This window comes from Pogona vitticeps, chromosome 2 (genome assembly GCF_051106095.1).
Source record: "Pogona vitticeps strain Pit_001003342236 chromosome 2, PviZW2.1, whole genome shotgun sequence".
In the NCBI taxonomy this organism is placed as follows: domain Eukaryota; kingdom Metazoa; phylum Chordata; class Lepidosauria; order Squamata; family Agamidae; genus Pogona; species Pogona vitticeps.
This window is the reverse complement of record NC_135784.1, coordinates 189,473,148-189,593,953: the sequence shown is the minus strand read 5'-3', so window position 1 is coordinate 189,593,953 and position 120,806 is coordinate 189,473,148. Positions and strand designations below refer to the sequence as shown.

General features: G+C 42.3%; 3 protein-coding genes across 4 annotated transcripts; 1 reads left to right on the top strand and 2 right to left on the bottom strand.

Moving 5' to 3' along the window:
* Positions 1-12,526: 12,526 nt before the first annotated feature.
* Positions 12,527-34,850, bottom strand: NAA50 (N-alpha-acetyltransferase 50, NatE catalytic subunit). Of its 2 annotated transcripts, none has more exons than XM_020789531.3 (5): positions 34,709-34,850; positions 21,475-21,611; positions 19,541-19,660; positions 18,663-18,729; positions 12,527-13,873 (listed from the first exon to the last, which is right to left on the bottom strand). In XM_020789531.3, the coding sequence occupies exons 1-5, from the start codon at positions 34,714-34,716 to the stop codon at positions 13,693-13,695; spliced, it is 513 nt and encodes a 170-aa protein (XP_020645190.1). In that variant the 5' UTR covers positions 34,717-34,850; the 3' UTR covers positions 12,527-13,692. The 2 variants fall into 2 exon arrangements, with proteins under 2 accessions (XP_020645190.1, XP_020645191.1); XM_020789532.3 differs by having other exon boundaries at positions 21,475-21,608; positions 34,709-34,849.
* A 14,507-nt stretch (positions 34,851-49,357) lies between these two features.
* Positions 49,358-88,546, top strand: ATP6V1A (ATPase H+ transporting V1 subunit A). Its single transcript, XM_020789501.3, has 15 exons — positions 49,358-49,719; positions 63,921-64,015; positions 65,694-65,822; positions 67,324-67,538; positions 67,806-67,943; positions 71,201-71,352; positions 73,647-73,809; positions 75,341-75,449; positions 76,348-76,470; positions 76,564-76,678; positions 78,788-78,851; positions 82,540-82,743; positions 84,946-85,040; positions 85,911-86,082; positions 86,586-88,546. Exons 2-15 carry the CDS (start codon positions 63,934-63,936, stop codon positions 86,676-86,678), a joined length of 1,854 nt encoding a protein of 617 aa, XP_020645160.1. The 5' UTR covers positions 49,358-49,719; positions 63,921-63,933; the 3' UTR covers positions 86,679-88,546.
* Positions 88,547-95,817: 7,271 nt separating this feature from the next.
* CTC1 (CST telomere replication complex component 1) lies at positions 95,818-120,543 on the bottom strand. Its single transcript, XM_020789574.3, has 23 exons — positions 120,303-120,543; positions 118,421-118,667; positions 116,750-116,952; positions 116,174-116,318; positions 113,711-114,013; positions 113,283-113,411; positions 111,956-112,179; positions 110,792-110,942; positions 110,510-110,713; positions 110,126-110,249; positions 109,209-109,323; positions 108,176-108,617; positions 107,139-107,228; positions 106,181-106,309; positions 105,616-105,680; positions 103,362-103,468; positions 102,958-103,123; positions 100,497-100,577; positions 100,234-100,393; positions 99,950-100,014; positions 98,398-98,560; positions 98,155-98,281; positions 95,818-96,135 (listed from the first exon to the last, which is right to left on the bottom strand). The coding sequence occupies exons 1-23, from the start codon at positions 120,506-120,508 to the stop codon at positions 96,038-96,040; spliced, it is 3,744 nt and encodes a 1,247-aa protein (XP_020645233.3). The 5' UTR covers positions 120,509-120,543; the 3' UTR covers positions 95,818-96,037.
* Between the last annotated feature and the right edge of the window lie 263 nt (positions 120,544-120,806).

The window sequence follows — 120,806 nt, the reverse complement described above, 5'->3', positions numbered from 1 at the left end:
TTGGAGTAGCTTTCTGGTACAATTCCTCTGTGTATTCTTGCCACCTCTTCTTGATGTCTTCTGCTTCTGTTAGGTTCCTCCCATTTTTGTCTTTTATCATGTTCATCTTTGCGCAAAATGTTCCTCTAATATCTCCAGTTTTCCTGAACAGATCTCTGGTCTTTCCTTTTCTGTTATCTTCCTCTATTTCTTTGCATTGTTCATTTAAGAAGGCCCTCTTGTCTCTCCTTGATATTCTTTGGAGGTCAGCATTCAATTTTCTGTAACTTTCCCTATCGCCCTTGCATTTTGTTTCCCTTCTCTTCTCTGCTATTTGTAAGGCCTCACTGGACAGCCACTTTCCTTTCTTGTATTTATTTATTTAACTTATATGCCGCCCACACTACCCGAAGGTCTCTGGGCGGCTTTCCTTTTTTTCCCCTCTGGGCGGTATTTCCTTTTCTTTGGGATGGTTTTTGTTGCTGCCTCCTGTACAATGTTATGAGCCTCCATCCATAGTTCTTCAAGCACTCTGTCCACCAAATCTAGTTCCTTAAATGTGTTCTTCACTTCCACTGTGTATTCATAAGGGATTTCGTTTAGATTATATCTGACTAGCCCAGTGGTTTTTCCTACTTTCTTCAGTTTAAGCTTGAGTTTTGCTATAAAAAGCTGATGATCAGAGCCACAATCAGCTCCAGGTCATGTTTTTGCTAACTGCATAGAGCTTCTCCATCTTTGACTGCAGACAACATAATCAATCTGATTTCGGTATTACCCACCTGGTGATATCCGTGTGTAGAGTCGCCTCTTGTGTTGTTGAAAAAGAATGTTTGTGATGACCAGCTTGTTCTCTTGACAAAACTCTTATTAACCTTTGCCCTGCTTCACTTTGAACTCCAAGTCCAAACTTACCTTTGTTCCTTGTTCTTACTTTGTTCCTTTTCTCTTGACTTCCTACTTTAGCATTCCAGTCCCCTATGAGAAGAACATCTTTCTTTGGTGTCAATCCTAGGAGGTGTTGCAAGTCTTCATAGAATTGGTCAATTTCAGCCTCTTCAGCATCGGTAAGTTGGTGCATAAACCTGGATGACTGTGATGTGGAAAGGTCTGCCTTGGATTCGCATTGAAATCATTTTATTATTTTTGAGATTGTATCCCAGTACAGCTTTTCCCACTCTTTTGTTGACTATGAGGGCTACTCAATTTCTTCTACGGGATTCTTGCCCACAATAGTAGACATGGTAATCGTCTGAACTGAATTCGCCCATTCCCGTCCATTTTAGTTCACTGATGCCCAGGATATCAATATTTATTCTTGCCATCTCCTGTTTGACCATATCCAGCTTACCAACATTCATAGATCTTACATTCCAGGTTCCTATGCAGTATTTTTCTCTGCAGCATTGGATTTTCTTTCACTTCCAGGCACATCTGCAGCTGAGCATCCTTTCGGCTTTGGCACAACCACTTCATTAGCTCTGAAGCTACTTGTACTCGTCCTCCGCTCTTCCTCAGTAGCATGTTGGACGCCTTCTGACCTGAGGGGCTCATCTTCCAGTGTCATATCTTTTAGCCTTTCGTTTCTGTTCATGGAGTATTCTTGGCAAAGATACTGGAATTGCTTGCCAGTTCCTGCTCCAGGTGGATCACATTTAGTCAGAACTCTCCACTATGGCCTGTCCGTCTTGGGTGTCCCTGCACAGCATAGCCCATAGCTTCTCTGAATTACTCAAGCTCCTTCACCATGACAAGGCAGCAATCTGTGAATGGGATATCTTATCTTTGGCCAAACCAAATATTAAAAATACTAATCTCCCACAAGAAAGCTATGTTAATGCTTACATGCATTTACAGTAAATTTGTGAGCAGAAATAATAAATATTAAGAGAAACATTTAATGTCTCCGCGTAATTGTTACAAGTTACTCTTGTTATTACATACCATCAATTTGCCTGATTTATGATGAAACCTATGAATTAGCAACCATGAAAATGACGTCAACAGCTCAGCTTTTGCAATTTCAAGCCTGTGGGTTCCTTTAGGGAGTCAATCCAGCTTGTATTTGGTCTTCCTCTTTTCCAGCTGCCTTCCAACTTCCCCACCATTACTGTCATTCCCAGAGAATCCTGCCTTTTCATCATGTGTCCATGTAAGACAGCCTCAATTTCAACATTTTTGCCTCCAGAGATAGTTCAGGTTTGATTTGATTTGGTCGTCCTTCTGGCAGTCAAGGGTATCTGCAAAACTCTCCTTCCGCATACTTCAAATTAATCAATGTTTTCCCTGTCAGCTTTCTTAAGTGTCCAGCTTCCACACTCCTATTGGAAATATGACAGTATGGGTGATCTTCCTCTCGGTCTCCTGTGACTCATTCCTTACACTTGATTATCCTTCTTAGTCCCTTTGTTGCTGCCATTCCAAGTCTTAGTCTTCTTCTGATTTCTTGTCTGTAGACATTTGATTGACGACTGATCCAAGGTATACAAAATCTCTAACCACTTAAATTTCTTCATTGTGAATGTCAAAGTTTTGTATTTATAGTATGATTTTGGACTTCTTGATGTACAACTACATTTCTGCTTTGACACTTTCTTTCACTTCCACTAAAAGTTGTTTCAGGTCATTGCTGCTTTGTGCCAGTAAGATGGTGTAATCTGTATATCTTAAATTACTGATGTTTCTTCCACCAATTTTCACTCCTCCTGGCTCTGAATCTAGTCAGACTTTCTGTATGGTAGGTTCTGCATACACATTGAACTAAGGAGCTCAAATGCCCCCTTGTTTGACATCTTTGCCTATAAGAAACCATTTTGTCTCTCCATACTCTGTCGTAAGGGTAACTTCTTGTCCACAATACAATTTACGTATCAAAACGTATTTCTTTCAGAGCAACCCATGATTTCTCATGGTCTACCCAGTCAAAGGCTTTGCTGTGGTCTATAAAACAGACTGATCTTCTGAAATTCTTTGGTGCACTCCAGTAGCCAGCAGATATTTACAATATGGTCCTAAGTGCCTCTTCCTTTTCTAAAGTTATTGTTAGGATTCCAGAAGGTCATAGAAAAGTAATTCATGACAGAAGGGTTGTTCTATTTCTCTCCTATTTCTCTCATCTCTTTTTAAAAGAGATGGCATATCACACTTTCAAGACGGCATGTTTAAGGGATTGAGAAAAAGTGAAGTAATTGTTTTGAAAACCTGCGACCCTCTGCCCCCACCATGCTACTATTGAGAATCTCCCTGAGAACTGTCTTGAGGAAATGTAATAATAAAAATAGTGTAAGAGATAAATGTAGTTAGGGACTTTTACAGCAGTATCTGGAGGAAAGGTTAGGTGATACCTTTATTAGACCACTAAAACACCCCAAAAACATAAGCTAGCTTTCCAACCTATACAGATCTTGCTCAGGTTTTGTATCACACAGCTGTATATGGTGCAGAACAAAATCATAAACATTCCAAAACTCATGGACAGATGTGTGTGGATAGGTTCCATTGCTAAAAGTAGGTTTCAAAATGGGGACTGCAGACTCAGGTGTAGTTTAAAACCGTACAAAAGTAAGAAGTGTATAGTACCATACAAAACTATGTATATATTAAAAGCAATTAAATATTGGTCAAGATTAAAAACAATTTTGAAATAAAAAACATTTATACATACCCAACGTTTAAAGAGAGCTTTATCTAGACACCTGCCACTTAAAACCCTGCCTGACAAAGAAGGTAGTTGCCTAAAAAACACAAGGACAAGAAGTAGAGGGGCCAACCTGGCTTCTCAGGGCAAGTGCATTCCAAAGCCTGGCAGCAGCCATTGAGAAGGCCCTCCTGTGTCCATCAGCTGTGTTTGTGCTGGCAATGGGACCGAGAGAAGGGCCTCCCCAGATGACCTTAAAAGCCTAGTAGGATCGTATGGGGTGATACAATTTCGGATAGCCCAGACTCAAGCCACAATATAGTGCTTTATAGGTAATAACCAGCACTTTGAATTGAGCCTAGAAACAGATTGGTAACCAATCCATCTGCTGTAATAAGGGAGTTGTATGCTCCCTGTAACCAGTGAAATATAACTAAAGCAATGTGTCACTGTGTCCTGGTAGACATATCCAGGAATGGACACAGGTGGTGCACTGGCTTTAACTGTGCAAAGGCATTCCTGGTCACTAATGAGACTAGTGTATCCAAGGTTAGGGTTGAATCCAGGAGCATCCCCAAATTGTGAACATGACTTTTCAGGGTGAGTGTAACCCATTCAACACAGGCTGGATCCCTATCCTCCGTTTTGCCTTGTGACTGACCAGGAACACCTTTGTCTTATCTGGATTAAATTTCAGTTTGTTAGCTCTCATCCAGTCCATTACTGATAACAAGCACTGGTCTAGGCACAGAACAGCTTCCTTGGAATTAGACGGAAAGGAAAGTTGGGTATCAACAGCTTATGTTGATGGCACTGAACACCCAAACTCTTTATGCCAATAAAGGTTTATGTAAAAAACACCCAAACTCCAGACAAGCTCTCCCAGCAGTTTCATGGAAATGTTTAATATGGGGGGACAGGATAGAAGCCTGAGGGATACCCACAAAAACAATGGCCAGGATGTCGAACAAGAGTCCCCCCCCCCCCCAACACCAACTTCTGAGTTCAGCCATCCAGGAAGGATTGGAACTGCTGTAAGACGGTACGGCCAAGACCCATCCCTGAAAGCCACTTCAGAAGGACACCATGGTGGATGGTATTAAAAATCACTAAAAGGTCCATTATCCATCTCAAGTTCCTGAAGTAAGTCATCCATCAAGGCAAAATTATCTCTGTTCCTTAACCAGTTCTGAAGCGACTGAAATGGGTCTGGATAATCCACATCATTCAGGAACCTCTGGAGCTGGGGTGCCACAAAACGCTCCAAAACTTTGCCCAAAAGCTGAATATTGGAGACTGGCCAATAAGTATTCAATACAATAGGATTTAAGAAAGACTTTTTGAACAAAAGTCTTAACTATTGCCTCCTTTAGGCATGCTGGTACCCTGCGTTGCTACGAGGCATTATCGAAAGGGAATTGCCAAATAGCCAAGCTGGTTTCCATTGGGGTAACAGCACCTGTGTTCACATTGCAAGTGTTTGATGGATAATGGGAAAATGTTATGAACATCAAAAGAACATCTACATGTGCTTCACAGATTATAGGAAAGCTTTCCACTGTGTTGACCATGACAAACTATGGAGAGCCCTACAAGACCATGGGGTGCCACTATATTTGGTGAAGTCGGTGAAATCACTTGATGAAAATCAGGAAGCCATTGTACGAACTCAGTATGGAGACACTGACTAGTTTAAGAGTGAGAAAGGTGTGCAGCAAGGTTGCATCCTGTCACCTTTCTTACTCAACTTGTAAGCTGAAGTGATAATAAGAAAGCTGGAGTTAGAAGAATACTGTACAAATGTGGGGTAAAACTTGGTGTAAAAAACATCAATAACATTCAATATGCGGATGATACAACCTTCCTCTCAGAAACCCATGAAGGTTAAAGTACCTGATCATGAAACTCAAAGAAGAAAGTGAGAAGTTCGACTTTGTTTTGAATATTAAGAAGACCAAACTCATGACAACCACAAAGAATTAAAACATCAAAATAGTAATTAGTGGAGAGGAGGCTGAATGTGTGGAAGAATTAATCTTTTCAGATTCACTGGTCAAAATGGTGACTGCAGCCAAGAAATAAAATATCCAATCAAGCTAGGTCAAACAGCACGGATGAGATTGAATTAAATATGGAAAAGTAAGGATGCCAGCTTGATGACCAAGTGCAGATTAGTTCGCACCATTGTGTTCCCCATAACTACATATGGCAGTGAAAGTTGGACAATGAAGAAGAGGGACAGAAGGAAAATTTATTATTTTCAGCTATAGCATTGGAGGCTCTTGCACATTCCATGGACTGTAAAGATAACGAATAAAGAAGTGCATAAAACTGAAAAAAATAACTGGAAAGTAAAATAACAAAACTTAAAGACTTTGTTATTTTGGCCATGTCAAGTGATTAACATAATTGGAGAAAGATGTTATGCTTGGAATGGTCAGTGGTAAAAGACAACGAAGACACCAAAGAATGTGTTGGTTGGATGTAATCAAAGCAGACACTGCCCAAAATATAAAGCAAATGAAAGAAGCTGTACAAGATTGGAAATGATGAAGAGAGCTCATGAAATCGCTACGGGTGGGATACAATTGAATGGATAATTTACTCATAGTAGGATTTATAGACCATGTCAAGGTCATTTCTAGTAACAAGTGCCCCTTAATATTGGTGCTTTCCTTAACGTTTAATCAAAAACATTTTGGCCTCCGTGTGAAAAATAAATGAAGCCTAAGGTATAATATTGGCTCATTAAGGTGCCTGTTACAAATACAAATGTCTTCATTGTAGACTTGCCTCTTTCTTTTCTAATATGAAGAGAAGATTGACCTTCCTTATGAGTACCTTCCCCATTGCTTTTTAAGTTCCTGGGATATATAATGACAAACTGTTGGCCTAGAGTGATAACTGAGCATGTTACACACTTTCTTCTACTTACATGTTTCTTGTAGCAATGCAATATTATGTTTAGTGGCTTCAGTCTTTATAACTCTGTCTCAGAGATGGGGACTTGTCACTTGCAATAGTGTCCGAATGGCGACTTGACATTAAAAAATATATATATGTATTTTAAAGACTTAAGACTTGACCTGTTTTTCCAAGTTGCATTTTTGAGTCCCTATTATTTTAATGGAGACCTACAGGAGAGACCATTTGCCTGCCTCTCTTGTGGGTCTCCATTAAAATAGGGACTCAAAAACGCAACTTGGAAAAATGGATCCAAGTTGTGAATTGAGCCTGAGTCTTTAAGTAGCAATAGGGAAGGAAGCTCAACCCACCAAGCTCCAGCCTGCTTTTCCAGGCGAGGGTGCAGCCTGGCAGCCATCCATCTAAAGGGAATGAGGTTGAGTCTCTATTTAAGCCTGTCCTCTCCACTGGTGGCCCTTTTCCAAAATGGCTGCCTTGGTTTCTTCTCAAGCTGAGTCAGGGGAATCCCCAGCATGTCCTTTTGGATGGGAGGTTCACCACTTTCAGCGGGTCTTGTCGGGTGCTGCACTGGAGGTTTGTGGGTGAAGGGCCCACCTTTCTCCTCCTCCTCCTCCTCCTCCTCCTCCTCTCCAGGTCCCTTGGGGTAAGATGGGATCTTTGGGCTCCCCTGGAGGGATAAAAGAGGAGGAGGGGGAAAAGCAGCTGGATGGGAGAAGGAATGTTCAGTCCACAAACTTGAAAGCTTTTAAATTAAAAAAAAGTTGAAAAGCTTTTTAAAAGCATCTTGTCGCATGGTGCAACAGTAATAGCTTAGTGCTCAACCCACAGAAAACGGTGGAGATGGTAGTGGACTTTCGAAAACACCCCCCTTGTATACTCCCACTTTCCGTCTTAGGCAGCACGGTCTCTGTAGTAGAGTCGTTCAGGTTCCTGGGCTCTGTACTCTCTCGGGACCTGAAATGGTCAATTAACATCGATGGCATCATCAAAAAAGCTCACCAACGTCTGTATTTCCTACGACAACTTCAGAAATTCAATCTGCCTCGGGAGCTGCTTGTCCAATTTTAGAGGCATTATTGAATCTGTCCTCTGCTCTTCCATAACTGTTTGGTTTGGTTCGGCAACCAAACTGGACAAGAACAGGCTTCAGAGGACTGTCAGAACTGCTGGAAAAATAATCAGAGCTGATTTGCCATCATTGGAAGAGTTGTACATTGCATGGGTTAAAAAGAGAGCGGAAAAGATCGCGGCAGATCCACGGCATCTTGGTCACAACTTGTTTAATCTTCTCCCCTCTGGTCGGCGATACAAGACGCTGTATACTAAAACATCGAGGCACAAAAATAGCTTTTTTCCCTGTGCCATCAAACTGCTGAATTTGTAACCATCTGACATAACTGGGAGTTGAGGCAATCAGTTTTTGTAGAATTTGCTTGTCTTGTGAATTTTTTTGTTTATGGTGTGTGTGTATGTGTGTAGTGTTTTTAAGTGTGGCCGGTAGCCATATTAAATTCCGGGTATGGTTTACATACCTGGCCAGTAAATAAATAATAATTAAAAAAAAGTTTTTTTAATAGGGACTTGGGAGTCAGGATTGGACCCAAAGACTCAGATGTGGGACTCGGACCCAAAGACTTGCCAACATCCCTGCTGTGTCTCTTGGGCAAGACGTCATCCTGTTAGAATTCATAGAGAAGCATTTAAGCTCAGCCATATTTTGGTTAAAAGTTGTACTGTTTGGCCAGGGAATTCAACGCACAGTATGTATTCAACAGATTTAGTAATGACAGCAGAAACATAAATATTCTGCCTCAAATAATCTTCCACATCAATGGACTGATTGATGTAGCACTTATTGCCATTCTCCTTGTCAATGTAGGGAGACACAGTATTCACAACTGATTGTTCTTACCCAGTGTGCTAGAAGTGTAGCAGTATAGGAAATATAAATGCAATTAAAATGTAAACTTCTAAATTGCAATTACCTGCTGTCAGTTACATAGCATTTGACTTGTTTGCCTGATTCAGTAGATTCACTTTTAGAAGACTATGTAAGCCCATTGTTGCAGTTTTGAAATTAGGCATTAACTGTTCACCAATTTGAGTATTTCTTGTTCACCAATGGTGTTCCATTGGCATCTATGTATTGTCATTATTATCAGGAGATTCACCATCTTCCAAGGGCCTGTCTGACATACTTGAAAGATCCCACCAGTCAAAGTGGATCTTATTAGGCTAGATCATTGGTTCCCAACCTTGGGTCTCCAGATGATTTTGGACTTCAACTCTCAGAAATCCTGGTCAGCACAGCTAGTGGTGAAGGCTTCTGGGAGTTTTAGTCCAAGAACATCTGGGGACCTAAGTTGGGAACCACAGGGCTAGATGGACCAGTGGTTTGACTGGGCATGAGGCAGCTTCATGTTCCTAACTGCAACTTTGAAAAATAGTACAGCATTATGTAACATCACAAGAATTGATGCAATGACATATGAGGCAACAACAACAACAACAACAACAACAACAAAGCAGCCATTAATGACACAAGGCCAGTAGCTCAAAGAAACAGTCCAATCAACTTGGCATCAGGTACAAATTCCATTGTGGACTGCAGTGACTGCTGAATGAAAAAGGCTGAGCAAACGTTAAAAGAATACTTAACAAATAAAGAAAAATGCAGTCCTGCAGGAGAAAGATGTAGCACCAAATAGCTGCTAGGTCAAGACCCATTATTTACTCTGTAATTGGAGTAAATAATGATGTAAATTGCAAGCAAAATAGAGGGACCAGTTCTCTAGATTGGTAGTCTTTCTATACTGCTTAAACAAGTGAAAATGGCTTGCAGTTCCAGAGAAACATCATTAAGAGTTACAGCCTTCTTGTCATCCATTTAAGCATTTGTATACTGAAATGCTCAAACTGAATTCTAAGACCTACTCAAAATTGGACAGTTGTCTTGGACAGGAGAGAATTGTGGCTGATGGCACCATGGGACATGTTTTCATTTTAACTCCCAGAAATTAAACAGGATCAGATTTATTTATAAAAGGCTGATATCCCCTGCGAAGAAGGCATGATCAAGACACAAACGGACATAGTGAACACCCTATCTTTCCTTTCTGTTTGACTAAAGAAAACATGGTAGGGCAAGGTTGTCAGTGGCCACTTGAGTCCCCTTCTGTGCAGAAGTGGGCAGAATGACTATCGAGCTTGAAAATCACTGTGTCCTTGAGGATTTTAATATGTGCATCTCAGAGAGACCATGTGGGACTGATGATACAGCTCAAACCCAAAAACCCAAGATTACAATGATGCTCTAAAGAGTTAAAGAAAACCTGGGTAATATACAGGTGAAGAATGACCATCACCAGGAAGAGAGGTGGGGAGAAAAGAGAAAATGAACTAGTTTTGATTTACAGTAACTAGGAGAGTTATATACATACCATTACTGTGACTAATTATCTATGTATAATTACTTTTAAACTCAGGTTGAATATAATACATCCATGCTTGCACAGTCAAAACTATACCATACACACAAAGGGTTTGGCAGATGCAAAGTAATCTCATTATCTATACAGGTACTAAAGAAATCTGAATTGGGGATTTTTAAATAGAAATAACCCCTCAAACCAGCCAATAAACTCAGTGGTACAGAATCAACAAATTTAAGAGTTGGAAGATAATTCTTAACAGTTATCTAGTTCAATCACCTTTGTTTAAAATTATCAAATAAAGGAGAATCCACCACCTTTTAAGTCTTAATAGAACTTGTTGTCAGGAAGTCCTTAATGTTTAGTTAAAAACTGTCTGTAATTTGAAACAATTGGTTCAGGTCCTCCCATCCACAGCAACAGAAAACTAGTTTGCTCCTTTCTCTGTGTGAAACCATTTGACTACTTCAAGATTTCTATCATCAATTCATCCTTCTCTCCTTCACATGGAATATGCCACTCCTTACAGGACTTAGTTTCCAGACCTTTCACCATCTTTATTTGTCTGGACTTATTCCAGCTTGCTGAGATCCCTCTTAAACTGTGGTGCCCAGGGTCTGGACACAGTACTCCGGGTGTGGTCCAACCAAAGCAGAACAGAGTGATATTATGACTTTACTTCACTGGACATTGCATTTCTGTTGATATAGTCTTGAATTATGCCAGCCACGATTGCTAGTGCATTGTACTGATGACAGATGGAGAAATATGACAGGTGGGCAGAAAAAAGAATACAGGGAACTACACCTCTCCCTTCAATTGCACGAGTCTGAGCATTACAGCTTTGGTTATATAGTTTTAAAATAAATATTTCAATAAATAAATAAATATTCAATAAATACCGTGTTACTGTTCATCTCCAGGAAGTGGCCTAAGGAAGGTGAGTCTTGGTTTTGGAGTTACTGAGGCCCCTGTTGTTGATGCAGCAGTTCAGACTAAAATGAATTTTGTGCTTAGCTCTGATGCACAACCACAGGAGTAGAGCAAGTTTTATTCAGATTTACTAGACATCACATGGCACCATGAAGTTAATGAAAACATAACTAGAATTTATTTCAGCTGTAACAGTATGTCATATTTAATGGACATATGTAATCATTAATTGAATCAAGTAATCCCAGCCACTTTGTGTATACAAAAATATGCCCCACCCACCCACCCACTGAAGGATGTCTCTACTGGGTGCTTCTTCCTGTTGCTCATCATGGTTGCCCAAATACTGAGTTTCTTTGTGAAGTTCAGCAGTTTCACAATGCTGCTGTCCGATACAAAAACACAATGCGCTGAGTTTCTTTAAGGTTTTAACTACAGGCTTTGCAACTTTTGTCAAATATATTCCTTGCAAATGTCGGTCAAGAGCAGTGATACTGCTCATGTAACTTGAACGTTCAAGCTAATTAACACATATATATAATCTGATCTGAAGAGAATAGAAAATCCTGACAATAACACATGAAGTATTAAAGACACCCATTTTAGACAACCTTCTGCTTGACTATTTCAAAAGACAAAACATTTTCCCAAAATTGGCTGACTTTTGCAAAATACCAAGAGGAAAAAGTACCATCCAGACTGCTGCTGTTGCCATATTCAAATAGAGATACAACTCAAGGGGCTCAGGATGAAGCAAGTAGCATGAGTGGCTGGACTGAAAAATGGAACTCTGCTTTCCAATAATTGTCCCCTCCAGCTGGTATAGAACACAGTTACTTAGGGAAGATTGCTCATACAATGGAAACCTCAAGAACTGTTGAGAAATACATTCACAGACTGACACTGACTGAAGAAACTAGAAGCAAAACGTTTGGATTTGCCCGGGATCTGAAAATAAAACTGCCTCAAAAACTAATCTGTGGATCAAGAGAAGCCATCCTAAATAGCTTATATTTCTAGAAAAAGTTCCAGAGAAGGATGACACACATTTCCCTTGGCACTTGAAGGCAACTATGGACAGATGTTGACTTGAACTATACATACATTCTCCAATGTAGTACTTTCACACTTGCCTTACTTACAACTGATCAGGAAAGCAGCATTGGTACTTGGGCCTTAGATGTGCTCCATCTTTGTAAAAGGAAGACAGATTCTCAGGAACTGCAATATAAAACTTTGTGAACCAGAAACTTTGACCAGAGAAAGCAGCACAAGAGTTTCCAGTACAAGGCCTCTAAAGGACAAGCTGAATATTTGTTCTGGTCAAAGAATTAGCATACAATTTTGCAGAAAATCTGCATATAATGAAAAAGCGGGTGTCTGGAACACACTCCAAGACACTCTGTTGGCCTTCCAGGAATGGTGGAGATTCTCCTGTTTTCTGATTCCTCTGCATTTAAAAACTGAATAATAATGGAAATTAATTTAAGTTTTACCAATCTAGATCCCCTTGGTTCTCAATTCAGCATCACAGTGGATTTACAACACCTGCTAACAAGATTATACTGTAACCACACACACCCATAAAGGTATTTCAAAGCAGACAAGCGCAAAATACAGCTAAGTTCAAAACCAGGGAAGAAATATAGTTTAATATTGTTTTAGATGATAGGGCGTGTTCCTCCCAACCTCCCAAGTGTACATTTCCCTAGATGAAAAGAAGAATTGTAAAGTTTAGCTGGCATAGATGTACTGAATGCTAGAAGCTCAAAATGAAATTGCAAACAAGAGCATAACAAAATACAAAGGAAAAGCTCAGTAAAGCAGGCTACAGTTCTAACGTTACAATATTAGGAGAAAGCCAGTTACTTTCTGAATCTTTATAATGTTCCTCCAAGAAGTCATTTTCATCTTCTGTTCCACGGCACTTCTCCTTTTAGGATGAGTGCCAAGTCTTCAGAGAAAAAATGTTTCAACCATCTTTTATCTTAGGGAGAAAATAATGCCAGCAAGCAAACACAGTCCAAATCAGCAGCATCATTTCCAAGGTAAAGCTTCCTTCCTCTTCCCTGCTTTTAATAACAAACTGATCTTCTTTAACTTTAAATGACTGATTCCTCCACTGTTGCCACAACCAAGAGGAGTGTTCTATTGCTGGTGCAAAACCTATAATGAATGGGTGGAAGATGATACTCTGAATCCTCCGTTACAGCAGTCAAGGGCCTTATAAGTCTACTGGCCACAAAACTGACAAAGCTGACACTTCAAAAAAGATGAAACCTGTCAGCCATTCTCTGTCTCAAAACATAATGGAGAAACTCATTCAGAAGCTGTGAGCCAGTTACCTGACTGATGTATGTATATGTTCAAAAGGTAAACAAGGCAAAAAGCTGTTTAATGAAATTCAGAAAAAGAAATCAATAACCTCCAAATTAAAAAAAAAATAAACCACACACAAAAATGTATGATACTAGGAGCCTGAATGCAAAGTATTGCTTGAAGTTGCCCTTCAATGGAAATGCGGGAGGATCACACATGCTGAAAAAAGCTAACCTTTGAAGAGTCAGCTGAAGGACCTCCAAGCTAGAACTGTTTACTATTTCCATCCCCAAGAATGCAAAGTAGAGCTATAAAATGCAAAACACACAATTTGACAATCCTTGGGAAGCTATTCAATTTGTTGGAGAGGATACAACACATTTTAGGAGAATGGAGAAAAAAACCGCCAGGCCTCTCTTTCCTTATTTGGTGACAAGAAAGTGCAATAAAGCGTTCATTGGGTTTTGTTCAGTTGTCGGACTTTTGCACGTCTGTGTTCTGGCCAAGACAAGGGACTCTGAGGTTTTTCTGCAGCACATGAGCATCTGCTGGCTCTATCCTCTTGTAGTAGTTCTTCTTTGTCTCAATTATCTCAAATCCAAACTTTCTGTAGAAGTCGATTGCTGATTCATTGCTAATCTGGACATGACTGAGATTTTAAAAAAGAGATAAAACAAATACATTAGCCTTTTCTCTGAAAGATGAGAATCGAGTTTACATCCTAATGAACAGTATACCTGAAGACAGTGTGATGCATGTGTGTGGAAGGACAGAAGAAATCCAAAGATTACCACATGGGAGCTTAAAGACAGGACCATCCAACCTCTAACAAGGTTCCATGTTACCTTCACACATTAGTGGGGCAGATTTTGTTTAAAGTATGATTTCAATAACTTCTCAAAAAGATCTGATATAGGCATGTGATTATTCTCAGTAATCCTCTGTTCACTGACAATTGCAGTGTCCAAAATTCTGCACAGAACAGTTGATTTTGTCTACTAATTAATAACAATAATTATGTTCCATCAAGTCAATCTAGACTAATGGCAATGCATATCAGGATTTTCCAGGTAAAAAGTACAGTGGTGCCTCGCTTTGCGATTGCCCCATTTAACGACGAAACCGCATTACGATGAACTTTTTGCGATCGCAAAACGATGTTTCCTATGGGGGAATTTCGCTTTGCGATGATCGGTTCCCTGCTTTGGGAACCGATTCTTCGCAAAACGACGATTTTCCAGCAGCTGATTGGCGGTTCCAAAATGGCGCCAGGTAAACAAAATGCCCCCCCGCTGTTTTCTGGGATGGATTCCTCACTGCACAGGCAGCGAAAATGGCCGCCCTATGGAGGATCTTCGCTGGACGGTGAGTTTCAAGCCCTTTGGAAAGCATTAAACAGGTTTTAATGCGTTTCAATGGTTTTTTTCTTTTCGCATTACGTTTTCGTTCTACAGCGATTTCGCTGGAATGAATTAACGTAATGCGAGGCACTACTGTACTCAGAAGTTGTTTTCCAATCTCTTCTGGTGGTGATCTGTGCAGTTTGTTCAAGGCCACACAGGTTTATCTCCAAGGAAGCAGAGTTGGGAATCAAAACTCCAAGCCCCTGGTTCTGTGGTCAGGTACTCAAACTCAATCAGTTATCCAACCAGCTCTACACACAGAGGGACAACACCTAGGCTTATTATTCTTAAGCAATCAGCATCACCCAAGGAGCTACTGAAAGCAATCCTGGAAATTTTGATAGGGCTTCCAACAATTTCCAACATTATATCATGTCAAGAGAAAAAAACCCTGCAGGAACAATTTCAGGCCGAGTTGGAAATGAGGGCTCATCAGCTTTGTTCTCATCTCCACATACTACTATTAATCTCTGAAGACTCAAACTGAATTTGAGAATTGCACAATTTTGTTATGGTATCTAAAACACTGAGGGCTAGGAGACAGAGAAAGAGTAAACTGAATAATCTGCACAGACGTTTATGGAATCTCATAAAACTGAAGCTTCAATCCAAGAACAGTTGACTCTATAAAACCTTTTGGAAAATATATGAATATATTGTCTATTAAAACAGAATTAGAATGTATAATCTCTATTCCATACTGAGATGTTTTAGCATTGTTGTTGTTGTATAGTCGTCAAGTCGTGTCCGATTCTTTGTGACCCCATGGACCAGAGCACGCCAGGCCCTCCTGTCTTCCACTGCCACCCGGAGTTGGGTCAAATTCATGTTGGTAGCTTTGATGACACTGTCCATCTTATCCTCTGTCATTCCCTTTTCCTCTTGCCTTCACACTTTCCCAACATCAGGGGCTTTTCCAGGGAGTCGTCGCTTCTCCTGAGATGGCCAAAGTATTGAAGCCTCAGCTTCAGGATCTATCCTTCCAGTGAGCACTCAGGGTTGATTTCCTTCAAAATGGATAGGTTTGTGCTGCAGTCCATGGGACTCTCAAGAGCCTCCTCCAGCACCACAATTCAAAAGCATCCATTCTTAGGCGGTCAGCCTTCTTTAAGGTCCAGCTCTCATTCCCATACATCACTGCTGGAAAAACCACAGCTTTGGCTATGCGGATCTTTGTTGGCAAGGTGATGTCTCTGTCTTTTAAGATGCCGTCTAGGTTTGTCAATGCTTTCCTCCCAAGAAGCAGGTATCTTTTAATTTTTTTGGCTGCTGTCACCATCATGGAGCCCAAGAAGGTAAAATCTGTCACTGCCTCCATATCTTCCCCTTCTATTGGCCAGGAGGTGATGGGGCAAGTGGCCATGATCTTAGTTTTTTTGATGTTGAGTTTCAGACTCTTTTTTGCGCTCTCCTCTTTCACCCTCATTAGGAGATTCTTTCATTCCTCCTCACTTTCTGCCATCAGAGTGGTATCATCTGTATATCTGAGGCTGTTGATATTTCTTCCTGCAATCTTAATTCCGGTTTGGGATTCAGTTAGGGAGGTCACCACTGGGCAGCACAGTATATGTTATGCTAGCATCACTCCCACTTGCCATTATAACCCCAACCACATGCAGACACTTAAGACCAGCCTCAAGGCTGAAAAGGTTCCAGGTGATGGGAATTAAAGTTCTATGGAATATGTCTTGCACACGCTAGTGCCTATATCTAGTAGTTCTACTATCTTTTCACTGCTTCTGGGCTGTTCTAAATTACTTCAGATATCTAAAAAAGCTGGTGGGGGAGAGTATGTCATGAAAATTCCCCAAAGCAATGTTTTTAAAATATTAAGTTTAGGATATGAGGTGTTTGGGATGGCAAGCTGCTTGGGAAGTCATGCTCACACCTGAGTTGCAACAAAACACTTGCCACCTCAAAACTGGATCGATGCTGCAATTAGTACTGAGCTGAGCTAAGATATGTCAGGCTTGCCTAGGGTGCCATCTCAGTAATATCAACCAGGTTTATAAAACCAAGGATGATCAAGGTCTTATTGTGAACCAACCCTGCACTGAACACTATCAGACTAAGTAGAAGAGCATTGAATCACGGTAAAAAAAATGGGAGCTGGAATTTCTCCTGTGATGGTAGACTTGCCTCAGGACAACTGTCTTGCCTGACTGGCAGTAGGTTAGGCCTCTGAACTTTTAAGTCAGTTCTACGAAAGAACAACCTTCTATCATTCACACTTGTTATGAAATCTTTCCTTGTAATGGGGAGAACTAGAAACTGACCAGGGAGACATGCAACAAAACCTCAGTCTCCGTATCTGTTACGGCCAAACATGCCAGATACACTATTACCATGTTCCCATAAAAATAAGACAGGGTCTTATATTAATTTTTGCTCTAAAAACGCATTAGGGCTTAATTTCGGGGGACATTTTTCATGTACAACAATCTACATTTATTTAAATACAGTTGTTTCATCTTCTTCTGGTTGCTGCACAATGGTGGAGGGCAGGGTTTCACTTAACTGGGGCTTATTTTGGGGGTAGGGCTTACATTACAAGCATCCTAAAAATCATACTAGGGCTTATTTTCAGGTTAGGTCTTATTTTCAGGGAAAGGTAAAGGTAAAGGTTCCCCTTGACAATTTTTGTCCAGTCATGTTCGACTCTAGGGGGCGGTGCTCATCCCAGTTTCCAAGGCACAGAGCCAGCATTTTGTCCGAAGACAATCTTCCGTGGTCACATGGCCAGTGCGACTAGACACGGAACGCTGTTATCTTCCCACCGAGGTGGTCCCTATTGATCTACTTGCATCTGCATGCTTTCGAACCGCTAGGTTGGCGGGAGCTGGGACAAGCAACGGGCGCTCACTCCGTCGCGTGGATTCGATCTTATGACTGCTGATCTTCTGACCCTGCAGCACAGGCTTCTGCGGTTTAGCCCACAGCGCCACCACGTCCCTTTTATTTTCAGGGAAACGGTCATCAAATGAAGGTGGTTTTATATCCAAGAGGCAACACTATATTGTTACTCTTTTATTCACATTTCTCCAAAAATGCTCTCAGAATGGTTTGCATATGACCAATTAACAAATAACCCTTAGCTGTTGGCTTATATACTCTATGTGACATAGCCAAAAGGGGGGGGGGGGGAGACAAGCAAGGAGGCAGGAGAAAAAAACCTCAGGCCCCTATATTTGAACCAGTTTTTATAATGACCAACTTTAAATAAATAAGCATGCTCAGTAGCCAAAATCCTATTACATGTGGTCTAAGTCCATTGGTACCATATCTGATGATACCAATTAAGAAGTCAGTGGTGGCATTTGGATTTGCACACCAATCATGTGACTTGGTGCATGACAGCTTATGTCTACACTAACTTCTTACCCAGAAGCAATTCACTAGAAAGAAATTATACTAATGGGTTTGTGCCAAGGAAATCAAGGGAAGCTCCCTGAAGAATGTGAACACATTTGGATGTCCCCTGAGCAAAGGTGGCACCCTGCCAACTGATTCTACTACTCCAGAAGCACCACTGCACTGCTTTTAACATGAATGAAGAAGACTTGTGCCAGCATATTTCGTCAAAGTGGGTTCTAAGCCAGTATATTTAGGCCAAACATTTACACTCTACAATATCAATAACCAATAGCTTTTTGAGGTTTCTCATGCCTATGGAAGAAGTCACATAAGTGATGGTTGCGTTTTCCATACTGCCTTTCTTGTGAACAACTGAACTGTGTTGCTCATGCCCAAAGAATATACCAAATAAAAAGAGCCCATTACACCCCAGAAACAGCTTAGATCACTTCTGCAATTGTTATGTTATTTGAATTCTTAAGCATATATCAGGATCATGGCTGCTATATTTAAGACTATACTGGACAACAGGAAACTCCAGAACGTTAAGGTCTTATAGCAATTGCAATACATTAAGACTTTTCATTCTGTGCAGCAGCAGTGGCAAACCAAACAAAAAAAGGGCACAACTGATCCATTCTCTGTAGAAAAGCTAAAATACCTATAGCCCCTTTCACTTACAGATAGATATTGTCAAAGGTGCCATCTTTTTCACAGATGTTTAACACGTGATTCAACATTTTAGTTCCTGAAAAAGAATCAAAGACAAAACAGAATAAACAAGAGTTATTTCTAATCTTTTCAAGGTTCAGATGATCATCCTAACACATAACAGCATTGTTACCACAATCTGAAATCAGAAAGTTACCAGATTATCAGAGCAGAATTGAGTTTACTCTCTCAGACAAATGCTGAAATCCTATTTCGTAACTTAGACCTGCAGAAGGGTGGCAATGTCTCTGGTAGGGGGTGATTTTCAGTAATTAATAATTTTCTATTTCTGTCCCACAGCTTTTCTGACTCCTATATAATCCTTTCACTGTGTGGAATGCACAGAAGCCATAGAAGGGAAACCATATGTAACTAACAAAAATCACCACCACAGAATGTTATCAGCAGTGGGACATTTTTGGTAATTAATAACTTCTTCCTTCTATCCCACAGCTCCCACAGGTCTCACATGACAAAATGGATGGTGCAGCAGCTGGAAAACATGTGGAAGAGAAACTGGAAGTTTTTAATTACTTAAAAATCACCATTCACCCTTATGCAACAGGATTGCAGCCAAGAATGTTTTAACATAGTTTTCAACAAACAGCATCAAATATTTTAAAACCTTTTAAAGCCACCTTTCTATGTAAAGAAGCAATAACTTAAGAGAATCCAGAATGAGCAAACCTTATCCCAATTTGTTTTCACTTTCAAGATTTATTCCTGATGTGCTGATGACACCAACGTTTTGCACACGCTCTTATATGTAACTAAAACTTGTAGCTGAAACCACTGAGCCATGCACTTCATGCCCAAGAGTGGCTTGACAATTTCCAAGACAGCCTTACCTATTCCCAACCTTCGGTAAGGGGCCAGACATCCAAGCGTCATGATGTACAGTCTTTTCTGATTCTGAGAATGATCTACTCTACAGCACACTGCACCCACTGCAATATCATTGAAATAGGCTGCCAAAAAGAGGGGTGGGGAAAAGGACAAAAAGAAAGCATATTTATTGCAATTTCTTATCTACCATATCTCTAGGATCTGGGGTAAATATAGGTGTAAGAATACCACTTAAATGTGTAAGAAACATTTTCATTTTAAATATGTATCAATAAGTGATCCCATCTTTAACTAACTTCATGTACTGTATTACGTATCAGGCCAAACAAGAAGCTCTAATTCTCATTAATACCATACATCTGGGCCAAGCTGGAAGGAGCTTGTGTGGTGGAAAAGTCCTTCATTAAAACAGAAATAAATAACCCTGCACTGGTACAATATGCCAGGCAGAAGGACACTGTAGACCCACTTTCCCTGGTTCACTATATGCAAGACATATTTGTATCAGTGAGCACTGAAATGAAACCATTATCCAAGTGCAAATTAAAGTGATACGATTAAGGCACAGTTACAATCTCAGTGAGAATGAGGTCTCAGAAGACTTCTGGAAAACACTGAAGCAAGCATATAATGAGCAGTGATTCACTACTCTGCTCATCACTTTCATCATGCTCTATCATCTTGTGGCAACAGGGCAAACAGCTCTCCACAGTCAACTGGACCTAGGGAACAAGCTTCATACAGTCATCCCAAGCTTCAGGTGCTCAGTACAATTAAAAGTAAGGTTTCTATCACTTAACTAGGGAGGACAGCTGGATAGCTATACATGGCACTCTAATCACTGGTTGTCTATTACAGTACCAAGATGAGCTCCAGCCTTTCCCTCCAGCTGTCCAGAAAAAAATTGGGGAATCCATTTTGTTGGTAACAGCTATGTCAATCAGAACTCTCTGGACAACTCTCAAAACAAGCTCTCTTTCTTCAGCTCTGAAAACTTGAAGCTGGAAAGGAATCAGGAAATTGTCCCAACTTCTAGTAAAAGGGCACTGTGAAGTCATGGCTACAGACCTAGGCACACTTACCTGGGCATCAGACCAATTGAATTTAGCATACTTTACTTCTGGGTAAGCATGCACAACAATGGCTAAAGGGAAGGGCAAAGATAATAACTGCATGCTGCCAAGTCGCTTCTGACTTATGTCAACCCTTTTCAGGGTTTTCTCCGTAGGGAATATATAGGTTTACCATTCCCTTCTATTGGGGGATTCCCGGGACTGTATAGGTTACCCAAGCCCACACAGGCTGGCTCTTCTCCCTGGAGGCACAGTGGGGAATTGAACTCTCAGCCTCTGGCTCTGCAGCTGGATAATGAAACCACTGAGCTAGAGGCTGTTACCAGTTAAAATCTGTGAATCCCTGCTGAGTCTCCAAAGGAAAAAAGATTCACAACTAAGAGGGTGATAAATCACAATTTTATAAGTTGCCAGTTCACTGTATGGAAGTCAAGAGGAAGCAAGCGATGATGCTAAGGTACTGACAACTTGCTAAAACCTTTAACTGGACAACGGATAAAAGCTGAATGGCTGTGAAGGGAGGTGCAATGATACCTTGGGACTGTTTATGGCTAAAACAAAGGGAGGGAAGGATACAATCAAGTGAAATGTGGAGAAAACAACAGCCTCAAGTTTTTTAAAAAATGTCTATCATGGAAGATGTCTGGACAAAAGGCAGACAATACTTTTGTAATACTTTTATAATACTATGAATTAATACGGGATTACACAAATCATGTTTATATAACAAACATAGTTTCACACAAACTAAATATATGGAAAAGCAAAGATCAGGAAACATAAGGTGTAATGAAACTAGCAGAAAAACAATGGGTAGCTATTCTATTCATCCACCTAGGTAAATAAAGAACAATATGTTATACCCAGTTTGGCAAGCTCTCCAACTTCTAACACATCCTTGTAGAACTTGTCATTGTAGCTGACAGGAAAGATGACTTGGTTTAACCGCTTCAGCTGTTTAATGTTGTGCGGCGTCACATCACCCAGTTCGATCCGGCTACTGGAACAAATTAAAACATGCTCAATTCCCATAGGACTCCCATTTGTACTATGATATAGCAAATTATATATATATTAAAGACTGGCCACCCTGACACATTCAAATGTTTTCACACAGGGTCCTTCAAATGTTGGCTAATTCTGTACAGAATCACCCTATATGTATTACTAAAGAAAGAACTGTGATGGACGGACAGACGGAAGGAAACCGTTCAAAGGGTGCAAGAGACCACTTGGCTTGCTCATTAACCACCTCCATGCCAATAAAATACAGGATTTGATGCAGGGTGGATTTGATTTAAATCACTATTTAAATGTTTAAAATGGTATTTTTGACTATTTAAATTTTAAAAATAATTTTAGATTTAAATCAATATTTAAATCGATTTGATTTAAACAAATCATTGATTTTTATCCACCCTGATTTTGTGGATGTAGAACCATAGCCGGACGTCTCAAGTAACCTTTTTTTGAATCATATGACCATTAGTCTGCCTGTCATTTGGAAGAAAAATCACAGCAAATATATAGACCAGACTGACCTGTTTCCAGATCTAAAACTGGAGCTGTTTATTTGGCCAATAAAACTGTGGGTGATATATAAGTGGGGTTAAGAAGAAGTAAAGTTGCCAGATTTTTTAAATACTATTCCTTCCACATGAGTAAGATAGCAACATGGAATAATTATGTCTTTTTCTTTCTTAGATGCATGAGGCTGTACAGATAAATTGTTCGGGTGACAGGTTCTATTATAACTAGAGATGGGGTATTCAAATACAAATACGAATATCCCCGCACAGCTGGGGTTAACAAGGGTCCACCCCTTGGGGCCCAATTATCCACTCACATGTCGGCCAGCAGCCTCACTCATCCTTCCAATCACTCCTGCAGCGCCACTCTCTTCCTGCTCGGATAGCCACTCCAGGCAAGGGGAGGGAGGACGAGTCTTCTTGCATGGCTACCAAATCACTAGCCAAGCAAGACATGAGTGGGGCTTCAGGAGTGATTGGAAGGATGAGCGAGGCTGCTGCCACCACCACTGCCACCACTGGATGCACGAGTGGACAGTCTAGCCTCAGGGGCCAGACCCTCATTAACTCAAGTTGTGCAGGGATATTCGTATACAAATATCCTCATCTCTAATTATAACCCATTACCCTTCATCTTCATTATTTGGAAGTGGAGATCTATGACAGAGGTAAAAGGCATCATGACATCTGCAGACATCTAGCATCCCTAATCTCCCTTTTCCCACTCCTAGGTTTGAGAATAACTTGGATATTCTAAAGGGTTTTGTTTTTTAAAAAAAATAATGTGTTGATTAAGTTTTGGTAATTCTGTATAGTTTTCAGAAGGAGCATGGTAGGAAAAGTCTAAAAAATAAAAGTTAATTTGGGAAGCATGTTCACGGGACATAATGGGCAAAATTTAACTGGCAATTGCGTGTGTGAAATGTCTTAAGTAACAGCATCATTAGCGGCAACTTACTCACACAACTTGTACCATTTTGCTTAAACAAATGTAGATAACCAGTTTCATTTGGTCCATCTAGTAAGATCTTCTTTAATTTGAATCCACACAGATTTATAGTTGATTTTCCTCAGTGTGGATAGGATTTTGGGAGATGTTCACACTTAGGTACCTGCTAAAACTGAGGATTGTGTTTAGCCAAATGATTGAACTAAGTATGGGTTTGCTTAGTACCTGCTTATTTACACAGAGCCTCGGACTTATCACAAAGAATTTGCAAAGCAGCTAACTTTGTTATATTTCTTGACAATTTCCTCTGCTTCAGTGTCTGAGTATGAGGTAATGAGACTGCACAGTCTGTGAAACAGCCAACTTTGTGCTGTGGGTCTCCGCAGTGGATCTAATTATTTTCCAGCATGTGCAAAAGGAAGAGAGGAGATAAAGACAACTGTGACAAGTTCCTCTTTGTAAAGAAAAAAGATCCCTTAGGATACAACAACTGCCTTGGAATTATTGTACAGATTTCTAATTACTGGTATGAATTATGTGCCCACTTTCTCCATAATCTTCCTGGCATGTGCACAAATCTTCCAGGGGGCTGACAGTAGGGTGCTGGTAGCAATCACAGACAGCAGCTGACTTCTAAATCAAGATTTGTAGACACAAACACCAGAATTTATAGACCTCCCACACAGCAACCAGTTTAATGGGTCTACTGTAGTTGGAACTCACTGTATTTCAGCCACAATAAACTGGAATAAAAAGTTCCCTTAGGAATACAATAAAGGCTAAACAAGCTTTACATTCAGAGGGTCTGTATGCTACGACTGCAGATACCTGGATTGATAAAGAGTTCTATGCAGGTTTTAGAGAAATGTTGTTGATTTCACATTTCACAACCCAGCTTCTCAAACACAAGATGAGCTAATATATGTCTAGCCACAAGATAAATACAGAGGGTGTGTTTTCAATCAGTGCAATTAAAGTACCACTACATACAAACTCAAGGTTGGGCAACCTCCAGAGGCCAAGAGACTGGCTACTCAATGGAGACCATACACCAAGCCTGCCACAATTTCTTTGGTAAAATCTCTACTTTCGTTTCATACAAAGAAGGCATTTCCTGTTTTTAAGGACAGTGTTACTCTTGAACACATCTAGGAAGTGGACTGCCTAACCCCGCCCCCAAAAGATACATGCCACTCAAATATCAATGGCAAAACCCTCCACTATGTACATAAAGTTTCTCCTCCAAGGTTCAGGAGTGGTGGAGGAGAGAGAAGTACAATATATCACAGAAGTGAGTACACCCTCTCATATTTCATAAATATTTTAGTACTGTACAGTGGTACCTCGCAAGACGACCCGGCGGACCAACGATGAATCCGCATTACAATGACTTTCGTTATAGTGATTGGCAAAACAGTCATTCCAATGGGGGATTTTCACTGGACCTCGATTAGGTCTGTGCTTCACGAACCGTTTGTTCGCAAGACAACGATTTTTCTGGCTCCGCAAAATGGCTGCCCTGTGTTTTTCAGACCCATGCTTCACAGGGCATCCATGTTTACAGCTGATTGGCGCTCACAAAATGGCTTCCCTATGGGTGATCTTCGCTGGACGACGAGGTATTTTCCCCATTGGAACGCATTAAACGGGTTTCATTGCATTCCAATGGGGAAACTGATTTTGCATGACAATGATTTTGCTAAACAGAGATTTTCCCGGAACAGATTATCGTCGTCATGCGGGGCACCACTGTATATCTTTTCATATGACAACATTGAAGAAATGACACTTGGCTACAATGTAAAGCAGTTGAGTATACAGCTTGTATAACAGTGTAAATGTGCTGTGCCCTGAAAAGAACGCAACACACAGCCATTACTGTTTAAACCGCTGACAACAAAAGTGAGTACACCCCTAATTAACAATAAGCCCTATTATGATTTATAAGCCCTACCCCCAAAATAAGTCCTAGTTAAGTGAAAGCCCGCCCTCCACCATTGTGCAGCAACCAGAAGATGACATGACTGTATTTGAACAAATGTAGATTGTACATGAAAAAAATAAAAAATCCCCTGAAAATAAGCCCGAATGTGTTTTTGGAGCAAAAATTAATATAAAACTCTGTCTTATTTTTGGGAAACACGGTATGTATGAATAACAAGTCATAATGTCATGGCATGTGGTAGAAATCTACCCCAAAATTTTTACAAGTAAAATAGTCTGTACCTGATACATCTGAAGTACAGTACTAAATATAATTAACTATTTTTATTTCAACTATGTCTAGTTGAGGAAGTCCATTAGACCAGTGAGACAAGTCAGCAAGTAGCCACTGACTAATGATGCTGAGCTCAACAGATACCTCAATAGTGAAAAAGCAATCATCTTTTGCAAGGGATACACACCTTTGTGGAACTGTTCTGTGAAAACAAATTTCAGCATTACCTCTGTCTCTCTCAGGAAATCCTTTCTGGCACATGAAGGTAGAACCTGTTTTTTAAATCAAGCAACCTGGAAGAGCAGAGCTCCTAACATCATCCCTCCCCTTGACTAAATACTGAGCAGAACACAATTATGTACGCCATGTTTTAACTGGCTCTTGGAACACACCTATCAGGCATTTAACGCATCTATCAGCTGCTGAAAACTGGAGAGCTATGAGTGGATGGGTGGGTGGGTATGGGTATCTCTTCAAGAAAGTAGCCTGGGTCACTTATAGGTCTAACTCAAAAACGTCTGTGTAAATAACACAGAGATAATTCTGTGCAGCAGAAGGTAAGTGTGCTGCACAAGTAAAAGCTAAATTACCTTCCGAGACAGCATAAAGGTAGTGTAGAACAGCTTATAGTACTCTATCCATATACATGTTTAGGAAATATTTAACTGCAGGTGGAAAACAGTGTAATTAGATATTTTAAACTGGCCTTATCTTTGTAACACAAATCAACCCACCTGAAACCATTCAGGATAGGAACACCTGATTGAGTTGCTTAAGATTTTAAATGTTTAAAATTACATTAGGTTCAGATTATTTCACACTCTATTACAAAATGTGGGGAAAATTTATGCTGTTATGCTGTTACAATGTATATGTCTGTGGCAGTAGCAAATGTATATCTATGACAATGGCAGGCCTCATGCTAAAACTGCAAGTCACTAGTTTCCAGTAAGGATAAATCATTGACCTGCTGTCTATTGTCTCTGGGTAATGTAGTTAAAATGTCTACCTGAGGAATGTTTACATTGGCTGTGTATTTGGAGTTAGCTGTGTCTGTTTAGTGTTGACTGTCTGTTTGCCAGCCTGTCTGTTTACCAACCACTGTATTTACTGATGCCTTTGTATTCAAGGAAATTAGCTGTCTCTATTTACCAGCACTCTGGTTATTCTGGTTGTGTATTCAAGAAATTAGTTACCTCTGTATTGATTAACTTGTTCAAAGGTAGGGGATACAATAAACTGAGGGGAGGCTGGATCGAGGAAAAAAGAACTGACACTGAACAGGTGCCTCACGGCAGGCTGTTCTGTATTCATCCGGATCCCATCCTGAAAACCACACTCTGAGTGTCTCGTGTCTCTTTTCCTTTCTCCTTGCTGGTCGAGGAGAAAGATCCCTGCCCTGAGGCTTCATCTGCAAGACCCCTACTTCCTCTCATCTTGCAGATCCCGACAACAAAACACTACATAACCAGTAGCTCAGTGGTACGGGCAAGAAGCCTAGAGAAATGAGCATACATATTACTTTGTCTCCAACAGGGAGCTATCAATACCATGTGACCAAAGCTAATGTGGTAGTATATATGACAGCAGAGATGGGTGGAAAGGAGGGCACTAAAGAACATTCACCTCACCTGTACTCTCAGGATCTTCCTTAGCTGCTTCTGCTACATAAAAATCTTGTTTCTGCCTCAAATACTTGCTCCACTACCTAGTTATATTATTTACTTACATGTATCATTTAGTGCTACATCTTCATGTTTAGCACGTGCAAATTCGTACCACAATGGGCAGATACTGTACATTCAGCAGCAGATGAATGGATTGGAACCAGCCGAGCAACCAGTGCCAGGAATAATGCTGGATGGAATGTGTGGTATGTATCTGAGTAGATAATGAAGAAATGTTGACAATGTATGGACAATTTACAGAAATGGGGATATTCATCTCTTGGAGTAATAACATATGAATGTTGATAAAATCAAACCACACAAAACTTACATTAATGTTAATTATGTCCTGCAACGTGCACAAAACAGGGAGAGCGATCATGCGATTGATGCAACCCGATTTTGGTCCAAAATTAATAAATTTCTTTTAATATATAATTTATTACACAGTGTTGTATTATATTTATATCCACATTTAATACTTTAATGACTCTTTTAACCTCTTGTGAGTATCAAGACAATCACTCTGTATATTTCAGTGCTCTGAAGAATAAAGAAACTACCTATAAATCTTATCTTCACATTGTATAGACACAGAAAAGGCTTGTTGCAAAAAAAAAATAGTTAAAATAATATAGGTATAGTTATATGGTTATAATGGTAAAAGAAAGTATATATGTGTCGATCTCAACCAAGGTCCTAAGATCATGAAAACAAAGTATCTGACACCTGGCATGCGTGCTAAGTGTACTGAAGGAATATGCATTTTGGATTTTTTTCTTTTTTGAGACATCAATTTATTTTTAATTTATTAAAGATATGTAGTTTGTTTTAAACAGTTTGTAGCTTAAAACACCATCTTTATATTCTACATGGCAGACAGTAAAGAAAATTACAGTCAGATATGCAACAGCAGCAATTTTCTGGCTCATTCATTTTTTTATTACACATTTGTAAGAGTAAGAACATCACTATTCATAAGGAGTCATTCATGAATTATCTGCCTATTTTATTATATAATTTAGAAAATAAAACAAGCCCATTTCAAAGAAAAAAATGTGCTTGATTACGTTCTCATTAACAGGGCTTGAAAAATCCACTCGTCTGTGACAAGTGAAAAAATGCTGCTTGACAAGCCACAGCTCCCTCCTTCCCCTCAGTCCCTGTCTCTCTCTCTCTCTCTCTCTCTCTCTGATCCTACAGTCCGCCCTCCCCCTTCCAATTGTAAAAGGAAAAACAGCCCTCTTCTCAGTGAGAAAAGAGTTCGAGGGGCAAACAGATACTGTATATAGCTCTGCAGGAGAATGTAAAGTAGTCCCATGCTGGAGAATATGGAGATTCCCTGCTCCCAGTTTCAACCAAACAACCTGGCTCCTCAAGAGGCCTGGCACTTTTGCTTTCAGTTTTATTTTTGCTGGAGACATTCAAAAGAAAGGCATTCAAAATACAGTACAAGCTTCATGACCCCACAGGGTATAATGAGATCTCATCTGAAAATTTCTCTTTTTGGCAGTATCTCCCAGAATTCTGCCTGGAGGAATTCCAGGTAAATGCTGGAACTTCCAGTACAAAGAAATTAAAATTCAATATATTCCATGCTTAGCCTACTACTTCCAGCTTTCCAAATGTTTTGACCTATTACTCCCACAACAACACTGCATAGCTAAGGATGTGGATTGTGGATGTGGATTGTGGGAGTTGAAGTCCAAAAACTTCTGGAGAGCTACAGTTGCCCCTCCTCATTTTAGAGGAAGGCTATGGTCCCAGTTAGAGATTATTAACATCGCTCAAAAATTGACATACCCAACTAGGGCCTTATATGCATTCAGCAGCTAAGAAAACATCTCCTGAAACACCACAGAACAATGGCTTCAACCATGCACATATAGGAGGTATGATACAGCAACTCCTACTGGTTAGAGCACTGGTCCCCAACTTTGGGTCCCCAGAGGTTCTTGGACTACAACTCCCTGAAATTCTGGCCAGCATAGCTAGCGGTGAAGGTTTTTGAGTTTAAGTCCAAGAACATCTGAGGACCCAAGGCTAGAAACCACTGGGTTAGAGAGTATCAGCAATATGTTGCAAAGTTCACCCTGCAGGAATGAAGCTTATGCACCTACAAGAGAGATGTAATTGTCTGTATGAGAGCCTGCTACTGACTTTCTACTGTATCAATCACTATAATATAGTCAGCAAGATCCTGGCAAATGAAACAATGCAGAAATCCCTACACACCTGCCAGATTTATTTATTTATTTAACTTATATACCACCCACACTACCTGAAGGTCTCTGGGTGGCTTACAAAATTTCACTGAAAGCACTCTGTACCATCTCCCTTACAAGCAAACCTGAAGACAAGCCTACAGGGCAAATCACAAAAAAAAAACCCTGTATTTGTTCATGACTGACAAAAGTATCCCAGGTTTGTCATAGCTGACTTTATCCCATTAAAGGGTTAATTCCAGAATGAAATCAGACAATCACTGACAAGTACTTCCATAATTCATCTGGGTATCTTAAATATAAGTATTTTCTTTGTTGCAATAATTCCAGGCAACTCCAACTTATCTATTTTATAGCTTTATTTGCCTACACTGCTTCTATGTTCCATATTTCAAAATAGCAAGTCCAACACACATTGGAGACAATCATACAGTTGTGAGGGAAAGCTGTAAGCACAGAAAATCACAAAGCCTTACAGTTATGTAAAACTATAGGCACCTATGCTTAAATAAGATCCAAAGTCTCACAAGTATGAACAGTTGCAAACTCATTCGAATACAACACTTCAACTGTAGTTAGAATAAAATTCATATAGAATAAAGGAGCTTATAACCCTAAGGGCAGAGAATATATCTCTAAAATGTTTCATTAAAAAAACCAAAGCATAACTTCAAAAGCTATAAAAGTTTTCTTTAAAATACATGAAGAAATATCAAAGGTGTAAAAAAAATTAAATGAAAATCATTTCTAAACATGTTACACACACATACAAACAAAGCAAACTGTTCTCACCCAAATCAACCAGAGCATAGTTAAATGTCGAAATAAAATCCATTGTGAGCTTCTACAGACTTTGTGAGAAAGATCTCTAACTTGCCACATGGTATTTCACACAGCTATTTGCATGCACATGAAATATAGTTGTTTTCACTGCAGTTTCATACTACAGAGCAGGGTAGGAAATCTGATGGTCTCTAAATGCTACAGGGCAACAACTACCTGCCACCTCTTCATCTATGGCTATGCTGCTAATAGCTGATGAAACTATGCCCATCAGCCACTTGTTTCTCACCTCGCAACAGAAAAGTGATGCTTGTTGAAGCTGCTGAAGCCAAGGTTTTGTTTTGTGACAAATGTTATAATTCACATAACATATGGTGTTTGTTCCTATCATCCAAGGAAAAACAGTACAGTAGGACTGCTACATACAAGAGATCAGTATCCAGAGTTTCACTTATCTGAAAATATTAAATAAAATTCCCCACAAATACACATTTCCAAGGTGTTTTACCATACCTGGCCATCAGAGGAAACCAGAGATTATGCTATATACAGAGTTTATTATACCACAGTTCTACTGTATCTGAAAATATTATAATAAACACAGGCAGCAACAGAAAAAGAAAGTGGGAAATACATTACAGGGGTGCCTCACTAGACAGTTGCCCCATTTTACGATGAAATCGCTTTACGATGATTTTTTTGTGTTCATTTTACCCATTGCAAAACGATTGTTCCAATGGGGCTTTTTCGCACCACGATCACCGGCGCCCGCTTTAGAGCACTTCAGAGGCTTTTCCTGCACAGTCAGGAAAAAGCCTCCAAAGTGCTCTAAAGTGGGCGCCGGTGGTTTTGGGGCACCCCCACCAGGGCTCTGATGGTGCAGGAGAAGCCATCAGAACACTGGCGGGGGGGGCGAAACCACCCGCGCCCGTTTTAGAGCACTTTGCAGGCTTTTCCTGAAAAGGCACAAAAAGCCTGCAAAGTGCTCTAAAGCGGGCGCGGGTGGTTTTGGGGCACCCCCACTAGGGCTCTTATGGTGCAGGGGAAGCCATCAGAACCCTGGCAGGGGTGCCCCAAAACCACACTCCCTGGCTTTGGGGGTCCCCCGGGGCTTACCTTGCACCATGGGAGGACTCGCGCGGGTCCCTCTGCGCAGCAATCGGCGTTTGCAGAGGCTTGACTGAAAGCAATTTTAAAGTTCCCGCTTCTTCCTCCAGCCTTCAGCAAGCCTCAGAAGGGAAAAGGGCACCCACTTTAGAGCATTTTGGAGTCTTTTCCTGCACCTTCAGAGGACTAGTGGGGGACCTCCAAAGCTGGTGATCGGGGGGAAGGGACCCCCCGCTAGTCCTCCCATGGTGCTTCCCCAGCTCCCTACCCCTTAAGTTCCTTTTTTTAAAAAAAAATTCCCCTAGGAATGCATTAATTAATTTTCAATGCATTCCTATGGGAAATTTGGTTTCGCAAGACGATGTTTTCGCAAGTCAGCAATTTCTGTGGAACGGATTAACGTCTTGTGAGGCACCACTGTATTTAGTTTCCATTTCTCATTCAGGATCCCAGAGGACCTTTATAACCTACCATAATAAAACACACAACTAAAATAAATCATAACTTGTATTGGGGCCCACATATATTGAAAAAATTCCTTATATCAACATCACAGATTGGCATAGCCCACCAGAAAACCCATTAGTTTTGTCTATGCTTGAAATGTTATTGCATTTGACAGAGTGCAAAGCTACACTTGTGGAAGTTCACAGGGAGTTACATCTGAGCATCAGTACTATGTGTCTGATTGCACAACTGATAGTACAGTTTGCAGTGTATCTATAAAATTGTTGGATACAACTTCTGTCGTAACACAGATTTTGCTGCCATAGCCACAAAATGAGTCCATTATACAGGTGTAAAAACTTCCAGGCCAGGACTGGAATTGACTACCATTTTAATAAACCTGACTCTTGCAAAGGACTGTTTCATTTTCAGAGACCCTATCTAAGGGATTTTCACTTTATGTCATAGACCCTAGGAATATGTGCACCAGCTTTTCACCCTGCTGCTTCTCTAAGACCCAGTATTACAAAGAACCATGGAAAATACAATTTTCTGAATTTATCTTTTATGTAGTTTATGCCTAGGTTATTATTATTTATTTATTTATTTATTTATTTTATACCCCGCCTATCTGGTCGGTGAGGACCACTCTAGGCGGCTAGGTTACAAGTTTGACTATTCTGAGATGATACGGAGAACTGGATGTTTGAGAACAAATCCCATACAGATTTTAAAAACTATCAACCTTGATTTAGAAGCTCTCTTCTGAATGCCAGACTATCTGACATAATTTATCAGAGTACCTGAATATGGAATTAAAAAAATGCCGAAAAAAGAAATACTGGTTCAACTATTACTGACGGACAAATTAAAATAAACACCATATTCTCAGCGAACATTCAGGAAAAGTTTGCCTATTTGCTAAATATCCTTATCCAGTGATATGTTGGCCTTTGTTTTCATTGTATATGTTGTGACAAAGCACCTTTTTTTCCATGAGTACTCATTCACCATTCAGTATTTCATCTTTTAAAAACCAAGCTCTCCATTTTATTCACAGCTCTACAAAAGGATGTCTCAGCAGATTTTTAGTACTCAGCAGCTCTTTTGAGCTAGTGACATAACATGAGGGACATGTGGGTCATTTCCACAATGCTCCCCATTTGTTTGTTCTGACTGAGAAATGCCTCAAACCTAGTTTTAAAAGATAGTTTTGGGCAGGAAAGGATGCAAGCTACTGCTTGCACCAACTACCAAGGTTAGAGTACCTTCCCAAAGGTTCAATGGCTATGGCATATCATATCCAAAGAGCTGAAATGTGAAGGAGTGGCTTCTGTGGAGAGTAGTCAAGGACAGCACCATTCACATTTTTGTTTACAGATGATAGTAGATTGGGCTTCAGATTTATTCAGCCTGCCTATTCATCCCCAATGTTAGCTTACTAACATTGAGAGAGATAAGACCAACTACAGTGGATCCTCGACTTATGGAATTAATCCATATTGGGATGGTGGCTGCAGGTCGAGGCTCCACTGACCTACAATGCATTGAAAACCAATTAAACCATAACTGGCCGTTTTGGTTCCATTTTTTTTCCCGGTCTGCAGGTTGATTCTCCGGCTGCAAGTTGAACCTAAATTTTGCGGCCAGAGAAGTCTGTAACTCATAAAGTCTGTAAGTGGAGCTGTCTGTAAGTCGAGGGTCCACTGTAGTGAGCACATGCTCTTTGTGGTAATACTGAGGTACTGTACTTTACTGAAAATGCTTTGCGGACTATGTCGAAGTTGTAGATGTAGAAGAGATAGCTGTTAGTCTATGTGAGCATATCTATTAAAAACAAAATAAAACCATCAAAGGACAAATAAAAAGATAAAAATGTGACGATACCTTAAAGACTTATATTTTTTTAAATGCGAATTTTGGAGGGAATTAGGTTAGTTTTTAAAGTGCCACCACGTTTTTGTCTTTTTATCCATTTATTTTATTTTTAGTTATATGTCAAAGCTGTTTCTCATTCCTCTTTTCAGGCATTTAACTGGGAGAAGGGGGAACAATCCGATTGTAACTACTTTTAAAATGTAGAGAATGATACAACAGTGGAGTTTGAACCCAGCCACTTGAAGATGCACTTTAGTACTCCCTCTTTTGCTCCTTTGCACTCACAGTAACTGAAAAGCTGATTCTTTTTAAACTACTATATGGGCACTTCGTGTTTTTTTTTAATCCAGTATTTTGCAAACATATATATCTGTATTTGTACTTTCTAATTTGCTAGCACTATGTTGTCAAGCTAACACTAGGCAGGTACAGTATGCATATTTCTGTTTTGATTTATATTTTAATTGTAACGTGAGCAGTGGCATAACGACCAAAGCAGTTAAATCCACAATTATAGTTGTGATCAAGAGAAGCGAAGCAAAGCTGATTCAATAAAAGCATGGAACTCAGACCAATTTAGCATGTCAAAAAGAACAGAACCTGATTGGGGAAGCATACACTCCCAGCTTTCCTAACTAGATCACTTGCCATGTTTTATTCTCTCAGTTGATCAGACGCGATAAGAGAAGGAGGCTTCAGTTACATGAAAGGCTGGGGGAGCTTCTTGTACCGGTGACAAGCGATTCCCGCGTTTCCTTTTCCTGGTCAGGCAGATCCTCCTCTCCCTCCCTCCGCTCTCTTTTAAGAGTGAGGCGCTCGCTGGGCTTCCCGCGGCTGAGCGACACCTTCCACGGACGAGGATGACTCATGTGGACCTGCTTTGCCACCTTACGCAGAGATCCAGCCGCGGCGAGGCTCCCGCGAATTCAAAACGCTTTGCCCGCGCTCTCCTGCCACACTTCCCTCTCCCTCGTTTTTCCGAGAGGCTGAAGCGGCACGTTCAGGAGCCGCCAAAAACCATGAGGCGCTCGCTCCGTCTCCACTTCCCTCCCCGCTCCCCAGAATATGGGAGGAACGGCCTGAAAAGAGTTCCCCTCAGGCAGGACTAGGCCCCAGAAACAAAGGCAAGGCCCGCCGCCCGGAGAAGCCCGAGGACGAGAAAAAACCAGGTTCGGCTGTTCCCGGCCGGAGACCGGGGAGACGCGCCCCCCCCGCCGCCGCCGCCGCTGGTCCGGACGGCGGGAAAACAAGCAGTGAGGCGAGAGCCCGGGAGGGGGGCCAGGCCCGTACTCACCCCTTCATAGCTGTCAAGGGCCCCGAGACCTCGCTTCAGCAGCACCCGCGGAGGCTCCGACGGCCGTCGCTCCACATGGGCCTCAGGCCGCTCCGACCGACTGCGCGAATCTCCGCACAGCAGCCCCACCCCTTCGCCGAGCTCGACCTTTCACCTCGCGCGCGACGTCACCGCGCCGGCGGGCCACGCGCTTCCGCTCGTGCGCCTCCTTTGGGTTTGCGCGCGTTAAGAGCGTTTGCTCGTTTGAGTGTGCCTGTGTTTGCAGAGGAGGGGGAGGAGGAGGAGGGGGCGGGGAACGTCAACGGAATCTCTTGGAAGGTTTTTGGCGGGAATGCTTCGAAACCACCGGTGGGCGAAATGGAGGCCTGCTTGTTGTTGTCGTTTTTCTTTAAATACAAATAAACGGAAAGGGAAGGTTGCTGGATGTCTTGTACTGGGCGTATCGGGCAAAACCCAGAGAAACGAAACAAACGGCAAAAACCTGTGGTACCATAAAGACTATTATATTTTAATGTGAGTTTTCGTGGGCACGTCCACTTCGTCAGACATATGGATACAATGAAATGTCAGTTCCACAAGTAGAACATTCTAAATAATGTCATTCAACATTTCATTCTGTGTCTATATGTCTGACAAAGTGGACGTGCCCACGAAAGCTCACATTTAAATATAATAGTCCTTAAGATGCCACGTGTTTTTGTCTTGTTTTGTTCCTTTGGATTTTGCCTGATATACTTGCATGGACCAATGCAGCTACCTTCTCTTACTGGGAGAAAGGTGTTGCTCCACCAATACCCATAGCAAGAGGGCCCATAGAAAGAGCCAGCTTCCAGGATGGCCGATCTGCTTTCTTCACCCTTTTTTTTTCTCCAAATTTTTGGAGTACAAGTTGTAGGTTGTGGGAAAAGGGCCTTTGCCTCTGGGTGTCCTTGAACACCGGGAGAGCCCAGGGGTGTTGGCTGGAAGACAAATGTGAAATTCAGATTGCGGGATGCTTTTGTTAGGCCAACTAAAAAAGGTGCAATGTTTTTGTGCGTAGTAAGTGCCTTCCTATTTCCCCATTGCTCGCAATGGATTAGCCCCTCTGCAACCTGGCAGAGAGGCTCGTCATCCCGCTTTCTGCCAGGGGTGGCTAATCCACCATGAACAATGGAGTGATAGGAATGGATCGTGGAGCTTGTGGCAGCAGCAGAATCATGAGTGGTCGGTCTGGCCCCAGGGGGCTGGACCCTCATTCTCTGTACCTGTGGGGAGATATTCATATACAAATACAGTACATCCATCTCTAGTTGCCACCTTTTCCCCCAGTCCTTGTTGTGGGAATTGGGCCCATTTCTACAGAATAATCTTGTTTAGAAGTGACAACTATTAAGACAATGGAACAGACTGCCTTGAGAGGTTCTTCACTGGAGATATTCAAGGGAGGGTGAATACCAATCTCTTATGGATGCTGTGGGTGCATCCTATGTCGCAAGACCTGCATTAAACAGAGGGTTGGACTACACAATCTTTGAGAACCTTTCCAATTTTAATATGCTATTGTGAATATTTTACTAGATATGTTTTTTTCTCCACAGGTTTTTTATAATCAAATATGATGCCATGTCTGAAGAAGCAGTTTGTAATCCATGAAAGCTCATACTGAAATAAATTTGTTAATTTTAATGGTGTCACAATACTGTTATTTATATTTTGATTTTGTTTTGCTGAAGCAGACTAACACAGCTACTTTTCCAAGAGCAATGCATAGCCTCACACTGATGTCTATTTCCTTCACTTACAGTGGCTGAAATCCTGTTGTTTATTGTAGTCACAATAGAGTAAGCCCATTAAATGCTAAAATAAGTCACAACTACAGTAGGCCAAATTGAATCAATGGAATTTATGGAGGAAATGGATAATAAAATCCCCACTGATTCAATGGGCCTCCTCTAGTGAAACGATGGTAAGCAACAGGATTTCAGCCAATGTCTTTTCTCCAGGTACACAAATCTTTCAAAGCTAATGCCTGTGACATCTGATATGCACATTAAACAACATGGAAGAGGGCTTTCTTTGTTGCTGCTCCTGGACTCTAGAACTCCCTCCCACAGGAGACCAGGCGGGCCCCATCTTTACTGACCTTCCACAAGCAAAGATCTTGAGGCAGGCTTTCCCTTACTGAACGGCTATGAGGGTTTTTTATTAACGGATTGTTGTACCTTGACACTTTTAAATGCATTTTTAATATTGGTTTTATTTACTGTTTTTTATATATGTGTTTAATTCTTTTAAAATAATTGTATATTTAATGTTTTTAGCTTTTAAATATTGTCTTTTTAATGATGTAATCCGCCTTGAGTTATTTTAAATGTTAAAATAAACAGATAGCCTTTCCTTTCTTAAGAAAAATATACAGGAAATACATCTTTTTTCTCATCTCGCCAACCTACTCTGTTAAGAAAGCTCTGTTTCTAATACCATGTTATCTGAATTACTGTTTTATCTGAAGAACCAGCAAAATTCAAAGCACCTGCATTTGCAGAAAGGTCGATGTTGTCCTGTTGTCCCCATCCTTTAATCCAGTGGTCCCCAACTTTTTTGGGACCGCAGACTGTTTGGCAGATGTGGACTCCGTGCGTGGACCAGTTGGGGGCAGGGGCACCCCTCTGCTTGTGGGTGGGTGTGTCATGCTTGTGCACATGCACACAAGCGCGACATGCCCACCCACTCTCAAAATCTTCCTGGCTTCTAATTTCAGCCCAGCCGGGAGTGGGAGCAGCAGCAGCACCTACTTGGCGAGCACGGGGCTTCCTCATCAGGGACTTTCAGAAGCACCCTGCTTCAGGTTGTCTCTCTGGTCCTGGAAGGCACAGGAGCAACTCTGCCGTCGACCCTCCCCTCCTCATAGGGGCTGGGTCCTGCCTGCCCCCGCAAAGCGCCGATGTGTCCCGAAGGGGAGCCTCTCCCTGCCCGGCAGTCTTCTTCCTTTGAAGCGGCGGAGCTCGCGGGGTCAGGGGTTTGGCACCACCAGGGCTTCTGGTTTTAGGTCTCTCTCTCTCTCCCCCCACCCCCGCCACTCTTCACTGGTCACCTGGTGAGGTGCTCCAAAGCGTTCCAGTGATGTGCCAGGGAGGGGGGCGACGCAGAGCCCTTACCTTGAGCGCCTTGTCAGGCCACCTCTCCAGGCGCTGCTACCACTGCTGCTGTTGCCTTGTCCTCTCTGCGGCTGAGGTGAAGGAGGGGCCCTGATTGCAACTTGGCCGTGCGCTTCTCCTTCCTCCCGTCTGGCGCTCCTCTGCTCCCTGCCCAGCTGTGCTGTGGGAGGGGGTGATGCCGAGAGAACAGCCTTCTCACGCATGCTCTCCTCCCCCCCCCCCGGTTTATGTTTGCAGCCTGCCACGGAGATCTCGCGCCCATCCATCCATCAGTCTTGACGGTCTGTCGCTCGTTCCCTCCCTCCCTCCCTCTTCCTTTCCCTTTCCTTTCCTGCTGCTGCTTGTTTGCTGCTGCCGCCAGGGCCGAAAAGCCACGACCAACAAGGGCGAATGAATGTTCCATCCAAGAGAACAAAGTGGCCAGTAGCAGGCACCTCCGGCCCGCCAGCCAGCCAATGGGGAGCTGTGAAAGCATGACATGCCCACGGGCAAGCATGACATGCCCCTCCGCAAGCATGACACACACCCCACGCGTGCAGGCGGCGGGTGGAGATCCATGTCGGCGGCCCAGTTGAAGGAAGCCCACAGACCAGCACCAGGCCGTGGACCGGCGGTTGGGGACCCCTGATCTAAACAAACCACACAGGGAGTGCCCCCAGATCACTTTACACCTAAACTTGTGGAGAAAGTTCTCCCCTTAATGGAGCTTCCAATGGGAAATAAATTAGTTTTGGAACATATCCCATTCCCCACTGCTGATTTATTTAACTGAAAACAAGATCTTCCACCATATCGAGTGGCCCTTCAGAAGTACTTGGACTTGATCCAACAGATCATTACTACTTACCACTCTTCTGAGCAGCCTCCTAAGCAAATACGAGAAATGCCAGGCTCTTGCTAAGACCTACACCTGGTATACTACTCATAGGGTTCAACAAATAGCCGATGGCAATGGAACAGTTGATTGGCCTGAAGCAGCAGCCCTCATAACCTAACTTATTGATTCCAATCCTAATAAGCTTGCTGGGGCCCGCCTGCTGAAAGCATCAAGAAATGCTGTAATTCATGGCCTCAAACTAGGAGTGCCAAAGGCTGTGAAATCTTCACAGAGTATATGAGATTGTTTAAAAAATCCCACAGAATCCCCAAATGAATTCCTGACGAAGCTCAAGGATGGTTTTCACCTGTACATTTACCTCAATCCAGATTTGGAATCAACAGCCAGCTGTGCTACAGGTGCAGCTCAAAAAACACCCAGCTATGTGTGACTGCAGCCATTGAACTGCCCAAGTCCTGCAGCTGGTCTGATCAGACAGCTATGCATCAGCTGTAGCACAGCTACACAAAAGCACTTCGCACATGTCTCTCTGCTGTCTGTGTGCTCGTTGTCTAAGATACAAGAGTGCTCCTGAGGAGAGATATCTGCTCAATAAAATGCTATGTACAACAGCCCTGAGTCAAGTTTATTTATTAGACAAGGTAGCTCAGGTCCATGCTCTTAGGGAAGGATATTGCAGGAAAAAGGGAGGGACACAAATCCTATTTTCATTTATAATGATGGGAAGGGTGGGAAGGAATGTATGGTTTGCCAATCATGAGCTGTGTGAATGGAATGACTCATGAAGCTGAGGGGGCTGGGAAGACACTGGCATGGATACAGGCTGGTGCCCTAATCATCAGTCAGGAGGTGGGGGGGGCAAGATATCACTGGGATGGATACAAGCTGGCCCCACCAATCATGAGCCAAGAGACGAGGGTGGGAGGGATTCAAATTGCCCCCCCAATCATGAACCAGGAGGTAAGGGGCAGGTGGATTGACAGTGGTAGGGATTCAAGCTGGCCCTCCAGTCATAAGCCACAAATTTAGTATTGTGGAAGGAACCCAAGCTGCCCAATCACGAGTAAAAACAGAAGGGAGAGTCCAAGCAGAAAATCAACATTACCCAAACAGGAAGGAGAGCAGGAAGATGGACAGTGAAAGGGCCAGGCCTTGAACTGTGTAGAATTGTGTGGAGTTGTGTGAGATGGACAACAGACTATAGGACCCCATGGAAAGCACAGCCTAAGATTCTTGCTTGAAGTATAACTTTACACAGCTCTAGTCACTAACCTTGCCACTAATCATGAGCTAGGGCAGGGGGAAGAGGGAGTAATGTGAGGCCATCCTATAGATCAATAAACAGAAGTTTTCTTTGGCTGCCTCCTGTGGTTCTCTCAGACAGTGGGATGGGTGGACGTCTAAATGAGAGAAAGACAGATGTCATGGGGGCACTCTGATTGCACCAGATGCACTAGGAGGGGCTCAGCCTTCTATAGCGCAAACTGGTGTTGCAATGGGTTTCAGGGCAGCTGCAGAAAGGACTTGCATTTGGGGGAAATAGCACACTGTACCTTTAACAAGCATCTCCCTCTTAATTGTGAGAGTCTGGTTCAGCCAGCCTAAGGCTGGCCTGGCTACTTAGGATTGCGCCCTAAGTCAGGACAAGAAAAAGAAATATTTATTTTAGTGCTAACATTTTCTGAATTTGGACCAGGGTTCTGTGACATAAATAGTGCTTTGAATGGCAATTCGTTCTCCAACATTTTCTAATATTCCATTTTTTACTCTTGACCTAAAAAGGAGTAGGTAAATAGCTCCACGTCATTAACTAAGATAGTTAATGGATGCTCATTTGGAGATACTACCTATCGTTTATGAGCTTATAAGAAAAGCAAAAACAAAACAGCCCGACAGCAGCCCATGCAGAAGTATTTATGATCCACAGGACAAGACTTTTATTTCACTCTTGCAAGCAGCCTGGTTGGGCTTAAGAGTGTGAGAGACATTTAAATAACTATTGACATACCGCTGAGGACATAATGAGAGAAGATGTCACATGACCTCTGAGGTCACATGATTGCTAGAGCAACAGTCTCTAAGTTCTTGACTCTTGGTCTTTGCTCACTTGCTGCTTTCCTGCTTCAACAGCCATTGGGAGCAGAGTGAGTTAGCCATTGGAAGCAGAGTGGCTTTTCAAAATTACTTACATTTACCTTTCATCTGGGCTTAACCATGGACTTTCTCAGCCATTCAGGTTCATAGTTTGCAGAGATGTACTCTGTATCAACGGACAGAATTGCTTCCTGTTTTGTCTATAGCTCTGGAAACTACATTAAGGCATTGCCTGGGTAGTGTGGGTTTAAGGTGCTGAGGTCTGGCTGGGCAGTTGATGTGGTACTTTTGAGAGGCTGCTGTTGTTTTTTTAATGGAGATCAATGGGTTTGTTAGGGGGCAGCCAGATGTGAGCTGGATTTCAATAACAGACTTCCCAGGTAGATAGGAAAGAGTAGCATTTGTGGGGATGCTTTTGTGGGTTCCCCCTTCCTGATGGAGCCGTGGGTGTAGTTGTTGGAAATGAAACAGGAATATTTCATTTCTGAAACATTTGCCCACTCTGCATGATTAATTTGTGTATTTCATCCCTAGCATTCATTAGATTGTATTCAGTTAATCTCCTTCCTTAGTAACCATAATTAGAAAAAAACTTTTTGTTTATGTTGTTCAGAAATTAACAACAGACCTCTTTACATATTGTTTCAGAGTCTGAAGGTTTCCAAAGACTATTGTGTCTGAAATATTTACCCATTTAATGTGTTAATATGCCAGGATCTATTGACTTGTTCAGCTTAATAGTTCTCTTTCTGGGTTGATCTTGTATTTATTTTCATATTCATAGTGTTAATTACTTGTGCAAAATTGAAAGAGATACTGGTTTATAAATGTTAATGCGTATCACATAACTATCTTCTAGGTAAAACAACATATGTTATGGTTAGGCACTGACCAGGTAAGGGATCAAACTCAATTTAGATGTATTTATTTTTTACTACCTTCCCTTCCCATACAGGCCAAGACACCAACCAAGGAAGAGATCAAATCTAATTTTGGCTTATTTTTTCCATTTTCACAACTTTGTCTCCTTATACAGCCCAAGACACTGACCAGGTAGGAGATCAAACCTAATTTTGGTTTATTTTTTCAATTTTTACGACCTTCCCTCCTTATACAGTTAAAGACACCAACCAGGTAAGGGATCAAAACTAACTTTGGTTTATTTCTTCCGTTTTTACTGCCTTCCCTCCTTATTCAGGTAAAGACACTGAGAAAGTAAAAGATGAAAATTAATTTTGGTTTATTTTTATTTTATTTATTTATTTATTGCATTTTTACCACCTTCCCTCCTTATACAGGTAAAGAGACTGACCAGGTAAGAGATCAAAACTAATTTTGGTTTATTTCTTCCTTTTTAACTGCCTTCCCTCCGTATACAGGCCTAGGCACCAACCAGCTAAGAGATCAAACCTAATTTTGGTTTATTTTTTCCATTTTCACAACCTTGCCTCCGTATACAGCCCAAGACACCGACCAGGTAGGAGATCAAACCTAATTTTGGTTCATTTTTACCATTTTTACCACCTTCCCTCCTTATACAGCGCAAGACACTGACTAGGTAAGAAATCAAAACTGGTTTTGGTTTATTTTTTCCAGTTTTACTGCCTTCCCTCCTGTGCTGTGATGTTTCTTGTGTTTTGGTGTGTTTTTTTCCCCCCAGCTCCATCGTGTTTGGGCTGGTTGTATGTATGTGCGGGTGTTTTTATGTGTTTTTTCCTAGCCCCATGGCATTCCACTGGAGCTGGCTGTGGGGGGGGATTGTGTTTTTCCCCCCAACCCCATCACATTCCGCTGGGGCTGGCTGTTTGGGGGGTTGTTTTTGAGTGTTTTTTCCCCAACCCCATAGCATTCCGCTGAGGCTGGCTGTGTGTGTGTGTGGGGGGGTATCCTGGTGAGTGAAGTCAAGTGGGCCTTAGAAAGCATGGATAAACAACAAGGCCAGTGGAGGTGATGGCATTCCAGTTGAACTATTTAAAATTTTAAAAGATGACACTGTTAAGGTGCTACACTCAATATGCCAGCAAGTTTGGAAAACTCAGCAGCGGCCAGAGGATTGGAAAATATCAGTCTACATTCCAATCCCAAAGAAGGGCAGTGCCAAAGAATGCTCAAATGACTGTACAATTGCATTCATTTTACATGCTAGCAAGGTTATGCTCAAAATTCGACAAGGTAGGTTTCAGCAGTATGTGTACCGAGAACTCCCAGAAGTACAAGCTGGATTTTGAAGGGGCAGAGGCACTAGAGACCAAATTGCTAACATGCGCTGGATTATGGAGAAAGCCAGAGAGTTCCAGGAAAATATCTACTTCTGCTTCATTGACTACACAAAAACTTTTGACTGTGTGGACCACGGCAAACTATGGCAAGTTCTTAAAGAAATGGGAGTGCCTGACCATCTTATTTATCTCTTGAAAAATCTATATGTGTGACAGGAAGCAACCATTAGAACTGGATACGGAATAACTGATTGGTTCCAAATTGGGAAAGGAGTACAACAAGGCTGTATATTGTATCCCTGCTTATTTAACTTATATGCAGAATACGTCATGCGAACGGTTGGATTGGATGAATCCCAAACTGGAATTAAGACTGCCAGAAGAAATATCAACAACCTCCGATATGCAGATGATACCACTCTGATGGCAGAAAGTGAGGAGGAATTAAAGGACCTCTTAATGAGGGTGAAAGAGGAGAGTACAAAATGGTCTGAAGCTCACCATCAAAAAACTAAGATCATGGCCACTGGTCCCATCACCTCCTGGCAAATAGAAGGGGAAGATAGGGAGGCAGTGACAGATTTTATTTTTTTGAGCTCCATGATCACTGCAGATGGTGACAGCAGCCACAAAATTAAAATTAGAATTGATGCTTTTGAATTGTGGTGCTGGAGGAGACTCTTAAGAGTCCCCTGGACTGCAAAGAGAACAAACCTATCCATTCTGAAGGAAATCATTCCTTGAGTGCTCACTGGAAAGACAGATCCTGAAGCTGAGGTTCCAGTACTTTGGCCATCTCATGAGAAGAGAAGACTCCCTGGAAAAGACCCTGATGTTGGGAGAGTGTGAAGGCAAGAGAAGAAGGGGATGGCAGAAGATGAGATGGCTGGACAGTGTCATTGAAGCTACCAACATGAATTTGACCAAACTCCGGGAGGCAGTGGAGGACAGGAGGGCCTGGTGTGCTCTAGTCCATGGGGTTACGAAGACTCGGACACAATTTAATGACTAAACAACAAAATAGGTTGTTGGCAAGAGAGGTAAGTAAATGTTTGGGAGGAACACAAGGTCCTATCCAGACCTGCTCTCTCCCCTATATACTTCACACATTTCATCTCTATCTCCCTCCTTAGCCAAATCTTCACCCCCCCCACTCAGTCCCTACATCTGAATTCATCCACTATCACATTAACCTGCGCTCCCCACACACCCCTCCCTCCAGAAACCGACAGAACATGTCTCTTCTCCTCCTACCCACAATCCCCCATCATTTCTCTTCATATGCACATACCCAGACATACTATTACTTTTTTTTTTAAAAAACCCATCACCTCTAGACCCACCCAACTCCCCTCTCATACATACACATTCCACCTTCTTCCCAGCTGTATGGCTCCCCTACAGGAGATCCTCCCCTCCCAATCCCACACCATGCCACATGATGACTCCTCTGCCCCACATGGACAAAAAGCATCCCACTATGCACTCCTCTCATCCCTTCCATGCCCCACATGCCCAACAGCCCTAACCAATCCCTCACACCATTTATAACATGCCTCCCACAACCCACCCTCAATAGAGGGGTTAAAATCAGTTAAGTGTGTTCCTAGTTAACTCCAACACTTGAGTCCATCTCTGTATTTCTGGAGCTGGTGGGCAAGAGATACCTCTGCCGGCGTGGATTCATACGCTGGCTTGGAACTATTTTTCCCACGTCTCCTGATCTGACATAGGCAGGTAGAGGCACCAATTGGCGCTTCCCACAAGGCTGTGTTGGTGCAATTATAAGATCCTTCTGCCAGCCCTTTTTCCTTTGAGTTAACCTGCCCACCCTGGTTCCAGTGTGGCTGAGGTGGTCGCTTTGGGGCCGGATAGGAATTTTTGGGTCCGTCTCACCTGATTGGCATATAAAAGGTGGGCAGACGTATTTTTGCCTATCCCGCATTGTTTACCCATGGGATTCTGAGGGCTATTCTAGGTTTGAGTCATGTTTAAATAGGTCAAACTGTCAGGTAGTGCGGAAGAGAAGGTGAGTTTCAGTGAGCTCCCAAAAAGCACATGGGGTCCTACTGCACCCAGCATCACAGCAACCAGGATCTAGTGTTTCACTTGCTGGGATGAGGGGTGAATAAGGTATAGTCCCATCTATTGCATGTCTTAGTTCTAGACAATTGGATGGATGGCAGATAGGGAGGTTTTTCTTCCCGGTCTGTGGCCAGCTGGGTGCGAGCTGTTCAGGGGACAGTTCTAACCAGGGGCTTAGGACTCACCGATTTAGGATTGGAGAGGGGGTAAGAGATACCCCTAGAGCCTGCCCTAGGGATCCACATGATGTCCATGCCCCTCTGCAGGATGAGAGTGATTGGAGGTTAAAAGTAATAAAGTGTGGCCCTAGTTAACTCCAACACCTGTGTCCGTCTCTTTCTTTCGGGAGTGGGTGGGTAGAGATTAAATAACAGTGGTGGAGGAAAACACTGAATATTAATTTCATGAACTTTAAAATATCATGGGAATAAATCTGCAGTGTTTTGGAAATTCATAGTATTACTGTATATTCCAAAGTGTCAATAGTCAACAAGGGACCACAGCGGAATATTTTAACTACAAAAATTCTCAAATGCTTTCCGGACAGTTTACATGTCTCCTCTACATTTTCTCTTTTGCATTCTTTTTCAACAGCTCCACAGTTCATTCCAAAAGCAGTCTTGACTGCCACTAGCAAAGTTCCATTTCCCACCCCTCCAAATGTAGGATACCCACAGGAATAATCACAGGCCTGACACTATACTGATTTCCTACTGATTCTGCCTCTTACCACACAAGAGGTGAATTACCAAATGATCAGCATTGCTGATTTATCAAGAAAACATCAAACTAATGGCATTCCCATTTGGACATAAGAAAAAAAGCTATCCTCTTTCTCTTGATCCTGAAGGATAGAGATCCAAGGGTTGGACCCTTATAAATTTTAAACAGAAGTTTCCAAGAGCTACAGATGGAGATGGTATTTGTAGCAATCTGTGACAGATTGTTACTGCTGATCATACAAGTAAAAGTTAAAATGAATGGAAGAAGCAGTGCAGGAAGAATAATCAATTATTGGTCTGGATACCTTTTTGTTCCTTGTTGGCCGTGGCTCTTCGGCCCCACCAGTGGCAGCAAACAAGCAGCAGCAGGAAAGGAAAAGGAAGAGAGAGGGAGGGAATGAGCGACAGGCTGTCAAGATGGACGGGCGCGAGCTCTCCACGGCAGGCTGTGAAAAGAGATGGGAGGGGAGTGCATGCGAGAAGGCTGTTCTCTCGGCATCACTCCCACCCGTGGCACATCTGGGCAGAGAGCAGAGGAGCGCCGGCGGGAGGAAGGAGAAGCGCGCAGCCAGGTTGCAAGCGGGGCCCCTCCTTCACCTCAGCTATAGAGAGGATGAGGTGACAGCAGCAGCAGCCTTGCCAGGTGACCCACGAAGAGTGGGGGGGGGAGAGAGAGACCTAAAAGCAGAAGCCCCAGTGGCACCAAATTCCTGAGGGAAAAGACTGCTGGGAAGGAAGAGGGCTCCCCTTCTGGACGTGTGGGCGCTTTGGGGGTGGAGGTGGGACCCAGCCCCTACGAGGCGGGGAGGAAGCCCCACGCTCGCCAAGTAGGTGCCGCTGCCGCTGCTCCCACTCCAGGTTGGGCTGAAATTAGAAGCCAGGCAGATTTTAAGAGTGGGTGGGCATGTCGTGCTTGCGGGTGGCCGTGTTGTGCTTGTGCCCATGGCACAAGTGCAACACTCCCCTCTGCAAGCATGACACGCCCCCTGTGCGTGCATGCGGGGGGTGGAGATCCGTGTCCGCAGCCCAGTTAAAGGAAGCCCACAGACCGGCGCCGGGCCAGGGACCAGGGTTTGATGACCCCTGCTTTAATCCATAGAATGCAGTTGTTTCTTCAGCCTAAGCAAGGTGAACTGAATCGCTTTAAGGAATTGTACAGGCCACACAACTTCCTCACCCTCAACACACAAGCAAGTGTGACAAAACCCAACTCTACTAAACTAATCTAATAGGCTATTATTTGGTTGAGACTGATAATATGCAATCTTAGTATATTAGTTATGAAAATAACTCATGGACTACATTTAGCAGACAAATATGCTCAGAAAACCACCTTCAATATAATACTAAGCAAAATATAAACTCTACACAAAGTTTGGCTGCCAGATTAGTCTAGGGGTTGAAACACGGCTCTTTGTGATCAAGTTGACTCCAATTTATGGTGACCCTATGAATGAGTCATCTCCAAAATTTCCTGTCCTCAACAACTTTACTCAGATCTACCAAATTCAAGCTTTTGGTTCCTTTAGTAAATTGTGAGGGTTCAACTTTTGGCTCAACGTTCGATTCAAAGAAACCAGTAGATTTTTGTTGCTTCAAAACAGGTGAAAGATTTATTAGTGCATTTAACAATAAACAGGTGTCTGGAACATGATCGTGAGTCTTTTCTCCTCCTGCCAACGGGTCCAGAAGGGGTTTCCAATCTTCAAACAGGAATGGGTTTCCATAACTATTGTTTCATGGCCCCAGTAGATCAGTGGGGACCCAGTCTCTCACGGTCTGCCTCATTGGGCCTTCCAACAGGAACACGGTCTCCTCGTCCAAGCCATCATCCCACAGGATCCGTCCATCAAGGTCTTGGCTCTCCCAGGATACTTCCAGTAACTCCTTCTCTTCATCTCCCTTACTCTCCTTTCTTATCTTTCTCTCCTTTCTCTCTCAACTCTTTCTTTCTCCTCTCTCAATCTCCTTCTCCACTCTCTCACCTCGGCTTCTCCCTAATAAGAGAGTCTAGGAGGAATCTCTGCTCTCCTCCTATAATCTGCCTCCTCCTTGGGCACTCTTAATCTTTCCCATAATCCCATCCAGGGATCCTGCATCCACACCCATTCCGGTAACTGTTCTTCTTTCCTCTCTACCTCCCTTGTTCCTGATTCAAACTCCACCCTCTTTTTCCTCTCTTCCCGCCTTTTTCCCCCTGAACCTCCCCCATCATCACTTTTTGCATGTCTTCCATCAGCTCCTCTATCTCTGTTTCTTGCTGAGGTCTCGCTGTAGGCTCTGGTGTGGGCTTGGGGTCCACTCCCTTAGTTTTGTTGCTGGGGAAGGACAGCTCTCCTCTCCAGCAAGTGAAGTATCCCTCTTGCCCTCTGGCTCACATCAATCCATTTTGTATTTGGTCTTTCTTGCTGCTCTCTATCTTTCTCTGCATTATTGTCTTTTCCAGAGAATTCTGCCTTCTCATGATATGCCCAATGTAGGAGAGCCTCAGTTTCAAAATGTTTGCCTTGAAAAGACTGTTCAGGCTTAATTTGCTCTAGGATCTACATGTTCGCCTTTCTGACAGCCCAGATTATCCACAAAGCTCCCTTCTAGCACATTTTAAACAAATCTTTGTTTTTCCTGTCAGCTTTCTTTACCGTCCAGCTTTTCACATCCATACACAGTGATCGAAAATACAAGTGAGCAATTCTGGTCTTGATCTCCAGTGACACATCCTTACACTTGATACTGTATTTTCTAATTCCTTCATTGGTGCCCCTCCAGATCTCAGTCTTCTTCTGCTTTCTTGGCTGCAGTCTCCATTTGGATTGATGACTGAACTAAGGTATATAAAAATCCCTTTTTCTTGTCAACTTTTAAAGTTGTGTACTACTTAATGTTCAACTGCTGTCCTGCTTTGGCATTTTTTTCCTTTTACTTTCACTAAAAGTGCTAATCTGAATCCCTTCAAATTAGTTTTCTTAGAGAACCAGTGTAGTGTCAAGGTAAAAATGCAGAACTCGACTTTGGAAAGGTAGATTCAGAAAACTCTCTCTCACACACACTACCTGACTTATGTCTGAGGAAGTGGACTTGTCCACGACAGCTCACATTAAAAAATGTAACAGTCTTTCAGGTCTTCTCTATCTGTTCTTTTATTTTTCTTTTGTTTTTACCTATAATAACCTATTTCAGTGCTCCGAAGATAACATCAAGAGCAGCGAAACGCCATATAAACAGCTTGGAGCTCATTGGAGGGAAGATGGGAGACCAATGTACCAAAATGGTAAGAAGAGCGAAGTCATTGTACAGGGAGGGAAGCCAGAGGAAGCTCCGTCTGCTTCCCTCCCCACAGCTACCGACGGGAGCTCCCTTGGGCGCCGCTCAGGATGTCCTTGAGCGCGTCTCCCATTCCTCGAGGGGGCGACTTTAAAAAAATGATCTCCGAATCTGTTCCCGAAAGTCCACGCTCTATAAGCGAACCATATCGGTCTACCGTTTCGTATCTCTGCCGGCCCATCCGTATGGCTCGGGCTGGGTAAACCAGTAACGGTGTCATATGACTGGGGAAAAAAAACAGGTGCCTTCGACGCCCTTTCCCGCTCTTTCCCGAGGCGTCGTAGCCAATGCCTAGCGCGGCGAAAGAAAGGGGAAGAATTAGACATGACTAAAGAGCCCCTTGTAACTTCTGCCGGCCTCAGGAAAGCCCCTCAGCCGCGGAATCCGGCTCAGGGAAGTCCGAAGGAGGGCCTTCGTTGGGCGCATGCGCAGTTGGCCCGACGGAGGGTTATGGGGGAAAAGGCGGGGGCGAGGGGGGGGAGGAGAAATGCGCAGTCTCCCTCCCGCTGCTGCTGCTGCTCTTGCTTGCGGTGACCATTAGCCGGTTCTAGAGGCGCCGCTCGAGGGGGGTCGTTGCCTCGGTCCGTTTCCCTCGGTGAGCTTCTCTCGGGTCTCTGAGGGAGGGAAGGAGGGCTTGTTCGGGGAAGGGGAGCTGCGGGAGGGGGCTGCCAGGACCGTCGCTCTTCTCTCTCTCTTCCTCCTCCTCCTCCTCTTCCTCCCACCCGCCGCACGCCCTTGCCCGGGCGTTTGTCGGGCTCTCTCACGGGCTGAGAGGAGTCTCCCCGCAAGAGTCGGGCTCCGCTGCTTTAAAAAAAACCAAAACCCGTCTCTCCACCTCAGGCCGCTCTCGAAAGGCAGGTAGTGTTTTTTGGTGAGGCTTCTTTCTGGCACAACCTCTCTCTCTCTCCCCCCCCCGTTCCTTCCGCAGGATCCGGCCCCCATTCTGCAGGGGAGGCTGACGAGCCCATCATCCTTGGCCCTCGATCCGAGCAAAGGTGGGGCTCGGTCTAGTTCCTCCTCCTCTCCCCTTGGGCGTTGATCCCATCGCTGTAATTCTGAGACCCTGAGGTTGATGTTCCTTGTTTTTTCTGAACAGTTGTTTTTCCCAGTATAGAAGGCTATGTCTGGGGCTTTGGCTGGGGGAGAAATCCTCTTCGCCCTTGTCTTGACACCAGTAGCACCATTCGCTCCTTCTCTTCCCCCCCCCCTTCATGTTATCTGCTAGCTAGTTCCTGTCACACAGCACATCTCAGCCCTTCCTCAAAAACCTCGTGAGTCCCTCCAAGGATTGGAGGCCTCTGCTCATCAAAGAGGAACATGAAGGAAATGGCAGGGGTGGGAGAGGGGACAAACATGAAGAAAAGAAGAGTTTCTGTTTGCTTTTGCTGGTATTCCAGTCTCCCTACCAGTGGGTTACCAAATGGAATGTGTAGGTGATGGAAAACTAGAAATAAGTAGATTTTTTTTGTCTATTATCATTCAGACTAGGCAAAAATGTCCCCTGCCCTGTTTTGTCTTTGTTTTGGTTTCATAGAGAATGATTGAAATTGTTTTCTTAATGTTACAAGTTGCAAGTAAAAGATACAGTGTATGCTATGTGACTCCCAAAATATATCTTGATAGTCCTCTGAAAAGCAAAAGGACTGCTTTCATATTACAGTCTAATAGATGCATATTACAGTCTAATGTTGCTGGTAATCGTTGGTGCTGTGCAAGCTGGCTGGATAACTCAGTGAGTTGGGTTGAGAGTTTAATCCTCCATTGTGTCTCCTGATAGAAGAGCTAGCCTGTGTAGGGCAAACTACACAGTCCACAAGCACACACACATACCCTGCCAGAAAAAGGTACTGGTAGACCATTTCTGAGTACTTTATACCTAAGAGACCCTGGCAAGGGTCACCATTTGAGGGAATCAACTTGACAGCATGTAATTATTATCAAGGAAAAAGACTCAGACTGAGAATTACCACAATCTTGACATGTGAAATAATGGGTAATTGGAGAAGTTGTGTCCCTGCTCCCTTGGTGAGGTCAAGTCTGTGGAGCACATGTGTTTCCGCTGCTGGCATTATGCAGTAGCACGAAATCAGATTATTACCCCATTGATTGCAAACATCCCTGGCCAATCAGAGAAAACTAGACTTGAGTACCTCCTCTCGGATAGGGATAGTAAGATATCATACAAGGTTCTGTCTGGCGATTCTCAAGTTTCAGATATTTCCCCATACAGTACTTGACTCTGGTATTGGTATGGAGGGTTTTGAATCGCTTGTATACTTGTTTGTTTTATGTCTATGTTGGATGCTTTTACGTATTGTAGAGATTGTGTGGATCTGGGTTGTCCACTTCTCTGTATGATAGGTCTAAAGACTGTAAATAAAGATTGATTGAGTAATAGAGTAATGGATCCCTCATGAATGAATCTCTATGTACGTACTGTATTTTAAGGGCTTCATATCTTCACTTTTCAACAGGCTGCCAGGTAAACTATAAAGAACTAAAATTACAACAGACATGACATTTAAATTGTTTTTAAAATGAGCAGCAAAATTGTTAGCAAAGATAAAATGGGTATGTACGATTAAAAAGATGGGGAATTTTTAAAAAGGTCTTGTTCAATGCAGACATTATATCAGGCTAGTTTCTAGGTTCCCTGGAAAAGACCTTGATGCTGGGAAAGTGTGAAGGGAAGAGGAGAAGGGGACAACAGAGGATGAGATGGTTGGACAGTGTCATCGAAGCAACCAACATGAATTTGACCCAACTCCGTGAGGCAGTGGAAGACAGGAGGGCCTGGCGTGTTCTGGTCCATGGGGTCACGAAGAGTCGGACACGACTCAATGACTAAACAACAACAAATTTACTAGGCGAACCTTCCTGTGAAAGCATTAAACGGTCAGATGCTATCTGTCACAAGCCCTTTCTCCAGTTACTTACCTACCATACATTAGATGTCAGCAACCTCCAAATAATGATTTTGTAGACACTTCAATAAGTGTGTGTAGAGATGAGTAGGATTTCAGATATCCTGGTATGAAGACATGGAGGGGTAAAAAAGCCAAAACACTTTGATTTCAGTTTGACAATAAACTCGGATCTTGAGCAGTTGTCACAGTGCAGGTGAGATGTGGCTGTGACATTTTTTGAACTGTTCAAAAACAACCTCATAGATAACATGTTCCAGTAATCAAGGAACAATCTGCAGATTGAGAAACCTACTTGAAGCATCTCGTGATTGAAAGTGGGTGGAAGTGTCTCCCAGGCTATGAAGCACCCCTCTGAAGGATACCAGACTGGCCAGTTACTTCTCTGTTGTTCTCTTTCTAGCAGCAAAGTCCTTTCTATTCCAACAGGATTACGACATCCTCCATGAAATAAAATTTGGAGTTGTTCCTTGATTTATCATTGTCCTTGAAGGTGAAGGTTGACTCTAAAATGGTACAGAGCACCTTTTCACAGCTTAGGCTGAAGTACAAGGTCCAACTCCACTGTGGATGAGGACCTAATCTCAATCTGTATAGATTACTGTACCTGTATCGGACAGATGGCAATCTAACTTTTTCTTCAGTGCCTCCACCATTAGGGTGCTGACCTTCTCCTGAGATAATTGGTTCCAGCTGCATTTGTCTTTTTGTAAACTGTTTTAGGGCCTCATATTAGAAAATGGGATAAAAATAAATAAATGGATAAAAGTATTGAAATAGTGCTAAGAAATATTTGGCTTTCTAGATGTTTCAGACCACACCTTTGCCAGTCTTGTACTAGTCACTGTATAAGTTTGAGCTTTTCAGAGCTGAAGTCCAAATATCCAAAGATTCCGCACTACATGTCTGATCTTTGTATATTTACCAAGTGTTATTTTAATAGAGATGATGTGTCGTGACATTTCATAGCAAATACTGTAGTAGTTTTTGTTGCTACAAGTTTCTGCACTGGTCATTTTCCCATAAATTCTACCTAGCAACTAGCTGAATAGAATTATTAATGGACACATAGAAATGGGATAGATTTTTCATTTATCTTGCTCGGCATTAATGTTTCAGAAGTTAGTCTGGTAGCCTTGTTAGTTGGGTTTGAGAATCTTGACAGTATATACAGTATATATAATTCTAACCTGGCACCTTTGTTTTTGGGTAGTTGTGCTAAATATGTAAGAAATCAGCTTTAGGCTGTATTCTTGTATGTATTTACCCAGGAGTAACCCATGCTGAAAGCGATAGAACCTAGCACATAAACCCATGCTGAAAGCGATGGAACCTAGCACATAGAGAATCGTCAGAAAGTCTTGTAAATATCAAATACAATCTGTAATTGTTACTGACAGTAGTCTTCTTCATCTGTCATTAAGGAGATCTCTTAATGAAAAAGTAAATACTATGTGTTATAAAGTTTCTTGTGTCTTGTGTTATACTTTTAAATGAATTCCAGTTAAGTACATTAGATTCTTTCTTTAGATTTTATGATCAAGCTCATTAACTGGAAAGATTGCTGTTATTGAGGGAGCTCTGTTGTTAGTTTTCCTTGCTGTTTCTGTTTCTATAACCTCCCACATTTTGAACAGTATTTAAAATCTAACGAGAGCATGGCAACTTCATTATTATACTTTAGGTGTATACATATTATACATTAATAAAACCAGATCATTGTGTAGTTCAGTATTTCTTAATTTTCAGCTTTAAAGAGTTTAGAAGACTGCATCCTTGTATAGTAAGCTCTCATATTTGGGTTCATATAAATCCTTTAAAAATATGGTGTTATCTGCTTGTGCACTGAACTGAGAAAATGCACTACTATGTACCTTATACTAAGCAGGTATTAATAAGTTAATTTAATTTTTCTTTAATAATTACAGGCATAAGTTTCATGATATAGAGAAGAGGAAGGGAGGCTATCTGTTTAGCAGTTGGTTTTTTAAGCATAGTATTTAGCATCAAAATCAAATCAGCGATCCTTTTAAAACTAGTGTTAAGCTAGAACACACACACACCAGCTCCTTTTCCTGCTTTTACATTTTCAGCTTCAGTTTATTAAACTAAAACTCCCAGAAGCCTTCACCACTAGCATGATCTGGCTAGGAGTTCTGGGAGTTGTAGTCCAAGAACATATGGGGACCCAAAGTTGGGAACCACTACTGCAGAGGGATAGAGATGCCTTTTGAATGTAAGTTGTATCTTCTGCCTTTGGCAAAAGAAGATCCTTGTGGCTTTTGAACAAAGGACAAAAGTGAGTATTCACTACAAGTTCACTTTTTTTGTCTCCAGCCTCCTAAAAGTATAGCATTTTCTAAAATTGTCAATCATTCCTTCAGGCCACTAAACAAGTTAACAAATTAAGCCTCAGTACCTTTGTTGTTTACTGCTTAACTGCCTTACCTGCATCACAGGTAGACAACAAAAAAAAAGCAAGACGGGACAGAGGAGTTCCCAAACAACCTGGCTCTTTTTCTATGCTGGCAAAAATTCTGAAAATTTCAGAAGAGTAGGGAAGGTCAGATATCCTTTTTTAAAGGTGGATTTGTGTATGTGTATTATTGGTTGGTTGATTGTGTAGTGTTAGTGGTGCTTTGTTTAATGCCTCAGTATTACAGTTCTTACTGAGAAATATTAGAAATTACATTCTTACCATTTTAAAAAAATTCTACATTTTGAAAAATGATCTAGAGCTTGAGGGAGATTAATTTAAGTACATTCATTCTTCCGACCAAAGCATTTTTTCCTGATTTCTGGTATATTTTTGTATTTGAAGATAATTAATTTCAAATAGGTTGTGTAAGTCCATCAAATTGAATATTTGAATGATAAGCTCTTTTCTCTTTGGAGTGCTAATTCCTTTTACAGTTAATTTTATAGCTAGAGTCTTCCCTATGTATCTCAGACTGTGAGTTCATTGACCAAAAAAGTCGTACTGGAGGCGTGGCACTGTTCTTAGGGCAGAAGTTCCTTTTGACCTCTGGAAACATTTATACAGATTCAGTTCAGCTATTAACTCAGAATACAATTACTGGAGCTTTACTGCAGTTTGTCTTTGTATCTGAATGGATAAATGGTAGGTTGCAATTGCTTTGCAAACCACAATTGAAGCGTAATTTTAGCTAGCAAACTTTTCATGTAATATCCAAGTGAACTTAAGATGCTGAGAAGAGTGCAAATAAAAGCAGACAAGTAGCTTTAAATTATTATTAGCCTCTAATATGTCAATATAAACTATAGTTCCTATTTCCATTTTACCTTTTTTTTTGGTACAGCTATATTCTCTGTATGGGGCTGGTCCAAAACGACTTTTATAAGACTTGACAATAATACATTGTATGGAGTAAATTCATGACTTTTCTTCCTTGAAATACAGTACCTCTGATCCCATGGAATGCATTGAGCTATTTGTGTATGTTTTCAGACAGCTGCTTCATCTTCATATATCACTGTTCTCTTAAGCCAAGTATAGTTCTAGAGAACAAATTGAGGAACATGAGAACTGAAATAGAATTTTTCCTTGAACTCTTTGCTCAATCTGGATTGGAAAAATTGATTCTTTTTCAGCTGCTTGGCAATTTACTGTAAGGTAGACTGGAACAACTTAAGTAGACTTACCATAGAATCATGCAAGTATGTTTCACTGTTAAATCATTCTTTCTGACCTCAATAATATGGCTGGGTTGGATTAGGGAAGTGGGAACATATTTAGAAAAGTTGGTTATAGCTTCTTTAGATACACTTACCACATGTTTAGATTCTAAAAGGAATAGTTCAGAATCCTTGCATTCAGTGCTGCTGAGTGTTAATGAATTAGACAGCACACTAATTTGCTCTGTCTGTATTATTTCTTTCCTGCTAATTTGGTAACTTTGAATATTATCCAAAAACATTTTTAAAAAGCTAATTTAAAATGCAGTATATTGATATTCTATCAGTACATGTGGCTATTCATTAAAATAGTGGTAGTGACTATAGGATAGCACAGTGAGTTGGGTACCTGGCTGTGGAAATGTGGGCGAGGAATCTGTTCCCCACTTGTGCATCCAATGAGAAATAGCAAGCCTTTGTAGCCTTGGGCAGGCTGTGCAGTCCGAGTGCCCCAGAAGAAGCAAATTATAAACCATTTCTGAGTATTTTGTACCTAGAAATCCTGGAAAACATTGCTGTAAGTCAAAATTTATTTGATATAATAATAATTCTTACTGATTTTTAGAGAGCCAGTGTAGTGGAATGGATAAAATGTTGTGACTGGGTTCAAAACCCAACTCAGCCATGAAAACTCCTTGGGGACACCAATAATACCACCCCTTAACTAACTCACATACCTCAACATTCCAACTAGGGTCACTGTAAGTTGGTAATCACTTGGTGCCATTTAACACACACTGACAATAAAAGGAGAAACAAAATAAGTCTTAGTTTCTTTTCCTAGAATGCAGATAAAGTTGTAGCACTGTGCAGGTTGGCTCTACCCTGTCAAACTACATACTCAACAACTCCTCCACACATACAAATCATGTTACTTCTCATGGTGAGTGAACCCTTGGGCAATAGAAGTACAGATGTAGAGAGAAGACCAGTCTTGCAAATTTCCATGTATGTCTTCTTAAATCTACAAGGAGACTTTTCTACACCCACTTAACTGATGTTCCCCTCCAAGTTTCAGAGTAGTAGAACAATTTCTTGCTGTTATTAGTCAGTGTGAAATTCAATACTACCCCTTGATTATTGTTTGTTACTTTACATTGATTCAATCTAAATGTACAGTAAGTTTCATCTTGAAGAAATAAAAATAATGTAATTTTTTGTGCAAGAATCTCCAGTCCCTTCTCTGAAGCTATGGACCACTGGAATCTTCATTTTTGAAATGCTCATATATACATATCAGTGTCTGAAAGTTTGTTAGTTTTTTGAAGTAATGACCTGGAATCAGATTTACTATGCCAGTATTCTAAATACACTCATTGGACAAAACCCTGTTCTGTAACTTTGCGCTCTTACTGGGCACCAGAAATGTTTAATTTACACTAATTGAGTTTCCTATCCCACTGTTTTAAGTTCCGAGGCTTAGAATGGGAGGAAAGCCTTTAAAAGTAAAAAACTGCCAACATATCAGCAGTGGCAGTCCTGATACTGGCAGCTGCTATCTGGTAGTGGTGTTGACATTTAAAGGCTCCCCACCTTCTGAGGCTTCCCTAGGGAGCTTCGGATCCTAAAATGGGAAGTGGGGGATAGAAACTGTTAATTAATGTAAATTAAATGTTTCCTGTACCCAGTCTGCATTGTCCCATATGCAAAGTTACACAACAGGATTTTAGCCATTATTTGACTATCAAATGATTTCTAATATATTAGAGATTAGGAAAGCTGGCCGCCGAAGAATTGATGCTTTTGAATTGTGGTGTAGGAGGAGGCTCTTGAGAGTCCCCTGGACTGCAAGGAGAACTAACCTATCAATTCTAAAGGAAATCAATCCTGAGTGCTCACTGGAAGGACAGATCCTGAAGCTGAGGCACCAATACTTTGGCCATCTCATGAGAAGAGATGACTCCTTGGAAAAGACCTTGATGTTAGGAAAGTGTGAAGGCAAGACGATAAGGGGACGACAGAGGATGAGATGGTTGGACAGTGTCATCAAACCTACCAGAATGAATTTGTCACAACTCTGGGAGGCAGTGGAAGACAGGAGGGTCTGGTGTGATCTGCTCCGTGGGGTCACGAAGAGTCGGACACAACTAAATGACTAAACAATGACAAGAGATTAGGTAAAATTTGTGCATTTAAAGGGCAGAAGTCTCTTAAATCCATTTTATTGTTGCATATAAATATTACAGTAAAATGTTGATTATTTCAGTTCTAACTGTATGTACATACTAAGTTAAAGCACAAGATTTTAGTTTGATCTTGGTGGTAAAAGCTGTTTTGATTTCAAGGCTAGTCCTCCCTTGAATGAGCATTGGACTAACACACAGCCATTTGAGAGACAAATCTCTGTCACATCCATACTGATAGCCCTTACCATAAACAGCGTGTGGTAGTTTTCACTTTAATGTGTCATTTTTCAAACAAGCGTTTTCCCATTTGTAAAATCATGTATGGAGATTGGCAGCAGTAAGCTGTCAACCTGTTTGACTTTGAATTTAGTTACTGGAAGTTCCTTTTACTTGAGCAGCATTTTTGTTCAATGGGCTCCTCCACCGCTTCACTGTTTATCTAGGAACAATATTCTGTATTTATTCGTATACCTCAGGAGCAGATCACAACATGGAAATCAATACATCTCTTTATTTAAGAGTACAAAATTTCTGGCTTCTTATATGAGCTTTTTAACTCTGAAGAAAGGGCAGTATGCAAATATTTGCTTCATGTAATTCTACTGCTTTAGCTATAATAAGCTACATCATAGTGCAGCATCAGTTTGCACTAAACAATTCATATTCCATATCATTAAAAGAATATGATTTTAAATTTATTACTTTTCTGGAAGTGTAAGAATTCTCTGTGAGAACTATTTTCCTGAAGAACAGGGATTCTCACTCACACAGTGGAGGATTATAGCTATTCTCCCAATGAGGTGTAGAAGAGTCAGGGTTAGCGAATTACTTTATTTATTGGCCAGCAATGATACCTGGATTTAGGCAATGCTAACACTTAATGGATTAAGATATTACCATGATAGAGATAGAGTAGGATTAGTTATTTTGTTATATAGCAACCGACTTGTAAGTGTCCAGGCTCTATATCAGTAAAGTTGGTGTGATCCTATAGTAAGGGTTTCATTGCTGCATTCTCTGGCACAGTCCGGGCACTATCAAAAAATCCAGAAGTGGCTAGCTCAGTGATAGAATATATTCTTTCCAGGCACAATATCTACCCTCTTAGGTACCATTCCAGTTCAAAGAATCTTTGGTAACAATGCTGCAGAAGGCTATCATTGCACTGCTGCTGTGTCTGTAGTAATTGCTGTTGTTAAAGACAGCATTTAGAACTAGGATAGAAGCAGCAACTTCCCCTGCAGCTGTTAGCTGTGCAGAATGGTGGAGAATGTAAATAAAACATTTTGGTTTCAGAATTGGGAATTAATTCAAGTTGGCCAGAATCCGGTTGTTGAATTACATGTGCATACAACAATAATAATCTTAGATAATTCTAATATTATTATAGGATAGCTCAGTTGTTTGGTATCTTGCCATAGAGCCAGACGTTAGAAATTTGATTCCCCACCATGCCTTGTTGACAGGGGCACTCAATCCACAGGGTCCCTTCCATCTCTGCAGTGACCATTACCTTTGTCCATTACTCTGTAGTGACCATTACCTTTGTCCAATGACCATTACCTTTGTCATTGACTCATAGGGGCTGTCTTTCAGCTCTACAATTCTGTGATCGTTATCTTAGACTCTTATAATTGCAGAGCTAGATCTTCAAATTCATCCTCTGTCAAAGAGGCACAGTATAGAATCAAACTCCCATCCTCTGGCTTCCACAGTCAGATACCTGCATAACTCATCAAGTCCTATATTTCATTCATATGAAAGATACTGTATTAAAAAACAAGCAGAACAAGCACTTATCCCTTTGAAAAACTAATTGACACATATTCAACCACTACAACAGATAAAAAAAGCATCCTCAAATACAAAATGCTTCTTGAAATACCACCACTGGGATCAAGTTGCTTGGGAGCATGGCCTAGGGTGACCCATCTCCACAGAGGCTTGGAACAAAATCTGAAGTCAGGTGCCATTTTGATCCATCTCAGCAAGCATAGGAAAAACCATGGTTCAACTTATACTTTGTCTGCAATTAACACCAATAAAATTAACCCCCACAACACAAAATACTATGAACAACGTCTCTTGGAGAGAATGTAGTAACATAGAATCTTTTTGCAGATATGTGGTGGTCATGCCCCAAAGCAGCTCAGTTGTGGCTACAAATGCATAAAGAAATCGAATGTATTTCTACCATAAAAATCCACTTAGTCTGACAACTAGTTTTATTACCACAAGGTAAACCTTTTCCTAGACAATAACTCCAGGCTGCTACATAAAAATGTAACCACTTTTCTACTTGTTGCTGTGCATAAAGAACTTGCAAAGCATTTGAAGGAAGCTGATAACCTATGGGACTTGGCTCCGTTTGAATGTTTAACTCAAGAATCCAGCATGCCCAAAACATCAGACTGAAAGAACTTCAATGCAACATTCATTACTTGCATTCAACCACACAGACAAATGTACCGATCCTCCTAAACTTCATTGGATTATAGAGAAGTATATGCTGGCCTAATCCCTCTTCAGAGCTCCTGTTCATTTTGGAAACAATGAAATGCTAACTCTCAAGACAAACACTTTCAGAACTGTGAAGCAAGAGCTAATACAGAAAAAATTGAACTCTACACAATTATATATATTTTAAAGTGGAGTCATACTACTTTATCTTTTTTCTCTTTCTTCCTACAAAGCTCATTTTCTCCTCAAATTGTGTTTTGTTTCAGTTGGTTAACATTCTAAATAAACCTTTTTTAAAAAAAAAAGAAATAGAATGGACATCTCATTAGTTAACAGCCATTTACCATGGTGAGTCATGCAGTTTAATTTATGAATGCATCAACTCAGCAACAGGCTTTTGACCAATGAGATCAAGAAAGCAAAAACCACATATCTTTTACAGAACTGAGTGCTGAAAGAGCTTGTGACTGTGACTGTTGATAAGCGTAGAGGTGTGTGTTGAAATACATAGGGAGAGGAAACACACATCATATTTTATTGCCCTTGAGCAGTGGGACTTGCAGTTGTTGAAGTCCTGCTGGGAAGCAGCTGAGTCATCAGGTCAAACGATTGTTCCTCTGTGTTGTATCTAATTGGCTCATTTTCATATTTCTTGTGTATGTCTGGGAGAGTTTGGAAAGCAAGTAATGTCTTATTAATGAAGAATTTAACTTTGGGTTCTTCAGTATTGTTGATGGATGTGTTTGCTTCCTTAAAGAACCTTTCAGTATTTTATCACATGCCACCTTGAGGGTGGTTGCTTCTAAGGAAAATCTTGTCTGGGACTCACATGAGTCTTCACCTTCAAAGGGATCTCCCCCTCATCTCAATGTTTCTCTTTCAAAATCTCAGAGTGAAAATTATAGGATGTCTCAATGTAATATGAATGAGCAGCATATAAACAGCTGCATGAATTTTGCTATTAGACCAGGGGAGAAGTAGACTCCCAAATGGAATTATTTAATAGGCGCTGCACTATAAAACTGTTATTTGGTGGTATGGATATTATGCTGGACTAGAACTCAGGACACCTGTGTTCAAATCTAGATGGTAGGTGGAAACAGTGAACCATTCTTTGAACCTCTCACATACCTCAAAATACCCTGTTAAGAACACCTCAAGTCAGAAGCAGCTTGGCAGTATCTAACGGCAAACAGCTGTGATATGCTATAGATGAAATTGTGTTTTAAATTCAACATCACTTAATTCTTAAAGGGATGTAGCAGATGTGTATTTAAGCCTGCAACTATTCTGTTTACATTGGATATAGGTAATGTTTTATGAACTTAATGTTTGAAGTCCTGTTGCTTAGCTTAGTAAGTTGCACTAGCGTAGGCTCACTGAATCAGTGGGGATTTAGTGAGTCAATTCATCTTTAAGTTCAGTGGGCCTGCTCTAGTTGCAACTTTAGTGTCACAACAAGAGTAGACCCATTTGAACCAATGGAATGTACAGAGGAGTTCCCCCAACCCCCCAGGGTCAATTGGCCTACTCTAGTGCAGTTCCTACAATAACAGGATTTCACCAATGCTTTTCTTGTTAGAGAACAATATGTGCTGCTTTTGCTTTTAGTCTGTCAGTAAATCATAGAATCTTAGAACAAAGGAGCTGAAGTCAACTTCTTGCTCAATGCAAGAATTCAAATCAAAGCAGAGCTGACAGATGGCTGTCCAATTTTCTCTTGAATGCTTTCGGTGTTCAAGCACTCACCATGTCGCAAGGTAATTGTTCTGATTGTCATACTGCTCTGTTAGGACGTTTCTCCTGATAGTCAGTTGAAATCTGCTTCTTGTAACTTGAGTCAGTTCCTATGTATCTTGTACTCTGGAAGGACTGAGAACAGTTCCTGCCCTTTGTCTGTTTGAAAACTTTCAAGTATATTTCATGAATTTCATCAATCAGATTTTTAGTTCTCAAATGTGATATAAAAGTTTTATATTTAGAATTACTCCATAATTTAGACTATTTAGTCTCTATGTAGTCTAAAATTTGCCTGTAACATGATGAACCTAAAGCACTAAACAATCTGAGGATGATTCCTTTCCATATATTGTTCATTGTAAGAAACTTGTTGCTGTGACTAATGAAAGCTTGTTACTACCAGTGGAAAGTCTCCTAAGGATCAGTGGAAATAATAATTGTGTGTCATCAAGTCAATTCTGGCATATTCACCATTTCCTTCTTATTCTGGGGGAACTCTGGGAACATGTGGCGTTATTTATTTATTTTCAGATGTGCTTGGTGTGACTTTTACTTTCTTTCCAACTTCTCAACTTGGTGCCTAAAAAGCGTGTCAGTTTTCCAAGCGAATATGTCACACAGATTCTGGGATCACAGCAATTTATGATTCAGACAGTGGATAACCTGCAAAAGCTGCTTGACCCACAATAGTGTTGTTTGTTATGATTTCTAAATAATTGACAAAGCCAGGGTAAGCAAACTGTGACCCTCTAGATGTTTTTACAGTAATCAGTGCTGAGGCAGGATGTTGAAGTTCAATCCAGTAATATTTGGAGGGTTGTCCATACCTTTAGGACGTGGTGTCGCTGCGGGCTAAACCGCAGAAGCCTTTGTGTGCTGCAGGGTCAGAAGACCAGCAGTTGTAAGATTGAATCCACGTGACAGAGTGAGCTCCCGTTGCTTTGTCCCAGCTCCTCACCAACCTAGCAGTTCGAAAGCATGCAAATGCGAGTAGATAAATAGGGACCACCTCGGTGGGAAGGTAAACAGTGTTCCGTGTATAGCCGTGCTGGCCACGTGACAACGAAACTGTCTTCAGACAAACGCTGGCTCTACGGCTTGGAAACGGGGATGAGCACCGCCCCCTAGAGTCGGACACAACTGACTAAATGTCAAGGGGAACCTTTACCTTTACCATACCTTTATAGGGCTTTGTATGTGAAAACTCCTTAAACAGTCCAGTTCATCTCAGTCAACTAAAATAGCAGTTGTGATTGTGTATCTGTTTACTTATGGAGTGCCATTGACAACTGCAATGAGAATAGAAAAATGGAAAAGGATCATTATTGGCGAGAATCCAGTCTGTCAAGTTGTAACATAAAGTTATGCTATCATAAATGTGCTGGGTGTTCTGCCCCAGCAACAAAGACTATGCAAGTCAACTGTACAATGAGTTGCATGATTCCCATTTGTCCTATTGCACAATGTGCCAACAGAAGTGCTCTGTGAATAGCATTTCCCCCTTGGGTGTGACACCCATACAGCTATGCAACTGGATTTCAGTCGTTGTGTACCTTAATACCCCATTTGTTGCATGTAACAGTTTTAAATGCTGATAAACACATGAGCATTCTAGTTGTAGTTACATTAAGCTAATGAGATGACCAGTATTGAAAGATGAGGGCATCTATCCCAAAATCTAGGTGCAGAAAATTAGAGAATGCAAGCAGGGCTAGAAGGCTTTAATTGGAGGTCATTCTGAGTAGTACCACTGTGACTGTGATGTCAGCTAGGCAAGGAAACTATCCAGTAATCAAAACTTACTGTTTTTCTCCATCTCCAACTTCCCCGTCCCTTTGTTTTCCAACTAGGTGACCAGTTAAGATGGATTTCTCACAGCTCCCTAAAATCCGTGATGAAGACAGAGAGAATGTTTTTGGCTATGTCTATGGAGTTTCAGGACCTGGTAAGTGTTGCTTTGGCTAGTTGAGAAAATATGTCATAATAAAGTTTGAACACTTTCAAGTATATTTCATGAATTTCACCTTTTTCTTGTGTTTGCCTCCTGTGTTTCCTTTCGTATTAAGCTCCATTGTGTGCAAAAGAAATACATGATGATCTGAGTCAATGGTGAAAGCTGTAAAAATGTCTGTTTTATGTCTGCATCAGAGAAAACGATGCCATTTAGTTCTAATTAGGAGATTAAAAAATAACTGTCTATCTTCACAGCCTCACAAGATCTACCTTATTTCCTATGGAATACTAGCCTAGGCTTGCAATGCCTTAATTTTTAATACAACTTTCTGCTTATATAACTGCATGTCTTCTAACATTCTTGTGCAACACCACTTTCTTTTGTATATTAAAAAACAAAATGGAAGTGTTGTGGCACCTCGGAGACTAACAGATTTATTTCAGTGTGACCGGTGGATTGCAATCTTATCTCCTCAAAAATGTGGAGTACGAGATTTTCCCACAGGGTTATACACACAGTATACTGTAGATGGTTGAGTGTGGAGACCAAGTAAACAGCACAGCTGAGGAACTTTTGAATTTTCAAAGTGACAACAGCATTATTAACTCAGAATAATTAACTTTCAAAGTGTTGATTCCATAAACATTCTGGTAATGGGTCAAGTAATTAGCTAATGTATATTGTCTGCAGGCTAAAATAATGGCTGTCTTTAGAGTACAAAAATGTTGCTTTTGGGAAGGAGTTGGTTCCTTCTGAATCATTTTCTGGTTCTGAGGCCACAGTTTTGTCAAAGAGAGCAAACTCTATCTTTATGCACGATTATATGAAAAAGCCTGTTTGTTAATTCCAACACTGTGGCAAAATGAAAGGGAAATATAGTAAAACATTGTAGCATTTTAAAGCGTAACATATTTTTCCCCAATGTGAGCTTTTGTGGAGCAAAATCTACTTCTTTAGACACAGGATTATATGTAATCCATGGTGGAGAGATTTATGTCCAGATGAGAAAGCACATAATAGGGTTTTTGTAGAGGCAGGGTTTTGTAGACTGCATAGTGCTTACTCCTGATATAATGTTTAATCTTGCTTCCTTTTTATGGAATTACTTACTGCAAAGAAAAGACCAGAATTGTGGTGTATTGTAATACAGAACAACTTTGTCAGGTCATTAATGTAGTCAGCCATTTTAAAGCATGCAATGGAGGAAGTGATAAAAGTTTTTAGTTTTTGAAAATTATTTCTTTTCTGATTCATAACAGTTATTGAGTAGTGTACTGAATGAATCAAAGTCTTTGAGCTCAGATGTCTTGACTTTCCAGTAAAAGGTCTTAATTTTTCATCTCAGGGTCAACTTTAACAGTCTTTGATTTGAAAGATCCCTGTTAAATCATACAGGGGATTCTCTTGCTTCAAAGAGAGATCAGTGCCTTTGTGACATCAAGACCCATACCACCCATATTGTTTTTATCCATATCTAACAGCTGTCAGTTGAGCTTATCACGGAATATTCCTGCATACAATTGCTCTGCACAGAAAACTAGTATGTCAGTGAAGGAAACCAGTTCTTTTGCACATTAAAAACAAGATACCTACAGAAGTTGGAATGAACAGCTACTTCCTGGGAAACCACAGCTAAGTCTGCATTCATCCTCTTCTTTGTTTTCCCTAGTTGTTACTGCCTGCAACATGGCAGGTGCAGCTATGTACGAGTTAGTACGAGTTGGCCACTGTGAACTTGTAGGGGAGATTATCCGACTGGAGGGTGACATGGCAACTATCCAGGTGTATGAAGAAACCTGTATCCTTTTGGTTGATGGTGTCTTTTGCCTTTTAGGGACATATTAGAGACCTCTGGGTAGAGTGGGCGGCATATAAAACAAACAAACAAACAAATAAATAAATACATAAATATTGAATAGAACGATCATGAGAACAAGATGATAACTTCAGTGGTAACAGAGTTTGCTTTACTTGAAAAGTAATTCCTGTCTTTACTTGAAATGTAAAGCAGGATGCCATCTAGTATTATCTTTGGAGAATTATATTTTTCACAGCTATCTTACAATAATTCCAGTAGAATCTTGCTTAAACTAAATCAAACATGCATAAATCTTTATTAGAGGTGTTTTCTGCTTGGATTTTAATCCACACTACATAATTTATGAATGTTAGGTGTTTGGGCTCCAGTGGAAGAAGATGCTTTTTGAGATACAAAGGAATTTGAACTGATACTGGAAATACACAGCAAACAATCATATCTGCTAGGCCAGTTATAATTTGTGACTAGGAATATATTCCTCCTGAGACACTAGTAGATATATTCAATTCCAGCTAAAATTGTGAGCTGTGTTACTGAACAGCACCACTTTTAAAAGGGGGACTGTAGTCTAATCTAAAAGTCCTCTGGAAGTGGGAAGAGATGCAGACAACTTCAAACCTGTGTCAATGTACCCTGTGCCCCTCAACATGTACCATGGAAGATTTGATATTGGCAGCCCCGGATGCTCTTGATGTTGCCCATCATTGGGCAGAAATTATCTGATATAGTGATTAATTGCATGATGGTGCTTCTGACACAAGCAAAGAAAGGTGTAGAAGTTAGCAAAAAATCAATGATAATGGTAAAATTCCTGTCTTCCAGTAGCTAAAATACGAGTCAAGAAAATTTGAAAAGTACTGTAGACCATAGTCATTACTGCAATATCTAGAAACAATTTTGGATCTAGGATTATTTCTAGATTTCCTGTTGAACCTTAAGATAGAGTACAATTCTATCCATCTTGGGGATTTTCCCCTTAGTTTGAGTAACCAAATAATCCCACCATCTGTTTCTATGTTTGGTTTTTTTAAAAATTGGGAAAGACAAAACAAAATAGCAAGCAAATTAAGATACATGTTCCTGTTCAGAAGGTTGCAGAAAATGATTGCGTGTAATTTTTGCTTCAGGAATCAAAGCAGAAGGCTTACTGAACTTTGGTCAGGTGCATGTAGCATCAGCATGAGCACAAAATCACAACATGCTTAATTCTCACTCAGTGCAATATTTGCAAATCTTTCTGGGGTGGCTTATATTAATTGAAGTACAATACTTATGGAGTTGAAACAGCTTTGCTCCTGTTCATTGAAATGCCTAAGATGCTCTGTGACTTGCCAAAATGTTGCAAAAATGTTGCCCTCCCCCCAAACACTGAGGTGGATGAATTAATATTAGTATTTATGAATGGATCGGTAAATAAATACTTTCTGATGAATGAGACACCACTTTCTAGGATGTGTCCTTTCCTCAACAATGATTTTAGCTGGTGTTTCTGTAGGAGACCCTGTACTTCGTACAGGCAAGCCACTCTCAGTGGAGCTGGGACCTGGCATCATGGGAGCCATTTTTGATGGCATCCAAAGGCCTCTCTCGGATATCAGCACGCAGACGAACAGCATCTACATCCCAAGAGGAGTAAATGTGACAGCTCTGAGCAGAGATCTCAAATGGGACTTTACACCAGTTAAAAATTTGCGGGTAAGTTATGAAGACGTGCAAAATGAATGCTTTGAAATTACTTGTGCGCATGTGTCCATTACCATGCCTAAATGAGGAAGAGAATGAATGGGGTGTACATTTTGTATTGATGGTTGGGCAGTGTAGAGGGAAGGGATGAGGAAGAAGAGGCAAAGGAGCAGGTAGGCGGAAAGCAGGAAAGGTGTTTGTGCCATTCTGTGGTCCTGACCACTTTTTCCAAGGGAGCAGGGCAGATATATTTGAATACCTTTTTCCTTTCATTTTCAGGTTGGCAGTCACATCACAGGTGGAGATATTTATGCCATAGTGAATGAGAACTCTCTCATCAAACACAAGATCATGTTGCCCCCACGAAACAGGGGTACAGTGACATACCTTGCTCCACCTGGGAATTATGATGCATCAGTAAGTTTTTCTCTGAATTATGTTTGTTCTGTCTCATTTTATGTTTCAAGGTTTCATGTAGACTGCTTTGAATGTGGGCAATAAACGGAGGAAACCTCTTCCTTACTCTTCCTGAGAATAAAATCTTGGTGCCTGCTTGCTCAAGTGACCACTATCCTTTTGCATTTGACGAAAAAAGGGAAAGGAAAGGAGCTGTGGAGATCATGTAGCAGCCTCTCCTTTAGCTATTCCATGCATGCATCTTTACCTTAGTATTAGGGCTTTTCCAGCAGCCAAGCTTGAGGTCTGTATGAGAAACAGAAACAGGATGGTGAGGAAAGGAAGTGATTAAGGTAATTTAGGCTAAGTTCCATGGAATAAACTAGGTCCTAGTGGCCTGTTTGGAGGCCAGAATCAGTTGCTCTTTCCTTCTTCAACTAAATTTTGGGAAAGCATTCCCTAGAAGATGCATTTATAACCTGGTGGTTGCAAAATGTTCTACAACCAGTTGGCACTTCAGAATTGGAGAGGACACTTCATACATTGGATGTTCATAGAGTCCTCGCATTCTACACTTCAGGAACTAGACGCTTCTCAAAATCAAACAGGCTGTTTGTCAGCTATCAATGACCAAAAAAGGTGAGCAAACATCCCAACATATCTTGAAATGGATAGTCAGCACCACTGCTTTGGCATACCACTTGGCAAAAAGACCAGTCTCAGATTGTTTAAGGGGACATTCTACCAGGGCGGTTGCCACTTTTACTGCCTTTCTAAAGGGTGTTTAAGTAAGTGACATTTGTAAAGCAGCAACATGGTCACAGCCCTGGATGTCTGTCAAGCATTACAAGCTGGACGTCAGAGCCAAATTCAGTACAGCCTTCAACAAAGCGGTGATTTCTTCTGTGTTGCCAAGACTTCCCACCAACTGCTAATTGAGCTTGTCAGTCACCCACAAATTTGATTCATAGAGACCACGAAGAAGGACAGGTTGCTTACTGGTAGCTGTAGTGCTTTGAGTGGTTGTCTGTGAATTCACACAACCCACCCATCGTCTCCCCCGTGTGTCATCCCAGTTTATACAGTGGTACCTTGCTAGATGATGACCTGGCTGTATGATGACCCCGCAGGATGGTAACTTTTTTGCGGTCGCTATAGCGATCACAAAACAATGTTTCCTATGGGGAATTTTCACTTGACTTTGATTAGGTCCACGCTTCGTGAACCGTTTGTTCGCAAGATGACGATGTTTTCCAGCTCCACAAAATGGCTGCCCTGTGTTTTCTGGACCCATGCTTCGCAGGGCAGCCATTTTAACAGCTGATCGGCATTTGGAAAATAGCTTCCCCTATGGGCGATCTTCGCTGGACGACGAAGTAATTTCCCCATTGGAATACATTAAATGGGTTTCAATGCATTCCAATGGGGAAACTGTTTTCACTGGACGATGTTTTCACTTAACAGCGATTTCAGAGGAATGGATTATCATCGTAGTGCGGGACACCACTGTATTTTCAGTCAGTGGTGAACTGCAGGAACTGAGGATTCATCACAGGGTAGGGAAGTGTACACAGTGCAGGGAGTCAATCTAATGGACATTTAGGCTCCAGAATGTTCCAGGGGAGTTTCATGCAGGTGCAGAAAGAACCCACATATGTAAATTCAGAGATGACCACTTGAAGAACTAAGTTCCAGATAAGCAACCTGTCTATTTACATATTTATATGCCAACTTTCTCCTAAAAATAATTCAAGGGAACTTACAGTATTAAACAAAATAATGAATAAGTACAACGTTTAAAAGAAATTAAACAAATATATTAAAAACATGTAGAAAAAAATGAATATTAAAAACATGTTTAAAACAACAAAAATACAACAGGTCCTTTAAGAACCCCTTTAGTTAACCAGTCATTAAAAGAAAGCTTGCTTGAAGAGAAAGGTCTTTTCCTGTTTGCAGAAGGACAGCAAAGATGGGGCCAGCCTGGCCTCCTGTGCAAAGGAATTCATGCCTTTGGGAGCAGCAACAAGAAAGGCCCTCTCCCATGTCCCCTATAAACACATATGCGAAGATAGTGGAACCAAGGGAAAGGCCTCCCTGATGATCCTAAAACCCAAGCAGGCTCAAAAGTTGCATTCACAGGACCTGCATCAACTGTACTGACTTCTTTGCCACTGCAGCTGCTTCAGAATAGGCCTTAAGAGTGGGTCTTAGACCATGTTCAGTTGGATTCATTCTTGCGTTTTCTTCCCTCATCTCTGTAGTCTCCATTCCGCTTGTTTCCTCCCCACCAGATCCCTGGTAAACCAGGGGGTCAGTTTGATTCTGTTTCATGGGATGGGATGCTTAGGAGCCATTTCCCTGTTCCAGATGTCAAACAGAGCTTTAATAGAATTACTTACCAAGGCAGGAGAAAACTCCCTCAAACCCATCAGGAAACCATTTGGATCCATCAGCCTCCTGGACTATTTTCATCGATCCCTCATCCCTGGTGAGGCTTTTGAGTTCCATCGAGTCTAAACCCCTCCATGTCATGATTTGTCCATGACAACAGGAATTCCTCCACACCCAGATCACCAGCATATACCCCAGTATAGAAAACCAGGTTTAAAGTGTATCCTGCAGCATGGATGGGGCCAGATGCCATTTGGGACAGACTCACAGTTGTCATGGAGGACATGAAGTCCTGAGCCACTCCTGACAAAGCTGCAGCGGAATGGCTGTTGAAACATCCCAGCACAACAAGCCAAGGGGACTCCACTTATTCAGACTGTTTAAAATTGGGAACAGTTTAGAGACATCCATCACCCTCTTGCTCTCCCCTCTTACATAGTGCTGAAGCTACTATCCCCCATCATATCTCCCCCTGCCCTGTAAAGTTATGAAGGCCACTCCCAGATGTCCCTCATTACTCCCCTTCTCATGAAAATACATCTCTCTGGCACTGCCTCTGGCAAAATGTCTGTCTTAATATACCTGCAGGAGGGGAGCCACAAACACAGTCAGGGAGCCCAGAGATCATAGAAGTAGGGATCTGTCTTCCCATTACAGGGGTAGCTTACAGAGATATTCAGCAAAAGTGGCTTGGTGAGGGAATACCATTAGCACCACACCCCTTTGCTTTCTCATCTCTCACTCCCTTTGACTGCGTGACCCCACTTCTGAATAGAAACCTCATGGATCTTGACTGATGTCAACAGTGGGCTGTGGTCTAGGTGGCTTTTTTCCTTGTGGCCATTTCTGTGTGTTTCCAGTCTGATTTTGTTTCTGTCTTTTAGGATGTTGTCTTGGAACTAGAGTTCGAAGGAGTCAAGGAGAAATTCACTATGGTCCAGGTCTGGCCTGTACGACAAGTGCGCCCTGTTACAGAAAAGCTGCCTGCCAATCATCCTCTTCTAACTGGTCAAAGAGTCCTGGATGCACTCTTTCCGTAAGTGGCAACTGTGTTTTGCATCATGGGTTGCTTGCTTTTTTTTAACATCAGAAAGTGTTCTTATAATGCCATAGAATGCAGTATTCGAAATATTTCTTGGTTATTTTTAGTAAATCCCCATAACTGGAGTAACTGTGTGTGAAATGCTGTCAGTGCTAAATGCATGGAATTGACTTCCACTGTTAAAGAGCTGAAACACTTCCTGATGTAGCATCATATGCATCAATACATGGTATATTGAAAGTAGTGTCTAGAAAAGTCACTGTAGTTCAGGCAGAGACAGAACAGTTCTTTCTGTTTTTTACCATTTTTATTCAGGAATGTGTATAAAAGACTCATGTAACATGTGATGGACTAGGGTTTTTTTTTTTGTGGTATTTTCCACAGTGCTAGAGAGGGTGATGTTAAATTTCTAGATGTGTCATGCTCTCTGTTCTGATCTGCATCACTAATGAATCAGTGTAGGTTGGAGGAGTTTTATTCATTTTTCTGCTTTATGTAAACTGCCCAGAATAGTGCTGTGCAGTAATGGAGTGGTGTGTATATGCGTGTGTTTGTATTTCCCAATAAAACTTCACCTCGCAACTCATAGAAAACAAGAAACAGTGCATGGACTAATGCTGTAGGAACTGTGCATTCTTATCCTAGCTATACTAGAATTTGTACTGTAGAGAGAGAAACTTCATCCTCCACCTAGAGATGTTCTAAACATTTTGCAAGGGCTGGTCTTGAACTAGAAAAAGTGCCTGGGAGCAGATTCATAGACTGAAGATCAAGATCCTCACCAAGTAAGGGTTCATCCTTTAACCCATTGCTCCTTTCAAAAAAGGAACGATCAAGCCTGTTCCCCAGAGGTCAAGCGCACTTAGGGACCACTATACATTTTAATTTATATGCCCTCAATTTGCTTCCAACAGGGTTTTCTAACAGGGTTTCCAAGGCATGTGAGATGTATAAGGAGTGGTTTCCCATTGCCACCCAGTTTCCATGGCCAACTGGGAATTTGAACTCTGGTCTCCTGAGTCCTAGTCTGACACACTGTCCACCACACTGGATTTCAAGTATTTTAATATGAACACATAAAAATGGGGGATGCAGAAATCATCATCAGCCTAAAATTGCCGAACTGCTCAGTGCTGAGACACCATTTCAGAAAGATGACTTCATGTTCTGACTTAACATTGCTATTGTGCAATAGCTTCCTAGCTTTGGCAGGCTTCCTGGAAGCAGCAGCCTTTGGTAACTTTGTCTTGTTCCTATACTTTGCATATGCAGACAAGCTTTTCCAGTATTGAATACTTACATCCAGACTCCTGTCCATAGCCAGAATCTTTATGAAACTCCTGCTGGCTAAGGAAGGATGTCAGCGTGTCCAAGAAATGGTCCTATTTTCATACCAGACAGCATACTGATAAAATCACACCCTTAGGAGCAGAGGATGAAGGGTGTCAGCTGTGTAGTCATCCCTCTTTGGGTTTATTGTTTCTTCATACCACTTAAAGCACTCTCTGAGTGGTTTACAAATTAATTATGCAGGCTACACATTGTCGCCCTCGCAGGCTGGGTACTCATTTTACTGACCTTGGAAGGATAGAAGGCTGAGTTAACCTTGAGCCGGCTACCTGGGATTGAACCCCAGGTCGTGAGCACAGTTTTGGCTGCAGTACAGCGGTTTAACCACTGCACCATAAAACTCTCTATATAGAACAGACAGATGTGTCAGGCTGTTAGAATGGGTAGGAGGAGGCAGTGCTGGGAAAGAATAGGAGGGCAGTGTTCAAAGACAAACTGTTGTTATATAATTTTAAAACAATGTTATTCATTCATTTATTTTTAAAATCATACTCATGCTTCTGCAGGTGGCCATATTTGGAAGATGTTGCCCTGTATTTCCAGTGGAACAAAATATTTATCCAAGAGATCTTATTTCTGGCAGTTTTTCTGCCATCTGAGTTGTAAAAGGAAATTCTGAATGTTTAGTTCCAGACTGACCTATGACCACAGAGGTTTGTAGAGAGGCTTTCTATCACAGAAATTATAGAAGGGCATCTAGGCTCTGCCAGGACCTCCCACAGGTGCCTCTTGCATTTTGTTAGTTATTCTAATTCATTTATTAACAATTTAAGATTTTTTTTTCTGTTGCAGGTTTCTTTAAGGTTTAAGTATACCTTTTGGGGGAAAAAGGTCCTTTCACTATAGGGGTTGATTTGCACAGCGCAGTCTCTTTAAGTTACCAGTTGTCAATTGTGCTCTCTGATCTGACTGTGAATCTATCATGTATTCTTCCTCAGGTGTGTTCAAGGAGGTACAACGGCTATCCCTGGAGCTTTTGGCTGTGGAAAGACTGTGATTTCACAGTCTCTGTCAAAATATTCCAACAGTGATGTTATCATCTACGTAGGCTGCGGAGAACGAGGAAATGAAATGTCTGAAGTGCTTAGAGACTTTCCAGAGGTTGGTGCTGACTATGGGAGACATGTTTGTGTGGCTTTCAGAAGGAGGTTCTTGGTGCTATGATGCCGTTTGAGTTGGCTTTTTAAGGGGAAATGTGCAGAGGAGTCACTGTGGTTAAGAACAGATTATAGTCTATTTGCTGTCTTAAGACATTTGAGAAGAGACTGCAGATGAGTCCTAATCCGTAAGAGCAGACTAAGATCTGAATCACTATGCTTGTTTTCCTTCTGTCGAACAAATACAAACAATACATTTATATGCCATTTCAAGTTCTTCTGCTATATAAACTTTACATTATTTTCAAATATTTGATGAAGAGAAATATCATTAAGTTACATTTCTGTCATCAGTGTTACAGTATCTTGAGACCAATTCAAGACTTTTATCTTTTTTTATTGGAATACTTTAGAAATATTTTAAAGTCTGATCAAGCAGTAGCATAGACTTCCCTTAAATTTTTAAGAAGTGACATTTTAAAATGGCAGTTCTTCATCGTGGTCTCTGTGAAATCACGTGTGGGTTGTCCCACCCCTGGAAGGAGCAATCTTGGAGTCTTCTAGAACTTGCAGAAGTATTAGAACACACCCCTTCTCAGTGTGCACTGCGCTTCACTTAATGAGGGTGGCGGTGACTGCAGGAGCAAGGTTGAGTGCTAAGAGAGCCGAGTTAAGGGGTGTATGTGATTGTTTCCAAATAAGCTTCACTTGCTAGGTAGGCCTATGCATCAGTATTCCTCTGATCCTATAGATCAATTCCCTTGATTCAAGGCACAATTTGCCATAGCTGGAGGCAAACAACGTTTTCTTTCCCCTACCTTTAGCATCTCTGCATTTCTCTGCAACTGTTACTCTTTTCAAGGTAAACATAGTTGTTGTGTGTTAAGAAGCTTCCTTTTGAATCCTGTGCAAACACAGACCTACCTCAGTGTGTCAGTTTAAAATATGCAGTCAATATAAATTATCCACAAGGTTTCAGAAGCGAGGACAAGTGCTTTTGTAAGAGCAATAAGAGAAGCTCTTACCCTGCGATCACCTCTTGTATTTTCTCTTTATTTGTTATTGTTATGTCCATTTTTGCTCTGACTTATGGTGCCCCTATGACTAAGCACTCTTCAAAATGGCCTGCCCATTTTCTCTTTAGCTTGGCATCTCTGAATTCCAGTGTGATGGGCAGACTGGGTATGAGCAGAAAATGTTCTGCTGCTGCTCAGACTGAGTTGCAATGACTAGTGTCAACCTTGTGAATGAGTTTACAAATGCTGATTCATTTCTGCTACTTTGTACTTGGTGTGCCAGACAAGTTCTTGTTGAGCACAGTGCTTCAGGGCAGACAGTTTATTTTTTGATCACGTTAAAACAGGCACATAAGGCAACCAGGACCTTGGGATCGAACTTCTGAAGGACTCTCAATGTAATGAAGCAATTTCAGCGATTGCTGGGAACCGTTTACCTCTGTTTAGATGTGGGAATATTGTGGTGTCAAGCCAGTTGAGTCCTGTGTCCTTTAAACAGTTCAATCCTTTCCTCTGTAGCTCACCATGGAAGTTGGTGGCAAGGTAGAAAGCATTATGAAGAGAACTGCTCTTGTAGCAAATACCTCCAACATGCCTGTCGCTGCCAGGGAAGCTTCTATCTACACGGGTAAGAGAGGGGGAAGCAAGGGCAGTGTGGGCTGGTGCTTGATCCGTGGTCTTTCCAGTAGAGGGATTGCTGTTACCACCCTTCCTCAGTTCAAATGGTCTCATGTCTGTGATGTGCACCTTCAAGCACCACTGACAGTTTTCTAGATTGATGTTCATGTAGCACAGAGTGGAGGGGAGGGATTTTATTATATGTTCACTGTCTTCAGTGCTCTTTGCAAGGGTATGATATTTTTCTGTCCATTTCTCCTTCTGCCTCTTGGCAAAGTTGTTCAAAGGGACAAGCAGGCAAAGCAGGAGTGGCTGAGAATGGAAACTTGAGGAGTCCTTGGTTTTGAAATTTGACTGTACTTCTCAGGAAAGCCTCCATAAATCTCAATCCCCTGTATATCTGTAATACAAGTCTGCAAAAAGTGATACCATTCTATATTTTAAGAAAAATATAAACATCTAAAACTCTGTTTAATAACAATTGCAATACCAAATAATAACTACGGTATGTCCAAGATTATGTCTAAGGGGGCTGCTGGTGTTGTTGCTCTATGTGGCAAAGGAAAACTTGTATCATTCTAGGGCACTTCCTTTTTCTTCCTAACACTCTCATTCAAGAATATGGTAGACTTTTCTATGTATTTTAGAGCTTGTTTTAAAAAAGAAAAGAATTCCTGTCAAATATCAATAATGGCTGGAGATAAGGCTCTGTAAATAGGATTGGAAAGTGAGAATGAAGAAAGAATCCAAAGGGGCAATGCGGTGGTCCTCCTTATTTCTTTCGTTCACTTGCTCTTACACAGATCTAGAGAGTCTAGAAATGCTTCTGGGGGGTTTCTTGGTAACTCATACAAGGGCAGGATCTTTGATTTCTGTGACTTCTTATCTGCTATTGCTGTTTGTTGCAGGGATCACTCTGTCTGAATATTTCCGTGACATGGGCTACCATGTCAGCATGATGGCGGATTCCACATCCAGATGGGCTGAAGCCCTTCGAGAAATTTCAGGGCGCCTTGCTGAGATGCCTGCAGGTGAGTGTTCCCATTTCTATGTCCGTGCTTGAAAGTGAGTCATAAATCTCTTGTGGCTGTTGAAACTAACTTGATCTGTGTTGTCGTTTGCAGACAGTGGTTATCCTGCTTATCTTGGTGCCCGTCTGGCTTCTTTCTATGAGCGGGCCGGCAGAGTGAAATGTCTTGGGAACCCAGAGAGGGAAGGGAGTGTCAGCATTGTTGGCGCGTGAGTATTTATCCTTCTTTCTTTTGTTATAGTTTGTATTTGTTAAGTCAAGTGGCAGTAACTATTTGGCCAGTTCTCCTTATATAAGGCAAATAATCCCTCTGCTAAGGAGCTATCTGTATGTGGAAACCTAGGCAGGTGATGGAAAGAAAGCCTTTCTGTCGGTATTAAACCAAGAAGGCTTGTACAGACCTTTGCTGGCAAACTTGGTCAAGAGGAAGAGTGCAGTAAAGGCCAAGCCCAGAACAAGTCATTATGAAATGGCCAGACTATAGATAGGGATATTGCTCTTCTGAGGAGCTGATGCTGTTGATACTCCTGCATGTTATGAAAATTTCCAGAAAAAAATCAATGGCTGATTTGCACTTCACATCTGGTTAGTTGGTGGCCATTTTATTTCAAACTGAAATGTGTATTGTTGAAAAGCATAGTTAAAGCTGGTATTTGATGCCAGTAACTTACCTTCTCCTGATTACTTTGTGAACTGATTCTTAACTCAGTGCCTGACTAGTGATTTGGATATGAAAAAGTCCTCAAAAGAGAACCATCTTGACAAAGTATAATTAATAATGGGAAGGTGACATCTGCTTCTAGAAACAGGAGCCACCTCAATGTGGAAATGTTGGCTTCAACACTGAAACATAAGGAGGTGACAGGGGGCACAACATGTGGTCCTGAGAAAGTGGCAAACATAACTTGCTAAAAAGTAGAAGACAGAACTCAGGGGAGGAAGTTATGTATGTGAGAGAGAAACACGGAGACGTGTCTCATTATTTCTGTCATTTGTAGTCTTTGATGCCATGATTTTGGATATCCATGGAAAATGATGCAATATTTATTTATTTATTTATTTATTTGATTTATATCCCGCCCATCTGGTATATTTATACCACTCTGAGCGGCTAACATCAGCATATATACAATTAAAATAATATAAAGCCAAAAACATCAATCATTAACAAACCATACCGAAAATAATAAATGATAGATAGATAAAAGAGAGAGAATAAATTAGATTAAATGCTGGCAGGAGGAAGGCCCTGGACGTAAAACCATGTTTTTAGTTGAGTTTTAAATGTACCCAGCGTGGGGGCCGCGCGAATCTCAGGAGGGAGATTATTCCAAAGGCGAGGAGCCACCGCCGAGAAGGCCCGGTTTCGTGTCTTTTCCCTCCGGACCTCCCTCGGCGTCAGGCTCCTCAACATCTCAATATCTTTTAGGAAGCATGCATCTAGAGAAATATGGATCTTATCCATTCACCTTTGGATAGGCATCCCTTTCTGAATGTTCTTATTCCTTCTAATTTGTGCATGATTTTTCTAACAAAGACCATAGTTTGGTGCTTTGCATGCATAGGGTTTCCTTTTCAAGCACTGTCAGTTTTAGGTATCACTGTGAAACGCTCTCATCTTAAACCCTGGAGAGCAGAAGCCGATCAGAGATGACAGTGCCAAGCTAAATAGAACAGTAGACCTTTTCCCATATAAGGCACTTTCCTGTGTTCCCATAGCAGTCTGGCAAAATGAATCAGATTGGATAATTGTCTTATCCAGTGAAACTGTGATATTCTGCTTGAAAATGGAAACTGGGCAACTGTGACACTCTGGGGCTGGAGGTATTAATCAGCAGGTGGAGAAAGCTGAAAAGATTGGGTTGGTTTTCTTTTGCAATATTGAATCAATATTGCAATTCAATATCCACTCAGAAAAGATTTGACGTAGAATCACAGAATAAGAGAGTTGGAAGAGGCCTATCAAGCCATCGAATCCAACCTCATGCTCAGTGTGGGAATCCATGCAGAAATGGCATGTATGTGATGACTGCTTTTATTGTACCTTTTAAATTAATGGCAGCTTCAACAAAAGGTGCAGTTCATGGAATAATCATAAAACCAGGATTTTTGCATTCTGAGTGGCCCCAGGAACAAAGCTTACAATTTAGCACCAACTCAATGTTTTAGAAGTTATTGGGATTACTTTTCTCACATGACTGTGTCAAATTTGTATTTCAGAAACAGATGAGTTTGGTTATTAGATCTAGATTAAGTTCTCTTGCATCTGACATTAATGCCTTTCCCCTTCTGTCTCTCTTGCATTCCCTCCTACTCAGTGTATCTCCTCCTGGAGGTGACTTCTCTGACCCAGTGACTTCTGCTACTCTGGGTATCGTTCAGGTAGGCTGAGGCTACGTTTTCTCAGTAGAATGTAAGCATTCATTTTAAATGTGGCCCACATCAGTGATAGGAAGAATAAATCAACATTGTTGGCTTTCTGGATCAGAGCTGGAGCCTGTCAACCTGGCTGTGGTCGGGTACTGGGCCTGCCTGCGTGCCAAGCTTTCCAATGATTCATAGCATTTTGCTTCTTTTAGCCTGGGGTCTTGTGCCCAGCCCACCTAGTCCAACACTAAGCTTGACTGTAACTCCCTAAGCTCTTTGGCAGATATCTTTTCACAGTGGTTCTGGGGCAGGTCAGCCTTGACATTCAATAAGTGCCCCTCCTTGGTTGAGCAGGCAAGGTCTACTAGCAAGAATGACACTAAGGGAAGAGACTTCCCCTCAGCTCTAAAACTGGCCCCGTGTGGGCTATTAGGAAGCAGGGTTGCTTGTGTCTAAGATGTTGCAACACCTCTTGAGCTTTGCTTTAGCTGTTTATTGCTTTTTGGGAGAGGAGGATTATTTTAAGCAGCTTGCTTAACAATGTGTATATTAGGTATGCTGTTTGCCAGTTGTACATTATACATATCAGTACATATAAGAAAGGAAAGTGAACAGAATATATATGTTTGTGAACAAGATTATATGTGATAAAAGAAATAGCAAATGTCATGCCAATCTTCAAAAAGGGGGTGAGGGGGGACCCAGGAAACTACAGGCCGGTTAGCCTAACGTCTGTTCCAAGGAAGATGGTGGAAAACCTCATCCAAGATAAAATCTTAAAACACATAGAAGAACAAGCCTTGCTGAGGGAAAATCAGCATGGGTTCTGTAAGGGTATGTCTTGCCTCACAAAGCTTTTAGAATTCTTTGAAAAGGTCAACAGGCATGTGGAAACGGGGAACCAGTAGATATTGTCTATTTGGATTTTCAGAAGGCGTTTGATGCGGTCTCTCACCAAAGGCTGCTAAGAAAACTCCACAGTCAGGGGATAAGAGGGCAGGTCCTCTTATGGATTGAGAATTGGTTGAGAACCAGGAAACAGAAAGTAGGTGTCAGTGGGGAATTTTCATAGTGGAGAGAGGTGAAAAGCGGTGTGCCCCAGGAATCTGTCCTGTTCATACATGACTTGGAGACAGGGATAAATAGTGAGGTGGCCAAGTTTGCAGATGGCATTAAAATTTTTCCAGGTGGTGAAGACCAAAAGGGATTGTAAAGAGCTCCAGAAGGATCTCTCTAAATTGGGAGAATGGGCAGCAAGATGGCAAATGCATTTCAATATAAGAAAATGTAGAGTAATGCACATTGGGGCAAAAAATCAAAACTTCACTTATCAGCTAATGGGTTCTGAGCTGCCTGTGACAGATCAGGAAAGAGATCTTGGTGTGCTAATAGACAGCTCAGTGAAAGTGTCAACCCAGTGTGTGGCAGCAGTGAAGGAGGCCAATTCCATGCTAGGTATCATTTAAAAGAGGGATTGAAAATAAAACAGCCAACATTATAATGCCATTGTACCTGGAGTATTATGTACAGTTCTGGTTGCTGCATCTCAAAAAAGACATCGTGGAGCTGGGAAAGATGCAGAAGAGAGCGACTAAAATGAGGGCTGGGCTGGGGCACCTCCCTTATGAGGAAAGGCTACAGCATTTGGGGCTCTTTAGTCTAGAGAAAAGGCACCTGAGGGGGGGGACATGACTGAGACATATAAAATTATGCAGGGGATGGATAAAGTGGATAGAGGGAGCTCTTTTCCCTCTCATGCAATACTACAGACATCTACTCAAATCGAGCGTTGGAAGAGTGAGAACAGATAAAAGAAAATATATTTTTACCTAGCGTGTTGTTAGTCTGTGGAACTCCTTGCCACAGGATGTGATGGCATCCGGCCTAGATGCCTTTAAAAGGGGATTGGACACATTTCTGGAGGAAAAGTCCATCACAGGTTACAAGCCATGACAGGGGTGTATAATCTCCAGGCTTAAAAGGAAGGTACCTCCAAATGCCAGATGCAGGGGAAGGGTATCAGGAGACAGGGATCTAGTGGTCTCATGTGCTTCCAGAGGCATCTGTTGGAGCCACTGTGAGATACAGGAAGCTGGACTAGTTGGGCCCTTGGCCTGATCCAGCAGGGCTCTTCTTATGTTCTTATGTACATGCAAACACATATGTATTGCCTAGACTCCTTGTTAACATTAGTAACTGATTCAGAAATTTGCTGAAAGGGTTGAGAAAATGAGAGTGAGCATCTGAACAAGCTCTGTTTTCCTGCCTTCTTAAGTTCATATTTTAAGCAATTTGAAGTTAAGTGTCTCAAAGAGGCAGAAGAAGTGTACTGGAGAAGAATGGCTTTACTCAGTCTTCTTTCTCTGGAGCAAGTAGCTCCACTGCCTCCCTGGCACACAGATTTGAACTTGACAAAGGCAGTTGGCACCACTGACACTTCTGAAGTACATGTACAATGGAAATAGTTGGCAGCCCCGCCTTCGTCGCCCATGCAAGAAACTCTAGTCCTTGCTGCTCAAGGGTCACGAAAACAGGCCAGCTTTTGACCTAGAAGCATAATGGAGAAGCGTGGCACTGCCCTGTTTCCCTCCTATTCTGGGCAAGGAGCTCCTTTTCCCTTTCTAACATGTTTGGACTATAGCAAGAGCCAAAGAGTACAGTATTACAACAGCCCAAGACTAATTATGAAGAAAATGAAGAGGATTGGTAGCTCCCCTTTCCCTCATCTCATGAGTAGAGATGGGGGCTTCATATTCATATATGAATACGAGGCCCCCCAGCACAAGTGGCCAGCCTGATTACCTCCCACCCCACCCCCGAGACCTCACAGGGCCACTTACCTGGAGGAATCTCTCCTTTGCCCCAATCGCGGCAGTAGCTTGGATGCCACAGCCCCACCTCTCTGCTTGCCCAGCCACACCAGCAAGGGGGCAGGAGGACAAGTCTCCCTGCTCAGCTGCGGAGTGGTTGGGTGAGCAGGGCGGCGGGGCTGCAGCAGCCAAACTACTGCCGTGATTGGGACAAAGGAGATGATGCCGGCCACATTAATTATATTTTGAAGCAACTGGAGTTAGGGCCATTTGAGAGAGATTTACTTAATGGGGAATTAACAGCAGTAGACAAATGTAGCAGTTGAGTTTTAATTTGGGAGCCTTTCGTGGCTTTCTCTATGCAGTTCTCCCAACAGGAGATAGTTGGTTCCCAGAAATGAGATGAATTGTCCTTCATATCAACTTAAGACCTGCTTCACGTAATGGCCTATATTCTTCTGTGGCCAAGAAGCTTAGTCAGTCTTAATTACACCATCCTTTCTCAGTTTAACCTACCCTACAAAATGATTGTGGGGCTTATATGACAGAGCCCTATAAAAACTGCAGGGTGGCCTTTGGAAGCTGACAGAAATGCAAATATAATGGAATATGCTGTTTTCTTCTGGACTCTCTCTCTCTCTCTCTCTCTCTCTCTCTCTCACACACACACACACACACACACACACACACACAGTTTTCTTCTGGACTCTCTCTCTCTCTCTCACACACACACACACACACACCCACACACACACACACACAGAGAGAGAGAGAGAGAGAGAGAGAGAGAGAGAGAGAGAGAGAGAGAGAGAGAGAGTTTTATTAGCCAGTTCTGCAAAAGTAATTGATTCTCACTTAGTCTGGTTCTATTTAAAACTTCTTTTTCTTGGCAGGTGTTCTGGGGCTTGGATAAGAAGCTTGCTCAGCGTAAGCATTTCCCATCTGTGAACTGGCTGATCAGCTACAGCAAGTACACTCGTGCTCTGGATGAATACTATGACAAGCACTTCACGGAGTTTGTCCCCTTGAGGACCAAAGCCAAGGAGATCTTACAGGAGGAGGAGGATCTTGCAGAGATTGTACAGCTGGTGGGGAAGGTGAGTGGAGAAGAAGGCTCTCAAAGGACAAAGGGGAAATATGCCGAGATATTAGATAGCGATTTTAATCTAAAGAACAAAGATGAACTAGCAGAACAAGTTATTATCTTAGACTGGTGGTCAATAAACTTGTTGAAATCAAGATACAGTGGTGCCCTGCAAGACGATGTTAATTTGTTCTGTGAAAATCGCTGTTTTGCAAAAACATCATCTTGCAAAATGCGGTTCCCCTTTAGAATGCATTGAAATCCATTTAATGCATTCCAGTGGGGAAAAATCGCCATCGTTTTGTGAAAATCGTCCATAGAGAAACCATTTCGTGAAGCGCGGATGAGCTGTCAAAAATCTCTGTCTTGCGAAAAACGATCCCGAAAACACCCGTTTTGCAAGTAGCGGACTCAGCTGTCAAAATCGTCGTCTTGCAAAAAACAGTCCCGAAAAAAAAGTCTTGCGAAGCACGGACTGAAACATCGTCCAGTGAAAATCGCCCATAGGAAACACAATTTGGAAATTGTGAAGGATTGTGTGGTAAAGTGGGCTCAAAATATAGGTCATAATATAGGACTAAGTGCCTGGTCACAAATTTGGCAACGAAATATTAAAATGACTAAATCTATAAATGTAAAAGAAAATATACACAAAATGTTTTACCAGTGTTATGTAACACCAGAGAAATTAACAAAAATGTATAAAAATGTTTCTAATAAGTGTTGAAAATGTGAAAAGAAAGTAGGTAGCTTCTATCATGTGTGGTGGACATGCAATAGGACCAAGGACTTTTGGAAAATAATCCATGAAATGATACAGAAAAATTTAGGGGTTAAAATTGCTTTGACACCAGAAATCTTCTTGTTGAATATATTACCAGCTACACTTGAAAAAAAGCAAGACCTATTTGACCTTACATCTGATAACGGCAGCTAGAATTTTATATGCCAGTAAGTGGAAGACTACAAAGGTACCGACAAAGAAGGAATTTATTGAGAAGATTTTGGAAGTAGCAGAAATTGATATTTTGACAGATACACTAAATGACAAACTGGATAATAATAAATGGGAACCTCTTTACATCTGGATGAAATCTACATCAATTTAAGTAGAATAGATTAATACTATGTTAGAGAGTATAAGACAAGATTAAATGAATGGAATATATTGTAATAAATCACTCTCGTTACAACGGATAGAAAAGTAGAAAAAAATATAATAAAAATATTTTCTGAAAAAGATTATGCTGGGGATAGATAAAGTCAATAGAGAGAAGCTCTTTTCCCTCTCATGCAATGCCAGAACCAGGGGACATCCACTCAAATCGAGTGTTGAAAGAGCGAGAAGTGTTGCAGTGTTGTGTGTTCATCATGCAACTGTGACTGTGTATGACTGTGTACATATGTGCATGAGGCCTGTTTGTTATTTGTATAATTATATTGATAAACATTCAAAGAAAAGTGGGGAAATTGGCACACTAATGTATTTCTATATTGTCTGCTAGTATAACATAAAAATGAATCCAAAAGAGGGGGGGGAAGGATGTAAATGAGCTTACAATGTAGGGGTGAGGAAGATCTTTTTTCTGTTGAGGGTTGCATTCCCTTGGCATGATCTGCTGGAGAGGTGCCTGTTTGCAGTTGGTGGGTGCAAAGAAGAGATGGGCACAAACCGCGGTTTGGTGTAGCACGCGTGCAGGTGTTCCACAGGCACCCTTCCCCTCCTCCAGCAACAATTGTCCATTCACCACCAGCAGCGCATTTCCCTACTCTGCCTCCTCCAGCGACTGCCCACTCAGATGGAGAGGCAGGGCAAGGAAACCTGTGGCGGAGGGAAGCACACTGCTGCTAGTGAGTGGACGATTGCGTGGAGGAGTTGGGAGAGGGAAGCATGCTGCTGGCAGTGGGTGGGCGATCATGTGGAGGAGGCGGGGAGGGAAGCGTGCGGCACGCGCAGAACACCTGTGTCGTCCCTGCACTGAACCGTGGTTTGTGCGCATTTCTAGCCCAAAGTCAAAACTGAGGAGAGCCACCTCATGGTGCTGGAAGAGAGACGGTACTGTGGCCAGATTTTTAAGTCACTTCATGGTGGCTTTTCAACTTAAGTGAAATACTAAACTAAGTGGAGTTTGCAAATTGCAGATTCCTGCAATAATAATTGAACTAGAAGGATTTTGCATGCTAAACAGACCTTTTTCTCCCTTCCTCTCTCTAGGCTTCCTTGGCAGAAACAGATAAAATAACATTGGAAGTTGCCAAGCTCATTAAGGATGACTTCCTGCAGCAAAATGGATACACACCTTATGACAGGTATGAAGTAGACAGTTTCTCTTCCTCTTTCACAAGCTTTAAAATGCCTGCTTGAGATATTGCTTCAGTGTAATTCAGCAATCCCTTGCAAATCAAGAAAACAGGCACTTTGCAGGGAAACAAGGCAGCTTCATTCCTATTCCAAAGTTGGGTAAGCCATGGACAGGTTGCTACCTCTCCAACCTGGGAGAGATACAGTCCAGTTGATGTGCTGGGCTGTGAGGAACAAAATATTTGTTCTAGTATTGCTAAGAGCCATGCCAGGGCAGCACTTATGATTGTGATTGCCAGTCCGCGGGTGGGGAGAAAAGCTTTAGCTTCTGTAGTAGTTGGGGTTGACTGCTTCCCTGATCGTACTGGCAACAGCAGAGAAGCAGTGACACTGTTTAACCTTATTCCCATCCCAGCAAGATCGTAATTGCTTAGGGTCCTAAGCCAGAATCCTAATGTTGATTTGTATGTGCATACAAGAAAGTGCATAAATAAAATTACGGCTCATTAACAAGATGCTAGTTATGGGTAGCACCTTCTTAATTAGCAGTAATTTGCTACAAGAACTTAGGCAGTTTCCTCTACACAAGTGTTAATTTGCAGCAGAGTTCTGGCCATACTATTCTGATATATTTCAACTGTTTTTTACTGTCATCCAATAAAAATGCTATTCCATTCTTTACATGTCTGTGTGGGAGTGTTCTTGAACATGTTGCAGGAACATATGCTCACCATTAGCATTTTCATAGTACAGCAACATTTTGTTCTGAAGAATGAGAGCCCAAGAGTAAAATTCTCTGAAAGGTGAAAGCATGAACATTCATTTAGATTCATTTAGCGGCTTTTCGGTCTTATGACTCAGTAACTATACTATTTCAGGTTCTGCCCATTTTATAAGACAGTGGGGATGCTCTCCAACATGATTGCATTTTATGATATGGCACGTCGAGCAGTTGAAACTACAGCCCAGAGTGACAATAAAATTACTTGGTCCATTATCAGAGAGAACATGAGTGAGATCCTCTACCGGCTCACCTCTATGAAATTCAAGGTATGTTGTTTATTTTGGCATTCCTTCTCTTTTCTGTGCTCCGGGACTGGGGCACAAGTTCTTAGAATTTGGACTTTCCTCTGGGGAAAGCTTTGAAAAATTCAGGCATCTTTTACTCAACTAGGAATATCTCATCTTCATAATTGCTATATTTAAACAAAAAACTAAAGAGATGTGATAGACAATATTTACTCCAAAGTGACCCTGCTAAATATAATGTTTGATGGCTTTATAAGTACTTGCTGCGGTTAGTAAGACAAGTTGGGCAGCTTTTATTCCATTCCTGTACCTTCAGGGCAGGATCAGTGGCCTTCTGCATGTTTTTTGGCCCACAGCTCCCATCAGCTTTGGTGATGTTGTAGCTGGAAAACATTTGGAGGGTCACAGTCATCCTCCTCCATCGCTGTGGGCAGAGACTATTCAAGGGGGAATTTCGTGCCAGCCACTTCTGCTTTCCAAAATATGCTTAAGCTGTTTCTTAGCCCTGACTTGTTAAATTTCAGGACCCAGTGAAAGACGGAGAGGCAAAGATCAAAGCAGACTATGCCCAGCTTTTTGAAGACATGCAGAATGCATTCCGCAGTTTGGAAGACTAGAGCATGGCCTTCCTGGAGCCCCAACTTGAGTGCGTTCCTCATCTCACCCTTCCTGTTTTACCAATGATAGAAGATGTACACTTTGCTGAAAAATTATTGTATCTTTAAAACATTCCTGTTTGGTTTGATAGCCCTCCTTGTGTAAGTGTGAATCTGAGCTTAATCGTCAAAAGCAGATCCTTGTAAAGGTTCCTGTAGGGCTGGAAGTGTCCTCTGCCAGACTGACCTCTTAGCAGACAGATTCTCTCTTTTTGGAAGAGAACCAAGAGAGGCAAGAGGGTAGATTGCTTCGGGGAGGAGGAAAGAACATGCAGGCTGTTGAATTCTGATGACACCAGAACAGTGGAAGCAGTATTTCTGGTTTAGAACTATGCATTTGTGGTAGTTCTGATGCTTCAGAGATAGGATTTATTTATTGTACTTCAAAGCTGCTCTTTGCCCCCATGAAAAACACAGGCATACAGCTGAGAATACTTAGTTTCAGTATGTCTTTGACACTTCCCTGTTTCAGCAGGTGTGCTAAAAATCTTCAGGATTGGAACTGCTGAATGAAGAGAAGCAACTATTCTTATCCAAGGATGTACAACTTTTCTTTAAATATAGATTATATTTGTTACTCAAAGCCATGGCTGCTTACAATTCTTACAGGAATACCTCTTGCCCCTCCTCTTATGTGCTCCCCTGGCCCCCCACCTGGAAACTCAGGCACATCGATGTGTGCAGCTTCTGCATCCTAATTTTCTTTTTCTCTAATGCCAGGTGTACGATAAACTGTGGACCACAAATCCAGACTTTTCCCCATTTTCTGCGGTGTTTCTAGCAGAATCTCTTAAGTTTATTAGAGCAAAATAAGAAACTCTAAATGGTTTTCTTTGACTCGTAGGTAAAAATAAGAAACTCAGTTCTGTAGAAGTCAAGACAGCAAGTTTTAAGGGAATATCAGTGCTGCAAACTTTGAATTTACAGAACGGAAGGTTCCCAAAGATCAGCCATTCCTGTCCTGCCTCTGATTTGCAAAACACATTAGTGACCCTGCTCAGATATTTCCATACCTCAGATCAGTTAACTATGGTTCCTGAAGCTCATATATAATCCCACTTCCAGTTACAACAAAGAGAATTCTAGTGTATCTAATCAGTGTAAATGAATGCCCATTGCACCACTGTTGTGAAATGGGATTCTAGCAAAAGCGAGAGAGAGAGCGTGCTTTCTCTCTCCAGAACTCTTTTCTGGTGGGTTCCCCCCCCCCCTTGGGCAGAATTTTAACTATCTTACTACTCTGTACAGCAGCAAACCTGGTAATAGGACTGAAAAACAGTTGAATGTTGCACATGGAACTTGTACATTTGTACAGTCAAGTGTAAGGCAAAACGCTCCAAATCTCTCCCTCCACCAGTTGAATGTGTTTGCAACAGGATTGCATTCACTTTGGGACTCTCCACGTCTGCAGCAAGGGGTATTAATTTTCATTGTGCTATGTTTACAAAGAGTGGTGTACGAATGATTAGTGTAAAGCTCTATTTTGTTAAAATCCTAATTGACTGTATTGCATTGTAGCATTTTGTGATCCAGCGGCTTTTAAGATGAGGCTGTGAGGTTTTACAAAAGATGTTTAATGCAGCTATTTATTGTCCTGTCCCTACCCAGAACTAGCAGTTCAGGTTCAAATATATGTCCATTTGTGTTGTACCTGTTTTCAGTGTTAAAAAAAGCCCCTATGTTCACTGTATTACTGCAAACTCTTTGATTCATCAACAAGTAAAAAGAATTTGGGGGGGGGGGGTCCTGTATAGTACATTGTATCTGTTGCTAAAAGTTGTGTACATTTGTTCAGATCACTGAGAATAAAAAGGGTAGTGAGAATGTAACTTTGTCCTGTCCTTCATGTAGCCAGCTGCACTCATTCCTGGAGATGTCTGATGTGGCTACAGTGACACGCGCCCTTGTTACAGCCAGGCTGGGGCTGCCTATGGAGAGTCTCTGGAAGTTTCAGCGGGTCCAAAATGCAGCAGCCAGATTGCTGACTGGGGCTGATTACAGGAATCACAGACCCCCACACCCCACCCCTTACAGCAACTCCACAGGCTGCCGGTTCATTGCCAGTCTGAATTCTAACTGCTGGTTCTGATCCATAAAGCCCTAAATCAGAGGTCCCCAATCTCCGGTCCGCAGCCCAGGGCCAGACCGGGCCGCCGAGACAGACCTCCCGCCCCACCCACTGCACACACTCACCCCTGCACAGCCCATTTGTGCCTTTGCACGCACTCTAGCACGCCCATGCAAGCGTCGTGCTGCTGTTTTCACATGCACACAAGCGTGAGTGCACTCGTGAGAGTGCTTGTTCACACATGTGCATGAGTGGGGAGGGGTGCCCCACCTTCCCAAGCCGGTCTGCGGACTGAAAAAGGTTGGGAACCGCTGCCCTAAATGGTTTGAGCCCAAGCCATCTCAAGGATCACATATTAGTGTTAAGATCATCAGGAGAGGCCTTTCTCTCAGTCCTGCCACTTTTAAAGATGCATTTTGTGGGGACGCAGGAAGTATTTCTCATCAGACAGGCTTCTCCTGAGTGGGGTTTTTAAACAGATTAAAAAATATTTTAAATGAGCAAAATAAAGCTTTTTGAGCTTCTAGTTAGCTATTCCTGAATCTAGAGCCTCAGTATGAAAACAAAAGCCAAAGTTAAATAATTCCTGCCAGCCTTATCTGTGTAGCTCAGTCTCAGCTTCTGCCATAATAGGTTTATGATAGACTGGAAATATATTTTTGGATTGAGAACTCAGAGGGGGCTGCCTCTCACTTTCTGAATTCTCATGTCTTGGGCCATTCTTGATTACAGAACATTTTGCTGCCTGAGGCAGAGCACAACATCGTGCCCACTCCCCATCCCTGATTCCATGTAGAGGAGTTGATTGGTTTGGCAGCTAAATCTTACTTCAGCAGTCCTAAAAGGGCACCCTCTTCACCATATCTGAGGCCAGAGGCAGTACTCTTGCATAGTTTTGAATTCCTGGTTAAATTCCTCTAGCTGCACAGCAGAAGTGCAGAGACTCACAGAGCAGAATGTAAGACCGTTGGTCCTTTTCCTCAGGCAGCCCCTCTGTTTTGGCGGGAAATAAAATAGGCTGAGTCTGTATAACATTAACATTGGAACTTTTATTCAACTCCACTTCCTCCAGCACATCTTTGAACTGGTTCAACGGGTTCAAATTAGGCAACAGGCCGTCCTCAACAATATTCAAACTCTGATCAAATTCCCATGGTGTTACAGGCAGCGGACCCCACATGGTCCCCTCGGCTCCCCCTGAGGAGGTGGGAGACTCCTCATGGCACAAATGGTCCCACAGCATTTATGTCTATACCACCCTCTTTCGTCGGGACCTTCGTGTTCTTCAGCTGTCAACTATTCACGCTCGCGTTGTAGCTCTAATTCCCTGGGCGCCACAATCACATTCCATTCCTTTATCAACTTACGCAGAGTAGTCTCTGTCACTCTTGGAGGATCGGGTAGCAGGCCTCCCTCTTTCAAATGGGGAAAGTCTTTTAACAACCCCTGGGTGCGGACCTTCTCAAATGCCCTACGTCTTTCCTCCCTCTTCTTTCTCTCATAGTCTTCCACCACTGAACTAAACCATACCATACCCTCCTCATTCTTATAACCCCCTCCAACTGTCACTTCAGACTCCTCCCACTCCTCGTCTGCCAAGCACACTTCTACTTTCACCTCTCCCCCTTTCTCTTTCGTCTCCTTTCCCTTTTCTTCTTCACTTTCACCACTAACTCGTCGACTCTTTTTTCCATCCTCTTTTTCCACTTTTACTTCTGCGGACGGCACACTCTTTATTTCCTGCACCTTCACACAGAATTACCTTCAAGTTCCTCAGATTAGTCCACCGTTGTACTCATTAACTGGCACAGTCTCAGTGACTGAGACATTAGTAACAGAAAAAGAAGAGTTTCATTACAATTGAACAAATCAAACAACAAATAACAAAACATGGCTGCTGTCAGCAACAGGCTTCAATAGCTGACAGACTCCCAACAAACAGAGAGGGTGGACATGAAGCAGAGAGCCAGGGCTCTCTGGATCAGAGGCAAGAAGGAACAATTGGTTACTGCTGATAGTCAGCCCAGCCCAGCCCAGCCCAGTAAGATCATTTCCAGCCACGCTCACTGGAGGCAGCACATGAGGTAGCAATAACTCCAACAGGAACTGCCTCCAACGCAGCATTGCTCAACTCTGTGCCCCAACATTTGTTGGCTTGAACAGCCACCTCACTCTGCCTAAAGATAGAGCTGGCCCTGCCACAACTCTCCATGAATCATTGCCTCAGGCCACAATGATTTGTGGGGGTGGAGTGTATTAAGTTCAATAAAGTATGTGACATTTGTCATGGAGTCATTAAGAGTCTGTATGAGAAAATGTGATGGGTACAAATTATACTTTCAGGAAAACAGGACAGTAATGGAAGAACAATGTTTTGGCCAGCAACACTGTATGCAGGGGGGAACCACACCAAGATCCAAACTGAAACTGGATGACAGGAAATGGTTGGGGAGTAGAAAATGAAGGAAAACTCATCTTTGCCTCCCCCTCCCAACAATATTCTGTTTCCATCACATTTATTACTTACATTTATATCCTGCCTTTTTCCATTTAGCTCAAGTCGGCATATTTGGCTCTCCTTCCCGTTTTGTCCTCCCAACAACCCTGCAACTGAGCAACACTCATGTAGGAGGTTTTGTGGCCAGGTGGGAATTTGAACCGAGGTGTCTTGAGCCCAACACGCTGACCATTATTGCACACTGTCCTGTGTTCACAAAGTAACAAATAAGATACCAGGAAGTGGCCGTTTTATGGCCCAAAATATAAGCTGCTATTTGCATTTCAAAGGAAGCTCCTTTGAAATGGCACTAGAAGTTTCAAACAAAATATCCACTTCCTGGTATCTTGCTTGCAAAATTGGGAGGACAACCCTGGCAGGAAGAGCTGCCCTTGCCGAATTCTGAGGCTAACCAGAATTTAAAAGAACCAGAATTACATGCCAACTGGGTTCACATGATCAAAAGCACATCTCATTTGGTCTTTGTCCCTAAGGACAGGATAGTCATAAATCTACTATCAAGCCGTGAAATAGATTCTAGGTGGAGGCTGACCACTAGCTTTGAATATTAAGTATTAAGACATTTGGAAAATACCCAGTGTCAAAATTTGCAAAGACAAATAGATTTAGTTGCCTGAAATCAACTGCCTTAAAAAAACACCCAAAATTTGCAGCCTCAGTATCAAAAATACCCCTGCAACATTAGAGGGCATTGTGGTTAGAAAACTTGCAAGTAATAGGGAAATGAGAGAGATGTGTAAGCTCCAGCAAGGAAAGTAGAAAGCAGACAAGGGCTGCTTGGCTTGTCACACTTAGCTCCGTCTGGTACCTGTATTTAGAGCTGCAGACTGTTATAAAGCACAGTGGCCACAGACAGTAGCATGGCTTTACAAAGTAGCATGGGGCAAATGATACTTTGTAAAGCCATGCTACTGCCCTATTTTATGTAGCTACTCCTTGAACTCACTGACTAGCCTAAAAACAATATACACCTAGAACCCCCACATCCTATGGGAATTGATTCCAAGACCCCTGTTGTCTATGTATGTAAATATATGTGTGTGTGTGTGTGTGTGTGTGTGTGTGTGTGTGTGTGTGTGTGTGTGTGTGTGTGTGTGTGTGTGTGTGTGTGTGTGTGTGTGTGTGTGTGTATTTTCACATGCATTACCAGAACTGGCCATGAGAGGGTGCTAGAGTATCATAGCACAGTCTCTGTTTCCCTCTAGTGCTGGTTCTGGTAATACATGTGAAAATAGTTTATACACACACACACACACACACACACACACAAATGTGTTATATATTCAGACTGTGGGTAAGCAAATCCATGGATACAGGGGTCTTACTGTAATTATCTCACTCCCCCAACCACTGTAATGCTAATTACAGTGGTTGGGCATTACAGTTGTTAGCATTACAGTGGTTTGGGGAGTGAGCACTGTAATGCTCACTCCCCCAACCACTGTAACGCTAACAACTGTTGCTAATCCCCTCCATGTACCATCAACTGTCCAAATCACTGTTCCTAAGTAAAATAGTAACAGAATTGGAGCACAGAAAGCATGGTCCTATGTGTCGCTGGAAAGAACCCTTGTCTCTCCACCATATTTTTCCTAATACTTACCCACCCATCTAACAGGCTCTAACAATTCACCCACAAGTGACTGTGTCCCATCTAAAGGCAAAGGGTAGGTTATAACTCTGTTTGATCACTAAAATAATCATGAACAAATGCTAGCTTTTGGCCGACATGGGTCTCCATAAGGAGTACAAGTCTAGCGTAAGAGGCTGTCAACTGAGCATAGTGTTCTCCTAAAGGCAAGGCAAGCCCACTGAAGTAACGTCTAAGTCTCTTGTACACATTAAAGTTTGCCTTTCCAGACTCTTTCAAGCAGAGAGTCCATCGGGCCTGACTTATTTCTGAAGCTTCTGGAAAGCAAAGGCATGTTCTTGCTCCTCCCCCCACAACAGCCCATGGAGATCAGTCTCCTGGAACCTCATACCAGGCCGGACTGCAGGAGTGGCCTGGAGATGCCTCTTCTCGTGAGAGACTTTCACTCGGGTGCTTGCTGCTTTGATCCTGGGCAGAAAGCCATCTGCCACAGGAACGAGCCATTTTGCCACAAAGTCTGATAGATTCACCTTTCCCTGGTTCTCAGTTTCTCAACTCTTGCTAATGACCATTATCTCAAAAAACAAAACAAAAAAACAATCAAAAACAACAAAAAAAACACCACTTGTTCTTCTTGAGGCAGTGCAACAGTACACCAAGAACCTTGATTTCCAAGTGTGCAAATTATTATTTTCTACAGATTGTCTCTATTCAAGAGTAAAAATAGATGTCCACATTTTTCAAATGTCACTTTCTAATAAATTACAAATGTATGTTCTCTTCCGATTCTTTCCCTGAGAATTGGGCAGCTTTTCAGAATCATGACACCTGGATGTTTTGAGAAATGACTTTGTAAGATAAAATGTTAACATAACTGAAGATAATCAGCATTTTTCAAAACATTCTGGATAACCAGTGGTGCTCACTTTTACTGACTCTTCACCGTTGAGCCCATGAACCGGAGTAAGAAACTTGACGTTCTTGAACTCCGGTTCCCATCAGTTCCACCCATTGTAGTCAAAGGTGAGAGAAGATGGCAACAGCTGCTCAACATCTGGAAGGGCCAGAGGTTTCCACATATCCCCTAGAAAAACAGCTTTAATTTCTCCTCATGCGGCCACTTCCTGGGTGTTCTTTTGGAGAGTCTGGGAACAACTTCATCCTATAGTGGGAGAGCTGATCCAGGCGGCCTTCCATGAACAGCACAACTGAGGTTGAAAAGCTGAGTTGGTTTTCTCTGTTCAAGCTTTCATGATCATAACGAGTTTTTATCTTTACTAGGACCAACTGGATCAGCATGTTACCCTAGTTCAGTGGTGGCAAACCTTTTTGTGCTCGCGTGCCCAAATTGGGGGGAGGGGGACAGTGGGTGGCGTTCCACCGCCACAATAGCCAGACCCGTAAGACCGGAACCAGAAGTGGCGGTTTAAGGGTGAATCATGGCGACGGACCCGGAGGACCTGGAAGTGGTGGCGGAAGGGGGAATCCCGGCTGCAGCCGCCTCATGAGGTTTGGCTACGCAGGGGGGCGGGGGGAGTAGTGACCTATGGCTCACGTGCCAGAAGGGCTGCGTGTGCCAGCTGTGGCACGTGTGCCATAGGTTCGCTATCACTGCCCTATTTCCTCACACAGTAGGAAGCAAATCTGAGAATCCAATCCTTGCGGAACAAGACCTTGTTCTTTTCATAAGAGACAAGAAACAGAGCTGCCATGGGATCTATCTTTTCATAGCAGCCAACTTTAAATTGCATTGCATTGTAAATAGCCTTTAAAATGCACTGGGAATGACAGACATGAGAGTAATGTGGTGAGTAATGCTGATTGAAAAATGTAGGGACCAGTTAAAGGCAACAGGCTAAATTCAGTTGTTAGTTCCAAACGTAGTACGCGTAGATCCACTGAATCTGTGGGATTTTTCTTAACAATTCCCATTTGTTCAGTTGGTTTACTCTAGTTGGGATGAAAAACTGGCCTGGCCTTTTTAATGAAAATGTGTATCTTTTAATTTTCTTAATAAGCACCAGTCCTTATAGAGCAGTGGTGTCGAACTGTGGCCCTCCAGATGTTCTTGGACTTCAACTCCCAGAAGCCTTCACCACCACCTCTGCTGGCCAGGATTTCTGGGAGTTGAAGGCCAAGAACATCTGGAGGGCCACAGTTCGACACCACTGTTATAGAGCCTCGTGGCGCAGTGGTTAAACTGCTGTACTATAGCTAAAACTGTGTTCACAACCGGGGGGGTTCAATTCCAGGTAGCCAGCTCAAGGTTGACTCAGCATTCTATCCTTCCAAGGTCAGTAAAATGAGTACCCAGTTCACTGGGGGTGTGTGTGCAATGTGTCGCCTACATAATTTATAAAATGCCCAGAAAGTGCTTGAAGCACTATGGGGCGGTATATATAAGCAGCATGCTTTGCTTATGGAAAGTTGATCTCAGACAATCAAACTGCTCTTTTGAATTTTAATACCCCCCCCCCGAAGATTCATACATTTCTCTGGCTGTTATATTTATATTTTATTTATTTAATTTTTATCCTGCTCCCATTAGTGTCACAGCACTACTCTAGGCAGGTAACAGTTCGTAAAACAGAAAACAGAAATAAAAAATATATATATTATATAATATATATATATATAAAAGTGATGCCACAAAAAAGGGGTTGGGGGAAAGCAACTATTTAAATTAAAAGCAAATCAGGATATTCCATACAATAAAACACATAAATTGTTTGTCTTATTTACACCAGTGATAACTTTCCTAGTAAAAATAACTCATATGAGTGTGGCAACTTAAACAGTTTGAAAAAAAAAATCCAAAATTCCACTCATGCTTCAATGGAAAAAAACACTCCAGACACTAGATTTTCTATTTTAAAAAGTTATACAGTAATTTCAATGTTTGCAATAATAATCTGTAGTACACTACTGTGCAAATATTTTCTTTATTTATATCAGAAATATATATTAATATAATACATTTATGTAATTTTTCAGATACTATATTATACATGAGAAAAACTTAAATAATATAAAGTCTCCTTCAAATGCTGAGATGGGTACAAAACTCAGAAATGTCCTCCTTTCCATATGCGGGCCAAAATATCCGACACACAAGTCATGATTTCGATGCCCTGTCTTGTTGGTTAGGTTGCCTCCTGGATGTTTAGACATATCAAGACCTGTCGAGGCCTCGTCTGACTTAGGAACTCCACTTCATTGGAGAGAAATCGCCTCAGAGATTCTAGAAGGAATATGGAAACTCATTATTGTGAATTCATAAATACCGCTAGGCATGGGTACAAGGCCTGTGTCTCAGCTGTTGTCTAGCTACCATGGGTGTTCATGACCCCTCCCTTTTGTTTGCAGTGCTCACCATCGCAAAAATGTACTCAGAAGGAAGGGGAGCAGCTGTCTTGCTTCCCCAATGCAGTCTTTGGCCTTGTGACTCAACCATGCTCCAACTCTTGCATCCTAACTACCGGTGTGAAGCACGGGGGGGGGGGGGCATATTGTCACTCTTTTCTCGAACTCTGCCAGAAAGAGGGAAACGGTATTTTCCCAGATGTTCTGCTCCTTAAAGATTTATGACTGCAACATGTTACGAAGGCTTTGGTGGCTGCTTTAAAAAAAAATTGACACATCCATGAAATAAAGCTTCATCAACAGCTATTTGCCTTCCTAACAGACCCTCTTTTTCCCCCTCATGCACACATCCCACAAAGAATATTTCAGAACTGTATTTTTAATTTAAAAAAAAAATCAGGCAGAAACAGACGTTCTGCAGCCTAGCTTTGTCTAACTCCCACCGCCACGTTGAGCAGCATCGGCCATAATGTCCTTTTGTATGCTGTTGTTAAAGTGACAAAAGCCCCTTTCCCCCTTGATCTCCAGTCACCGTTTCTGCTTGCTGACCTTCTCTTCACTACTTGGTCCCCCTGCGCTGCTGGGCAGAAGGTGAGGCCTGGTGAGTGTCTCTTATAGAGCGCTGTGCTGAACTCTGCAGCCCCAGACTCGTCACTGACCACTGCATCAGCCCCTTGGGGACAAACGCTGCCCCTTCTGGCACCCTGCAGGCTTTTCTAGCACCCTGCAGGCTGGATGCGGCCCACGCGTTGTAGTTTGGAAACCCCTGTTCTAGACAGGGGGAGCCTCTAACTTTACAACTTTTACACCAAACACCACATTCCTCACCCCATCATGGTTTTCAGACCCTGGTACAGAGTGCAAATTGCCAGTTATCTCCAGGACCATAAATGATGCTCCTCCTCCAATTTACAAAGACAAAATAAATAAATAAATAAATAAATAAATAAATAAATAAATAAATAAATAAATAAATAAATAAATAAATAAATAAAACAAATAAAAATAAAAATACATTTTAATCACATCGTCTGAATCCTGTCCTGTAAGCATCATCAGTCTTAGTGATTTTTTCACACATTAAAAAAAATCTACCCCCACCCCTCAACAGGAGGGGAATCCCCTGTCATTGTGGGGAAGCCACTGGGGGGGGGGGCTTGAGGATGGTGGGAGAGGTATTTAATTTCAAGAAATCGCCACCAGCAGGATGACTTTGCCAGTGTCAACCATTTTAGGCAATTAAAGACTGATGTCATCAGTTTTATGGCGTATAACAATGCAAACTGGATTTCAACCAATATGGTTAATATCCCTACATCTGATTAGTATCGTTATCATTTGTGTGACTATAAATTTAAATAACCCCAAATCTGTTTTCTTTCTAAGCAGACACAGAAACATATTAGGGGCAACACATACAAATAATCTAAACCTCTCTCTCCTCGAGTATTTAAAAGGAGAGCCACAACAACCCTGTGCTTGTAGTGTGAAGTGACGGATTCTCCTGGGTACAAAACAGAGCAGTGCGATTGCAGACAGTGAACGGTTCGGCACAGACAACGAAATGGAGCAGCTTCCTCTAGGTAACAGCAGCCATCGGAGGCTTGCAGAACTCACTTCCCTGTGTAGGTAGGTCTGCCATGAAGGCTAGAGGTGGGTCTTCTGACTTTGAATGCAGTGTCCAATAAGCAACTCTCCTCCACTGATGTTACTGGATGGCTCCAGGGATTGATCCAATGGGGAAAGTGCACCTATGGGGCAGGAGCTCATGTAGCCTCAGGGATTGTTCTGAAGTCCAAATTAAGCACAGTATGCGTTCGTCCGTGTTTCTTCCCTCAACACCATAAGCTTGTTTATCACCAAGATTGTCTAATGCCAAAGGCCTGCCTCTACTTACCTGTCCCTCGAACCTCTGAGGGTTTTCTGTCCAGTTGGCAGGTCAACAGAATAGTCCGGCAGACAACTGGACTTCTGCACAAGCTTCTCAGGTACCACGTTAATACATCTTCATGCTCTTCGGTTCCCTATCAAAAGCAGGTGGTTATGGGCACTGTACTCGGTGCAATGAAATACACAGAAGATCACCAGGAAAATTTACCATTCAGGTTTGGAGTTGGCAATAACAAAGGAAGCCACTCACCCCAGGCCCGGAGCTAGCGCTGTTGTAAATGCAGACCCTGTCCTTGGTCCGAACATGGATCTGTAGATCGTTCCATTCTTTGGGGCTCAGCCCCAGGACCTGCTGCACCTGTTGGTTCCTGCACAGCACCACAAACTCACTTGTTCCATCTTCTATCAGGATCCTGAAGGCAAAATTAGGGTTTGGAAGAATAATGAGATCACTGGAATTCAATCATGCAGCATTTGTGTATATACAATTTATGCGTACACATGCACACACAGCTGTGTACTAAAGAAGATCTATTAAACAGCTGAGATAAGCTTACTGAAGCCGCTTCTGGTAAAAAACAATCCAATCCTTTTAACATTTCTAAACTTTTTAAACTTTATCTTTATTTGATGTTATGTCCATCATTTTAAATTGTGCAACATTCAGATACAAAAGAATAAAGGAAGAAACAAAGAAAGCACCAAATTATTCTGATTTAGAATAATGGTCTGTTTACCCAGCTGGCTTATTCTGCCCCACATGTGGAGAGGGTAAACGATAATTAGGAACATACTTACTTTGGGCGGCAAAGCAAAGCACCGCACCGCAAAACCAAAACACACATTTAAGTTGGGAATGACATGGAAATTTAATTTCAAACACATTTGTTCAAGGGTGTTGAGTGCTCCAACACCGGAGACATTCAAGAGAAACATAGACAACCACCTGGCAGATATTCTTTGATTTGTATTCCTGCATTGAGCAGGGGGTTGGGCTCAATGGCTTTGTAGGCCCCTTCCAACTTCATGATTCTACAATAATTCGTCAGGCAGTGTTTCATGAGATGGGTTAGTTAGTACAAGAGGTTTCCTGGTCAACCTTGGTTCTGGATCCTCACATCACCCTGCCCTATAGCTTCTCTTTTTATTGTTGTTGTTGTTGTTGTTGTTGTTGTTGTTGTTGTTGTTGTTGTTGTTGTTGTTGTTGTTGTTGTTGTTGTTGTTGTTGTTGTTGTTGTTGTTAATCAATTAATTAATTAATTAATTAATTAATTAAATTTATATGCCGCCCACACTACCCAAAGGTCTCTGGGCGGCTTACAACATTTAAAATACAATAAAATTTAGAACAATTAAAATACAATTAAAATATATATAAAAATTGCCATCGGACCCACAGCAAATATTATTTCAATTAAAAGCCTTCTGGAACAGGAAGGTTTTGACCTGGCGCTGAAATGTCATCAGCGTCGGCGCCGGATGAATCTTTAGAGCAGTGGCTCTCAGCAATGTTGTCAGGCAGTTACTAGTACACAGAACAGGAGAAGAAGCCTGTTATTTCTATGCTCCACTTCTGGGCTTTTTAGTAGTGAGCAATGAAAACTAGTATGTTAGACAAGACAATCCTTTGATCTAACCTAGCAAAGTGTATTCTACTGGTTTTCAAACACAACGCAAAGACCGAACAGCCATTACATTCAAATCCTGAAACTGACTATACAGAATATACACAGATATTGGATTATAAAACCCAAAGAAGGATTTCAAAGGCAAATCTGCAGAATTGCTTCTGTGACATTTACCTGGCACTTGCCTTAATCACCGCTGTACGGGACAAGCAAGGTGCGTTGTTTTGGTTGCATCTCCCCTTGATGGGGAAAAAAAGAGAGAAAGCAGAAAAGGATGATGTCAAACTCAAGCAGGTTCTCCCTGAAGTGGTAAGCATGCACATCAATACAAGGTTCACACAACGGAGTGTTCCTCCATTAAAATAAAAAGTCGGTGAACATGCAAAACTAAAAATGTCTAGTTTCTAGTAAAAAACCCCGGATAAATCCATCTTCAGAGATGGTCTGATAGATAGTACCTGGGTGAATGAGCTGCTGCAGAGGGAACAGATCGCGTGCAAGGACAAAGACAGGACACATTTCACATGGCACTTGACCTGTATTTGGCACAGGCCAGGAGGCTGGAGGGCTATATTGAACAAATATACTCCTGAGAGGATGGAGGTGGAACTCAGCTGACTAGGAACGAAAAGAGAAAATAAACACATGAGCCAAACGCAGGGGAGAGGTAAGTGAGGGGTGCATTTTAGTCGGGAAACAACCAGTGGGGGTTGGTCCTTACTCGGAAGAAGAGTCTTTAGGTGGAGGAGCCAGGACGCATATGTAGCTAGAGGCAACGTAATTACAGTAGACCTTGCCGGACCTGTAATTTAAAGAAACAGAAGTTGAATTCTAAAAAAGTACTACCGTTGGACCACCGAGGGGCCAAAACCCCACCTTTGTCAAGCACTGACACTCTTTTTGTGCCTTTCCTATGTGAACAGTGAACTCAACGGCTCCCTCCCAGCTTAATGCAGTGGTACCAACTACAAAGCACACAATTTTTGACACAATCGCTTTGCTTTTATGCAGCAAGGGGATTAGCACAGGCTTGGAGATTAAAATTTAGATTGCTTTCTCCAGAATTCACCTTTCCCTTATTTTCCCAAGAAATATATCATGACTTTGTTTTAAGCATAGAATATTCAGTTCTTACGCCATCTGTTCAACTGTCAGAGAAAATCATTCAGATGTGAAATATGGGTCTAAGGGATGTCTCAGAATCTAAGAATCCCATTGCTGGTTAGGAAAAAAGGAACAGCCTTACCTAGAGAGAGACCTTGGTAGCCAAGCATTTGCTTCTACTAGCCAACTATGAAGTTCAGTTCCCGTACGATGACACAAAAACAAATCTCAGGTTGGATAAATGCCAAAAAGGCAGAAGGCATTTACTTAGTGGTAGGAATGCAAATTTCCTTTCACTTTAAGCCTATGACGCATTCTACATTGTTTAACCTTTCTTCTTCCGGTCTGTTTTAATGTGCTTCTGCTTTCCTGATACACAAATACGTCTGTTTCACAGAAGCTCAAAATCTTAAAACAACATGGACATGACTGTGCCTTACTTATTTTTAATCCTGCTTGTCTTGAGTGAATAAGCATTTGTCAATCTGTGTAGCTAAAGGGTAAAGACAGGAACCTTGAAGAGGGGAAGGTTCGTGTGTGTGTGTGTGTGTGTGTGTGTGTGTGTGTGTGTGTGTGTGTGCGCGCGCGCGCCCTATTCTCCAATGTACCATTTTTGGGCAAGACACTAAAGTGCATGGCAGTTTCTCAGCTCCAGGGGTTCCTGGATAAAGCAAGTTATTTGGATCCATTTCAATCCAGTTTCAGACCTGGTTATGGATGGAGATGTCTTTGATAACCATGGGGGATGTGCTGTGTGTCAGGGTCTGGACATGGGTACAGTGTCCCTGTTGGTTCTGCTGGACCACCTCTCTAGGACGGGACTTGAAGGCCCTGTTTTACAGCGCTTCGGATGAATTCTCCGAAAGTGGTGCTGGGGAGGGGGGAATGGGGGCTCCTGTTTGGCACCTGGCCCATTAGCCTGCGATGTCCTTCAGGGTTCTCTTTTGTCCATCCTCAATGCTATTTAACATACGTATACAGTGGTGCCTTGCACAACGAGTGCCTCACACAACGATAAATTCACACAACGATGGCTTTTTCTGAAAAATTTGCCGCCTCACACAACGATGTTTCCTATGGGGAATTTTTGCACAACGATGTCTCTTTTCCCTCATTTAAAAGTGCCTTAAACTGTTTGAAAGCTGTTTTAAATGTCCAATGGCTTTCAATGGAGAATAAAGAAATTCACCAAAAATTAACGAAAACTCAGAACACCACCAAATTAAGTTTGCATAGGTTTCAGGAGGTGGGCTAGCGATTGCAAGCATTTAAAACAGGTTTCAAACAGTTTAAGACACTTTTACAGGAGCGAAAACGGACTTCGCAAACCCATTCAAATGCACTGAGTCGGCTTCAATGCATTTCGATTGGGGAACCGCGTTTCCCTCAACGATGTTTCCTATGCCGATTTTCACTTAAGGACGGCAATCCGTTCCAATTGGAACGGATTAACCGGTTTTCAATGCATTCCTATGGGAAATGGTGTTTCACAGAACAATGTTTTCACAGAACGGGTTTTTTTTTTGGAACCAATTAACATCGTTGTGTGAGGCACCACTGTACATAAAACTGTGGGGAGAGGTTTCCAGAACTTTCGGTGCCACCAGCATGCAGAGGGCACGCAAACTCTATTTCTGCTTTCCATCTAACTCCAGGGAAGCTATTTTTGTTCTAAACTAAATTCTGTTGTCAGGACTGCCCTGGACAAGGGCAAACAGACTGAAACCAATCCAGACAAGACAGAGGCGCTCCTGGTCAACTGAGTGGCAGATCAGGAAATAGAGATCCAGTCTGTTCTACAGCTTGAGTGAATGCCTGGATGCTCAGGTATAACTGGTGGTCAGGAGTACATTTACCTAATTAAAGCTTGCATGCTAGAGACATCCGACTTGGCTAGGAGGACACTTGCCTTAGCTACATCCCTCTCAAATCACTGTAACACACTCCATGTGGGATGGCCTTTGAAGACATATCTAAAACTTCAGCTGGTTCAAAATGCTCTAGTCAGGGGTAAGGACAAGGGTTCCGAGTTCGGACATCCACATACCAACCAGCGGATCACGTATGTTATAGCACACCTGGAGATTTTGCGCTCTTGGTTCTGGAAAAGAATCCTGGCTCCCGGTAGCATCCCCCAAAGATCCGGCAGGAAGGCAGGTCCGACGTACACATCCAGCAGAGCTGGGGAACCAGCCGTAGGTGAAACACTCAGCTTCACAGTGTAGCACCAGGGTGAGAGGTTCCCTAAACATGGAGGGACAACACTTTGAGATCTCAAGCCATAGACAGCCTAATGAGAAAAGGCTACTTTCAGAATCAGAATTAGCCCTTCAGAGGTAATCAAAAGTGAATTTATTTCTCCCCTTGCAGAATCATTCTCTTACAGCCATACATACTTGTGAGGGGGAAGCTGATTTACACACAACGATGCTCATAAAGGTCACTTAGACTCAAACTCTTTCCAGTGGGTCCGTATTCTTACCTTTCTTCTTCAGAGAGCAATCTGTGGCCGATTTCTTCCACAAAGGCGATTCACACAAACTCCTCTCCATGACTTCTCCAGAGAAAGAGGCCAGGGATTCTGTAAAGCTGATGAGAGGGAATAGGTGGCAGTTCTGTCAAGTTGCTCAAGTACTCGAGAGACCCCTCCACCAGATTCCCGAAGTGACCATACGTTTGTACCTCACTCATCAACCCCATCAGAAGATGGGACTGGAGCCAGATTTAGAACACAGTCCTAACTGGATCTAGATTTAGAACACAATTCAAAGGCCAACTGAGCAGATATACTGAATTTGGCTGCCGGAAGCTGCGTGGAATCAAACCCACCCCTCAAGCCTAGAAATATTCAAAATCACTTAGAGCAACTCTCACCCAGGCCGAACCATGCAGGTATAGTGGTTCTATCCCCAGGTCAGAGGAGGTTTGGATTGGACAAGGCTTTCTTCCTTCCTCCTCTTCTGCTGGCAGATCTTAGCCAGCATGGCAGACTGATCTGTCAGCAGAGGTCAACTAGCAGAAAAATGGTTCTCTCAGTGGGAAGCCATGTATGGCAGCAGAACAGGCTTGTACCTCATCTTAACCCCCTAGAGTTGGTGCCTCTTTCAGCGAGCACTGTGCTGTCAGACGTGGGCAAGACACAAAATCACAACAATTTCAGCAGGTTTGCTCTATGTATGAAGAAACCTCAGCCCACTTCATTATCTCCATGTTTCCTGATCCTCACGGGCCACAGCTTGTTTACTTACAACATTTGCACGTCGCCTTTTAAAAAACATTTTTAATTTCACCCCAGATTTCCACATGTGAAGCATTTAAAGCTATGGGGTGCTTCAAAAAGTAAGAAAGTAAAAAATGGCTAAAAGCTTGGCTCGGATCAGTGTAGATCCCGAAACTGGCTTTTATAAAAACTGCAAAAACAGCACCAGTAAACAATGATTTGTGTAAGTGCTGAAGCACTTGGACTTCTTCCTTCCCTTTAATTCACTCACCGTTCTCTTCAGCCTGACATGCCCTTCTATTTCTTTCTCTTCTCTTTTCAACTTCTCATGGTCTTTTGTGGAAAGACTTGGCATACGACAAATGTAATGGGGTGTTTTTTTATATATATACATCATGCATTTGCAGTGGGGGGTGGGGGAGGCCAGATTCGAAAGCCATTCTTTTTTTTTCTGATAAGACGACCAAATACTACAGTAAAATTCCTTCAAGTCAATCAAGACTAAAGAAAGGTAGGGCTAGCTAGGCATAAAAACAAGCTGGAGCCATATTAGAGCCAAGCGTCAGGCCCACTCTCCTGTGGATTTAGACAATGCTGGCTTTTTTGACAGCTAGAAGACTGCTAAAGGCTTTTAAGGGATGTACACAACCACGGCAAACTATGGGCAAGGTGGACTAGAGGACCTTAAGAGGCTACCTGAGGTCCTTTTAAGGAGAAAGATGGAATAAAAATACTTTAAATAATAATAAATAATAATAAATTGTGTTGGGGCAAGTTGTGTTTATACTCTAGATTAGAGCACACATTTTTTCATCCACAGCCACAGGTTAAGTTGAAATTAAAGGCCAGAATATCATCATCATTATTTTTTTAAGATGACAAGAGTTATGGCATAAACATTCCCTATTGAAACAGAAGTAGTGGATAGAATGACAAACTAAGACTCTGGAGACCAGGGTTCGAATCCACAGTCAGTCATGGGAACTCATTGGGGGAGCAGAACTGATAAAAGATTAAAAGGTAAAGGTTCCCTTGACAATTAGTCCAGTTGTCTTCGACTCTAGGGGGTGCTGCTCATCCCCGTCTCCAAGCCGTAGAGCCAGCGTTTTGTCCGTAGACAGTTTCCGTAGTCACGTGGCCAGCGCAACTAGACACAGAACACCACCTCAGTGGTACCTATTTATCTACTTGCATTTTAACATTCTTTCGAACTGCTAGATTGGCAGGAGCTGGGACAAGCGACGGGAGCTCATTCCGTCGCGTGGATTTGAACTGCTGATCTTCCGACCTTGCAGCCCAGAGGCTTTTTGCAGTTTAACCCATGTCCCTACAACTGATAAAACTACTCCTTAAATATCTCATTTGCCTTGAAAACCCTGTTAGGGTCTCTACAACTCGGTAGTGACTTGACACCATGTAACAACAAGTACATTACAGAACCTGTTGCGTATGAATAATGTGTAACAGTACTATTACCACCTTCGCAGTACACATGACAGAGGAAAAGCCAGCATACCTAGGACTGAGTATCTCTGCAATCGAAAACTGTTTTTGTTTCATCTTCGACACTGGTGAAACCAGCTGAAAAAGAAGTTTAAAGAATCTTCACTGTTCTCCTTTTTCATCAAACTTCTACTCTAACTTGATGGCTAGGTTCCCTGTCCCGACTAGGACTTCCTGCATTGACTACTCTCAATTTCCCATCTATTCCAACTCAGGAGCCAAAAATGTGTGGCCTGCAAGCAGCTCTCTGCTCCCCCGAAAAGGTCTGGCCACTTTTCTCTGCCATCCAGAGCGGCAGCAGGGGAAAGAGACCTTGGGCAAGGACACCAGAACAGGAAAAGCAAGGTTATACCATCTTCTCTTGCTCAGGAATCCTGAAGAGCTTTCGCCTTGCACGTAGCGTTATTACATGTTCAGTCTCCCAAGTGGTGGTGGGAGCAGTACATCCCCTCACCTCACAAAGATTGCCTACCCCTATTATAAATAACACAACAAAAGCTGAACAGACATAAGCAGAGCTAGTGTAGGAACCTCCAGCATCTGGGCCTGCAGAAATTTGGAACTGCGGAAGAGCCTACCTGAGAAACCTGGCTCACGTGGTGCAGGTAAGCATTATCTGGGACGAACAAAAAGAAGGAACAGCTCAGCAAATTCAAGAGTCTCCCAGGGGCCAGCGGGACACAAAGTTTGTCAAACACATCCAGATCCTGGAAGAACAAGAGCATCCGAGGGTCACCACAAAATAAAATAAAAGATTGTGCAAGAGGAAGACAGAGACATTTTAAAAGCTTTTTAATGAAGTCTGGGGAGAAGTCATTAGATGACTGATAGAGCAAGACAAAGGTCTGGAGCAAGGACCAAGCCGTCATCCTGGGACAGGAAGGTAGCGGGCTTAGGGCAAGAGGTGCAACAGAATCTGGAACCAGGATTGCTCATGCTGACCAGGCATATAAAGTTCCCTTCCTACTTGACCCCAAGCAAAGTAGCAGAGTTGCAGCAGGTTGCTCCTTCTGGCTTCACTCTGCCAAGGCCCAGTTCACTGCCAACCAAGACAAAACAGCAAAGACACATGACACGAGAGAGAGAGAGAGAGAGAGAGAGAGAGAGAAGGCCAAATAATTACAGAACGGACTGGAGTGGTTTATTGTCATCCACTGAAAATGAACTGCCTGTGTTTGGTGAATATTCATGTTTGAAAAATGGTCTGTTCTGGAGAGTTTGGGGGGGACTCCCAGAGAATAGCGTGGAGGAGGGGAGGCCTACCAGAGGAAAAAAAGGAAAGAAGGTATGAAAATAGTCCCCTTTTTAACGCATGGAAACTTCCATTGAAGCAAAAAGCCTTCTTTGAGAAGGGGGACACAAGTGGATACAACTGTTCATATCCGTAATTTTTTTAAAGCAAAAGCAAGCAGATTTAAAATTGGAGAATGAAAACGACAGATTTTCACCCACCCTGATAAGAAATCAAAGCATCTGAACAATGACTGACACAACTCATGTAGGGTCCCTGTGAAAAAAGCACGTCGTCACTCTTACCGAGCACTCAGGGAGGATGAGCTGGTACACATGATCAGGGTGCAGAAATGAGAACCAACGGAGCAATTTCTTCCGGAACACAAGCAATACCTAAAATGAGAGCAGCTGAGTACATGAAAAGGGCAAGCAAGAGAGAAAAACCAGCTTTTTGCATACAAGACAAATTATGCTCCAGATACGCAGTGCAGCTTTTGTGCCATTCACACTTTTGAGAGGATAGAGAACAAGAAACAGCCGCAGAGCTCTGATTTAAATGTTAGAGAACAGACAAAACAGATTTAAGATATAGGGCAGATTTAATATCAGACAATACCGTGTCAGTTCAACAGTAAAATCCAGTGTGGAGAGCAGTTTAAAGAATGCTTAAGACCTACAGCAATGTTTTATAAATCCACCAGTATCAATGAAAAGTCAAATAAATTAAAGCAATTTGTAATATAATCCTTGATTCAATACAAAACATGTCTCAGTGCTAAGAAGGGAAGCTCCCGTTAGATGATTCATCACAGTCACTTTGGCTGATTCTAGGTTTGTAATCAGCTGTTGCTTCATGTGCCAAGATTATAAGATCTTTGGATATTTAAAAGAGGAATGGATTTTTTAAAAGTTAATTACAAGTAATGTATACCAAATTAAAAATTAATTTGTATTAATTAGGTCAGTAAAGAAATAGCATAGCCTGAACATATTCATATGTACCTGTAGGAGTTTAAACCCACTTTTCCTTGATACTGTTTCAGATTTACGGCAAGTTTTCCATGAGGACTTCTTTTATTCCTACCTAGCATTTAAGAGTAATACGTTAAGACAAACTTTTGTGTAATTGTCTTCTACTGACGTCAACCACCTTGGGTCCTTCTTAAGGAAAAAGGTGAGGTAAAAACATTCAGGAAACAAAACAAAAAATAAACTCTGGAGCAGCAAGAAGACAAACACAATAGCCAATCGCTTTGACAGAATGTGTTTAGAATCTAATCCTTCAACTCGATTTTGCCCATGACGTGCCAGCTGCCCTCTCCTTCTGTGACCTCACTTACCTTCTGCTGGCCTTCACTGGCCTCTTCCTGACCCAATTCCTGTTGGCCTCCAGGGTCTCCAAGCTCCTCGCCCAGCTTAGGTTGGCTCATCCACTGCACGGTGGCCTGAAAGCAAAGATGGGCTTCCCGAGCAGCACGCTTGTCTTCTGAATGTTCCTGATAGTTGCGCTCCAGAAGCCCTTCCTTTTGGGTCACTAAAAACAGACGGGAGACAGAACTGGCTTTCTGAACTTCGCTCTTGGCATGTTCTAGTGTGCTGATATCTGGGATGGCCCTTCCCTTGTCCGAAATGTTCCTTTCTGGGGCTCTGGGCTCAGCATCTGACATGTCATCGTCCTTTACCCCAGAAGAGGTGCTCTCCACGGCTTTGAGATGCCCTGGCACTCTCTTTTCAGGAGCATGGAGTATCTTCATCTCCTCAAAACAGAACTGGACATAGAACCTGGGGGGAGGGAGAAAGGAACAGAAAGGTAGCCTGATTAAAGTTTCTGGTCCATCAAGAGAGGGGGGAAAATGTAGCTGACGTCTCAGACGACAGAAGCTGTCTATAGTTTTGATTACAGCAGCCGTGAGAGAGGTCCTAGGCATTGAGACAACAAAGATGGCACACACACAACCCCAACGCTCTTGTTCACCAACGCTGATCCTCCTTGCAAGAAATGCAAATCCATAAGAGAATGGTTTGTGGCCTGCTTTCACTCCCTCTTTATACAGTAAAACTTCCTATTTATTGGGAGAATTAGCCAGGGCCCTTGAAGAAGCTCATGGATCCACAGCCTTTCTAAAACAAGTAGATTGGAGATGTACATGAAGTCATGGGAAAGGTCTTTGAAGAATTTTGCTGCCGCCGCCACCTCCACCTCTCCGCCTTGCCCCAGCCAACACTTTTATGGGCCATTTTCTTTTCCCCTTTTTCAGGGACCCAGAAGGGCCTCCCACATTAGGCTCGTCAGGCTATTCCCACCCAGGCCCGGTGTGCTTCAAGGCTCCACCGTTACTTTTTGGGGGCTCAAAACCAGAGACGGAGACTTGCCTTGTTTTCTTTTCCTTTATATACTCGTGGGACTCCAGCTCCTGCCAGGAAGGGAAGTCACTTTGAAGGAATCGCTCCATGACCAGCTGAAATGTCTCTATCTGCAGAAGGCATCCTGTGTAACCATAACAATAACAGAAGAGATGCACCGTATCAGGTTTTAATCCATGGATAAGCACACTTACATAAATCTGCGAGGCCTCACCGTGCCACAACATTTTCCTTCCCCTCCTCCTCTCGTCTTCCTTCTGCTGAGACAAAGAGAGCTATTACCTGCATTTTAAAATTTCCTTGAGGGAGTCCAGCTTTCCATTCCTAACCTCCTCATATAAACCTACATCACAAACTCGGGAAGCACCGAGCAGATGAAGGGAGCGGGAAAACACCGTAAGATGCATTTACAGGAGCCTCCCTGTGCTAGACACTGCCTAGTAGCTATCTAGGCAATAGTCTAAGGCTGGGCAGGATGAGTCTTCAGTCCGCAATGGGGCATACAGTAATAGTAATCCATACCCCTGGTGAGCCACAAAAGGAAAACTCCCTCCCAAACCCACAAGTTAATGCAGGACAAGGAATGTCCTAGGGAAACCATCAAGGGAACCAAACTGGAATCTGCCTCCCCTTAGAAAGCAAGCCATGGCCAGTTTTTCTGCTAAAGTGACACTGCAGGGAGGCGTGCATCACCAGACGCTGCTTAGCATCCTCTCTTTATTCTTCTGGACAGCTGAAAAGAAGCCAAACTGCAGCTGGGCAGAAGGGTTGACCTTTGCCTGCTTCTTTCTTTTTTAAGAAATTGAGTTTCTGGGCTGAAGCCCAAGTCTCATTCCCGCCCCCTACACATCTCCCCTGTACCATAGAATGTAGTCTCAAAAAAATAAAAATAAAAAAAAATAAAAACAAATTAGACATGAACAAACCTATCAGAGATGTATCAGCAAATGGTCTGCCATCTCTGTGGAATATCACACAGGGAAGTGCTTTAGTTCTGTCCCGTAACTGGAGGGAGCCTCTTCTGGAACACTCGAGCGCCCCCAACAATACCTACCCACCCCAATGAAAAGGGAAGTGGGGGGGGGGAGGGAAGAACATAAAAAGAAACATTCAGTGCTCAGCTGATGCCTCTCTGTGTCTCCTGTGAGAACAAGAGCTTCTCACACATTCCCCAGAGGATGTCTCCTAGTAAAAATACAAACAGCCTTTCCAGAGTCCCCAATTAGGGCCCTTCATGTGGCTTTCCTCAGCCTATATGTCGGAAGGCCCTCCCTCCTTGCAGCTCTGGGGAAGAGACGTTTCCCACTTACCATCCGAGGCTCAAAGCTCTCTGCCGATAAAGTGCTGTAGGACCAGGCCAACCCGCGATTTAGTTCCCGGGCGCACATGCTCTGGGTCTCTGCTGCTGAGCTCAATTGCTGCCTCGGATTGAAGGTTTCCCAGCATTTCTTGTCGAGCATAGAGTGCAGCAGGGAGAAAAGTGGAATCTGGCATGGCATCTCTGACACCTGAGCCTTAGAGAAAGGATGTAAACAGTCAAAGGATCCCACCACCATGAGGAGCGAGCTCCAGGTTAAGGAAAGGGAAATTACCTGCTCTATGGGACAGTGGTGGGTTTCTGCCAGGATTTCGTGATGGATGTTTCTTTCTTGTCCTTTGGATAGCACTAAAGAATTCAGAAGGGGAACCATAAACATCTCTGCTGCACCCACAGCATGGTAGCGTTGAATGAAGTAACAGAACCTAGGAAAAATTACAGAAGTGCCAATCAGGTTCCCTGACAAGCATTCACACACACACACAAGGAGGAAACAAACAGAGCAACCAAGAGATAAGAACATGAGACACACAGGCACAAACTCAAGGAAATTCCAGCTTGAACGAATCTGCCCTCTACAATAAAACTCTTTGTCCCTTTTCCCACTTTTTCCAAAGCAAGGGTAGGCAACCTGGCATTTTTGACTACATGTCCCATCACTCCTGACCACTGGGTAAGGAGACATAAGATACGAAGCAGCTGGAAGGCAACAGATTCCTGTTTGAAAGTCTAGAAAAAGCCCCTTACCGACAGCTCGGTACAACTATGTATGTGACATTTCTAGTAGATCTTATGCAGGATTGGGACAGGATTTCAATATTAATTTGTTATCTGTCATTTCTTCTTTTCTTGCCATCTATCAAAAACTCTAAAAGGGTTGTAACATCTAATTGATTAGATCCGTTAATTACAGAAAACTTCTGTTGTACTAAGAAAGCAGCATTAATTAACGACAATCTCCTTCTCTCACAGTAAACGGTATCTGCTCTGATGCACTTGTAAAATCTAAAATGAAAGCACTCTTCTCTCTTCAGTAATGTAGCTGCTGATAATATTTATTTATTTTTTAATAATGCTCCAATCTAGCAGGTTCATATATCAAGGAAAAGTTGGTTCCATCAAGCAACTTTCAAGGAGACCGATTTTAAAAACAGAATCATCATCATCATCATTATCATAGAACTGCAGAGCTGGAAGGGATCCCATGAATCAGGGAGTCCACCCTCTGTCAAGGAGGCCCAGTGGGGGAATCGAACTCCCAACCTCTGGCTCCAAATATTTCCCTAGCATCTTTCAGAACATTTGGCCAAGAAAATCACATTTCCATAAAACGCCCAAGTGCAGCAAGAAACAGCCACAAAGCACCAAGGTCTATCTGAAGAGAGACAAGACGTACACAATGTGCACTGAGAGTTGATTTCTTCTGAACAACACCTACCTCTGCTCAAAGGTCTCTAGCAAGTGAACCACCTGCAGATAGAGTGACAGGCTTAAATTATATTGCAGGAGCAGCTGAATGTAAAGATTTCCAAAGGAGGTAACAGGTTGATGTAATGTACTGTATCTTGAAAAGCTCTTTAGCACAACAGTGCTGCGCAAACAGGCTCCCAAAACTGGTAAGGAAGCAGTCAGCGGGTCTTGCAAAAGGTGCACATCTCGGAGCTGATACAGAAATGGATGGGTTAGCATAAGCTGAACATTTCAAAAAAAATTCCACATAGCTCTAGACAAAGATCAAAAGCTTTTGCCCTAAAGCCCGCCTACCTGCCTATAATTTGAGGGTTTCAGAGTGATCAAGGACAGTAGTACAGTGGTGCCTTGCTTAACGATGTTAATTTGTTCCAAAAAAAAAACCATCGCTATGGGAAAACATCGTTAAGTGAAACACCATTTCCCATAGGAATGCACTGAAAACCGGTTAATCCGTTCCAATGGGAACGGATTACCGTCCTTAAGCGAAAATCCCCATAGGAAACATCGCTAAGTGAAACAATGTTTCCCCCATCGGAAAAGCCATTCAAAGGCATTGCAGCCGGCTGCAATGCTTTTGAATGGCTTTCCGATCTCCGTTTTCGCTCATTTTTAAGTGTCTTAAAATGTTTGAAACCTGTTTTAAATGCTTGGAATCGGTAGTCCCCCTTGTGAAACATGTGCAAACTTAATTTGGCTCTGTTCTGAGTCTTCGTTAATTTTTGGTGATTTTTTTGTTTTCCCCATTTAAATGCATTGAACGGACAGCGAGGCACCACTGTATATTATTATTATATATTATAGTATTACACACACACACACACACACACACACACACACACACACACACACACACACACACTCTTATTCTTTTGTTCCATTCCAATAATACTGCCTCATTTTTTACGTCTCTAAAATCTATGATTTGAAAAAGTTAGAAATGATGAATGCACCAACAGAATGTTTGTAAAAAATATAAACATGCCATTCTCGGAAACTGTGCTTTGTTGTTTCTGTCATGGTGTGATGATTCACGTTCTTTGACAGAGTGATCAGCAGCAAATTAAATAAGAAAGGCTGAAAACCACTGTTCCTGACAACAGCTTGAGCAACCCTCATGTCTGAACACACCCTCTCTCAAACCAACCTCTCTTTACACAGGACAGGCTGAGGGCTGGGGCAGCCTTTGAGAGCAACTGTTACTTTCCCCATTCCCATTTAACCACCCTCTCTGCTTTTACCTCACAGGTTTCCACAAAGACTGGGAATTTCAGGTCCATTGCCCCATATCTTACCTCTACACAGGCCCCTGATCGGAGCCCACGGCCTGAATTCAACAAGGGCTGATAAGCAAGGCAAAGAGTGTACTTGTTGTCCAGTTCAAAGAGGCCAGCTTGGGCATTTAGCACTTGCGTGATAGTGCCCTGTAAAGGGTAGAGAGAGAGACAGTGTTACAAATAGTGATTCGGCACCTAAAGCAACGAGCAAGTTTTATTTGACACAGGTTTTCATGGAGTGCGGCCCACTTCATCAGATGGAGATGTGTGGATGCCAAATAAAACGTATTCATTTTTTGGAGGCCATGAGAGAGACCTTTTGCTGTTTTTGCTGCAACAGAAATTGCATTTCTCGGAAGAAGCCCAAGGACCCCTGATTAAGCTTTTGTAGTTTCAAAGTGAAAGAACTTAAAATTCTCTTCATACACATGATACTGATAACTTACTGTACAGGAAATCATCTTGGACTCCCTAACTGGAACCAGCATCTTCTCGTCCTCCTCCAACTCCAATAAATTACCAGGTGGCGCACAAGTTGTGGGGGAAGCAGATACTAACACACTTCCCTTAGAAGCAGCATCCAAGAATTGCTCCCTCACATGTTCTGCACAATACGGAAGAAGGTCTGAGGAAGAGCAGGTAAGGAATACTTTCAGCCCAGAGGTTTTGAGGCAGGCTACCTTCAGATTAGTCAGGATGTACCAACATCCCAGCTGCAGGGCATGATGCCATATCAACTGAGGAGGGTTCTAAGGGAGAAAAATCAGAAGGCATGTCAGAATTGAGTGCGTTCAAAATAATTCCTTCATCAAACTCTTTATCCACCAGATCCAACATGCTCCATATTCTTAGAGGTCGCTACAAGTATCACAGGAGTACACCCCCTCACACTTCATAAATATTTTATGTGACAACACTGAAGAAATGACACTTGGCTACAATGTAAAAAGCCATGAGTATACAGTTTGTATAACAGTGTAAATGTGCTGTCCCCTCAAAAGAACAAAACACACAGCCATTAATGTCTAAACTGCTGCCATAAAAGTGAGTACACCCCTAAGTGACAATGTCCAAATTGGGCCCAAGTAGCCATTTTCCCTCCCTGGGGTCATGAGACCCATTAATGTCACAAGTCTCAGGTGTGAAGGGGGAGCAGTTGTTATCACTTTCACTCTCCCAGACTGGTCACTGGGAGTTCCACATGGCACCTCATGGTAATGAACTGTCTGAGGATCTGAAAAAATGAAGTGTTGCTCTACATAAAGATGGCCTAGGCTATAAGAAGATTGCCAAGACCCTGAAACTGAGCTGCAGCACGGTGGCCAAGGCCATACAGTGGTTTAACAGGACAGGTTCCTCTCAGAACAGGTCTCGCCATGGTCGACCAAAGAAGTTGAGTGCCCTTGAAGGGGTGGGGGTCAGCCTGTCAGTGCTCAGACTGTACACCGCACACTGCATCAAATTGATCTCCAAGGCCGTCATCCCAGAAGGAAGCCTCTTCTAAAGATGATGCACAAGAAAGCCTGCATACGGTTTGCTGCAGACAAGCAAACTAAGGATATTGATTTCTGGAACCACGTCCTATGGTCTGATGAGACCAAGATAAACTTATTTGGTTCAGATGGTGTCAAGTGTGTGTGGCGGCAACCAGGTGAGGAGTACAAAGATGAGTGTGTTGTGCCTACAGCCAAGCATGGTGGTGGGAGTGTCATGGTCTGGGGCTGCATAAGTCCTGCCGGCACCGGGGAGCTACAGTTCATTGAGGGAACCATGAATGCCAACATGTACTGTGACATACTGAAGCAGAGCATGATCCCCTCCCTTTGGAAACTGGGCCGCAGGGCAGATTCCAACATGATCATGACCCCAAACACACCTCCAAAACGACCACTGCCTTGCTAAAGAAGCTGAGGGTAAAGATGATGGACTGGCCAAGCATGTCTCCAGACCTAAACCCTATTGAGCATCTGTGGCCCATCCTGAAACAGAAGATGGAGGTGCACAAGGTCTCTAACATCCACCAGCTCTGTGATGTTGTCATGGAGGAGTGGAAGAGGACTCCAGTGGCAACTTATGAAGCTCTGGTGAACTTTATGCCAAAGAGGTTTAAGGCAATGCTGGAAAATAATGGTGGCCACACAAAATATTGACACTTTGTGCCCAATTTGGACATTGTCACTTAGGGGTGTACTCACTTTTGTTGCCAGCGGTTTAGACATTAATGGCTGTGTGTTGTGTTCTTTTGAGGGACAGCACATTTCCACTGTTATACAAGCTGTATACTCACTGCTTTACATTGTAGCCAAGTGTCATTTCTTCAGTGTTGTCACATGAAAAGATATACGTCCTAAAATATTCATGAAATGTGAGGGGGTGTACTCACTTCTGTGATATACTGTATATCAATCTACACACTTGAGATTTATGTACTGTATTATGGTAACGGCCTATCATCCCTGAGATGATTACACCAACATGTTGCTCTGTACCCTGGTTGTGAATGTTGCCTGTTCCCACCTGTCCAGAGTCAGAAAAATATCCACTGCACAAAATGGAAAGCTGCATCTCCAGAAGCCTCCCAACAGGCCTAAACATCTTAAGGCTATCTTGCTCCACAGGGATCTTTATTGCCACAAATATTTTCTATCCCCCGAAAGCAGAAGTGAACTTTAGAGGTCTGAGTTGTGAGAAAAGGCGCGGGGACCACCTCTGGGCACTCCACAGCTGCCCATCTCTGCTTTCCATAGTGAACTTAACATTCTGCATAATTCATGTGCAAGGATAAAACCTTTTGTTTAGGGAGAAATAATTTAAAATATGGAAAGACGGTATGGCTCTGTTCCAGAAATTAAGTTTTGTTGGGCTACTGGCACAAATCTAACAGATGAACTGCTGTCCAGACAACTTACCTGCACAAGTACTGGCACACAGGCAGCTGAACAAGAGGCCTTCAGGAAGAGAAAGAAGAAAGTCTTCTGGTGGATACAGAGAATTCTGCTCAGCCTGAAGAGTTCGCCTGCTACATTCAGCGTTGCCTTCTTTTTACACTGGGGCCTAAAGAAAAGAAGAGTCCTTATGAATCAGAGAAAGCACAAAGAAAGGGCAAGATGTCTCTGGTCTCTTTATCTGAATCCCTGTATTTAGTCTGATTACCTCTTCTCCCCACATGCAGGCAAACAGTGTAGAAATCTAAGCTTAAATCTGGCACGAGGTGAGAAGCCCTGGCTGATTTACATAACCTTTATATAACACATAGTTACCTGAGGAACACTATCCTTAGAGCAAACAGTCAACATTTTGGTAATAAGAGAGTGAGCCAACATCACCTTTATGGCTAGGGCAAGCTCTCAGTAGAAAACAACTATTGCTTGAACATTCCTTCTGAAGAATTTAACTGCTTTCTGTGTTCTGAGAAACAGGCGCTAATTACAGGGCTGAGCATCAAGGCAGCTGCAAACATCTGACTGACAATTTCAGATGCTTACCTGGCTCCGAGCAGCTGTGCAGCTGGTTCTGGGTAAAAGACAGGGACACTACCAATTGTTTTCGTTGGAGCAGACGTCACATGGACTGGGTCTCCTAGAATCTCCACATATCCACCACCTGTGTTTTGGCCACTTTGGGGGATGTATACCCAACCAGGGAACAGCAACGGAAGTCCCAGCCACTCAAGTTTAAAATGCAGAACCTAAAGTTTAAAATGCGGGGGTGGGGAGGAGAGAATTTCCATTAAACGTAGCCAAACCACAGCCCTTTCTATGAAACGGGTACATCTGACTATAGCTAAGGACTTTAGATTGTCTCTTCTACCCTCCACAGATGTTCTGCATAACCACCTTTCTCAAAAACTACTTTAAAACATCAAACAACAATCTGTGACATAGGATATTTTTCCACCAGAGCTTAGTAAAATCATTTTGTTGGACAACAGTGCCTAAAATGCGCACGCACGCACACAGAGAGAGAGGGAGGGAGGCACCAAGCCAGCCTAGTCAGTGGCCATCTCAGCTATGGAAGCTACTCCAATTCAAATGCAAAAGTATAGAAGAGTATTGTACAGAAGAGTTAGGTTTTAAATATAGTCTTATCTCAGAGATAACTGACATTCACAGCAAGACTGGCAACCTCTGGGGTCCACATGACAACCATCAATATTTCTAGACATAGAAATATAACTATCTGAAAACTTTCCTTCGCTCTTTATCCCCAATGTGTTACTCAGAGTTGAATTCTGTGGTATCTTCCTGACAGAAATTCATCAGGTAAACTTATCAGACGTCTGGGAAAGATCCTAACAGTTACCTTTCTTATCAAAGCCATATTACATTTGTACCAGTACAGGAAATTCTACAGCTTAATAGAGCTTAGTGTGCAATTTGACATATCTTCCCTGATAAACTCAAACCACTAAGTAATTTTCCTGGTAACGCAGCACCTTAATGTAAGCATCCATGGTAATCTGGTCATGAATCAAGAACACCTTCCTGCATGAGTCATTCATGTTCTTTAATTATATTTTCTTATATCCTTGACCATACACGTCTTTCTACCCGAGATGATTGCCCTCTTCCACCTTGTGTGCAGCTTCAGAAGGGACTCATAAGGGAGTGATGAAAGAGGACGGGGACACTTGCCTAGCCAGCCAGATCAACCAAATCAACCCTGGCGATCAATAGAGTGACTGATGTCAACATCAGATGGCTCTCACATATTAATCACCTTTTAATTTATTTTTAATATGAGTATTACTATAGCACAAGCATATCTTGGGGACACAGACGTTCAAGGAGAATCGCAATTCAGTGACCCAAAAGGTATCACTGGTTGAGGGAAAGATCATTTTGAACGCTGCAGAATTTCAACAGCTTGGCTGTTTTGATTTTGACAACTGCAATAACTGGGTGTGTGATTTACAATTATAATGATATTATGCGTAGACATTTATGCACTACATTCTCCACACAGAGCCCCCTAAGGCTTCTCATTAAGTTTCTGAAGGCCTGTAAGCAGTATCGTAATGTCTTTCGAGGGAGTCCAACATGTTTTTCATAGAATCACAGAATAATTGGGTTGGAAGTGGCCCATAAGGTCATTGAGTCCAACTCCCCAAGAGGTTGCTTAAAGGGAAAAAAGAGCAAAATGTTCTCATGCCGTACCACACAGGGCAATGTGCCCGTGTTGTCCCGTAGATACAGACTGCCATCCACCAACTTGTCTTTGCCCGATACGCTTTCGTCTGTCAAGTAGCCGAAGAGGATCAGGTGAGTTCGCTGCAAAATTCTCTGCTCGGGCATCATCCTTTCACCCTGGCGAACCCACCGGTTGAATTCATCAGAGCTCCAGGTCAAATGACTACAGCAAGGCATCCGTTGCTGGGACTGAAGCTCTGAGATGGAGACAAGGCTGGGGGAAGAAAAGAAAAAAACTAATTCAGAAATTGAATTAAACTAAATGTCCCAAATCCTGTTGCTTAGTGTAGTAAACTGCATTAGAGTAGCCCTCTTAGATCAAAGGGCATTTCTGTAAGCCAATGCCTCCAGAATTTCCATTGATTGAAATGGGTCTATAATTGTGACATATCAGGCTCAAGTAAGTCAGTGAGTAGGCCTATTTGAATCCATGGAACATACAGAGCAGTTGATTCACCAAATCCCCATTGATCCAGTGGGTTTACTGTAGTGCAATTTACAACACTAAGCAACAAAATTTTGGCCTGTAACTACTGTACTAAGAAACTATTAAGACTCCTGGAAACCTGTTGTGGAAACTTCTAAGGAATACTGTATTTTCATAACATGCAAATTGTTATCATCATGACAACAATGACCTTTGCCTCCATATTACATGCCCTCACCTTCAGGCTAGATCAAAAACACAGGAAGCTGCTTTGATGCAGACTTAGACCATTGATTGTCAGAACTGATTGGTTGTGTGCCTTTTGGGGTTTTATTGCTGGAACCTTTCCCCAGCCCTAGCTGAAGATGTCAAGGACCAACTACTGTACAATGTATGCAGACCACCTTTCCCATGCAAAGCAGGGGACCTACTGCCATGGTACAAGTTGCTCCTCTAGGACTGGGAGATGGAGAACGGTGATCAATCTTTTTTCTTGATAGCCAGCTGCAAAAAAAGTAAGGATCACAACTGTGACCCATGGGGATCCATCTGACTATAAAATCAGTGAGGCATTTATTGGCACTTGGAGAGGCTCAGCCCCAGGACCTATTTCTAGAGCAGAAATACTAGACATACAGTACAGTGTATATGCGAAGTGTCTTTTAATATGTAGTAAGCATAAGCTGCATCTCCATTCTGAGACTCCTGCACCTTCCACTATCATGCAGCTCATATCAACAGAAAAGTCTTCCTAATATTTAGTGGAAAATAAAACCTTCTTTCACATAATTTGAAGCCATTGTGGCCTGTGTTCTAATCTCTGCATCACAAGAAAACAAATCGGTCTCACCCTCCGTGACTGCCTTTCATACTTACAGGTTAGTTAAATTAACCACTGCCATTTTGCCTATAAGTCTTCCCGGTCTGAGATTATCCAAGAATCTTGCGGTGCCACAAAAACTAGCACATTTATCATGTCGTAAGTTTGCATGGACCAAATTCAAAAGGTCATCATAGCAGCAGTAAGTTTTTCTACATCTTTAAAATGCCACAGGGCTTTTTTTTGGGGGGGGGGGTGTGTAACAAATTTAAAAGGGGCTCACTGGCTCTTGAGATGCCTGAGATCAGGAGATGACAAATGCCAAGATAAATCTGGCAAAGGCTGGGCTGCAGCCAGTTCTGCTTCCGAGCCCCACACCACCGCCACCTTTGAACAGCAGAGCTGGAAGCGACCCTATGAGTCACCCAGCTCCTCTCAAGGAAGCCCAGTGGGGAATCGAACTCCCAGATCCCTAACCCATTGAGCTATCCGACCTACTAAGGCTGTAAAAAAGGAAGCGTTAGCTGAAGGGAAGAAGGCTGGACGACCACGCAACTAGTAGGGCAAGTGCCGACTTGCCCCTTCCACTCTGCTGGCCTCACCTATAGCCATGCAGCAGATCTTTGCTGCTGCTGCTGCTCGTGCACGGTCCCTGAGCGCGCATCAGGCACTGCCAAGCGGCGTCCACCGGGGGCTGGTCGGTCCCGCCGGAGCCCTGCATTGCCCGCAGCCAGTGATGCTCCAGGGCCGCACAGAAGGCGCGGCCAGGACCGAAGTCCATTCCCACGGCGGCAAAAGGTGCCTCCATGGATTGCCACAAGGCGCGCTTTTCTCGGGGGCGGGGGGCGGAGACGGAAGATGTCCCCGCCCCCTCGTGGGCGTGCCTTGGTGAATGTGCGGGGGAGACTCGGTGAAGGCAGCGAGTCCTTCATCTCATGCTACTTCCGGGTTCTCAGCCAGCAGCCATTTTGAGTGCCGGGCTGCTTCCCTTTATTAAAACCTCTCCTTAGAGATCAATGGAGAGCGTGGAAGGTTTCAAATCTGTCTGCTTCAAGCAAACCTGTATGGTTTTTCCCTCCCCTCCGCTGGGAAAAACAATAGCGAGG

What these genes read in the sequence shown, in the direction of transcription:
- NAA50 (XM_020789531.3), bottom strand. An exon ending in TGGAGAGCTTGCCAAACTGG is followed by an intron (nt 19,661 to 21,474) that starts GTATAACATATT and finishes TCTTTTTGGCAG; the next exon opens with CCTATTTCAATGATATTGCA. An exon ending in ACCTTTGACAATATCTATCT is followed by an intron (nt 13,874 to 18,662) that starts GTAAGTGAAAGG and finishes TTAAAATCTCAG; the next exon opens with TCATGTCCAGATTAGCAATG.
- ATP6V1A (XM_020789501.3), top strand. Translation starts at nt 63,934, where the DNA reads ATGGATTTCTCACAGCTCCCTAAAATCCGTGATGAAGACAGAGAGAAT. An exon ending in CTATGGAGTTTCAGGACCTG is followed by an intron (nt 64,016 to 65,693) that starts GTAAGTGTTGCT and finishes TGTTTTCCCTAG; the next exon opens with TTGTTACTGCCTGCAACATG. An exon ending in CTACTCTGGGTATCGTTCAG is followed by an intron (nt 78,852 to 82,539) that starts GTAGGCTGAGGC and finishes TTTTCTTGGCAG; the next exon opens with GTGTTCTGGGGCTTGGATAA.
- CTC1 (XM_020789574.3), bottom strand. Translation starts at nt 120,508, where the DNA reads ATGGAGGCACCTTTTGCCGCCGTGGGAATGGACTTCGGTCCTGGCCGC. An exon ending in ATAAAGGAAAAGAAAACAAG is followed by an intron (nt 108,618 to 109,208) that starts GCAAGTCTCCGT and finishes CCCTCCCCCCAG; the next exon opens with GTTCTATGTCCAGTTCTGTT. An exon ending in GTGATTAAGGCAAGTGCCAG is followed by an intron (nt 98,561 to 99,949) that starts GTAAATGTCACA and finishes TTTTGCCTTCAG; the next exon opens with GATCCTGATAGAAGATGGAA.